Genomic DNA, 123,577 nt, shown 5'->3' with positions numbered 1-123,577 from the left:
ACTTACAAATAGTCCCTTTTCGCACCCTCTCTCCTGGCTGGCTGAGCTCCTGTCCTGGCAAAGCAGGAGCTCACAGAGAAGCTCAGACCCCGGCCTGATCCCCTGACGAGGACACAGCAGAGCTGCTTGTTCCCCAGGCTGCCTGGACCCCTGGCTGAGACCCCCGTAGGGAGAAACCTGTACAGAAGGGACTGCGTGCAGGTCAGGGCTCAGCCCCATGGCGAACTGGGGTCTCGGACACCGGTGGTCGCTGGGCCGAGGATTCCCGGGGAGGGGCGCCCTCAAGCAGGCGCTCATGTCGTGGACTCGGTGTGGTCCACCGTGCACATCGGCTCGGTCCAGGAGCTCGCACTGCCTGGGCCCACCCCGCCCCGCCTCAGGATCCCCACAGCTGTTGCCCGAGCCCAGGGCCCGCGGGAGTCCCGTCCAGCAAGGCCGAGGTCCCCACCGTGCGTCCCGACAAGACCCCAGCGGGTCTCTCTGCAACACTCCAGGGCCAGGGTCTGCAGGGAAAAGGCCAGGCCGTCAAGCGTGGGCTGGTGGGTGGCCAGGGGCTCCCTGGGGGCCCTGCACCCCGTGCCTGCGGGCACGGCCCGGCCAGGGCTCGTGCGGCCTCCAGCCTGCGCTGCCCGCGCTCCAATGGAGCCCGGGACTCAGGAGGGCATGGGGCTCGGGAGGAGGAGCCACTGGGGCTGTGGACGCGGTCGGCGGGGACAGAGGACGTGCGCCCTGCATCTCCCCTAGATGGCGGCCACAGACGTGTGACTCTGGATGTGATGTGCAACCTTAGAAGGTAACAGGTGGTGACCCTCCGACATGTGGCTCCGGGACATTGACATGTGGATACAATGGACCGTCGGACATGGGGACCCGGGACGTGAAGTGGGCTGCAGGGCTCTGAGAAAGCACATGGACAGGGTGACACGGAGCTGTGACGTGCAGCTCGGACAGATGGCATCAGACAGCTGATACGGGACGCGAGGGGAGACGTGCAGCTCTGAGTGAGAACGCTTTGAGGGCCTACTCCACGGCCCGTCCAGCCCCAGGCGGGAAGGCACCAGGGGAGGCGAGCCCGGGGTGACGGGGAGGGGCCGTGGGGGGGACAGCAGGTCCTAGGGCTGCGCTCCAAAAGGGGGCCTGGTCAGGCCGGTGGCCAGTTCGGGTGTTGGAAAGCCCTGGCGCCTTGCGCCCAAGGAGAGAGGGTGGCGGAGTGGGGGTCACCGGCCGAGCAGGCGCCGCAGGCGGGGGAAGAGGGGAGAGGGTAAAACCACCTGGCCGGTGATGTCACGTGAGCACAGGCCAGGGACACCAAGGGGCATCAGGACGTGGCTGGCTTGAGAACGAAGAGACACGGGAGAGAAGCAAACGGAGGTGCCGGGCATCCGCAGTTTGGTCCTGGACCGGAGGACAAGGAAGGAGGATCGAGATACGTGGTCAAGGGGGTTTGTCCGGAATGGAGGGGAGGGTGAGTCCCCGCCTGCGGTGGGACCCACACCTGTCAGCCCAGGGCGTGCCCTCCCGTCGTTGTACGAGGCTTCGCAGAGAAACACTGCCCCAGGTTTCAGGGACAGTGACAACAACCAACCGAGTGATTTTTAGGGCAATGTGCAGAATTGTTTAGACTTTCTCAAGCAAAGCGAAGCCTTTCAGTCGCAGCCATTGTGCCTGGAAGTGAGCGAAGGGGGGGCGGGGCGCAGAATGAGTTCAGAGGACGGCAGAGCTGTTGTGATCAAGCTGCAATGAGAGATTGAGATTTAGACAGTAGGTGCACTGGGAGCGATTCTGGAGGTGGTGCTGCAGTCCAGGCAGCAGGTGGCAGTGATGGGAATGGGGTAGCAAGGGAGACCGGGAGAAATGGATGCTGGAAGCATCTGGAAGTGTGTATTTTGGGAGTAGATTGAGCAGGACTGGGTGGGATGTGGGGGTGGCAGCAGGGAGAGCAAGGTAGGAGAAAGCCTGGGAGTGAGCAGAATTCTGAATTCAAGCAACTTGGGGGTGGCATCGTTTTGCTGAGATGCAGGCTGGAAGAGGACCTGTGTGGAGGGTAGAGTTTGGTGTTGGCCGTGTTAGGTTCGGGATGTCAGGAGCAATACTAAAATACTTAACAGGCGATATTTTCATGGGAACCTGCTAATAAGGGGCACCTTCCAATCGGGACAGGTGTGATTCAGTATGGAGTTTCCTGCTGGAAATCGTGGTGTGACATTGAGGAGGCCCTGTGTCGTCAGGAAACTCTGGACTGAGGTTAGGACTGAAACCAAACAAGTGCAGGGGCCACTGGGATATGGGTGATGTTCACTGCCTGAAACCGGGTATTTCCAGGTGTGTGGAAAGGAAAGTCAAGAGATTAGGACCGAGTTCTTGGAGCACGTTGACACTGAGAAATCAACAAAGGATTAGGAGCGAGTGAAGACTGAGCCTGAGGGGTAGGTAGAGCATGGGTGGTGAGTTAGCGGGGAAGCCAGGTGACAGACATGTTCAGGAGACTGGCCAGCTGAGTGGGACTCTATTAAACGCAGTAGGCTGGCGACTAGGAAACCGTTGGTTTGGTAACATAGGGGTCCCTGGTGGCCTTGACAAGCGCGGTTTCAGCAGTGGCATGGGGATTAGGCACTTGGCCGGAGAGGGAGGTGAGGATACAGAGACGGTCACCATCGACAGCTTTCCGGGAAGCCGTGGGAAGTAGGGTGGGAGCTGGAGAGAGAGAGGAGACATCCAGGAGAGTGTTAGCATTTTTAAGATGGCGGGTAAGGAGGTGTGTTCGTCCACTCGTAGGACAGATCCAGAAGAGAGGGAGAAGCTGACACCAGTGCAGTGGAGGGGAGGGTTACCAGAGGAGGGCTTGGGAGGAGCAGGACATGTGAGGCCCCACGTATGAGTGAGGGTATGGGTGCTGCGAGCGGAAGCACACAGCAAACATTGCAGGGAGAGCAGGTGGAGGGCATGGGTGCACAGGTGGGTCAAATTGGAGCTCGGTGGAGGGGAGAAGCTGCGGACAAACTGTTTCCTCCATGAAATACGAGGCCAGGTAATCAGCTGAGAATGGAAAGAGAAGGTGAGCTTGAGGACAGAAGGCAAAGTGAAAGCATGATTTTTGAGGATGGAAATGCACTTTGCCAGAGCAGTGCAGTGGCGCAATTTGAGACCCAAAGACTTGATTTTACGATGAGACCAGTGAGCACAGAGCACGCTTCTCCTGCAGCCACGCTTGGCTCTGGGGCAGGTGCACGTTCAGTGGGGCGTTGGTTTAAATCAAGTTCTGTTTTGCCTGGTGACCGCGTGGAGGCGGGCGGCGGGGGGTTGCAGGGGAGCTGATGCTGTTGGATGAGCGCTGGATCCAAGGTGACTGGGCAGTGCGGGCACAGGGGAATGTGGACAGGAGAACACGGTGGCCCTGATGTTCTCATGCGGACCACGTGGCCGGAGACTCTGGACTGAGGGCACTGCATCATGTGGAGTGAAGGGTCCCAAGTGGAGTAGTGGCCAACAAGACGCCGGAGGGGGAGAGATTATTCAGGATGGCAAGATCGTAGGAGGTGGGGTGAGGGTGAAGGTCATCGGGGGGCTAATGTCAAGGAGTGAAGGCCAGCAAATGTCAAGGACTGTCCACTTTTCACTTGGGGAAGAAGGATGGGCGGTGACGGCAGGCCGGGGGGCTGCTGAGCTGTGTCGTGATCCGGTGCTGGTTGTCTAGGTGTGTTCACTTCATGACCATTCACCAGGCGGTTAACTTAGGACTCGGGCACTTTGCTCTCCGTCATAATTCAGTACAGAATTAAAACCGTAAACAAGAAAAAGTGAAGGAATACCAAGACAAGTGATATAAATTATGGTGCACATTATTATAGTTGTTCCTTTCCCCCGCTTCATCTCTGCACTTAATTTCTTCCTGCACACACTGACACAGATACCTAACTGTGGGCCTCCTGAATTTTTTCTAAATATTTGTTGTTTCATTTCTTATAATTAAGTCTTTAATCAGTTTTTCATTAGTAGCATCAACAGGGGATTACGTTTAAAATGGAATAATTTTAACCTCCAAATACACACTGGTCTGTAATAGTTCTATTTGTAGGGTGACTTGAGAATTTATTTCACAAGTCAACGTCTACCCCAGCCAGGTGGCGCATTCAGTCCAGGGAGGCAGGTGTAAGGTTGTTTTCTTCCAGGCCTCTCTGAGACATGTCCCTGGAGATCCTGTGAGTGATGTAAAGTCTAGGCCCTTTGTGAAGGGAAGGTGGGCCCGCACTGGTCAGGCACGTGTTCCCCCTTTGTCCTTGTCCAGATGGCCCCAGCATGGGGCTCCCGAGCTCTCCCGCTGTGTCTGGGCTCAGGGAAGACAAAGGCCCCTTTGTTCCTCCTGGGGGCCCCAGAGGTTGGGTGGGAGTGGCTGCCACTGGGCGAGCTCCATGCCCAGCCCCAGTGCAGGCTGCTGGCTGATTTACATGCAACGTCACCCCTCTGGCTTCCTCAGTGGCGGAGATAGCCTGGCCTGCGGCCGTGACATGACAGCGTTCAGAGGGGCAGCTGAGCTCCCTTTTCTGGAACCCAGAGTCTCCCAAAGCTGGGTGGCCCCCGCTTTCCCTGAGAGCTGGAGGCAGTCGTGCTCCACAACAAACGTGTTTGAGATGCACGGCCCCCCTCACACGTGCAGAAGACAATTACTCTCCTCCCTCTGTAATCGATTGCATGGTCTCTAAAAGTCCCATTTTTCCCCTTAATTTGGTCATCATGATTTTTACCTTTATTGATTTTCTTCAAGGGAACCCAATCACTTGGGTTTAAAACAGTCCTTTTGAGAGAATTTCCAATCAGGATTAAGGTTTAGATTCAAGTTCCAACTCCAGATCAGGCTGCTCTGTCTCCCAGCTGTCATCTCCTCTGCTGCTCTTGGGAATAAAAGTGAACAGCGAACGGGGGTGCAGGGATGGGGAACTTTTTGGGGCTGCCAGATGGAGCACATGACTTCCATTTACATTCGAATTCCCGGAAGCTTATTTTTATTATAAATATGTTCTAAAAATGTCACAGAACATTTGTGTACTAACAAATGCGTTATTAGCTTACAGTGCAAATTTAATTGCACGTCCTTGATTTGCTTCAATCAGGCATCCATACCTCACCCTCACCTCTGCTGACATTGCTCCCAAACCTCCTGGCTGCACGGGGTCATCTCTGGCCCCCTGGAGCTTGGACATCAAGGCCAGGAGGGTCCGAGTCACCACCCTCCCCTAACACGGAGCCTGCACTGCTGACCTGCTGGGGTGGAAGAACATTCTGGGGGAGGCAGCAGGCAGCTGAGACGGGTTGATGTGGCACACGAGTGTCTCCCTTGCTTGAGATTCTGGTGAAGCCTCTTTGATGGGCACCCCTCTGATTGGGCCCCCTCCGGGGGGTGGGCATGTCCGTCTTGAGCTCAGTATCTGGCGGTCTCTGCCTCTCTGGGTGGTGGGTGTGGGGCTGGAGCGCCTCTCCCAGGAGCTGTGGGGCAGACTGACCTGGGGTGATCAGGCCACTTGGAGAGGAGAGGTGGGTCATGGATGTCACAGTGAGTGGCACACCCTCGTGTTGACCTCCCCTTCAAGACGCCATAGCTCTTCAGGAAGCCTACACAGCCACTGCCCTTGGGTTTCTCAGGAATGTGGCTGGGACGGGGTCAGAGCCCGGGAGGCGTGTGGGGCTCAGGGAGCAAGGTGCAGAACGGGGTCATCCACAGAGAGCTGAGTCAGGGCAAGACGGGGACATGGGATGGAGAAATGTCATGGCTGGGGCCGTGTTTGGCCAGAGGTCAAACCTGGCTGATTTCTCATGGCCATCGTCAAAGCCTTGCCCTGGATGCCTCTTGATCCCCCTTCCGATGTGGGTTTCAGTGGTCGACTTTGAAACCCCAAAGCTGGGGATGTTCCCTGGGGACGCTGCTGAGTGGGGATGTGTGCGGCTGAAGGAGGCCAACAGGCCACACAGCTGCCTCTCGTTCTCCACTCTGGCCGACTGTCTGGCGTGGGCTCACCCAGCGTGAGGGACTCTGGCAGACGTTTGCACAGCCATGCTCAGAACAACACTGTTCCCAGTAGTTAGGAGTGAAAGCAACCCCAGTGTGCACTGATAGGCAAACAGATGAGCGAAACCGGTCTGTTCGTGCAGTGGGACGTTATTCCGCCTTAAAAAGGAGGGAGAATCTAGCACCTGCTACAGCGCGGACGAGGGACAGCGACGCGATGCTGAGTGAAACAAACCAGTCATGGAAATGGAAGCACTATGTGATTCCACTTCTGCAAAGCACTCTAGCTGTCAGATTCACGGAGACAGAGCATAGGTGGTGGGCGCCGGGCTTGGGTCGTCCATGTTTAAAGGGGACAGAGTTCCAGAGTTCTTGCAAGATGACAAGAGTTCTGGTGGTGACAGTCCCCAACATGTGAATTCATGTAATACTGCTAGACCGCATGCTTGAAAACAGTGAAGATGGTAAGTTTATATTACATGTATTTTGCCCCAATTAAAAATAATTTTAAGGGACGCCTGGGTGGCTCAGTCGGTTAAGCATCTGACTCTTGGCCTCAGCTCAGCTCAGCTCATGACCTCAGAGTTGTGAGTTCAAGCCCCATGTTAGGTGTGGAGCCTACTTAAAAAAAATAATTTTTTAATGTTTATTTATTTTTGAGAGAGAGAGAGAGAAAGAGAGGCAGAGAGGGAGACACAGAATCTGAAGCAGCTCCAGGCTCCGAGCTGTGAACACAGATAGGTGTACAAGGCTTTTACACAAGATCTTTTGACACAAGATATGTCGGTACATTTATGTGTACAAGGCTTTTAATTTTATTTCCTCCCTACTTTTATCCATTTTCAAACATCTTACAACGAATCGCTGTAATAGGGAACTAAAATGTTGGCAACATTGCGTGAGGTCACGTGGGAATGTCCTCTGTGTCGAGAGTGTGTGAGGCCGTGCTGGCAGGGGGACCACAGCCGGAGTCCCTTCCTGACAGAGCAGCAGAGTGTGGAGATCCCACAGTTGCCACAGCTCAGGCGTCCCTGAAGACTGGTGCTGGCAGCCAGCAGAGACGGAGGCGGACAGCAGACAGGCGGCCTGGGGCCCCGGACCCCAGCTCTCCCCTGGGCCAGCCCCTGGGTTCCGGAAAATGCTGCAAGTCCATCCTCCCTCGTTCTCGGAAGCAGCGTCAAGCTGTGCTGTCACTTCTGTCCCCACCCTGAGACCCTGAAGGGGGTGAGCGGGCCCCAGCACAGGGTCCCAGGGAAGGGTTCCGGCTCCACCCTCCTGACCAGGGTGGCGCTGCCGGGGAGGGTGGGGTTGCCCAGCTGGGGCCGTCCTCACCACCCAAGACCTCACGTTGTCCAGGCCTGGGCGGCCGCGTTCCACCCACCGAGACCCCGGAATGTCCCGCTGCCTCAGGCTGCCCCAGACACAGAGACAGCGACCCTTCGTTACAGGGCACGGGGGTCACCGTGGCGCTTGTGGGAGCAGGCAGACCCACTGTGCCTCTCAAAACATAGTTCTCAAAGCTAAGCCTGTGGTTTGATCTCGCCTGATTTTTTTTTTTTTAAGTTTTATTTTATTGTTTATTTTGAGAGAGAGAGAGAGAGAGAGACAGAATCCCAAGCCAGCTCCGCACTCAGTGCAGAGCCTGACTCGGGCTTCGAACCCACAGAACTGTGAGATCATGACCTGAGCCGAAATCGAATCAGATGCTTAACTGACAGCCCCCCGGGCACCCCGGCCTCGCCTGATTTAAGTGAATCGTCAAAAACCTTAGTGTTTGAGCTTCTCTCCAGCAGCTAACTGAGGGGAAGGCAGTGACTGGGGTCTTCCTGAGGGACCCTTCCCAGTCCACAACCCACACACCCTTCTGCTTGGCTATTTTGAAAATGGCCACCCGTCACACGCCCTGCACACACATGTGCACACACAGCACACACACTCAATTCTCGGCCAAATAATTTAGTATCCAAGCTGTGACGATTTAGGGACTAAAAGGGGCCACTCTGGCCATTCATGCCATGTCCACAGGTGCCCACAGGACTGTCCCGGGAGTGCGTCATCCAAGAGGGTCCTTCATGCTCGGGTTCCTGCTTTTCTCTCAAGACATGTTTTCACCCCTCCCTCTCTCGTTCCAGCCACACCAACCTTTGCCTGCTGCCTCAGAGCCTTTGCGGGTGCTCTTCCTGTGACCCGAGCCACCCTCTCCTCCCCAGGCTCATTCGTACTCGTGCTTGAGGCCTCCACTGAAACGTCGCTGCCTGGGAAGCATGTTCACAGCCTCTCCGTGTCCACCCTTCCTTTTACGCTTCCTTGAGGGGCTTGCCGGATTCCCGCTCTAGCACGCGTCGCAATTCGTAATGACGTATTTGTTTACTGGGATGATTTGTTCAGTGTGGAACTCCTGTGGACCATGAGCTCTGTGCAGGCAGGGACACTGGTGTCCAGCACAGCATGACCACTGGACGTTCAGTATTTGAATGACTTCGTTACGACACCTTTACTTAATGGGGGGAGAAACCGAGGCCAGAGAGAAGGAGATCAAGCCCCTGCAGTCTGATCAGGTCACATCCTAAGGATCGACAAGACTCTCTCTCCTTTGACACAAAGATCCCTGTGGATCTTCCTGCCTATGCTTGGACCCCTCACGGACTGTGCAAGAGTCCAGGCTCCTTCCCTGGAGAGCAGTAAATCCGCCCTGACTTGGGCAGAGCAGCCCCACGCATCGCCCTCTGCCCTCTACTGGGCGTGTGTGCAGGGGGTAGGAAACGTGGTCTCTACCTCCACAGGACAGCTGGGAGACAGCAGACTCTCACCGAGGCCTGGCTCTGGTGATGAGATTTGGGGCTCAGTCCCAGCCCGCGTGCTGGGTGGGAGGCATGTTCTAGTCCCTGGAGGACTGGCATTAATGCCAGCACCGAGCTCCGATTCAGTGCCCTCAATCCCCCAGGGCTCCTAAACTGCAGGACATCCCATCCAATAAGCCCAGAATAGCAGGGGGGTTAATGAGCCTGCGAATGAGTTTATCTTGGCAGAAAACACAAGTGCAGAATAATGGCAGTGCTGAAAAGACCATTAGTGGGAACACGGAGAGAAGAAACTAAAATCAACACAGACTCCCCTGCGAAATCCCCCGGCACCCGCCTGAGCGCTGGTCCCGCAGGAGGCACGCAGGTGGCCCAGAGGGCACCGGGCCAGATTGTCAGTTGGCAACAGCAGCAGTGACCCACTTTGGGCAAGAAGCGATTTCTCTTTCCATCAACCACATCGAATCTGTCAGTTTGAAACAGTGAACGTTTTTTCCTGCCATTTGCTGTGTTTTTGCTAATTCTTTCCTTTTTCTGGTAAGTGTACTAGCTCAGGCCTTGTTCAGAAGCAGTGACAGAATCCTCACTCACACTGGGTTAAGTGAGAGATAAAGCCTGCAGATTTCCTTGCAGGGCCGGGAGCCAGGGAGGGAGATGTTTAGTTGAGGCCTTGCCTGTGACAACAGAGCCTGCCAGCCTCTCCTGCTGGCCCTGCCCGCAGAGGTGTTGGTGGCCTCCGGCCCCAAGGAGCCCCACACTATTTCACGTGGGAAAAACTGCCTCTTGATAAATTCTGCACAAAGTGTCCTGCTGGCCTGGGAGGGGAACATGGCTTTCGTGGTGCCGATGAGTCCTGTGTGGAGAGAAGTCTGTAGAAGCATGAACTCGGATCTAATTTCCCAACCATGCGCCCTGACCTGGGCTTTCGGTAACCTGCTAAAATGAACGCATTTTCCTTGATTTGCAAATTAGTGTGCTAGGATGAGTCAGGGAAGCAGCTGTTGGGAACAGTTGTTAGAAGTGGTTTTTCAAAACATGGTGACATCAGACAAGGCTCCCGCTCACTGCACAGTTTGTTTATAAATGCTGGAGAGCGGCGCCCCCCCCCCCCCAGGATGCCTCAGAGACCCCCTACTTCCCTCCATGGACCAGACTTGGCACCCCAGATTTTGTGGTCATGAAACGCCTCAAGTCGTTCCTTCCGGGGGCTCCAGCAATTTCTCATCCACATATGGAAACACCCAGATGGTGTCCCATGGCCTGCGGGGCCCTACGTGGCATAGCCCCTGCCTCTGCCGTCGGTGCCCGTCACCCCCCTGCTAATTCTGCCTCAGCCCTTCTGACCCTCCTGCTGTTCCTTGAGCATGCCAAGCTCGCTTCTGCCTCAGGGCCTTTGCTTTTGCTATTTCACTTGCCTAAACACTGTTCCCACAAACCCCACCCTTCCAGTTTCAACTCAGGTGTCACCTCCTCAGAGAGGCCTTCCCTGACCACCTGTCTGATGCATCCTCCTTCACTAAGTCACACTCACATCGCCCTTTATCGTTTTCTTCAGCATACCTGACACTCTCGGAAATTATGCGCCTGTTTGTTTAGAGTATAGTTTCTGAGTCCACTGATTCTGGGACTGTTTGCCTTCTCTGAACGTCAGTAGCACCACTTCCTATGTGGCCTTGGAAAAACAGCTTGGTTTCGCGGTGGCTTCCTCAGTTTTTCATTCATCAGTTGGGGATAATGAGAACATCTGCCTCGGGTGTTGATGGCACCAGTTGAGTGATTTAACCCAAGCGAGGGGTTTAGAACTGTGGGTGGTGCATATAAATGCTACGTGTTTACTGTGCGATTACTTCATCTGTGGCTTCCCCTGCCGCTGTTCCCGCTACCACCGCCGCCACCGTCCCCACCACCATCACCGACCGTCACCACCGTCGCCGCCACCGTCCCCACCACCACCATCGTCACCACCGTCGTCACTGTTTCCTCCCGAGAACGTAAACCCGGGGACAGCACACTGCCAGGGTCTGGGACGGCGGCTGGCACGTGGCAGGCAGGGAAGTATTTACGGACTGGACGTGCAGTTACCGAATGTACACTTGCAAGTAGCCCGTTGCAGTGGGGCTCGGCCGCAGCGCCAGCTTTACACGGAGCGCGCTGCCGACTGCCGGAGCCTGGATGTTACGGGGTCAAGAATACAAACCAGCCTTCTGCCCACGCTGGATGCGTTTCCAGCTTTGCCTGCGCTCCTGGCTCCTCTGAGTCATACGGGCTCCGTGTTGCCTCATTGACTAAGTGTCCAGGCAGATTAAACGATGGCTTACGCATCAATACCATCGTGCCCTGGGAGAGGCCTGGGCAGGAGAACTCTCTAAATAAAGACCTCTAATGATAAGTGTGTGACCCTGGGCAAAGGGAGGTGGGGGAGAGAGCTTCCTTTTCGTTAGCTGAGGCCAGGAGACGCCAGGCGGGAGGTGTGGGGCCGGAGCCTGCGCTGTGCTGTGAGTCACAGAAGCCTGGCTCGCCACGCTGCCCGCGGGCTCTGCTGGGAAGAGGCTTTTTGAGTGGATTTGGGAGAGTAGTCCTAAGGCCACTCAGAGCTGAAAAGGAGGCTGAGAGGCTCAGCCCCTGACTTTGAGCGCCTGCCCAGAGGCTGCGAGGGAGAAGGCGCTTGGGAGGGGCTCCGGGGGCCCCCTCCTGCCGTGCCTGCAAAGGGAGGAGATCCGATGGTCTGCTCATGACGTGCAGCACGCTGGGTCACAGTGGGAATTCGGGTTCTGTAATGGGAATCGTAGTCTACTAATCCAGAAAAAAGAAAAAAAGAGAAACAGCTCTCTTTCCTGTTGCCATCAAAATCCATCATTTATGAAATGGTCATTTTTGTCCAGATACTTAGCTTGTTAAGTTGCTGATGCTCATGCACCTCTTACGTACCAAAAACCGAGGTGGCTCTTTCCTCGGACAGATCTTCCGTAAATTGGAAATCACATGTGCTCTCCAGGATGTCATGCGTCCTCAGGGAGACGGTCTCCTCGGGCGCAAAGTTCTCTTCGGCACACACAGATCTCCCAGCCACTCTCTCTGTTTCGGTTTGCCCAGGAAGGTCCAGAGTTGGGGCTCAGTCTTAGCCCCATTTTCCATGAAAGAAAGGAGGGAGGGAGGGAGGGAGGGAGGGAGGGAGGGAGGGAGGGAGGGAGGGGCTCGCCCAAGATCCCCCAGCATGTTCCTGCCTGGTCGATCCTGCTAATCATCAGAAATGCCCCCGCTCACCCTCTGATGAATTAACCCACATGGCCTTTCTTCCTTCACCCCACCAGCACCGACTTTGCAACTTTTCAGGGAAGAGTTGGTTCTGGAGAATAATTGAGTCCCACATTTTGCGTTTGACTTTGAGAGACTCACAGTTCAGATTTGGAGGACTATTTGATTAGTCTCACGCAGTTTTTGCCATCTCTGAATTCGCTAAAATCAGCCAGTCTGGATGGTGGCAAGACCAGGTTTGGGCAGCACGGCAACCCTGGTAAACAAGGTGGGAGGGTCCGGGAGTGCAGGGGCCCTGGGACATGGGAGGTGGGAGGTCTCCCTGTGTCCCCCACGCGTGCAGAGTGGGGCTGTGCCATGAAGAAGCTGCACGGAGCCCTCCACCCGCGCTCCCTGAGGGCTGGCGACCCTAAGGGGTCCGAGGCTGGAGGAGACAGGGGAATGCCTGTGTGGGCATCGTACGCAAGGTGGTGAGTCTGCAGCGTTACGTGTATGGCCCGGTGGCCAAGGCGATCACAGAGCAGTGGGACCTTGATGTTCATAACACGTGGACGCAGCATCAGGCTCCACCCCACCCACCCTCACGTGTTTGCTCCACACAGACCCCCGGCTTGAGGACGATGCTTCAGAGGGAGACCATGTGACCAGGTGGACTGGCCACACAGCCTCACTGCCCTCCCACCTGGTGGCCCGACCCGGGATTGTATCTGCAATGACCCCTGATGGTCCACTGCCTGCCCTGGGCTCCCCACCTCCTCCCTGGCCCCTGGGTCTGCGGGCGGGGACGGCTTTCTGCCGTTGGCAAGTCCCTGGTGTGTCAGTGCCCCTGGCACTGTGCCAGTCCCTGTGCCCTGTCCACAGCCCCGAGGGACAGCCTCTCTCTTGAACGGTGCCCGCGAACTGCCTGCGCTGATTCTCTGCCCTCAGGACCCCGACTGGAGCCCCAGAGAAAGTCCGAACCATTGGAGTTGAGGCTTCTCGCCCTGGAGGAGCCGGGGCTCACGGCGGGGCTCACGGCGGACAGAGTTCCTCTGTGCACCTGACAGGTGGCCTGGGCTGACACCCAGCCAGCTCCCCTCCCCTCCTCCCCTAGAAGGGGGCTCGCTGTCACCTGAGAGGTAAGGCTGTAGCTGCCAGATGCTCGCAGTGTGAGAGGACGCACTTGGGGTGAGCCGACACGAAGAAGCATCTACAGGGACGGCGGGGACTCGAGTCTCCCCAGTGCCGAAGCTTGGAGGACGTCAGCTCCCGGTGACACCGTGGAAAGTATTAAACATGGAGCAGAGATTTAGGGGACAAAAGTCTGCATTGACCCCTGCCAAGCTGTGTCTGCAGGCCACACCAGGAGACACGGGTCCCTGGCTTATGTGGGGACGCAGCCTGTGACCGAGCAGGGAGGTCATCAGGGTGGTCAGGGCAGAGCCCTCGCCAGTGGCCGGTCATCAGCCGGGTTGGTAGGAGATGCGTGTCCTTGGGGGATGTGCGTGTCTGTTGGTAAACATCCTGCGAATTTACAAGTGGGGAGGACGGTCAGCATCACAGTAATTTTCCTCACCCCCTCGTGTTAGCTCGGAGCGTTAAATAGCCTCGTAAAGTCATAGCTATTTTTAGGAAGGACAGTGTCCTTGCACAAATACAAGGATGCTTAAGAGAGCAAAACATGATCTACAGGGGACAGCGGCCTGTGCTTCCTCTCTGCCATTAAATTACTTGGCCTGACAGAACGTCCAGATATTGAATACAGAGGCATTGGCACCGTGTGAGTGCAGTTCCTGTAAGCCCAGTGTTGGGAAGAAAGGTCACAGAGGAAACTCTCCGTAGAAAGATGAACGGAAACCCGGAAAGAGACCCAAATGTCCTGGCACAGCGGTGGGGGAGGGGGGGTGGGGGAGGGGCCGGGTGGAGAAGGCGGAGGAGGGAGAACATCCCCAGAGATGGTGAAAGACGCGGCAGGGCAGAGAAGGCCAGTCCCCAGGACTTGGTGGGGCTTTTGCCAGGTTGGACTTGGGTTCTCACCAGGAGGTTTGCGGACGAGGGGCCACTGCTCATGGCAGGAAGTGCACATACACCTGCCCCAGAGAGCGAGTTCTGATTGTCACGGCCACACGACCCCAGGGAGAGGCGTCATATTCAAACATCACTGCGTCCACACTGACCGGGACGTCTCCCTAGCCTGCGGCCCTGTCTACGCTGACTGGGGATGTTCTCATTCCCCAGCTGTGTCTACAGTTGCCTGGGATTATTTCCTCATCACCCCCTGTGTTTTACACTGATCTGGGATGTTTCCATGGTCCTGCTGGTGTGTCCACACGGGCCTGGATTATCTCCTGACTCCCCCATTCTGTCCTCACTGGCCTGGGATGTCTCCCTAATTCTCCGGCTGTATCTACACTGAACAGGGATGTTTCCTTACTCTCCCAGTGTGGGTACATTGACAAGGTTCTCGTCTCTAGTTACCTTGGTGGGACTACACTGACCTGGTGGTCTCCCCACCTCTCCTGCTGAGCCTACACTGAGCCTGCGGTGGCTCCCCAGCCCCCCGGGCCTGCACGGGCCACATGAGCTCCGTCAAGGTTTGCTGGCAAACCAGCCTGGAGCCGGTGCTCAGGGCCCCTCCCCGCCCAGCCCACAGTTCTCAGCCAGGGGCACTGGCTCCAGTCTGGAGGCGTCAGTTCGGGACTCTTTCCTGGCCTGGGAATCTGTTTCACACAAACTCTTATGTCAGCAAGTTAACAAGCCCCCACCCCCCGGGGCAGGTGCTGCCTCCTGCCCTCCCCCGAGCTGGACCGCCCAGCGCGGGGCCGCCTGGGCCGGAGCCGGAGCCACAGAGCAGAGGCCCAGTGGCTGGGAGAGAAGGGCTGGCTTCCTCCACCCCGAGGACCGGCCCCATGTCCCAGGAGGGAGCGGCGGTGCCCGCGGCCCGTGACCCAGGCACCGAGCCCGACGGAAGGGAGGTGAGGTGGGGTCAGCGGTCGAAGCGAGAGGCCTGCCCGAGTCTCAGACGCCTGTCCCTGCATCTCAGGCCGCAGCCCCGAGGGTTCGGGCCCCTTCCCCAGTCGGGGCCTCGGACAGCCCCCTTGAGGCCCCGCCAGGTGAGGCCCCCTAAGTGTGGACTGCCCCCCCCTAGTTATGGACCCCCGGGTGAGGATCCCTCCGTGTGGACCCCCCCAGATACGGACCCCAGGTAAGGTTCCCCCGGATGTGGGCTCCCAGGTGAGGCCCCTTGAGAAGCCCCTACAGGTGAGGGCCCGGAGAGCTGCCTTCGGGGGTCTGAGCTCATGGACTTGACGGGGACCAGGCCTGGTCACGCACGGGGTCTTCTGGGAGGGAGGCCCACACGTCCCCTGCGCTCACCCTCAGGCCGGTCTCTGGGAACGGGGCTGCGTGTCTCTAGACAGGGGGGTTGGCACCAGCAGTCGGGACGCCTGGGTCCCCACGGTTCCCTGGCCTCTGTGCCCCCTGGGGAACTCAGGGCGGGTCTTGTGCATCGCCCACACCTGCCTGAGTCCCCAGGTGAGTGGCTTTGCAGCAAATGCCCGAGCGTGGGTGGGAGGGAGCCCTGCCAGGGGCGGCCCAGCGCCCTGCTGGGTGTCACCTGCAGCTCAGCCCAGGGATGAAGGGCAGGTGTGTTTGCTGTGCTCCATGGCCTTAACTGCAGGTGTGAGCAGCAGGAGGAGGAGGAGGGTGTGTGTCAGGAAGGAGTAAGGAGCTCCTCTGTAGGGAGAGGCTCCGGGTTTCCAGAATGTGGAGCCGGCGTCCTGCCTCAGGGCCCAGCCCGCGACTGGATCACAAGGGGACCTGCGTCCTAGACCTCAGGCCGTGGGGCCGCGTTCCGGGGCAGCAGAGCCCGGCTCCAGGGCGAGGACCGTCGGCCTTGCGTGATGAACGTGGGTGCAGGTTAGAAGCCGCGCACGGGCAGAAAGCAAGCGGGACGTGCGGCAGGACCCCCCGAGCCCCAACGGTTCCCTCTGAGCCGTCAGATGGAGCCCCGGCTGGTGCCTGTGTGGGCGCTGGGGGGTTTGCTCTGCCCCCGAGGCTGCAGGAGGGAAGGGTCTGTGGGGAGCGGGGGTCCCGGGCACCTGCCTGCTCTGGGACCTGAGGGGCTGTGGGGACGGCTGGGAGCAGGGGTGACTGGGGGCAGGGGCCCCGCCGGAGAAGACCCGACTCAGGAGAGCAGGAAGTGGGGGTGCAGGATGGAGCCGTGCTGTCTGCAGGGCTGGGCCAGCAGGGAGGGGTTTCCCACCGTCCCGTGGGAGGCTGCCCGACGGGTGGTGAGCTCCCCGTCACCGGGAGGATTCGAGCACACATGGGTGATTGGGGCTCTCCTGGCCCCCGGCTCTGAGACAGGAGCCCTGGGGGGGGGGGGGTGGTGGGTGGCTGGAACGTCCCGTCTGTGGAGAGGAGCCCTGGTCGGGGATGACCCGGCCTGGAAGGCACTGGCAGGAGGCAGGACTGGGAGAAGTCTGGCCCCCAGCCCACGGCGGGGTCCCTCGGGAGGGGTCTTCCTGTGGGACAGCTCAGGATGTGCTGACTGAGTCACCCCCTCCCTGAGCAGTTGTGTTCGGTGAACTGATAGGGAGGCTCGTTTCTGATTCAGGACCTGGTCCCCCCCCAGCCCCCCTGTCCCTCTGTCCCAGGTAGGGGAAGGGGAAGGAGGAAGCCAGGGAGCTCTGTCCCCGTGGCAGCCCCCCTTGGCATCGCCCGTGTTAGGCCAGGGTCCTGGTGTCTGGGAGGGGCAGGTGGCCAGGGCAGGGTGTGGTCTCAGGCATGGCAGGGGATGCCACGCAGGGCGGCGGGGTCAGGTGGGGTGCTCAGGATGCTGACTGCTCCCCGTGCTAGGCAGATGGACAGATGCAGAGATGGCAGGACACAGTGCAGCCCCAGGAAGGGCCCCCAGTCCGGCCTGCAGGCCCTGCCTGGAGCGGAACCTGTTCCCTCTGGGACAGTCCCTGCACCTGGGGCCACGGCAAGGAGGGACCCCCAGATTCCCACGGGAAGTGATCCCAGCGCCAGGTGCTCGTGGTGTCGCCAGCGGGGCACGGTGGTCGGGACGGCCCGTGGGCTCTGTTGACCCCGCCAGGGTTTGTCCTGCTTGTTCGAGTCCCCGCAGGGGTGGGAGGGGGGGCCTGGGCAGGGTCATCGGGTGAGGTTCGAACACCCCTGGGTACGTGACTGAGCCCCGGGCAGGCGGTGCCTGCAGCCCTCAGGGTCACCTGGGCTTCGTGCCCCAGGAGCTGACTCTCCCAGGGGGTGGGAGCGTCTCTCCCCACCTGCCTCCTGCCCAGGGCTGCCCTGACAGCCTCCGCCCAGCTGAGGGGGCCGGCAGTGGGGGGGTGGGGGGGCTGCACCTGTGTTTGCACAGAACACCTCGGGTGTCTGCTCTGACCCCATTAGAAACCCAGGATTCGGCCACCAACAGCTCGTCCGATACTTTACTAGAGCTCCCGGGTGCTCCAAGCACACAACCCCCAGAAACCCCCCGACCTCCCGGGGCCGGGACACCTGCACTTCCTGGGACCCTTCAGTTGGGGAGGAAACATTTGTCGTTCTGCCCTCTGTCAGATTTGGTGATTTGTGTCAGAGCTTTGCTGAGTCATTCAGAAGCTGCTAAAAAATGTGATTTGCTTAGAGTTTACTAAACATTCAGCAGAATGTTAAATTCTTGTATTTTAAGTTTATTTAATTTTGAGAGAGTGCAAGTGTGGGAAGGGGCAGAGAGAGAGGGAGAGAGAGAGAATCTGTAGCTGGCTCCAGGCTCCGAAATGTCAGTGCAGAGCCCGACTCTGAGCTCGAACTCACAAACCATGAAATCATGACATGAGCCGAAGTCGGATGCTTAACCGAGTCACCCAGGTGTCCCCAGAACATGAAAATCTTGTATTTTGCGTGAAAATTTAATGTTAATAAAAAAAAGTTTGCTAGAGGGCCGCCTGGGTGGCTCAGTTGGTAAAGCATCCGACTTCGGCTCAGGTCATGATCTCACGGTTCGTGAGTCTGAGCCCCACGTTGGGCTCTATGCTGAGCTGACAGAGTGGGGCCTCCTTGAGATCCTCTGTCTCCCTCTCTCGCTGTTCCTTTCTGTTCGCTCGCTCTCTCGCGCTCTCTCAAAAATAAGCAAACATGTAAAAAAAAAAAAAGTTGCTAGGATTGTTAAAACTAAGAATATTTCCTAACAACCCAGTGAAATTAATTCAGGTAATTCAGTAGGAATCATGGAAATCAAACCAGACCTATTTCTGCTTAAGGACAACCCACTTAAAGACTTTGGGTTTTTATTCCCTTAATTTCTCCTTGAGTGCAACCATAAATCCATTTTATTCCATTTTTAATGAATATTAATTTCTTAAAGGAAATACACAGATGTTCTGATTTTTCCCCCAGGTTTGCCATATAATTGGCAGAACGTCATGTGAGTTCAAGGTGTACAAGGTGATTATTTGGAGCAAGCATACACTGCAGAACGATGACACTTGGGCTAGTTAGTGAACACCGTCATCACGTCCCATGATCACTGGCGGCTTTTCGTACCACTCAGGGCTTCCCCTCCGCAGCCTTCAAGCAGGCAGCGCAGTACCGTTTCCTGTGCCAACTGTGCCATATGGTAGATCCCCGGGACTTCTTCACCTCAGAACTGGAAGTTCGTGCCCTTGGACCAATGTCTCTTGTTCTCCCAGGCTCCCAGCCACCGCCATTCTACCCTCTGTTTCTGGGTTTGGCTTTTTCAGATTCCACATAAGAGAGATCGTGCAGTGTTTGTTTTTCTGTGTGCGATTTATTTCACTGAGCATATGTTGTCTCAAATGGCAGGATTTCCTCCTCTCTCGTGGCTGAATAACATTTGTATGTGTGTGCGCACATGCGCGTGTGTATCACGACTTCCTTGTCCCTTCTTCTGTGGACGGATGTTTGTGTCGTTCCCGTGTCCTACCTAGTGTGAGTAATGACGAATTGAACATGGAGATCCTAATTTCATTTCCATTAACTATATACCCAGAGGACTGCTGGATCGTATGCTATTTCCATTTTTAACTTTTTGGGGCACCTCCGTACTGTTTTCCACCGTGGCCACACCAGTTTGCATTCCCACTGACAGTGCACAAGGGTTCCTCCTCCTCCACATCCTCGCCAACACTTCTTCCCTGTCTTTTGGCTGACAGCCATTCTAACAGGTGTGAGGCGGTATCTCATTGTGGTTTCGGTGTGCATTTTCTTAATTAGCAAAGTGAAGCCTCTTTTCACCTGGGTACAAGTTGGCCATTTGTATGTCTTCTTTGGAAAAACATCTATTCAGGTCCTCTGACCACTATTGAAAAAGCGAATTATTTGGTTTTGGGGGATTTTTTTTTTTTTTTTGCTAGGGAGTTGCATGAGTTAACAAGATAGATGGTTTGCATATGTTGTCCTATTTTGTAGTTGCCTTTTCATTTCGTTGTGTTTTCTTACTGTGCAGAAGTTTTTAGTTTGGTGTAGTCCTTTATGCATGGGTTAATTTCTGGGCTTTTGATTCTCTTCTACTGGTATCTGTTTTGAGGCTAGTATAGTACCATTTTGGTTACTACGATTTTAATATAGCTTCAGATCAGGAAGTATGCCTCCAGCTTTCTTCTTTTTCATTATTGCTTTAGCTATCCAGGGTCTTTTGTGGTTCCATACAAATTTTAGGATTGTTTTTTCCTGTTTCTGTGAACAACGCCATTGGAGTTCTGATAGGAACCGCACTGAATCTGTAGATGGCTTTGGGTAGTATGGAGATTTTAAACATTAATTCTTATCCATGAGCATGGGATGTCTTTCCACTTGTGTCTTCAGTTTCTTTCATCAAGGTCTTATACTTTTTAGTATACAGACTTTTCACTTGTTTGGTTAGATTTATTCCCAAATATTTTATTGGTTTTGGTGCTATTGTGAGTGGATTCCCCCTCCACCCCCGCCCCCCGCCACAGTTTCCTTTTTTTGCATATAGAGAAAGCAACTGATTCTTGTGTGTTGATTTTGTATCCTGCAATGTAACAGAATTACTGCTTAGTTGTGACAGTTTTTCAGTGAAGTCTTTAGGATTTTTTCTATAGAAGATCATATCATCTGCAAATAAAAATAATTCAGTGCTTCCTTTCTGATTTGGAGGTCTTTTTGTCTTTGTCTTGTATGATTGCTCTGGCTGGGACTTCCAGTGCTGTGTTGAACAGGAATGGTGTGAGTGGACATTCTTGTCCTCCTCTGAGCATAGAGGAAAAGTCCTCAACCCTTCACAGTTAACTGTGGGCTTGTCATATATGGCCTTTATTGGGTTCATATACATTCCTTTCAGACCTAATTTGCTGAGAGTTTTTATCATAAAAGGATGTTGTGTTCTTTTCAAAACTTTTTCTGAATCTAGTGAAATGGTGTGATTGATCTGTCCTTCTATTAACATGGTGTGTCATGTTTTTGTGTGTGGGATCTTCCTTGCCTCCCATGGATAAATCCCACTTGATCATGGTGTACCACCATTTTAATGTAATGTGGAATTCAGTTGGAGAATATTTGGTCGAGAATCTTTGCATTTATATTCATCATGGATATTGGCCAGCAGATTTCTGGTGGCGTCTTAGCTGGGTCTGGGATCAGGGGAACGTTGGCTTCATAAAAAGAACTGGAGTGTTCCCTCCTCTTCAGGTTTTTGGAAGAGTTTGAGAAGTACTGCCATTAATTCTTTTTTAAATGATTGGTAGAATTAACTAGTTGGCCATCTGGTCCTGGACTTTTATTTGTTGGGATGCTTTTGACTACTGACTGTATCTTCTCACTCATTATTGGTTTGTTCACATTTTCTGTTTCTTCTGGGTTATCCAGTTTGTTGGTTGTATAATTGTTCATATTAGCTTGTTATGATCCTTTGTATTTTTTTAAAGTTTCTTTATTTTTGAGAGAGAGAGAGAGAGAGAGAGAGAGAGGGAGAGAGAGAGGAGAGGAGCAGAGAGGGAGACAGAATCTGAAGCAGTCTCTAGGCTCTGACCTGTCAGCACAGAGCCCAACGCGGGGCTTGAACTCATGAACTGTGATATCAGGACTTCAGCCAGAGTTGGATGCCCAACCAATGGAGTTACCCAGGCGCCCCTGATCCTTTGTATTTCTGTGCTGGGGGTTGTCATATCTCTTATTTCTGATTTTGAGTATTTTCTTCCTGAGTCTAGATCAAGTTTTGTCAACTTTATCTTGTCAAAACACCAGCTCTTAGTTTCATTGATCTTTTTTTATTTTTTCTGATACCTATTTATCTCCACTCCAGTCTTCTGCTATTTCCTTCCTTATGATAGACTTGGCCCAGCTTTTTCTTCTTTGCCTCATTCCTTCAGGTATAAAATTAGGCTAGTCATTTGACATCTATTTTTTTTTACGTATTTTTTAATGTTTTATTTTTGAGAGAGAGCACGAGTCAGGGAGAGGCAGAGAGAGAGGGAGACGCAGAACCTGAAGCAGGCTCCAGGCTCTGCGCTCTCAGCACAGAGCCCAACACAGGGCTCAAAGATCATGACCCAAGTCCAAGTTGGATGCTTAACTGATTGAGCCACCCAGACGCCCCAAGATCTATTTTTCAAATACATGCATTTATCACTAAAACTTCCCTGCAGGACTGCTTTTGCAGCTTCCCAACGGTTTTATTGTATTATGATCCATTTCCAGTTGTTTCAAGATTTTAAAATTTTTTTGGTTTCTTTCTCTTTTTTTTTAATGTTTATTTAAGAGGGAGAAAGCATGAGCAGGGAAGGGGCAGAGAGAGAGAGGATATCCCAGTCAGGCTGCATGCTATCAGCGCAGAGCCCAAAAGCGGGGCTCAAAGTAACAAACCATGAGATCATGACCTGAGCCGAAATCAAGAGTCGGACACTTAACCAACGGAGCTACCCAGGCACCCCTTTTGTTTAGATTTCTTATTTGACCCATTGGTTGTTCGGGAATATTTTGTTTGGTCTCCACATGTTTATAAATATTCCACCTTCCCTCCTGTTACTGATTTCTAGTTTTGTAACACTGTGGTTGGAAAATAGAGTTGGTGTGATTTCAGTCTTCGTAAATTTGCTAAGACTTGTTTTGCAGCCTGTCATATGACCTGCCCTGGAGAATGTTCTGTGTGTATTTGAGAAAAATGTGCATTCTGCTGCTGTAGCTAGAATGTTCTATAAATGTCCATTAGGTCCATTTGGTCTAATGTATGGTTCAAGTCCAATGTCTCCTTGTTGATTTTCTGTCTGGATGATCTATATCCATGGCCGAAAGTGGGCTATTAGAGTCTATTACTATTGTGTTGTCTTTTTTCCCCTTTCAGATCTGTTAGCATTTGTTTAATACATGTAGGTGCTCCAGTAATAAGTGCATATATATAATTGTTACATCTTCTTAATGAGTTGATCCCCTTATCCTTATGTAATGAGTTTTGTTGTGTTTTACTGTTGGGGGCTTAAAGTTTATTTCATCTGACGTGAGTAGAGCTGCCCTCTCGTCTTGTGGCTTCCACTTCATGGAAGAGCCCCCTCTTTCCTTCACTTCGAGCCTCTGTGTGTCCTTAAGGCAGGAGCGAGTCTCTTGTGGGTAGCATGTAGTTGGGTCTTGTTTGTTTTTAATTCAGCCACCCTGTGCCAATTCATTGAAGAATTCAACCCATTTACATTTTGAATAACCTTTGACAGGTAAGGATTTTCCTGTGCCATCTTACTGTTTTCCAGCTGTGTGTGGTTCCATAGTTCCTTTTCTTCCTGTCTTCTTCCCCACCTTTGTGGACTGGGGATACTCCATGGTGGGGTTCCCTTGTCTTTATCTTTGTGAAGCTCCACTAGGTTTTTGCTTTATGATTACATGAGGCTTACATAAAACACCTAGTAGATAAACTGGTCAACTTACACCGGTAGGGACACCTCTGCCCTTTTGCTCCCTCTTTTTATATTACTGTCACATTTTTTTACATTAATGTCATGGTTTACCTCTTTTTGTTTTGAGAAAAAGCATGTGAGCAGGGGGAGGGGCAGAGGGGGAGAGAGAGAATCCTAAGCAGGCTCGCACGGGGCTCAGTCCCACAACCATGGCATCATGACCTGAGCCGAAACCAGGAATCGGATGCTCAACTGAGTCACCCAGATGCCCCGTTTACTTCTTTGTGTATTGTGTATTAATTAACAAATTACAGTAGGTGTAATTATTTTTGATACTTTCGTCCTTTAGCCTTTATTAACACACTATCCAATTACAGAATTAGAGTTTTCTTCATCCGACTGTATATTTACCATTTCCAGTGTGTTCCATATGTTTGTATGTTTTTGTGTCACTGATGAGCATCCCTTCACCTCGGCTGCAAGAATTCCTTTCAGCATTTCTCGTAAGGAGGGTCCAGTGTGATGAACTCTTCCAGCTTTTGTTTGTCTGGGAACTTTTTATTTTTTTGCCTTCATTTCCGAAGGACAGCTTCACTGGATAGTGTATTCTTGGCTGGCCTTTTTTTTCTTTCAGCACTGTGAATGTGTCATCCACCCTCTCCTGGTCGGTAAGGTTTCTGCTGAGAAATCCACAGATCTCCAGTCTGGGTTCCTTTTTAGATTACTCTTTTTTCCTCTTGTGCTTTCAGGATTCTACCTTCGATTTCTGACAGCTTCATTATAATGTGTTTTGGGAGAGATTGCTTTGCCTTGAAATAATGAGATGATCTGTTAATTTCATGAACTTGAATGTCCAAGTCTCTTTGCAGGTCTGGGAAGTTCTCAGACATGAGATCTCCAAATAGACCTCCATCCCCCTTCTTCCTCTCTTGTCCTTCTGGAACCCCAGCGATACCGGTGGCTCTTTTGATGGTGTTCCACAGATGACATATGCGCTTAGCTTCTTTTCTTTGTTCTCTGGGCTGTTTCAAAGCTCCTGTCCTATATTCACTGATGGCTTTCTTCTTTCTGGTCTGTTCTGGTGATAATACCCTCTCTTTCACCCCTCATTTCATTCACTGACTTCTTCAGCTCCAGAATTTGTTTAGTTCTTTCTCATGATTCTCTTTGTTAAATTTCTCTTTCTGTGTATGTGTGCTTTTCCTGATTTCATTGAATTTCTTTGTGTTTACTTGTAGCTCATTAGCTTCCTCAAAAGAGCTATGTTGAATTCTTTGTCATGTAAGTCACAGATGTCCTCCCTGTCTTTGGGATCAGTTACTGGAAGATAAATGAGGGATCTTTTGGTGATGTCATGTTTCCTTGGTTCTTTATCTTCCTTTGAGTTTTGTGTTGCTGCTTTCACATTGATGTAGCAGTCACCCCTCCGATCTTTACCAGCTGCCTTCAGTTGGGAGGCACTTTTTGATGGCCCCGCTATACAGATTCTGTGGCTTTCTCCAACCTCCCATGGATACACCCGCTCCATGCTTCCTGATCCCTCTTGTGGCAGAATTCCTAAGCTTGTAGGTCTTCCTCTGATCTTACAACACACCAGACCAACTGTTAGAAACCTCTCTTTTGCTTTATTGAAGGTGGTGTTACGGCTCAGGACTGCACTTTCCCCCACGCGCTGGCCTGTTTTCCGTGGGTGCTCCCCGTCTACCCGAGCTTGTCTCCTGCTGCCCTGGGAGTGCACACAGGGTGGGGTGGGCGGTGTGAGTTTTGACACTCAGGTGTTGAGGGTGCCCACAGTGCAGTGGAGGGCTCCGAAGATGAGGTTTTCCCAGGGGCTGTGACAGGCTCTGTGTTGGAGTCCAGAATGCAGTCAACAGAAACGGCATCCCTTTAAGGCTCTCTGATACTATGACCTCATCCCTGATCTCCTTCCTCCAATCACAAAGCCCCTTTAACGCCCTGGGCATTGCAAGAGAAAAATGCGTTTCTTTAGCAGCCTCCTGCATAGCGGGGGAAGCGAGGCTGTCACCACTGGCCCTTTCCCCTGCAGGAGAGATGCCACCCGTGTCTCTGAGTTCTGCCACCTTGGGGGAGGGGTGCTGCTGTAATGTTTTCTTTCCAACAGAATGCTGAAACTTCTCTAGAAACCTGGGTTGCTACAAAGGCTATCTCGCCCATAGGTGGTCTGCCCACGTCAGCATTATCCAGCCGCCCCCAGACTGCAGCTGAGAGGGACCAGAGCCGGCTCACAGGGTCCCACCAGTGACAAAGCCTGTACCATGGTCTGCCTGCCCATCGCCGAAAGCATGGTGGTGAGACCCTCCCAGGCAACCTGCGTCAGGTGCTGGATCACACGGCTCCCACGGACGCACATAAGTTTGGAGATGGAAGCTGAATTTTAGTTATTGAAGGAAATACCTTTTTTTATGTGTATTTTTTAGAGACCTGGAGTGCAAGTGGGGGAGGGGCAGAGAGAGGGAGACACAGAACCCGAAGCAGGCTGCAGGCTCCGAGCCGTCAGCACAGAGCCTGACGTGGGGCTCGAGCTCACAAACCGTGAGATCATGACCTGAGTCGAAGTCGGACGCTTAACCGACCGAGCCATCTAGGCGCCCCAGTTGTTAAAGGAGCTTATTGGCAGCTGCCGCAATGCTGTCGTCACTCTGATGGACGCTAATTAAGCTCGCACTAATCATTCTGCAATATATGGGCTTCACATCGTCACCGTACGCCTTAAACTTAGATTTAATGTGTCAGTTACGTCTCAAAGTTGGAAAAAGCAATTTGAACCGGGCTCTTTAATTCCCAGGTACGTATATCTGAGCCGGGAGTCTCCCTTAGGCCCCAAGTGTGTCCATACTAATCTGCGGGCTCCCTCCCCAGGTGTGTCCACCCTCGCATGGCAGGCAGCCTCCCTAACTCAGTGCCTCTTCTGGGAAGTGGACCGCTCTCTCCAGGTGTGTCTCCGACCGGGAATATTTCCCCAGCACTCGAGGTGCTCTTGCCCCGAACAGCAGTGTCTAATTCCCCAGATGTGTCTCCTTGGACACAAAGAGTCTTGCTAAGTGTACAGGTAGGTCTCCGTGAACCTAGGGCGTCCCCTCTGAGTCGAAGTGATTCGTTGTCCTCCGGGCGTATCTACAGCGACCTGAGGTCCACACACTGACATGGCATGTTTCCCTAATTTCCCAGGTGTGTCTCCTCTGCCCTGGATACTTCTCTCTCTGAGCTTATTTACCCCAAGGGGAAACCGCCTAGCTCCCCGGGTTTATCTAATCTGTGACCTGCTGATAATGCAGACGTGCCTATCCTTACATAAGATGTCTCCCTAATACCCCAAGTAGGTCTACACACCGTTAGGATGTCTCCTTAAATCCCAGTGTGTTTTCTCTGGCAACCCTGGATGTCTCTGTAATTGTCCAGGTACATCTCCATTGAACTGGGATGTCTCCCTTCTAGCCAGATGCCTGCTCTACCTGGGACACCCTAACTCCCCAGGCATGTATTGAAGGACCCGGGGGGCCGCCCTATTTCCCCAGGTGTGTGCCACAGCCTGATTCCAATTTCCCAGGTATGTGTCCCCTGACCCGGGACATCTCTTTACTTCCGTCGATCTGTCCACCCAGACGTGGGATGTGTGCCTAACTCGAGTGTGTCTGCTCTGAACTGGGATGTCTACCTACTTCCATAGTGGAGTCTGTTTTGATCTTGATGTTTCCTTAATTCTGCATTATGTGTCTAACTTGACCTGGATGTCTCCGCAATTCCCCTTTTGTGTCTTCACCGAACTAGATTTCTAATGCCCCAGGTTTATCTACCCAGACATGAAATGCTGCCACCGATTCCCAGGTGTTTTTCCTCTGACCTAGGATATGTTCCTTACTCTCCAGGTTGGCTTTCCCTTACCGGGATGTCTCCCTAGTCCCCACGTGTACGTGCTCACACCTGGGCTCTCTCTTACTTCCCGAGTGCACACACTGATCTGTCTGCCGAATTCCATAGGTGTTGACCCTGACCTGAGACGTTTCTCTTATTCCATGGATGTGTTTTCTGTCTTGCGATTTCTTGCTAATTCCCTGATGTGTTTACCATGACTTAGGATGTTTCTCTAATTACCCAGATGCTTCTACTCTGACCTGAGTGTCTCCCTAATCCCCAGATATGAATACTCTGACTTCCAATGTCTCAAAATAACCCAGAGTTCTACCCTGACCTGGGATGTCCTGCTAGTTCCCCGGGTGAGTCTACCTGACCTGAGACGTTACCCAGTTCCCTGGGTATAGACACCCTGACATCACTGGTGTCCCTAATAACCCAGGTGTGTCTCCCTAATTCTCAAGGTGCGTGGACACCGAAAAGGGATGTCACTCTAATTCCCCAGTTGTATCTACAGTGACATAGTCTGTGCATTCTTCAGCTACGTCTGCCTTTATCTTCAGAGTCAGAAGATAATTCTCCAAATGTGCCAACGGTCAAGTGGAATGCTTCTTATTCCCCATGGGAATGGGATGCACTGACATGGGATGTCTCATTAGAACCCCAAGGAACTCAGACTATGAGATCATGACCTGTGCCGAATTCGGATGCCGAACGAGCTGACCCACTCAGGCGCCCCGGTTGTTAAAGGAGGTGCCTTATGCTGCCATGATGCCGGTGTCACTCTGGACACTGATTTTGTATCTTGTACCCTTATTGGATTCACTTATCAGTTCTAAGTTTTCCTGTGGAGTCTGTAGTGTTTTCTCTATATAGTATCGTGTCGTCTGTGTAGTGAAAGTTCCACTTCTTCCTTGCCAATTTGGACGCCTTTTATTCCTTTGTCTTGTCTGATTGCTGTGTCCTCCTTCATTGGGATTTTAATATCAGCTTCCAATTTGGCCAACTTCTGACCTTGGAGCTCATTATAAAAATCCTTCCAAATATCTTATTTGTAGGTTTTAGCGGAGATAAACAGTAAATATGCCTGGCAATAGTACACTTTTTTTTTTTTTTTGGCTTCTTTTAAACCAAAGGTAGATCAAGTTACTCAAGCAAAACTAATAAGCCTTTTATGACATATCCACGGACTCGAGATGTATGTCCTAGGAGGGTGCAAAAGCTTTAGTCTTCCCAAGACCCAGAACTACTCCCAAAGATAGGCAAGATCTAGAAAGTTCCCCTGAGAGCTGGCAACAGTCAGTAGGATGGCAGCCACAAAGGGGGTGCAACCCGTATCTCAGGCCAGCCATATTCTCGGGGCCCCTGACCTTGCACTTACAAGAATGCACAGCCTGCAAGCCCCAGACAGGCAGAAAGCCAAGCCAGAGGCCCGGGACACACAGCAAGACAAATAGGAAAGCAGGAGCTGTCCCTGGGAGGGAGAGGGTCAGTGACCAGAGGGGATCCCCAAACCAAATTCACAACAGTATGGATTTGAAAGGGAAGAGACAGGGGCGCCTGGGTGGCGCAGTCGGTTAAGCGTCCGACTTCAGCCAGGTCACGATCTCGCGGTCCGTGAGTTTGAGCCCCGCGTCAGGCTCTGGGCGGATGGCTCAGAGCCTGGAGCCTGCTTCGGATTCTGTGTCTCCCTCTCTCTCTGCCCCTCCCCCATTCATGCTCTGTCTCTCTCTGTCCCAAAAATAAATAAACGTTGAAAGGGAAGAGACAACATGAAACTTGACCCCACTCTCTCTGCTGGCCTCTCCGCTTCCTCAGGGTCCTGCGTGTAGGCTCCGGAGTGGGTGCGGTGTCCCAGTGGGTCTCGCCTGGGTCACCAGAGACTGTAGACGAGGAAAAATTAATTTTCCCTCTGCCCTTTCTAGTGCGTTCTTGGCTGAGAACTTGTAACTGGACAAGCTGGTCTAGGTCACAGGTTTCCGACCACAGCTGCTATGATTCAGGGCTGCCCTTAGATGCTGCCATTTCTGCCACTGTGTATGCGCTCCGGAACCCCACTTCCCATATAAAGAGCTGGGGCACAAGAATATGGAGCTCTCAGCTCTCTAGAACTTTAGGTCTCATGTCTCCTCGGTGTCTGTCTGGCAGATCTGTCGCTCTTACCTTAGGGTCACACCAAGACCGCCAGTAGTTCCCCAAGTGGAATGGTGGGCCCACCAGCAGAACCCAACACGTCAAGACTGTGGATAACGCAGGGCTTAGGGGCTTCGGGTCCACGTAGAACCACCTGCCAGCTCCAGCTGGCCCACTAAATCCTGGCCAGGAAAAGAAAAGCCCATCAGACCCGGGAGCTCAAACGCAAACAGAGTAGAGCTCAGATCCAAGAGGAACTTCCCCGCGGCTGTGGAAACATGAGAAAGACCAAGAAAAAAGGGCTCAGCAGGCACCCATGCCCACGTTTCTTGTCATCCCCAAAGCCATTAGCAGTCTTTGAATCCCATCCTTGTCATCAACACTGTTAAAAGAAAATTTGGGGGGCGCCTGGGTGGCTCAGTTAAGCATCTGACTTTAGGTCATGATCTCCCCATTCGTGGGTTCGAGCCCCGCATCGGGCTCTGTGCTGACAGCTCAGAGCCTGGAGCCTGCTTCGGAGTCTGTGTCTCTCTCTCAGAGAAAACATTTTCTAGTCAACTTATGGATCTAGCTGGCTTCTATTTAGTGATTCATGAGTCAGGCAGCATGCAACCTAGCGATAGAAAGGAGCACCAAAGAGCTGCATGACACACGAGATTCTTACAGACCACGTGAGCAGGAACGGGCAGATTCACTGGGCATCTGCTGATGGGTAAGCATGGTTACTCTTGTTATATGGGCCCCAGGGAAGTCTCGGAGCAGGTCGGGTACCTTGTGCGGAGCAGGTGAGAGCTGATTGGCTGACCTAGGCCTTCCTCTTCAGGGAGAGCAGAGCATAGAAACGTAAGTTTTGGTTTGCTGACACGGGGCTTAACATTAGTGACTCCATTTTGGACGTAATCTGGTTACTTTAACAACATTGACGTGAACTACATCCATAGTAGTTCCCTAAGCGTGGTGGCCCTGATCTGGATTGTATCTCAAGTTCCTCTGGGAAGTATACCTGAGCTGGGATGTCTCCAAAGTTCCCCAGTTAGGTCTAACCTGATCTAGTATATGTCCCTAGTCACCGAGGGCGTGTATACTGACAGTGGGTGTCTCCTAGTTCTCCAGGTTTGACTGCCCTGACGTTGGAAGTCTGCCAATTTTCCCGTGGGTCTACACTGATCAAGGATATTCCCCTAAATCTCTAGGTATGTCTACTCTGACCTGGGAGGTGACCCTTATTCTGTATGTACCCTGATCAATGAGGTCTTTGAAATACAGAGACCTGTGGGGTTTCTCTAATTCTCTGAGTGTGCCTACTCTGGTACGCATTCAGAGATGTATCCCTAATCCTGTGTGTGAACCCTGAAAGGTGGTGTCCCCCAATCACCCAGGGGTGCCCTCCCTGATTTTATCTCTCTCTTTAATAACCAGAAGTGTCTTCTCTGACCTGAGATATACCTTATCATCAATTGTGACTGACCTGGGATGTGTCCCTAATTCACCACGTGTGTCTTCAGTGACATTGGATAGCCCCCTAACTCCCCAGGTGTTTCTACCCTGACCTGAAATGTTTTCTTTGTTCTCCAAGTGTGTCTACCCTAAACTCGTATTATCTCTGAAAATTCCTGTATCTTCTCTGACCTGGTCCATCCCCTTAGAGCCCAGTTGTGTCCACATGGGCACGAGTGAATCTCTAATCCCAGATGTTTCTGTCGTGACCTGGTTTGTCTCGCTCTTTAGGTGTTGACCTGGGATGTGTAATTCCTCCTCCGTGTGTCCACTGACTTGAGAGGTCTCGTGTTTATTGGTACCACTCTGGAAGTCCCCTCTCTGCTCTGTTGTATTCTGACGCAGCACGTCTGCTTACTTCCCCAAGTCCACCCACCCTGACCTTCAGGGTCTCCACGACTCCTGAGATGTTATCTCAGCTCACCTGGACCGCTGACTAGTTCCCCAGATGTGTCTACAAAAAGCGGTATTTTATTGTAATATACCAGTTATGTCTACGCTGACCTGAGCGGTCTTAATTCCCCAAGTGTGTCAACACTAACCTAGTATGATTCCATAGATTCCCAGCTGTGTCTGCCTCGACATTGGATGTCTCCACTTGACCTGCTGTGACTACCTAGTATCTCAGGCATGTCCACTCTGACCCGGAACATCTAACACCTCAGGTGTGGCCACTTTGCCCTGGAGCCTCCCTGGTTCCCCAGTTGTGCCTGCCGTAATCTGAGACGTCAAACTCAGACGTGTCTACTCATACCTGGGATGTCTAATCCACAGATGTGTCCACGCTGAACAGGGATGGCTTCCTAAAACCCCAGCTGTGTCTATCCTGACCCGGGATGTGTCCCAAATTTTCAAGGTGTGTCCATACCGAGGTGTGGTGTCCCTCGGGTTTTGCAGGAGTGTCTATGCTGACCTTTTCGTTCACATAAAACCCCAGTGGTGTATGTCTGAGTGGGGATCTCTCCCTAATTCCTCAGGCAGGCCTACCCTGCATCGGAATGTCTCACATTCCCCGTGTCCAGCTGACTTACGAGATCTCCCTGGTCTCCCAGGCATGTCTACTCTGATCTGTGGTCTCCCTAACCCCCCAAGTGTGTCCCCCCCAAGTGTGTCTCCTCTGACCTGGGTTGTCTCCCTGCTTCATCGTAAGTGTCCACCTTGACACGGTGTATCTCCCCGGTTACCCTAACGTGACTGAGGTGTCTAATTCCATGGTGAATCTATGACCTGGGACAACCCGTTTCCCCACGTATTTCTACTCCGACCAAAGAGGTCTCCTTGGCTCCACAGGAGTGTCTGCTCTGAGCTGGGATGTCTCATTCTCCAGATTTCTCTCTCTGGACCTTGAACGTCTCCATTCTTCAGGACTGTCCAGCGTATCCTGGGACGTATGCCTTTGTCCTTCGCCGTGTCTACTGTGAATCTGGAGGTCTCGTTCCTCAGGTGTGTTGACACAGACTTCGGCTCTTTCTCGTATTCCCAGTTGCATCTAATCTCACCTGGGAGGTGTCCCTAGTTACCAAGGTGTGTCTGTATTGTTCACAAAGGGCTGTTTCCCCTAGGTCATCCACCTTGACCTGTGAAGTCTCCCGAACTCCACAAGTGTGTTCACAGTGACCTGAGGTATCTCCCTATCTCTCCAGGTGTTCTGATCTGTGATGTCTCTAAGTCCCCAGGCGTGTCTGCATTGATTACAGTGACCCTTTAATGCACCAGGTAGGTCAGCCTGACTTGGGATCCCTCCCTAACTTAGGGAAGGGTCTTCCCTGACTTAGGATGTCACACTGCTACCCTCCACCCCCCACTGTGTCTAGCCTGATCTGGAATCTCTCCCCCATCCAGGCTCTCCCCAGGTCCCCAGATGTGTCTACCCTGATACGTGATGTCCCCTGAGTTCCCCTCTGTTTCTATTTTGATGTGGAATGTCTACAGTAACCTGGAATGTCTCCTTAATTCCCCAGGTATGTCTACCCTTACCGGGATATCTGTTTAATAACTCAGATGTGTCTACACAGATGGGGCATGTCTACTTTCTTACAAAGTAAGTGCATCTCTTTTGACCAGGGATGTTTCCCTAGTATCCCAGGTTGTGTCTATCCTAAGATGGCCCCGTTTCCCCAGGGGAAGATACCATGACTTGGGATGTCACCTTGATTCCTCGGGAATTTCTATACTAATCTGAGAAACCGGTTTCCCCACGTATGTTCTATCACTTCAGAGGTCTTGAATTCTCTGGCTCTGTCTACTCTGACCCGGAATGTCTCCCTGTTTACCCTGCTGTATGTCAGCCAAACCTCGATGCCTCCTTAATAATCAGCTGTGTGAACATGTACCTGCATAGCTTTTCCCCTGCTCTTATCTGAACTCTACCCAGGAGGGTCTGCACTTGAGGATGTCTACCTAATTTCCCATGTGGCTCTTCTGACCTTTGTTGTAACCTTATTCTCTGCTATGTCCACACTCACATGGGGTGTCTTCATAATTCTCAAGATGAGTTAAGTATTTCTCAGGATGGTCCCTACATCCCCGGTCTGCCTCCCCTGACCTAGAATTTCTCTCGAAGCCCCAACATTACTCCTCCTACTCCCCTCATGTGTCTACTTGACCAGTAATGTCTCCCTGCAACACAGATGTGTCTACTCTGACCTCGTGGATCTGCCTAACTCCCCTGGTGTGTCTATACTGATGGGATGTCTAATTCTCAAAGTGCTTCTATACTAATCTGGGATTTTGACCTGGTTGCCTAGGAGTGCCTACCTTTATAAGGTATTTCTCCAAGATTCCCTTGGTGGGTCTATCTACTGAAGAATACCTACAGTTACATAAGAATCTGTTACCACTTTTACATTGTGGGTTTTTAATGTTTATTTTGTGTGCACACAGGCAGGGCAGCAGGGGTGGGGGGCGGGCAGAGAGACTCCCAAGCAGGCTCCATGCTGTCAGCACAGAGCCCAACGCCGGGCTCGATCCCATGACCCTGGGATCATGACCCAAGCTGAAATCCAGAGTCAGACGTTCAATAGGCTGAGCCACCCAGGCGCCCCGTCATGTTGTGCCTACATACGTAACTCAGAAAAAAAATTAAAACCCAATTGCACATTATAAAAAACAATGCAGATTGACTTGTAAAAGTAAAAACAATCTCATTATAACCAATTTGATCTTTCCAGGTGGTTAAACTTGGGCAAATGGGAATCTTGGATTTGGGGTATTTTCCAGACATTTGATATTATCCTCCTGTTTCTTGTGTTAATACCCGTTATTGTGTATCTTTTCCAGAGTCTTCAGTAAACACTAATCGTGATCTCCATGCGAGCTGAAGAACCTAATGAGATTCTGGTTCACGATCTTCAGTGTCCAAAGAAGGGTCACATGATGCTAAACAGTCAGCCACTCTCCGTTCAACAGGGAGAGTGATCGACGGGAAGGGACTGGACTGGTTTTTATGTTAATGTTTATTTTTAAGAGAGGTGCAGAGAGAGAGGAGGACAGAGGCTCTGAAGCGGGCTCCACACTGACAGCAGAGAGCCTGACACGGGGCTCAAACTCATGAACCATGAGATCATGACCTGGGCCAAAGTCAGACACAACCCACTGAGCCACCCAGGAGCCCTGGAAGGGATTTTTTTTTTTTTTAATGAAATGGAGGGGTGCCCAGTGGCTCAGTCGGTTAAGTGTCCAATTCTTGATTTTGGCTCAGGTCATGATCTCAGGGTTGTGGGATCGAGCCCCACATCAGGATCCACATTGAGCATGGAGCCTGCTTGGGATTCTCTCTCTCCCTTTCTCTCAAAAGTAAGATAAACCTTAAAAGACAAATGAAACCGAGGGGCACCTGGGTGGCTCAGTTGGTTGAGCTCAGGTGGCTCAGGTCTCAATCTTGCAGTCGACGAGTCTGAGCCCCGCTGGGGGCCTCTGTGCTGACAGCTCGGAGCCCGGAGCCTGCTTCGGATTCCGTGTCTCCCTCTCTCTCTGCCCCTCCCCTGCTCATGCTCCGTCTCTGTCTCAAAAATAAAATAAACATTAAAAGAAATAAAACAAATGGAGACCACAGGTTGGGTATGCCCCCATACCAGACTCATAGTCACCTAACCAGATTTTAAAACTGTCCTGATTCCAAAAATGCTAATAACTCCAATTTTAAACAACACTTGAGCTTTCTTCGAGTCAGCATGACTTTACAGATTCCCAGCTAATCAGCTATATTCAAGTAAGCTGATGCACTGAAAAGCCATGTCAGTCACCAACTCCAGTCACAATGGAAAGTGTTGGACTTGCACATTCCTGCTTTACAGACAGGCCTGTGACAGCTGAGAGCCGCTTCGTAGCCACTTGCCGTTTGAATGTGTCCCCATTTCCAAAATGCTGGTTTCTCAGTAAAATACTCAGCTCAAGTAAAGCGCTCTGGATTTTAGTTTTCTAGTAGACTCACCTAGAGAACTCAACATCCCAGGTGGGTGCAGATACACCAGATGAAGCAGGGGGGTGAGAAGGCATCCTACAGTAGGGGGACACCCTGGAGACCTAGGCAGACATCCCAGGCAAGAAGTGACAAACCTGGGGAATAAGGCATCAAAGGTCAAAGTAGGCAGAGCTAGGGAGACGACTCAGGTCAACGTAGACAAAACGGGGAATTAGGGAGACATCCCAAGTCAGGTTGACAAGACCTCGCCGGACAGAGTAGACCCAGCTGGGAAACGAGACCTCCCAGGTCAGCAGAGAAACTCACGGGGACTAAGGGAGACCTCCCGCGACAATGTAGACATTCGTTGGGAACCAGGGAGACAGGCCAATTCAGCGTAGACTCAGGAGACCTCTCTGGTCAGACTACACACACCCAAAAAAGCCCTCCCAGGTCAGTGTAGACACACCTGGGGTTTTAGAGAGACCTATGAGGTCAGTAGAGGCATATGGGGAAATAAAGATAGATGCCAGGTAAGAGTAGACACATTTTGTGAATTAGGGAGAAAATCCGGCTCAGGACGGTTACAGCTGGGAGTCAGGGTGACATCCCTGGTTGACATTTCAGGGGAACAGAGAAGACGTTCCTTGTCAGCAAAGACACACTTGGAAAGCAAGACCACACAGATCAGCACTGACACACCGGCATAATTGGGTGGACAGACACACCCGAGGAATTAGTGAAAAGTCCCAGTTCAGGGTAAACACACCTGGAGAATTAGACCTCTCAGGTCAGTGTAGACATACCTGGGATATCAGTGGGACATTCTAGGTCAGAACAGATACAAATAGGGAATTAAACATCCCAGATGAGTGTTGACACGCCAGAGTAGAGAGACAACCAGATCAGGGGATAAATAGGGAGTCGTTCCAGGTCACTGAAGATGTACCTGAAAACTAGAGTGACATCCCAAGCCAGGACAGACACACTTTGGGTATTAAGGAAACATCTCAAGTCCGTTTAGGCAAACCTGAGGAACTGGGGAGCTGTCCAAGGTTGCTACAGAAACACCCGGGAACAAGAGATAATCGAGTCTAGGACACACCTGGTGACAGAGACAATCCCAGGCCAAAGGAGAAGTACCTTGTGGATTAGGGAGACATTCCAAGTCAGTGTAGACCTGCCTGGGGAACTTGGGAGACATAAGTTCACGTAGACAAACCTGGGGGACTAGGGAGGAGCCCAGTTAAGTCTAGATCCACCTAGGAAATAGATATCCTGGGTCAGAGTAGACATTCCTGGGGAATTAGAGAAATGCCCCAGGTCAGGGTAGATATACCTGAGGAATTTGGGATACATCCCAGATCAGGGTGGATGCTTGAATTAGGGGACATCCCAGATTACGGTAGAGACACTTGGTGGTAAGACATCCAAGATAAGAGAAGGCAAACACACAGAAACAGAGATACCTCCGAGTCAGAGAAGAGCCCCCTGGGAAATGACACGTCAGTGTAGATGCACCTGAGAAATTATGGAAATATACCAGCTCAAAGTTAATGCCACTGGGAAATCAGGCAGTGTACCAGGTAATCGTAGACCTCCGAAGAAATCGGTATACTTCCAAAATCGGTGTAGACATGACTAGGGAACTGGAGGTCATCTAAGGCTAGTGGAGACCCAGCTGGAAAATTAGTATAGACACACCTGGGTTAGTAAGGAGGCCGCCAAGTTCAAAGACGACCTACCCGGGAAATAGACATCCCATACAAGAGAAAAGACCTCCCAAGTGAGGAATTAGGCATCACCGTTCAGAGAAGACGCTCCCGGAGAAGCAGTAAAGTCCTAGTAGAACAGTCACACCTGGTGAGGTGGGGACGCACCTCAGGTCAGCTTAGAGTCACTGGTGACATCGGTGTACATCCCAGGTCAGTGATTACACAACCGGGGCACTGCCGAGAGGAGAGCAACTCAGGCAAGTCGGTCTTGGAAAATAAGGGCGTCAGCGCAGGTGTGGGCAGACCCATCTGGACAATCGGGAGGCCTCCCTGCAAGAGAAGCAGCCGAGCACTGAGAGAGGCCCTGCTGGGCACGCTGGGGAACTGAGGAGAACCCCAGTCCGGGGCAGACACGGCTGGGCATTACGCGGACATCCTCTTCAGGAATCAGACACATCCCAGTGTAGACACACTCGGGGAACTGCCGTACCGAGGCAGGGACAGCCGTAGATATTTGAGGGAACTTTAGACATACACTTCCCTCAATTAGGGAGACATCACTGATTAGCGCAGACTCTCTTGGGGAACGAGGGGGATATTCTAGCCAGATTCAAAACGGAAAAATTCAGACTTCTAGGTCAGAGTAGACCCATGGAGAATTAGGGAGAAGGGAGACATGCCACGTAGAAGAACACAATTGGAAATTAACGAGACTTCGCAAGGCAGTAGAGACACATCTGGGAAACCGGCCGCAAACTGGGAGTTAGAGCCTCCGTCAGAGCGGACACACCTGTGCAAGTGAGGCGCCGTCCTAGGTGAAAGCGAGCGCACGCGAAGAATTAGAAGGTAATCCCGTTAAGGATACAGACACAAGTGATCACGGATACACCCAGGCGAGGGCAGAAACACCTGGGGGTTAGGGAGTCATCCTGGGCTAGGGGAGATACCCCTGGGGTATCAGAGATACATCCCAGGTTAGGACAAACATGGAGAAAAAGACCACCCAGGGCATATGCCATGTAAGAGCGCTGGTGAGATAACGGTCGGAGAAGACACACACAGGAAAGTATAAAGACAGCCCAGGTCAGTGGAGGCACACCTACGGACTTCTGGCTACGCACCGGGTCAGGATATACACTCCTTGGGAACAGCTCGATATGCCAAGTCACAAAAGACCCGCAGTAAGAATTAGAGACCTCCTAGGTCAGTGTAGACCAACGTGGGGAAATAGTATTTCAAGGTCAGCGGAGATCTACTTTGGAAATTAAGGAGACAACCCAGGTCACAACAGACACACCAGTGGATTTAAGGAGACCTATCTGGACAGAGAAGACACACCAGAGGAGACAGGAAGAAATCCAAGGTCAGTGCAGACTCTCGTGAGGGATGAGGGTCATACTCCAGGTCAGCGCGGACCTACCTGGAGATTTAAAAAGACATCCAAGGTCTGAGTAGAGACATACGGGAAAGTATGCAGACCTGCCAGGTAAGAAGAGACCTCATTTCTCAGTGTGACATACCATGGAGTCAGGGAACCATCAGTAGGTCAGAGTAGATGCACTAGTGTAATTAAGGAGACTGCCAATGTCAAGATCAACAGAACTGGGGAACAGGGAGACATCACAGGTTAGAGCAGAAACGCCAGTGACATCCTAGGTCACAGTAGTCACATCTGTGGTCTTAGACACGTTCCAGGTCAGTGCTGACAACGCTGGGAAAGTAGGGAGACCTCCCAGGACGGTGTGGCCTGACCTGGGGAAAGGAAGACACTAAGCTCTGCAGACACAACCGGGACCCGGGAAGACCACACAGGTCCGAGGCACAGAGCTGGGAAGCTGAGGACACCTCCAAGGTCACTGTAGACACTCCTGGGAATTTATAGAGACCTCCCAGGTCTGTGTGCACAGACCCGGAGGATTAAGCAGATAAGTAAGATCAGGGAAGACCCATTCTGGAATTAGCAATATGCCCTAGGACACGGAAGATGCATCTGGGAAGTTAATATGAATTCTAAGTGTAGTCTCACAAGCAGAATTTGTGAAATATTCCAGTTCAGAGTAGACATACCTGGGGAATTAGGAGAATCCCAAACCATGCTACACAGACAGGGCTATGGGACACCTAATGACAGTGCTGACACACCTGGGGAGATAGCCCAGGTAGTGTAGACACAAGTAAGGAATTAGGAGGATATGCCAGGTCAGAGTAAACACATCTGATGTGTGTGGAGTTATCCCGGGTTTGAGACGGACACCTGTGCAATTAGGAAGCTATCCCGGGTCAGTGCAGACACACTTGTGTCAGGGATACATGCCATGTCAGCGCATACAGAACTGTGGAAATAAGACGACAGCCCATGTCAGTGTCATAGCTTGAGAAGGAGGGGGAGATCTCAGTTTTGTGTAGACATCCTCGGTTAACCAGGGACACATCCCAGGTTAGAATGACCCTTGTGGGAGGTAAGGAAGTACCCATGTCAGGACAGACACCTGGGGTATTAGCGAAACATCCAAAGACCATGTAAGCACACTTGGGATATGCTGGAGACATCAAGGTCAGAGTAGACACCCATGGGGAATTAGAGGGTAGTCCTAGTGTAGACATGCCTGCTGTATTAGGGAGACATCCCAGGCAGCGTAGACACTCAGGGGGACTTAAGGAGATAACCCATTCCAGTTCAGATACTCTGGCACTATTAGACACTTATCCCAAGTCAGTGTAGACACACACGAGGATCTGGAGAGACCTCACTGGTCAGGACAGACACTACTGCAGACTCAGAAAGGCGAACTATCACAGAGTCAACACCTCTGAGAATTAGATCTATCCCCCACGAGTTTAGACACACCTGAAATTGGGGAGATATTTCAGAAAATCCAAGGGGATAGGGAGGCACGTGAGGTTTGAGTAGACACGCCGCTAGAATTAAGGAGCTAGCTCTCGAGAAAACATACCCAGACGATTAGGGAGACATCCCAAAGTGGTGTAGACAACCGAGTCAAGTATAGACACACCTGGGGAGCTAGCGGGATATCCAGGTCAGGGTAGACGCTCTTGAAAAGTAGACGTTCCAGGCCAGGATGGACATACTTGGGATATTAGAGATCAGGGTAGACACATCTTTACAGAGAGAGGGAAAAAAAAAAAAGGTTAAAGCAAAAACACCTGGGGTTCTCCGTAGATACACCAGGTCAGAGAAGGCACACAAGACCCTAGTCAGTGTTGACTCACCTGAGAAATCAGAGAATCATCTGAAGTCAGTGTAAACATGCCTAGGGAAATACGGAAACACCCAACTCAGGATAAAAGCACGTGTGGATCTATGAAGATACACCATGTCAGAGTAGACACACCTATGGGCAGTGTAGACACATCTGGGAATAAGACACCTTTAGTCATAACTGACACACCTGGGGATTGAGAGCAATATCCCAGGTCTGTATAGACACACGTGGGGAATTAGGGAGACATCCTGAGTCAAGGCAGACACTCTTAGGGAATTAGACTAGATCAAGGGAATGTGAGCCACACCCACACCGGAGACACATCTGGGGAATGAGGTAGATGCCCCACATTAGAGGAGACACAGCTGGGGAGATATGGACACAACCCAGATCAGTGTACACACTCCAGGGGGAATTAGGAGATATCGTACGTCACAGGAGACTCACTGGAGAACTAGGGAGACATCCAAGGTCAGAATTAGACGCACCTGGAGAGTCAGGGTTGCAACCTTGGGAGCTTCCCAGGTGAAATCTGAGACCAGCATTCCTACCTGGAGGGCAGAGAGAGACAAAGAAAGAGGCAGATCATTCCAGGTTGGTAGGTGGCAGGTTTAATAAGCAAGAGAACTTACATTCAAGGCTTGTCTTGGGTAGATGCTGACGGGTAGATCTCTTCACCCACGCACCAAACCCTGAAAGTTTAAATAGAAACCTTAACTGGGTTCAGTCACATATTACCATCTAGATGGTCTCAACACCACATCATGATCATCATCGAAGGCTATGTCCTTGGGGCAGCTTCTGAGAACAAAGCAGAGAAGGTGAGCAGAAGGTACATGCTAATGAGCGGGGGGTGGGGAGGGTGACGAGTCTCCAGTTGCCTGGTGTAGCTCATGCATCAGCTGGTGGTCACATCCTCTTGGTGACCAGCTCCAACATTTTGGGTCAGAGTAAACACATTTTAGGGAAAAGAGAGACATCTCGTGTCAGTGTAGAAAACTGGGAAATAGAAAGTCATGCCAGGTCAGGGAAGATGCACCTAGTAATTTGTGGAGACATACAATGTCAGAGTCAACATACCTGGGGAACGAGGAAGATTCCCAAGTCCGAGGAAACCAAACCGGGAACTAGATTCCAGGTCAGAACAGACACATGGGGCTCATCATGGAGACATAGCTGGTCAGGGTAGGCAACCTGAGATCTTAGGCAGATATCAAGGGACATCTTAGGTCAATATAGATATTCTTGGAGAATTTAGAAGTCATCCAAGTTCAGTGTAGTCACAACTTGGGAATTAAGGAAACATTTCTGGTCAGTATAGATATTCCAAAGGATTTAGAGAGACTTTTCAGGTAAAACAGACATACCTGAGGGAACTATTAGACTTACTAGTTCAGTGTAGACACACCTGGGGAATTAAGATGATATCAAAGGTCAATACAAACACCCCTTGGACAATGAGAAGCTATCTCAGACACACCTGGGAAATGAGGGAGATACCCAGGTAATTAGAAATACCCGGAAATTTAGAGTGACAGCTAACATTAAAGTAGACACAAATAGGGAATTAGGGAGACATCCCAGGTCAGGTAGGAAATACTAGGGAATTAGGGAGACGTCCAAGATCAAAGTGGAAATGAAGGAATTAGACATCCTTGATAAGAGCAGATTAACCTGGGGGATTAGGGAAACATTGCAGGTCAGTGTAGACACACCTGGGGGATTTGGGAAATCTCCCAAGTCAGTGTAAGCACAACTGAGGAATTAAGAGAAACATCCCAGGTAATAACAGACACACCTGGGGTTCTAGGGAGTCATTCTCATTTTGTATAGAAATTCCTGTGAAATTAGGCAAACATCCTATGATAAGGTAAACTCCTGAATAACTAGAGATGTATTGCAGGTCAGTGTAGACACATTTGTGGAATTAGGGAGACTTCCCAGGTCAGGTCAGTGAACACAAACCTGGGGAGTTAGGGAGACATTCCACATCACAGTAGACACGTGTGCAAATTTGGGAGACATCACTGGGCAGGGTAAACACACGGGAAAGAAGGGATACGAGCCAATTCAGAGTGATGAAACCTGAGGAATTAGAGAGACACCCTTCATCAGTGTGGACAGGCCCAGGGAATTGAGCAGACAACCAAACTGTGTTGGACACACGTGGGGAAAGAGAGAAACAGCCTAGGTCAGTGTAGATACAACTGGAGAATTATGCAATTATCCATGGTAAGAGTTGACACGTCTGGGTAATCAGGTAGACATCCGTGTTTGGGTAGGCACACCTGGGCAAAATTAGGGAGCTATCTGAGGTCAAAGACAAAGTTAAGGAACAGCTTGACATCTCCCATCATGGTAGACACATAAGGAGAATTATGGAGACATCCCGGGTCACGGATACACACATGAGAAATTAGGGAAACACCACTGGTTAGAATTCACACCCTGGGAACTAGGGAGACATCCCAGGTCACGGTAGACACAATTTGGGATTTACACCAACATCCCAGATCAGTGGAGACACACCTGGGTTATTAGACTGGCCTCTCGGGTCTGAGTAGACTTACCTGAGTAGTCACGGAGGCATCCAAAGCCAGGGTATACAATCCTGTGAAATTCGAGATGTGTCACAGGTCAGTGTAAACACACAGGCAGTTAGGAAGGCATCTAGTTCATTGCAGACAAAACCGAAGAATTAGGTAAATAACCCTTGTCAGAGTAGACACACAGGAGAATTAAGGAGATATCCCGAGTCCTTGTTGACACATCTATGGAATTGGGCATCCCAAGTCAGGACACACACCTTGGGATTTAACAGAACATCCCAAGACCTGTTTACACACAGGAGGAATTAGGGAGACATCTCAGGCTATTGTGGACCCACCTAAGAAATGAGGGAGACATCCTCAGAGTTGACACAGCTGGGCAATGAGGGAGACATCCCTGGTCAGTGTGGACACCGTGAATTGGGGAGACATCCAGCTTTAAGGCAGATACACGCTGGAGTAAGAGACATTCCAGATTGGAGTAGACACACCTACAGAATCAGGGAGGCAGAGAGGACACACCTGTAGTTCTAGGGACGTCACGTACAATGTGTGCACCAGTGCGGAACCACGGAAGCCTTCTAGGGAAGTGTAGAAACACCTGTGGAATTTGAGAGACATCTTGGTCACAGTAAACACACCTGGGAAATCAGGGAGACATTCCTGGCCAGTGTTGGCACAGTTATGGAACTGGATTTCCAAGGTCAGTGTCGACACAACTCAGGAATTACGGAGCTATCTCCGGTTAGGGTAGACAAATCTGAGGAAATGAGGATATGTCCCGGGTCAGGATAGCACAACTAGGTAATGAGAAAGAAATCAGAAAGCAGTGTGCACACAATAAAGGTAAGAGAGCCGTGAGGGGTCACGGCACACCTGGAGATGTCTGCTACACGCCAGGTCAGGTCAGACATCCACTGGAAGTAGGAGCAGAGTAGCCAGAACGGGGGTCCTAATGAGCTGTCCCAACTCAAGGGGGACAAAACTGAGTAATATGAGAAAGATCCCAGAACACAGTATACAAAGCTGGGGTATTAGGAACGCGTCCCTGGTCAGTGGAGACACATCTTGACAGCTAGAATCATGTCCCGGGTCAGTGTGTAAAAATGGGGAATTAGGGAGAAAACCCATGCCACAGTAGACACGTTTGCTAATTAAGGAAACAACTCAGGTCAGTGTAGACACTTGGAATATTATGGGGGCTTCCAAGGTCAGGGACACACACCTAGAGAACTAGGAAGACATCAGGTCAAAGTAACACACTGGGGAATTAGGCGGCCATAGCAGGTCAGGATAGGCAGACCAGAGAGCTAGGAAAACATTCGGGAAGAGTGTACACATACAGGGAGTTACTGAAACATCCCCAACATCCCCAGTGAGCACAGACACACCTGGGGATTAGACAACCCATATCGGAGCAATAGAGACACATCACAGCAGGGTGGACTAATCAGGGACTAATTAGGGAGCCATCCCGAGTACAGGTGGATCCACACGGGGGGATGGGGTGACAGCCTGGGCGAGGGGAGACATGCCTGCGTATTACAGAGCACAACCTGTTCAGAGCAGACACCTCTAGGGAATTAGGGGGTATCACTGGTTAGTTTAGACAAAGTGGGGAATTAGTAAGGCAGCCCAAATCAGGAAAGAAACCTTTGGGGCATTACCGCAACATACCAGTTCAGTATAGCAACTCCTGGGAACGAGGGAGATCTGCAAGGCCAGTGTAGACGGACCCATGGAATTAGAGAGACATCCCTGGTCATGAACAAGGGGAAAATCCAAAAGCAGAGTAAACACACCCAGAAGTTAGGAAGATATCCCAGGCCAGTGTAGACACACTTGTTTGGATTCTTCCTGCACTGCTGCCTGCACATACAGGGTTTAACCCCTCCCCCCCCCCCCCAAGGCTGCCCTTGCTCGGGGAAACATCCGGAACTTTATAATGGCTGGGAGATCTAATCTCGAAACACTGAAACGCATAAGCTTGGGGGAGACAAATCCCATAAGCTTCCTCTTCACCTCCTGGATTCGTGGCACTAACTCATCACAATATGTATGGTTGTCATGGTAACAGGTGGGGGGGGACAAACATCCTGAAAAGCTTGGAGAAGATCATTTTTTAAGTTTGGACTCTTAGCTGCAAGACTTCAACCTGATTCTTGCTGACTTAAGAAAACAGGGCTCTTTGTTACTCTTCTTTCACTGTGTGCTTGAAAAGGCCGAGTACTGACAGCAAACACAGCTGCGGTTGGGGCTCAGTAACATCACCACGACCCCAGGCCCTGCCTCCTCCTTAATGTTTATTCATTTTTGAGAGAGCGCCAGTGGGGGAGGGGCAGAGGACCCGAAGCGGATTCTTCACGGACAGCAGCGAGCCCAACGTGGGGCTTGAACTCACGAACCGCAAGATCACGACCTCCGCCCAAGTCGGACGCCCAGCCGACTGAGCCCCCCAGGTGCCCCGTCTACCTCCATCACTGCAGCCGGTGTCTGGCCTCACGAGCGTCACCGAGGCCCGGACTCAGATCATCCCCGGGAGTAGCAGGCCCAGACCTTAACAGGCCAGCCACCTCGTGCTAAATACCACAAAGAGCAAGTACTGAAGGAGAAGTCTGGCCACGTCTGGGGGGTGCCGTGAAGGCGTCAAGACCTAAAGATTAAACAGCCGAACCACAGGGTGATGCAGGTAGAGGGACCGCGCACGCGTGGGCTTTGGCTCTGAAGAACGGATCCCGGGTCGAGGCAGGGAGTGTGTGTGACCAGCCTGGGGCATCTTGAGGCTTCATAAGGCAAGGCCTCCACGAAGGGTCAGGGAACTGTGTCAGCAGGACGCAGGAGCCGCACGATGGATCCTGCTGGGCAGGGGTGAGTTCATTCAAACATCAAAAAGAACAACAGCTGTTGTAACGGATCAAAAGTCATTGGGCATATAAAGGTCCCGGCCTAAAAATCAGGAATGACTGCAAATTACTGTTTACCTATTACTATTTACAGAGACAAAAGGACCCTGTGAGAATACACACTAACACATAGATGCCCGACGTGAAGTGCACACGTTTCTAGAACACACAAACCACCACAACTGACTCAAGAGGAAACAAAATCTGATGAGACCTATGACAAAGAGAGTGAATCAGTAATGAAAAATCTCAGGGGGCACCTGGGTGGCTCGGCCGGTTGAGGCAACTTCGAGGTGTCCAACTTCAGCTCAAGTCACGATCTCGCGGTCAGTGGGTTCCAGGCCCACGTCGGGCCCTGTGCTGACAGCTCGGAGCCTGGAGCCTGCTTCGGATTCTGTGTCTCCCTCTCTCTCTGCCTCTCTCCCTCCCTCCCTCCCTTTCTGTCTCTCTCAAAAATAAACAAAATTAAAAAAAGAAAAAGAATAGAAAAAGCTCTGAAAAGAGAGAAGCCCAGGACCAGCTGGCTCCACCGGGGGGGGGGGGGGACATGCCACATCTTAAAAGCCAGCGCGGTGCCCACTGACCGGCTTCGCAGATGACCCAGCAGCTTCCCCCAGCTTTTGCCACACAAGTACTTGCACGTCTGACTCCAGCTGCCTGAGTCCCTCCCCCTGCCCCCCCCACCCCCGGCCCCCAGGGGCCCCGCCCAACCAAAGCCCCAGGACCAGCACCAGACGCCATCACAGGCTCCGTGACTGACTGAAGGGGCACGACCCCCTCCTAGAGCCCGTGGCTGGTGGCCGCCACCGTGTGCGCGCTCAGCACCAGCATCTGCACCTGCGCCCGCCAGCCTGACGCCCTTCACCGGCTCCACCGCGGTGCGCGTGCCCAGGGGCAGACCGTGCGGCCACGGAAGGGCACACTGACGGCCGGGGCCCCTGCAGCCACCAGCGTGCCCACGGTAATTCCTGGACCTGCTGTGCACTTTGGTCCCCCCCCCCCGGCCCCCGTGCCCAGCGACTCTGGGCATCTTTGTGACTGCTTCCCGCCACTGCGCACACCCTTCCAGCCGTGCCTGGAGCTGAGTGTGCACAGACCCCTGGCCCCAGCGGTCGCTGCTGCCGGCCCTGGAGGCTCCACTGGGGACTTAGGAGCCCTCGCGGCATCTGTGGCCCCGGGACAACACTCACCAAGGACCACGCAGTCGTGAGCGCTGTGGGCCCCAGCGACATCAACAAATGAGTCACCACCCCATCCTGGAGTCGGTGCCACCACACACTTCCGTACCAGGCACCCTGCCCCCCTAGGCCCAGGGTCACGGCACAACCTCCTGGCCATCAGCTCTGGACCTCACCGCCCCAGAACCATCTGCCAGGGAAGGTCTTTCCTCCCTGAAGTCCGTCCACGAAGTCTACCACGGTGACTGCTGCTTCAAATGCACACACACCACGTAAGGCTACACGGATCAGGAGGAATCGGGAAATGTGGCTTCGCCAAAGGAATGCGTTTAAGCCTTCAGTAACTTGCCCTTAAGAAACAGAGACCCAGAAGCTGCCTGACAATTCAGAGTAGCTGTTCTAAAGATGCTCAGAGAGCTACAAGTGAATACAAATAATTTAATGAAATCTGGAAAACGGTACAAGGTCACAAGAAGGTGGTCAAAAAAGAAACAGAAAACATAAAAAAAAGAACAATTTGCAACTATGTGGATGGAACGAGAGGGTATTATGCTAAGCGAAATTAGTCTGAGAAAGACAAATACCTTATGACTTCACTCTTAGGAGGACTTTAAGACACAAGACAAATGAACATAAGGGAAGGGAAGGAAAAATAATATAAAAACAGGGAGGGGGACAAAACAGAAGAGACTCTTAAATATGGAGAACAAACTGAGGGTTACTGGAGGGGTGGTGGGAGGGGGCATGGGCTACATGGGCAAAGGGCACTAAGGAATCTACTCCTGAAATCACTGTCGCACTATATGCTAACTTGGGTGTAAATTTAAAAGAGAAATTATATATATAAAAAAAGAACCAAACAAATCTTGGAGCTGAAGATTTCAATGACTGGTGTGAAGAATTTAAGAGAGAAGCTTCAGAATCATCTAGACCGAGCAGAAGAAAATTCAGTGAGCTCAGAAACAGGACACTTTTCTCAGCAACACTGTCCTTCAGAAATAAAGGCCAGACGGGCTTTGCCATGCAAACGACAGCTTCAGGACTGCATCAACACCAGGCCTGCCTACGAGACCTGCTGAAGGACGCCTGTCACACGGGACAAAAGGACGCTAACTGGCAACGTGAGAAATGTGAAAATAAACAGCACGCTGGTAAAGGCAAGTACACAGTCAAGTTCAGAAAACTCTAGAAATAAATACAGTGTGGCACTGTGTGCTAACCACTGGGGTATAAAGGCTGAAGGACAGAAGTGTTATAAACAGTTACAGCTACAATAATATCTTAACAGATCCACAATATAAAAAGATTAAAAAGTGTGACATCAGGGGCTCTTGGGGTGGGGGGCTCAGTCGGTTAGGCGTCCGGCTCTTGATTTCAGCTCAGATCATGATCTCACAGTTCATGAGTTCGATCCCTGCGTTGGGCTCTGTGCTGACAGTGTGGAGCCTGCTTGGGATTCTCTGTCTGCCTTTCTCTGCCTTTCCCCAGCTCACATTCTCTCTCTCTCTCAAAAATAAATATTTTTTTTAAAAAAAAAAGGTCTGAAGACACATGCTGGTAATAACAATATGAATGTACTTAATATCACTGAATTGTACACTTAAAATTATTAAGACAGTAAATTTTACAGTATGTGTATTTTACCACGATAAAAAAAATCAATGATTTTTTAAAAAGCTTTGCAGAGCATCATACTCGATATCATACTCAACGCTTAAAGATGAAACTCTTAGAGTTCAGGAACAGGACAAGGATGCCTGCTTAGGCCACTTCTATTCAACATTCTGGTATTGCTAATCAGAAAAAAAAATAGAAAAGAAAAAGAAATAAAACATACACATTGGAAACGAAGAAGAAAAGTCTCTCCTACTTGCAGAGGACTTGATCTTGTATCCGGAAAACCCTAAAGAATCCACACACACACACACACTGCCAGGGTCAGTGAAAGAATTTAGTACTCATAGGACACAAGACCAAACCACCACCATCAGCTGCACATTCACACACTAGTCAGAAGTTATTTAAAAATTAGGGTGCCTGGGGGCTCCTTCAGCTGGGCATCTGACTTTGGCTCAGCTCGTGATCTCACAATTTGTGGGTTCAAGCTCCCCATCGGGCTCTCTGCTGTCAGCGCAGAACCCACTTTGGATCCTCTGTTTCCCTCTCTCTGTGCCCCTCCCCCATTCTTATATGCTCTCTCTCTCTCAAAAATAAATATTTAGGGGCGCCTGGGTGGCACAGTCGGTTAAGCGTCCGACTTCAGCCAGGTCACGATCTCGCGGTCCGGGAGTTCGAGCCCCGCGTCGGGCGCTGGGCGGATGGCTCAGAGCCTGGAGCCTGTTTCCGATTCTGTGTCTCCCTCTCTCTCTGCCCCTCCCCCGTTCATGCCCTGTCTCTCTCTGTCCCAAAAATAAATAAACGTTGAAAAAAAAATTAAAAAAAAAAAAAAAAAAAAAGCCAGGCGAACACCACCACCGGCCAGAGGCCCGACCTCGCCTGAAGATCGGCAAGGGTCAAAGAGGGGTCAGGTCAAGCTAGCCCCCAGGGGCGGCTGCTACTTAATCAGGAGGCCGAAGGGTAATTGAAGAGGAAACTTTGTCAGAGTGGGTGTCCTTGTCCCGTGCCACCAGAAGTCACTTCGGGGAAGTCTGGGGAAAAGGCTAACCAGGATGCTCAACACCAGCCTCTCCCCGGCCTCCTGGCTACTGGCTGCGGAGAACTGCCACAGCCTGTCTGGTGACACAAGCTTGGAGCCACACTGGCCAAGTTCAGGGTGACCCTCCACGTGCTCAGCAGGGACTCTGCAGGGGCTTGGGGGGGGGGACCCTCGGAAGAACTCAGGTGGCAGGAGGGAGAGGCTCTGCAGAAATGTAAAATCTGAGGACCCCCCTCCTCCACCCCACCTGATTCAGAGCCTCTAGTTCAGCAAACTCCCCAGGTGACCCCCACATGGCAGTGGCTTTGAAAGAGGATGTCTGAGGAGCTCTGGGGAGCCCCGGTGGCTAGCAACTCCCGTCCTGGTGGGGTGCTGGGCTGCACTTAAAGGGGCCTAAAAAGCCTCCACCCCACAAGCATCTGGTCAGGGTGGGCGGTGCCCGACTTACCATGGTGGGGGGTGTTAATTACACTCAGAAACTCCGCTGCCTGCTGAGCACACAGGATGTGGGATCCCGGGCCTGAGCCTCCTTTGGGCTTTGACCCTGGGTTTGAATGAGCTCACCTTGCACCAGGTCACGCTCAGAGCACTTCCTTGTCTCATTTTGGGGAGGCGTTTATCATCACCCCCATTTGCGGGTGGGAACCCGCAGGTGCAGACAGGCTTGATCAAAGATGCCTCAACTCACCTCCAGGGGGTGGCGGCCCCGGGGTCAAGCCCAGGCAGCCTGGCCAGAGCCCAGGGCCCCGACCTGTGCCTCAGCGGCCTCGCTGGTGACCTGGGGCTGCCTGCCCGGCTAGGGGACCAGGCTCCCCCTGCATGGGGACCACCCGCCCAGCTCCCTGGGCAGCCCCAAGCCCCCACCGGAGCCACCCGGAGCCTCAGACCCATGTCCTGGAGGCCAAGGGAGGCTCAGTCAGCACCCCCAGGGTGGCCTCTCCCGGGGAACCAATCAGGCCTTGCTGAGGATGCTGCGGGACAGGAGACCCCCCTCAGCAGGGAGGCACGCGGCTACTGCCCGGTCCTCATCCCTGAGTGGCTGATAATTACAGGACGAGACTGCAGGACACGGCCCACGGCTCTCCAGGGTGAACAGCCCAGCCGGACTGTGGGACAGGCGCTGCCTGGAACTAAGTGTCGAGGGCCCGGGAGTACCGGCTGGGACTCACGAGGACCACTGCAGTTCTGAGCCAGCTGCTGGAGGACGGAGCTGGCTGCCCACCGAGCTCCCCCGGAGCCCCTGACCCCGCAACGCACCCGCTCAGCCCCCACCTGCCCTCCAGCGGGCCGGGCTCACACCTGATCTGGGGGACCTGCACCCGGCGAGCCGCACCCTGAGGCCCAGACGGGCCCCTAAGGCTCAGAGCCGAAACTTCTGCTTGAGCAGACCTGCTCCATGGAACCGTGATGGGTGGGGACATCTCTGCCACCGTGCCCTCGCCTCAGTCCTGCCTCCCTCTCCTCCTCAGGGGCAGGGGAGGCACTGCTCCTTCCTGTAAAGACCCCAGACCCACGCAGCTGGTGGGCCTGCCCCGGGGGCTCCGGGTACCAGGACCTGCCCTCGGATTCGGGGCCTCCGGAGCCTGACAGATGCACTCTGCCCCCTCCCTCGGCCTCTCCGAGAAGAGCAGAACCTTGACTTTCATTTGAGAAGTTAAAGTCGTTAAAAATCTAATAATAAGGATTTACGGTTGCATTTCAGGAGAAATTAAGGGAATAATCCATAAGTCTTTAAATACATTGTCCTTAAGCAGAAATATGTCCAGCTTGGTTTTCACGCTTTCTGAATTATTTAACTTTACTGAACTGTTAGGAAATATTCTTAACAATCCTAGCAACCTTTTTTATTAACTAGCAACCTTTTTTATTAATATTAAATTTTCATGCAAAATATAAGAATTTAACATTCTGCTGAATGTTTAGTAAACTCTAAGCAAATCGCATTTTTTAGCAGCTTCTGAATGACTCAGCAAAGCTCTGACACAAATCACCAAATCTGACAGAGGGCAGAACGACAAATGTTTCCTCCCCAACTGAAGGGTCCCAGGAAGTGCAGGTGTCCAGGCCCCGGGAGGTCGGGGGGTTTCTGGGGGTTGTGTGCTTGGAGCACCCGGGAGCTCTAGTAAAGTATCGGACGAGCTGTTGGTGGCCGAATCCTGGGTTTCTAATGGGGTCAGAGCAGACACCCGAGGTGTTCTGTGCAAACACAGGTGCAGCCCCCCCACCCCCCCACTGCCGGCCCCCTCAGCTGGGCGGAGGCTGTCAGGGCAGCCCTGGGCAGGAGGCAGGTGGGGAGAGACGCTCCCACCCCCTGGGAGAGTCAGCTCCTGGGGCACGAAGCCCAGGTGACCCTGAGGGCTGCAGGCACCGCCTGCCCGGGGCTCAGTCACGTACCCAGGGGTGTTCGAACCTCACCCGATGACCCTGCCCAGGCCCCCCCTCCCACCCCTGCGGGGACTCGAACAAGCAGGACAAACCCTGGCGGGGTCAACAGAGCCCACGGGCCGTCCCGACCACCGTGCCCCGCTGGCGACACCACGAGCACCTGGCGCTGGGATCACTTCCCGTGGGAATCTGGGCGTCCCTCCTTGCCGTGGCCCCAGGTGCAGGGACTGTCCCAGAGGGAACAGGTTCCGCTCCAGGCAGGGCCTGCAGGCCGGACTGGGGGCCCTTCCTGGGGCTGCACTGTGTCCTGCCATCTCTGCATCTGTCCACCTGCCTAGCACGGGGAGCAGTCAGCATCCTGAGCACCCCACCTGACCCCGCCGCCCTGCGTGGCATCCCCTGCCATGCCTGAGACCACACCCTGCCCTGGCCACCTGCCCCTCTCAGACACCAGGACCCTGGCCTAACACAGAGGCGATGCCAAGGGGGACTGCCACGGGGACAGAGCTCCCTGGCTTCCTCCTTCCCCTTCCCCTACCTGGGACAGAGGGACAGGGGGGCTGGGGGGGGACCAGGTCCTGAATCAGAAACAAGCCTCCCTATCAGTTCACCGAACACAACTGCTCAGGGAGGGGGTGACTCAGTCAGCACATCCTGAGCTGTCCCACAGGAAGACCCCTCCCGAGGGACCCCGCCGTGGACTGGGGGCCAGACTTCTCCCAGTCCTGCCTCCTGCCAGTGCCTTCCAGGCCGGGTCATCCCCGACCAGGGCTCCTCTCCACAGACGGGACGTTCCAGCCACCCACCCCCCCCCCCAGGGCTCCTGTCTCAGAGCCGGGGGCCAGGAGAGCCCCAATCACCCATGTGTGCTCGAATCCTCCCGGTGACGGGGAGCTCACCACCCGTCGGGCAGTCTCCCACGGGACGGTGGGAAACCCCTCCCTGCTGGCCCAGCCCTGCAGACAGCACGGCTCCATCCTGCACCCCCACTTCCTGCTCTCCTGAGTCGGGTCTTCTCCGGCGGGGCCCCTGCCCCCAGTCACCCCTGCTCCCAGCCGCCCCCACAGCCCCTCAGGTCCCAGAGCAGGCAGGTGCCCAAGACCCCCGCTCCCCACAGACCCTTCCCTCCTGCAGCCTCGGGGGCAGAGCAAACCCCCCAGCGCCCACACAGGCACCAGCCGGGGCTCCATCTGACGGCTCAGAGGGAACCGTTGGGGCTCGGGGGGTCCTGCCGCACGTCCCGCTTGCTTTCTGCCCGTGCGCGGCTTCTAACCTGCACCCACGTTCATCACGCAAGGCCGACGGTCCTCGCCCTGGAGCCGGGCTCTGCTGCCCCGGAACGCGGCCCCACGGCCTGAGGTCTAGGACGCAGGTCCCCTTGTGATCCAGTCGCGGGCTGGGCCCTGAGGCAGGACGCCGGCTCCACATTCTGGAAACCCGGAGCCTCTCCCTACAGAGGAGCTCCTTACTCCTTCCTGACACACACCCTCCTCCTCCTCCTGCTGCTCACACCTGCAGTTAAGGCCATGGAGCACAACAAACACACCTGCCCTTCATCCCTGGGCTGAGCTGCAGGTGACACCCAGCAGGGCGCTGGGCCGCCCCTGGCAGGGCTCCCTCCCACCCACGCTCGGGCATTTGCTGCAAAGCCACTCACCTGGGGACTCAGGCAGGTGTGGGCGATGCACGAGACCCGCCCTGAGTTCCCCAGGGGGCACAGAGGCCAGGGAACCGTGGGGACCCAGGCGTCCCGACTGCTGGTGCCAACCCCCCTGTCTAGAGACGCGCAGCCCTGTTCCCAGAGACCGGCCTGAGGGTGAGCGCAGGGGACGTGTGGGCCTCCCTCCCAGAAGACCCCGTGCATGACCAGGCCTGGTCCCCGTCAAGTCCATGAGCTCAGACCCCCGAAGGCAGCTCTCTGGGCCCTCACCTGTAGGGGCTTCTCAAGGGGCCTCACCTGGGAGCCCACATCCGGGGGAACCTTACCTGGAGTCTGTATCTAGGGGGGTCCACACCGAGGGACCCTCACCCCGGGGTCCATAACTAGGGGGGGCAGTCCACACTTAGGGGGCCTCACCTGGGGGGGCCTCAAGGGGGCTGTCCGAGGCCCCGACTGGGGAAGGGGCCCGAACCCTCGGGGCTGCGGCCTGAGATGCAGGGACAGGCGTCTGAGACTCGGGTAGGCCTCTCGCTTCGACCGCTGACCCCACCTCACCTCCCTTCCGTCGGGCTCGGTGCCTGGGTCACGGGCCGCGGGCACCGCCGCTCCCCCCTGGGACACGGGGCCGGTCCTCGGGGTGGAGGAAGCCAGCCCTTCTCTCCCAGCCACTGGGCCTCTGCTCTGTGGCTCCGGCTCCGGCCCAGGCGGCCCCGCGCTGGGCGGTCCAGCTCGGGGGAGGGCAGGAGGCAGCACCTGCCCCGGGGGGTGGGGGCTTGTTAACTTGCTGACATAAGAGTTTGTGTGAAACAGATTCCCAGGCCAGGAAAGAGTCCCGAACTGACGCCTCCAGACTGGAGCCAGTGCCCCTGGCTGAGAACTGTGGGCTGGGCAGGGAGGGGCCCTGAGCACCGGCTCCAGGCTGGTTTGCCAGCAAACCTTGACGGAGCTCATGTGGCCCGTGCAGGCCCGGGGGGCTGGGGAGCCACCGCAGGCTCAGTGTAGGCTCAGCAGGAGAGGTGGGGAGACCACCAGGTCAGTATAAATAAAGTAGGGGGAGGGAGATAACCAGGGTGGGTGTAGACACAGGAGCAGAAGCAATGAGACATCCAAGCCAGTGTAACCCCAGCAGGAGTACTAAGGAGATATGGAGAAATGGACAGACACAGAAAGAAACTTCGGGGAAATCTGAGGTCTGTGTTCACACAGTAGAGGAACAAGAACACCTCTGGTCTGTGTCAGCACACAAGGGAGACCAGACGGATATGCCAGGACAGTGTAGACAACACCTAAGAAAACAGGGAGCCATCCAGTGTGGACACATCAGGGTGACCATACAGACATCTCCGCTCAGTGCGGAACCACCAAGTAACCAGGGAGACACCTCAGGTTGGTGTTGACGTGTCGGGGAAACCGTGAAGAAATTCTATTCACTGAATCACAGGAGGGTGACAAGGAAGATGCTCCAGGCCAGTAGAGACCCACTTGGGGGACCAGGGAGACAGCTGGGCCACACCAGTGTAGACACACCTTGGGATGCAGGGCAGAAGCCCAGGTCATTGTCGACTTACCATGAAACTCGGGAGGCCTTGGTCATTGCAGACAGAGCAAGAATAGGGACATGCTCCTGCTCCCTTCATTCTAACCTGGGGAAAGACACCCTAGGTCAGTATAACACATCAGGGGAATTAGAGAGATATCCCAGCAGAGACACGGCAGGGGAACAGGGAGACACCCAAGGTCAGTGCAGACACAGTACAGGAAATTGTGAGACATCCCTCATCAGTGTAGACACTGCAGGGAGCTAAGAGACATCTTGTCAGTGTAAACACAGCAGGGGAATTAGGGAGACACTAGGTGGCCCGCACTGTTGCACGTGTGACACAGAATGCAACTCCCCACACTGGGAGATCCTGTGTTAAATCACAGATGAATCAAGACATCACCATGCCCGCAGGCGTGCTGGGGATAAGGAGGAATCAAAGATCAAACCTTCCGCGTCAGGTGGAGAAAGCAATTTTGACAGGTCACCACACACTGTTAGAAGGACTCATTAAAGCTGAAGCAGAATCCAAAGGTCACTGCCAGGAGGGCCACAGAGCACCTCCTGGAGAAGGGGGTGTGCACAGGGTGACCCCGCCCCCAGAGCTGTAGCTGACCAGCTGAGTGGGAGGGGATCCGGGTCCAGGGAGGAGATGACAGCCTTACCTGGGAGCTCCTCCCCGCTGGTGACACTCCAGGCCAGTCCACCTGTGCCCCCTCTGAGTCGGTTATCTCTTCTTGCGGGACAGACCTTCCAAAAGGGTTGTGGCTTCAAACGTCAGTGGTTCCTGTCTCCCCACAGTCCTGGGGTCAGATTTCAGGCGGGGCCCCGCTGGTGGCTCTCTGCTCCACCTGGCCTGGCTGGGTCACTCCCTCAGCTGCTCCAGCTGCTGGCCAGGCTGAGCTGGAAGGTTCTGGAAGGCAATTCTGCACCTGCCACATTCTTCTCAGTGCCATTTAAAAGAGCCCAGGTAATCCACCCTCGAGGTGTTTCCATGGAGACGCGTTTCATCACCCAGAGGGAATTCTGGAGAAGAATCTAAAAAGGGAGTGGAGGCTGTCAGGTGCGGATTCCTTCACATCTGAGGGGGTTTCTGATTCACAGGGCTTGGGGCTGTTTCTCCTTGAAGTTCAGACAGCCAGGACTTCAAGTGATGGATCATTCTGACCTTGAACTGGACACTAACCAACCTTGTCAAATCTCTAGCCCTGGTTCCCTCCTTCCTTCACTGGTCTTGATCTCAGCTGGGAAAAAGGGGACTCCAGACATTCTGAAGGATAGCGTCTTGGATTCAGGAATTCCCTAGAAGAGCCAGAACCACTCCCCTTTGGGGAACGTAGGAAGCCGAAGCTTACTGTGCATCTGAGGAAGTGACAGGTCTCCCCCTGGGAGCGTCCAGACTGGCTGCCCAGGGCCCGCCCCTCCCCTGCGGCCCCGCCTGCTCTCCTGGATCCCCGTCAGCAGTGAAACACGCAAACACACGCCAGGCCTTTGCACGCTGAACACCCGCTTCTCCGCCACACTCACCCCCGAACCGCGGGCTACGGCCTGTTCCCACACACTCAGAATCTTCCAGGGACACAGGAGCTGCAGGACCATGTTCTCATGGATCATCTGAGTGCTTTTCCCTCCCCCTGGCCCCTGTCACTCTGGGGTCACCCCCACCCCACCCAGGTGGGCTGCGTTCGGGGACTCAGGGGGCATCACCAGCGGTGGAGCCCGTCCACGTGCCCATCCCCTCCCAACAGACCCCACGTGTTTAGGAGCACACCACATGGGACCCAGATAGAGGGAACTTTCTCCGTCCTTCATCCGAAATCAAACTATAACTGGCATCGCGTATCTCTCTCTACGAAACTACCTGGGATGATGTGGGTGTGTCCCTATCCTGACCCTCTGCAGTATCGGCTGCATGTTCAGATGTGCACCTGACCTGCGCATGGGGGGTGGCCCCCGTGGAGAAGAGGTCTCTGTGATGAGAACTGTCATGCCCCGCCCGGGGTCTCCTCGTGGCCCGCGGTGTCTGGCTGGCAGGTGTGTGGGACCCTCGGGTCTGTGGGAGAGGAGGTGGGGCCAGGGGCTCACGGTCCTGTCCTTCCAGCACGCGCCTAGGGAGATGTGGACCCGGCCCCAAACGGACGTGCAGCAGGGGCTTCCCTGAGCGTGTTGTGGGGGCCGCCACCTCCTGGTCTCCCGGGACAGTGGAGAGGGAGCCTGGGGAGGGCGAGCCTCAGAGGACGACATGGGTTTGAACCACGGAGCTCCTGTACGCTTGGCCATAGGAGCACATGTCAGACTAGGAGTCTGGATTTCTCTCTTGTCCAGCAAGAGAGAAGACACAAAACTGAATATGAGAGAGGCTAATGTCTGGGAGGAGACAAGAGCCCTGAACAGGGTTTTTGTCTCCATATTTACTGAACTCTCAAGAACTTACATACGTGGTGAACGTGAAGACAACCATCAGAGAGTAAATGTTAACTTGTGTGTAAGAAGCAAATGGTCTGGGGGGCAAGAGGAGTGTTTGATCAAGGTACACTGGTGCCAGATGGAAAGTAATTTCCTGCAGGTAATGCAACAGGTTTCTCGTGATCCCAGTACAATATCTCGCTAGCTCACCTTGGGCGTTTTCGCCCTGTTGTGGCAGCTTTCTGCTCTAAGCTTTAACCCGTTTACGTAAGCATAGGAATTCCTGAACGTATTTCCCGACAAGCACGTGTGCCAATGAAGCATTTGTAAAAATAAGTGTCCTAAACAGAATGAAAGCTAGAACACAGGGCCATCGACGTGTGTTTAAAGAATATGCCCACAAAACAGCAATGGGCGTTTTGCAAGAGCACTTTCAAATAAAAAGATAGGCATAAGCCAGTTCAAGCATTTCCTAAGGATGAAATCTTAGGAGTCTCAAACACCCTCAAAACCATAACATAAAAATTCAATGAAAGTAAAAAGGATACTATTAAACACAGCTTTACGATTTCCCAAGGGCAAGAGCCAATGCGTAATTAGGAGTGGAATAGAGGCTGGCGGGGGGGGGGGGGGGGGGGGGGGGGGGTTGGGGGGAGGGGGGGTTGCGCCTGCAGGCAGCTGCTGCGCATGTGCAGAGGCGGCAGCGTGATTTCCCCCGCCCCTTTCCCTTGAGGTCCAGCAAAGGAGATGCCAGGATAGAAGCTGGCAGACGCTGGGAGGCGGTCATCACTTTGCCTGTGCCATCCCCAGGGAAGGACTGTGGGCCCCACCCTCCGGCCTGGCCCCTGACCAGCCTGCCCCTGTCTCCTCTAGCTCTGCCACGTGCAGCCCCGCCCTTCTGCCCTAGCTCCACCCACCGCCTCTAACTCCCACCCTCATGTGGCCCCACCCCTCTGCTCCAGCCAACCCTCTGACCTGACCCCACCTTTTCCCTCTAGCCCCACCCTTGTCTGGCACTGTCCCTCCTCTCTAGCCCCGCCCGCTGGCCTGGCCCCGCCCCAGGCTTCCACCTGGGCTCATGACTCAGCCACATAGCACACCTGCCCAGAGTACACATCTGCCCGGACAGATGGTCTGGCGATGGCTTGATGGCCTTTTGTCTGTTGGGTGGAGCCCAGAAGCCCCCAGTGATGCAAACCCCAACCCCCCCGGACATCTGGGCATTGTTGTTTCCTCTCCCTGTGGCCCGGTCTCCTGTCCACCTGTACGGAACCCCAGGAAGGGCAGCGTCCTCCTGTCCCCCCCTTCCTGGGGAGGAGCCTGCAGGGAGGGAGTCCCTGGAGTTCCCTCCCTGATGCGCCCTCACCCCTGCCCGGTCCTGGTGTGGGAAGCTTTCCTCAACATCAGGACATTGACATTCTGTGCACACAGACAAGTCTGTGGAAACAGTAACGATGACCGATGGGGGTTGAAGCTCTTTTGCCATCGGCAATTTTTTTCTGCATTTCTCATTTTGGCTTCATTTGGCCTCAAACAGGAAGAGTCAAGACAATGAGGCACCATCCGCAGAGGTGGCCTTGGAAGAAGGTCTGGGGCCAGCAGGTGCGACACCGGACCGCAGGCGGTTCCCTGTCCCGGCTACCAGGACAGGGAGTGATCAGGCCTCTCTGAACCTCAGTTTCCCCTTCCGTGTAACGGGCTCTGGGTCTCCCATCCTAACCTGTATTGAAGGTGTCCACCTTGATCCATCGGCATGGCTGCGCCTTCCCAGCCACCCTCACCTTTGCCAGGTTAACTGCATTCTATCTCCTGTGCCTCCGCCCCGCCCCACCCTCTAAATCACCAACACAGTCACTGCCTCGCCGCTGTGGTTTCCCCTGGCACCCAAGCCTCAAGCGCAGGGATGCCAGCATCTAGACAGAAAAGTGGAGGGACGCCAGCATCTAGACAGAAAAGCGGGACTTGGTCACGCTGATGGTGGCAGAGCTGGAGGGCAGAGGATGACCGAGGCCCATGCGGACATGAGCAGCTGCAGCTGAGCCCCAGCAGAGGGAGTGAGGGGTGTGAGCAGAGCCGGGGCACCCCGGGCGCTGGGCAGGGCAGGACCACCGCCAGCTGTCCTCAGCAGAAGGACCCTGTGTGGTGCAGGACCGTGGGGGCAGGGCATCCGGCCAGGGCTGGGAGCCCCGGAGGGGGCTCTGCAGGGAAGCTGTGAAGCTGGAGGGACACCCTCTCTTTCAGAGGCCCCGGCCCCCTGCGGTCCCCACCAGCACCCCTGTTGTCAGGACCTGGCAGGGTCCCGCTCTGGGAGCCCAGGAGCTTGTTTTACAGAGCAGAGGAGGGCAGGGGCTCTGAATCAACAGGAAGCCCCTGCCCTCTGCACCCATACACTCCTGCCCCTCTGCCTGCAAGCCCTCCCTGCCCTGGTCAGTGCCTCGTCACCCCTCGGTCTCTGTTCTAGCCCCTCCCCCAGAATCACTCTTATGTCCCCTGGCCACCTACCCCAGGGCAGGCCCCTGCTTCGTCCCCTCAGCACAGCTGACAAGGGAACGTCAGGTCCAGACTCAAGTCCTTGTGCTCAAGGACCACCCATGCCCACTGCCTGGCACACACTAGGTGCTCATTAAGTGCTGGGTGAATGGGTGGCAGTTAATGGCATCTCAGAGCTGTCAGTGACTCCTGGGAGGGGGCAGCAGGCCCACTCACCCAGGGAGGCTTCCCGTAGTGAGAAGGGGATGCACAGAGGGCTGGGGCCCTGCCTTGGGATCCCAGAAGCAACCGGGAGCCCCGCCTAGAGCACCGCAGAGGCGTCCAAACTCTCACAAGTCCCCCACAGCACCTGTGCCCAGCAGCTCACATGGACTCTGCCCTGGCAAGTGTGGAAGTGACGTTTCCCTAGCTGGTGAGTCTGGGGCTGTCAGGGAAGGGGGGGGGGGTGTCGGGAGCTGGTGGCAGGAAGTGACTGGTCCCCTGAGGACAGAGTGGGGTCACCCACAAGGTGCGCTCCTTCACTCCGGCCGAGAGGAGACAGTGACGGGCCCAGAGGCCCTCTCCAGCCCTGTCCCATCTAGTCAGTGACGTCTGGTCCACTGTTCCGGGTGCCCTGCTGCTATGCTGGTCCCTCCCACCTGGGCAACCTCAGTGGCCTTGCTACTCCTGTGTGAGATGTCACTCATCCACGCTGAAGTTTTGGATTCAGATGTGCACAAGAGGGAGGTACCAGGACACATGTCAGGGGACACACGTGCTGGTGGCGATCCTGCCACCACAGTTCAGGGACAGCTGCTGGGACTCAGTGTGGGTCTCTGTTCCCCCCACGCTATAAAGTCTTCCTTCCCATGTGGATTCAGACCTCACAGTGGGCTGTGTCCGGAGCTGGGCACAGGGGGACCTGCTCACAGCTCACAATGTGCCAGGCCCCCACAACACACAACACCCGTGGCTTTGCAAAATGTACGTGGAATAGAAGCAAACATATTGAGAATACAACACGCACACCAGGTCGAACTGTGTATAATAAATGGCATGTGCATTAAAGTGAGTTTCCTGTTCAGGGGGCGCCTGGGTGGCTCAGTCAATTAAGCGACTGGCTTCGGCTCAGGTCATGATCTTGTAGTTTGTGGGTTGGAGCCCCACACTGGGCTCTGTGCTGACAGCTCGGAGCCCAGAGCCTGCTTCTGAGTCTGTGTCTCCCTCTCTCTCTCTGCCCCTCCCCTGCTCATGCTCTCTCTCAAAAGTAAGTAAGTAAACGTTAAAAAAAAAAAGTGAGTTTCCTGTTCAGATTGAGTTACTTGTTTCCTGGCCACATGTGTGTGTTTGAATTTTTAAGAATTAAATGTGGGCAGCTGCTCAATCTCAGAAGAGCCTGCGGAGGACAGGCTCCACTCACCCCTGCAGGGCAGCCTGAGCCTTGGCAGGTGCATGGCCCCCCTCAGCCATGGGAGACAAGGAAGCGGTTCCCCGAGCTGGGGCTTAGGTGGAGAAAGCCCCAGGGCACTAGGGTGGCTGTGCCAGGCAGGACTGTAAATCCTCACCACCCCTGAGGCAGGTTTATCACTCCCCAAGGAGGAGGACGAGAGGCTGAGTAGCCTGCCCCAGGTAACACAGTGAGTGAGAGGGGTAGGACTCAGGTCCCCAATGTCCCCACCTCCATGCAGTCCCCGACCAGACCCCCTTGCACGGTCTCTATCAGTAGTGCAACTCTAAATAAATACAGGCCTGAGCAGGGATGGATGGATGGATGGATGGATGGATGGATGGATGGATGGAAGGAAGGAAGGACGGACAGACGGATGGATGGACCAACAAACACAAGCGAATCGTGGTGCCCTGAGGGGGTGCTTGTGAGCCAAGCTCCCCCTGCCTGGCCCTGGGTCCTCGAGAACATTCTCTGCTCAGAAAAAACTGTCCCCCGGGGTGTGTGGAAGCCTCTCAGCCAGAACCTCCTCTCTCGTTCATGGATCTTGAGTCTCAGAAGCGGAAGGCACTGCAGGGACATCCCTGTGCTACAGTCACAGAATGGGTGGAGCCACCCAGTCAGCCCCACCGGAGTTGACCTAGGCATCTCCTCTCCAGACTCGCTCCGCAAAGTCCCCAGCAGGCCATGCTGCGCAGGATGGCCGAGGCCCCGACCTTCTTCGAGACCTGGGCCGTCCCTGACCTGAGACCCCAGCGTCCTGCCCACAGCTGCCCAATCCGCCGGGGCCTCTCCCCACTCTCCGGATACCTTCCAAACGGTGCCTGCTCCTCGGTGTCCCCACCCCCCACCTGTGGTGTCCTTCCAACACTCATCCCCCTCCGGGAATACCGTCTAGGATTCCTGGGTGCCGGCCTGTGGCTGAGGGGCCAGAGGTGCTGGCCTCTGAGAGGTTCCGGTCCATCCCGCTGACCTGGGTCCCAGGGGAATTCCTGTCATTTCAGGCTGACACGCTGACCTGAGGGCCCTGGGGGCAGCCAGGCCCCAGACAAGCAGAGATACTGGTCAAGACTCAGCACATCCCAGTGTGTCTTCTTACACCCATCTCTGCTCCCCTGACTGTCCGGGGGGCTCACCCTGCCGAGTCCCCTGTGGTCGGCTGGCCAAGGGAGACAGGGGTGGGAGACAGGTGGACAGAGGGAGGGACATCTCCCTTCCGCCTCCTGTGGCCCAGCCATCTCCAGGGCTCCAGCACCCCAGGCTGTCAGCACCACCTCCCTCCCAGCCTCACCCCTGGGTCATTGTGGCCTCTCACTGTTGCTACTCTCTGGGTGACACTCTGACCCTGTTGGCCACACAGTGCCTCCATGTCCTGTTCCTGAATCCCTGCGGTGAGGTCCCTGGCTGCTGAGAGCTGGGAGTGCCTGCTATGTGCTGACTCACAGGCCAGAGGTCAGAGCCCGGCTCTGCACAGGCCTGGCCGGGGTGGGGAGGGGTTCACCGCAGCACCTGCTGGTTCATACCACAGGTCAGTGCAGGCCACGTGACAACTGTGACACTGAGCCCAGAGTGAGGCTGGTCCAAGGTCACCTGGGGTGGGGTGGGGTCCCCTGGATGTGCAGGCCTGGGCTTTCCTTACTCATGGTTGTCTGCTTCGGCTGGGTCCGGCCAGGATTCAATACAGGTGCTGCCTCGCCAAGGTGTCTGCCTTGGGCCAGCGGAGGCCACAGGGCCAGGCCCCAACCCGGGGGCTGTGCCTACTTTCTCCCCACGTCTGGGCGGCACCTGGCCTTCCCGCAGAGCTCGGTGACATGTCCAAATTCCAGTTGGTAAGGCCAATCTATCCTCAGGGCAGCGCACCCCTCCCGGTACCCAGTCAGATAGCCTCGAGCACAGGCGCGGGCGGGCGAGGCTGGGAGCTTTCCGGGCAAAGGTGATTCAGCAGAGGTGGGCATCACCTGGTCCCCATGGGGAGAAGAGGTCCCTGGGGTCCTGGGCCGGGAAGAGCCCATAGAGGGTTTGGTGCCTCTCCACAGGCTGGTCCTAATCTCATCTCAGAGCAGAAACCTCAGAACTCGCACAAAGAGAACAACGTTCATTTCACAGGAAATCAGGGCAATGTCTCTAGGACAGCTCAGAGCCCACGCTAAGGGAGAGTGAATATTAGTGCTTTTTCTTGCTAAATTTTAAAATTCAGATATCGTTCACAAATAATGTCATAAAATGTGCATGTCTTAGGTCAACAACCTCTTCAAAGCTGTTCTTAACTCTGGGACGATGACACAGCACACGAGGGTAAGGGAATGTTCCGTGCACCGGGTTAGAGCTCCCCTTTCCTGACGGTCTGGGAGCTGCAGGGGCCAATTACAGCAGTCAATTAGCTAAGGCTTCAGAGTCCCTCAGGAAAATAAATAAGGTACTTCATGCAAGCTGTAAAAATAAATCCAAGTGAAACACTGCAGTGGAAACTAATGACTGGCTGCCAGCAGTTAGGCACTAAACCGTTAATAATGGCAACTCCATCCTAGTCCCCAGAAAACAGATCAACAAACTTAAACGAACAGACAGGGTCTTGGTGCAGCCGTCTTTCTCATGGGTGGCTTTTTTCGGGTGTAGACCCGTGTGTGGCTGGCTGTTGTGGCGAAAGACACTGACAGAACATTCCAGAAGGTTCCGGGGTCTGCACAGGGTTGGCTGTGTCTGCCTTCCATTTTCTGTGCAGGGGTGGGTCCCAGCGAGGGGCACATGGCGGAGCTCCCCAGAGGGCATCCTGCTGTGTCTCAGGACAGGGTGAGGAGGGGACAGGAGGGTCTGAGTGGGTCACCCCGCCCGCCCCCGGATCCCCTCCAGAGGCCTCGTCCCCTCCCACCCACCTGCCATCAGAGCCACAGGCTGGAATGCTCTGAGATCCAGACCTGGAGGGGCAGACTTCCAGGAGTGACATGGAGAGAACGGCCCCTTCTGCAGGCTGTCTCCTCTGGGGCTTCTGTGGTCAGGACCACAGACTCCCAGCCTGGGGAATCCTGCCTCCAGGGCACAGGGCAGAAACTGAACATGAAAACTTGTCATTTCCTCCTGCACAGAATTACTTCACTTTTAGTTTTTGAAGTGTGGGCTCTGCTTGAAATAGACACCTAATTAGATTACCGGAAGAGGCATCCCAAGCCACAGGATGGTAACAGTGGTTCCCATCTGTCCTTTCCTCCCATACCCTTTGTAATTCGGCAGCACGCTGTATTTACGGTGGCAGGCGAATCGTGCTGCTGAACATTCCTGAGGGACCCAGGGCTCTGCCAGGAGCCTAGGAACCATGGACAAGAAAGGGGGCTCCTGCCTCCCAGGGGCCCAAGTGCAGCCGGAGGAGGGAGTCCACATCAGAGAGAGAAGGTGGGGAGCGGGCCCAGATGGGTGGGGGTCAGGTCAGGAAAGGCTCAGGGCTCAGCAGAGAAGCTCTGGGGAGTGGTCTCCAGCTCGCAGGGGCAGCGGGCAACAGGACGCTATGGAGGCTTTGCTGGAAATGGGGTCCGGAAACACCAGTCCAACGGCATGCTAGCAAGGGGCTGCGACGGCCGCGTGCTCAGAACCCGACTCTCTTCAGTCCCCTAATTTCTCTGTTCCAAATATTCTCAGGCTCAGGAGACTGAAGCTGGGGTGGGAGGGACAGAGATGGGTCCTCAATTAGGACTCTGTCAGTGACAGAAACAATTTCTGGGTTTTTTTTTTTTTAAACAATTTAAAAATTTGTTTATTTATTTTTGACAGAGAGAGACAGAGCATGAGCAGGGGAGGAGCAGAGAGAGAGGGAGACACAGAATCTGAAGCAGGCTGTCAGCACAGAGCTCAACATGGGGCTCAAACCCACAGGCCATGAGATCACGACCTGAGCTGAAGTCAGACACTCAACAGACTGAGACACCCAGGTGCCCTCTAACTGGCTTTTGAAAGGGGGAGTGTTACTGGTCCTCTTAAGTGAAAAATACACAGCAATACCTTCAGGCATGGCTGGATCCAGGTGCTCAGGTGATCTCCTGTCTCCTTCACAATTACTGTCTATGTGTAAATAGGACTCCCCCTGGAGAGCCACCTCTGGGGGATGAGGACAGGCATCTCCATCATGGAAGACAAGAGATCCCTCCCTGTCCTGCAAACAGACCTGCTCATAAATAGGGGAATATGAACAGCAATGAGAATGTGATGACCCCAGAGCAGCTCAAGTCCCCAGCGGCCCCAAGCGGCAGAGCCCCTGACCATCTCCAGTCAGGTCCTCTGTCGACAGCTTCAGTGCTTGGGGTTGCGGGAGATGCAGACCAACTGGGTGTCAGGCAGCAGGAAGCAAGACTGAGCAAGCATTCATTTCCCACCACGGCAGAGCCCAGGAGAGCTCCTTCCTGGAAATGCAGGATCAGGACAGGTGTGGTCTGTGTGACCCTGGCCCAGAGGTCCCAGATCCCAGAGGCTGAGCCAAGGGCATGGACATGGTCCCATCCCTCCCCTCACCTCCTGCAGCCTCTTTCTTTCACCAGACTTCCTTTTCTTCTCTTAGTCACTGACTGCCCAGCCTCTTCACCATGGAGCTGAACTAAAAGGGTTTCAAACCCACTTCTGGTGTAGATGTCTCCCAGCACACACCCAGCTGCGAAGGACGACCCTTCAGTGAGGCACACACGTGGCCCTAACACATGTGCACGTGGCCCTAACACAGAGTGCTTTGACCTAAAGGGGTCCCCCCCACACGTACATGCACTCACATACACACAATGCATAAACAAACACACGGGTGCACCCACTTTGTATAAACACATGCACACTCTGTTTCTACACACTCTATAAACAAATGGGCGGTGCGCACACTTCGTATAAACAAATAAACGGGCACACACACACTTCCTGTAACAAATGCACGGTGCACACACTTGGTATAAACGAATACACAAGCACACACTTCCCATAAACAAATACACACACAAGCCCAGATGAACGCACACACATATACACTCACAACTGTTTCTAAGACGCTTAGAAAAAAATCCCAACCCTTGTCTTTGAAAAACAGCAGAGTGTCTTATAATCTCCTAAAGAACTGGTGATTCTGAAACCCTCAATAACAAAACAGCAGTTTGTAGGGTGCATCTGAAAGCTAATATTTAAGTAATGCGTTGGCTTTTATAACTTGTGGATCCTCCCAGCACGCCAAATCTCCTCTTCCTACTGAAGAGGCTGTCGTGCCCGTCTGCTGAGGCCCGTCTTCACCCAGCTGATGTCACCTGGCTGCACGCTGCAGGGCACAGCGTAAGGCTCACGACCTCGATGATGGGTCCAGTTACAGTTACAAACAGGGCCTCTCTAATAAATTACTTCAGGTTCTAAGTGTATAATTACAGTGTTTTTACTAATTACATAATCAAGATGGGTAATTATGTCATTACGACATGACATTTCATCTGCCCTTGCAGCAGCTGTTTGTGGTCGGTCACGAACTTGAGGGCCTGGGGTGAGTAGGGTCTTGCCTGGGGCGACCTGAGACCCTAGCACTCCAGTCTTTATTTGGAACTGCCGGATGCTGTTGCCGTCGTGGGGAGGAGACATTCAAGGAGTTAATGACACAAACGCCCCTCCTCTTGGGACTATGAGGACAAACAACTCTTTTTACTCTAATAGCTTCAATTATCCAGTCAAAGCCTGGGTCATCTTGTCTGAGCGCTGCAAACAGTGCCACCACACTGGCGGCCCTCGCACTGGGCCCCGGGCCCACCATGGTGGGATCCTCTGGGGGGTTCTTCTCGGGAGGTGCCCATCCAGCCCTGTTTGCTAACCCAGCGCTAGTACTGAAGACCCGAAGGGGACGTGGGCTGGGGCCAGCTTCTCTGCAAGGGAGCCCCAGACCACACGCAGAGGGGCGCCCCCTTCGTGGTTCCTGATTTTTGCCACATCCCAACTCTGGCAGGAGACAGACGTGCCATTATGGTCCCTTCCTTGTCCTGGACACCAGCCAGCCTCTCCAAACTGGAGGTCCTCCCTGTGAGAGTTCAGCTTTTTCCGTTTAGCACAGCTTGGAGGTGGGTGTCCCATTAGATCAACAGTCCTGGGCTGGCACCCGCCCAGCAGTGACACTGGGGCTTGGGGGCCTGCTCCTCTCCTGTGCACCCTGGGACCCATGTTCTGCCCACTCGCCGTCATGGGCCAAAAGCAGCCCTGCCTTGTCCCCTTGATGGTTCGGGAAGGACAGGAAGCTTTAGGAGATTAATGTAATGCTGTGGGCTTGCACGGCCTTTCGTCCTGCATTTAACACAGTGACAATGTAATTACATCCTTCATGGGAAATCCCGCCCGTTTTAACAGCTGTCACCAGCCACAACATCACAGTTCCATGTGCTTGGCTGCGCGTGTCTTTTCTGAATGCGTTTGCAGAAGAGCCCAGCATGGGTGTTAAGGCCCATTTCGCCTCAGCAACAGAACATGAAGAGGGAGGGACAAAAGCACACCCTGACTCTCGTGAGATGGCAGCTCACAGAACCTGCGCCCACCTGCCCCGCAGCAGCAGCCAGGCCTGGGCGGGGACCTGGGGCTGCATGGGTGACGATGGGACGAGGGGAAGTTACAGGCAGTTGACCTGCCCTATGAACAGGAGCACAGACGCAGGGAGGAAAGTTCCCATGGAGTCATGTTAACCATGAAGAAATGCAAGTAACTTACGTTTCAAAAAAAGGAGTTTCCTCTAAGACTCGTCTATACCTGGGATTTCCCTTTTAATGATGACAGCAGATCATTACGTTGGTTCATTTCTGTCCAGGTTTCCCTTTAAGTCCACAGGGGTGTTAGTTTCGGGGGCCTTGCCCGGCGGCCAGGGTTCAGGGACGGCCTATGGGGTGAGCTACGTGGGCTGCCACACTGGCGATGCTGGTGCTGGAGGGGGTTTCGTGGGCGCAAAGGGGACAGATGGCCTTTGAGTCCAAGCTCCCGGACAAGCTGCCTTCGCTCTTCCCTGCTCCTCTGTCACTCAGTGAGAATCGGGAACCTGACCGTGAATATTTGCCCAGGTCAAGCCATTGTAAAAACATAATTTTTGTGGGATGAAATGATTGATACAAAGGGAATTAACCTATTCATGGGTAAGCACAAACATCTGGGGATAATTCACTCGGAGACTTTCTGTCCATGCACGAAAACATAAAGCAAACTAAAGTGTGTACACAGACGAGACCACGGAAATTTCAGACACTCTGAAATTCACCACGCGTGCAGATGACTTGTTCAGGATGAGCGCCGCCTGGGTTGTCTTCGCGGGTCTGCGGGGCCGGTGAGACACGTCAACGTGCATTTCACCACGACGGGGACATTCAGGGGCCATTCTCACCAAGACACGTGCCCAGGGACGAAGGGGCCAGCAGGCACAGCCAACTTCTCAGAGCTGCACAAGGAACGCGTATCGACGGCACCGCAGAGGAGAGCAGGCGAGGCAGGGGGTCCGAGAAGCAGCCCACCCACAGTTCCACCATCGGAGACCCCCCACCCATAGCAATCAACGCCGCATCTCTTAATTTCACTTTGTCTTAGAAAAAGGCACACATCCGGAAACTGCAACGGGACAGAGGGCCAGCACGGCCCTCATTCAAGGAGGACGTGCAAATTCGTGACGCGTTCCAGATGCTTACGTCACGGAGACAAAAAGCCCAGCGGAGGGCATACGCTCAAGAAGCCCGGAAAAACGCCGTCTGGTGACAGCCGTGCCGACGCTTCCCATGGTGAGGGCCGGGTAGCGCGCAGAACTGCTGAATCACTACGTCGTCGCACACTTCGCTAACACAGCACTGTGTCGATTCTGCTGCGGTCAAAAAAGAGCACACGCGTACCGCGTGGAATATATACACCCCTCCTCACACCTAAATGCAACCGTGTTATAAAGCACATTTCACCACCTGCCCGTCGCTCCACACACAGCAGAGACCCGGAGTGTAAATAACACATCTGCACGACCAGCTAGTCTCTGCAGGGCCTGCCATCGAGCACTGTCCCAGAGTGCGCTGCACGCTCCCCCTTTTGGTCCTGGAGGACCCCAATGTTTTGATATCACACGCTGAGATGTGTGAGTGACCCCAGGGCACACGCTCACCCTTCAGCGTGGCCCCGGCAGTGGATGTGCACTGTGCACAGGGACACCTATGGCCCTGTCTCCTGGCTGCACCATTTCCATCATGGGGCCCAGAGAGGCTCTGCAAAGTTCCCTCTACACCTTCCCCGTCATGAACATCCTGACACAGAGGCTGGGCTTAGGAGGGAGTCAGGACCGGGGACCCGAGAAGGGTTCTCAGGCTGCAGGGTCGAGACCCCACGGTCCCGTCCCCACCCCCTGCAGTTGTCCACTCTGCTCTCAGCAGGGGCAGAGCCGGGGCAGGGCAGGGGCAGGGAGGGTCCCCACCTTGGGCTCCAGCAGTGGACACGGCACCTCCTGCTGCCTGAGCGCCCACACTCCTGTTCAGGGTCACGGCTGTGGGTAGCTCCTGGGATTTTTTCGCAAAGCTCCTGGAACGTTACTTGGATCTTGTCTGAGTTCCCTTAGAAATTGCTAAATTACATTGTTCGCATCAGTCATAACATTAGCTCAAACATACAACGAGTCCGGTTATGGGAAATAGAGAAATGTGCACCTGGGAGCAATCGGGTCTGTGGACTGAATGTCCCGGCAGCCTGTGGTTCTTCTATCAACTGGGCCACTGTCTCCTTCCCTTGATCCTCCCCAGATTCGCTTCCCTGCTGGAGACCCCTGTGGGCCTGCACCCAGACACAGCCTGAAGCACCTGCCCCAGACGTCGGGTCAATGAAGGCAATTCTGCCCAAGGACAAGTGACATGAGGCCTTGTGTGCTGGCCGCTCAGGCCTGCTAATTTGGGGAGCAGACCCACTCGGTCCTCCTGCCGGATCCCCAGGGCCACCCCCGTCTGCCGACTGAGCACCCACGCTCACGTATTTGAGGACGCGGGAGTAGGGACGTCTTCTTCCCCAAACAACCTATGTGTATCACGCAGAACAATAAATTCTCACAGGAGTCATGTGTAGGGAGTGACAAGCTGATCCTAAAATTCATATGAAAAGGCACAGGAAGAGAACAATCAGAACAATTTTGAAGAAGAAAGAGTTGGAAGAATGCTCTAGCCAATCTTAGTAATTCATATAAAGTTACAGGAATCAAGAGAGTGAGGTATCCACAGAGAGTAGAAATGTAATTGAGGGAACAAAACATACAATCCAGAAACAGACCCACAATACCATGGAAACTCACTCTTTACAAAGTTGAATAGTAATCCAATGGAGTAAGTATAGTCTGTGCGACTAATGGTGTTGGAAAGATTGGACACTCATATACAAATTGAGTATCAACCAGAAGCCGTGTACCTTTTACGAAAATACGGCAAAAGCAGACCACAGATCAAATGTTCCAAAACTGGATTGTGGCGGCACTCTGCAACTCTTTAAACTCACTAAAAATCCTTGAACGTGTGGTATGTGCATTATACCCCGAAAAGGTGTTTTAACATACCCTTGCGCACTTATTAGAATGGCCAACATCTCAGACCTGTGACAGAGTGCTGCTGAGGGTGTGAACCAAGCAGAGGTCTCATGCCCTGCGAGTGATCCTGTGACATGGTACGATTCCAGAAAACAATATGGCGGCTGCTCAGACGGTCTCCCTCTCCCTCTCTCTCTCTCTCTCTCTCTCTCTCTCTCTCTCACACACACACATGCACGCAACCCAGCCAGTTCATTCCCACATTCTCACCCGGGAAACTGAGAGCAAATGCCTATAATAAAAACACCTCTACAGGGGCGCCTGGGTCGGTTAAGGGTCCAACTTTGCGCTCAGGTCATGATCTCACAGTTTGTGAGTTCAAGCCCCACGTCTGGCTCTGTGCTGACGGCTCAGAGCCTGGAGCCTGCTTCAGATTCTGTCTCCCTCTCTCTCTGCCCTTCTCCCACTCATGCTCTATCTCTCTCTCTCTCTTAAAAATAAATAAACATTTAAAAATATATATTAAAAAAATAAAAAATAAAAAGCAAACACCTCTACAAACGAGCAGCTTTGTTTGTCATGAGCGAGACCGGAAATAACCGAACATCCATCCCCAGCTCACTGGATCAACAAGCTATGGTCCGTCCACACACGCACCTGCTCAGCACCAGAGGGGTGAGCCACAGATACGCAACTCTATGGATGAGGTGAAAACCATTATTTTGAGGAAGAGAAGCCAAAGTGAGTACCAATGGCAGGACTCTGTTCACATGACGTTCTAGGAAGTCGAAGTACATCATGGCGACCGCACGCAGAGCACCTGCTGCTGGGCGGCCGGCAGGTGACAAAAGGGAACGAGGGAAGTTGAGGGGTCCTGAATGTGCTCATCACTTTGTGTGATGGTTTCACATGGATACACACTTGCCCCAATTTATCAGCATACGCCTTCTCTTTTAGATGCGTGGTAACTCAGCAGAGTGGGTAGAAACAGAGAACAGAAGCAAAGTGGGAATTTCACGGCATTTCTCAAAAAAGCCAGGTGCCCACAGGTCCAGCCCGTGTGAACTGAACAAGTCCACGCCAGGCATGGTCATTCTGACCCGTGATTTCAAGGAAAGTGTTGGGGACAAAAGGGCCGAATTAGGGAGCACGGGGGCCTGCCCAAGCCCCTCGTTTCCCCGTGAGTGGTGTCAGAGGGCGCGGTGCTGCCCTCGGGAACAGGCTGTTGGGGGCACATACCCTGCTGTGCAGGTGGCCCGGAGAACCTGCTGTGCCCGAGCTTCTGGAAGCAGGACGAGCAAACCCATTGTTCACAAACCTGATCTTAAAAGTGTAGATTGTGGGGGCACCTGGGTGGCTCAGTCGGTTAAGCGTCCGACTTTGGCTCAGGTCATGATCTCACAGTCCGTGAGTTTGAGCCCCGCGTCGGGCTCTGCTGACAGCTCAAGCCTGGAGACTGCTTCGGATTCTGTGTCTCCCTCTCTCTCTGACCCTCCCCCGTTCATGCTCTGTCTCTCTCTGTCTCAAAAATAAATAAACATTAAAAAAAATTACACTTTAAAAAAAGAAAAGTGTAGATTGTGCTAAGTGCCCGCCTTCAGGAGGAAAGCCTGTGTGGAAGGTGTTAGGATGTCCCTGGAAGGGGACAGCCATCTCGCCAGCGCGCCGGAACGAACTGAAGGTCAACCAATCACTGAGCAACAGCACAACCTGGCACGAAAGAAAGACCCACCCGAACCTAAACCCAGAACTGCTGCAGCTTAAAAACCCTACCCCACCATACCCGGGCGCGACTTCCCTGACTCCTCTCACTCCCTGAGTCACAGAACCTCACCAGGAACCTTAGTTCTCAATAAAGCCTTAAACTGCAAAATTCTCTTTGACTCTAACTCCTATCTTTACCCCGCCCAACGCCTGACACTAACATTTGGTGCCGAAACCCAGGAGAGGTAGTAGCTCGCCTCCCTTGGCTGAACTCCCCCCTCCTCACCAAGCCAGATGCCAACCACCCTACTCTCAAGAGCCTACAGGAGCCACTAGGTAGGACAGACCCCTCCTTCCCCCCTCCAACTACAGCTGACGCCCATGAGAGACGTCTCACAAGTCAGTCTCCTTTCCTCCGCACACCGAAAGGCCCGCACGCCAATAGGCCCCTATTGCAACGCGAGGCCTTGCCACACCAATGGGGAGTAATGAGTCTAAACCACCTCGATCTCTTACCCCCCTCCAATGTCTGTTAAAACTTCCGGTTCCTGGGCTTACAAGGCGAACTTCTTTGTAACCGATTCATCCGCCTTTGCACTGTAGTCTGGCCTCAATACAAATTAGATAATGATCCTCAATGGCCACCCAAGGGGTCTTTACAATAACAAATCTTAACCGATCTGGACAATTTCTGCCATCGGCTGGGAAAATGGGGAGAAATACCCTACATTATGGCCTTTTGGGACCTCAGGTCTCGCCCCCACCTATGTTCCTCCTGCCCCTCTGCATGCGTGCTCCTTGCCTGTCCACAACCCCCCAACGACCCCACCTCACCAACTTCCCCGATCTCAGACCCGTTAGAGGATCTAGCCACACCGCCCACCGGCCCTCGCCCCACTCTGTACCCCCAACCCCCAGCTGTCCCGCCCTCACCTCCCATATCATCCCGAACTCATGCTCAGGCCCCTCCCAGCGAACAGACCCCAGCGGCCATCTTACCTCTCCGTGAGGTGGCCGGACCTGAAGGCCTGGTTCACGTTCACGTCCCCTTCTCCCTCCAAGACTCGTCCGCCATTGAGAAGCGACTAGGGTCATTCTCAGCAGACCCCACCCAATGCATTAAGGAATTCCAATACCTCGCCCAAGCCTACAGTCTCACATGGCATGACATTCATGTGATCCTCACCTCTACCCTCACCCCTGAGGAGAGGGAGCGCATCCAGGCCGCAGCCAGAGAGCATGCAGACCAAACCCACGTGACTGACCCCACGATGCCCGTAGGGGCCAATGCTGTCCCGGTGGCCAATCCCAATTGGAACTACCAACATGCAGGCAACGGTCACCGGCACCGGGACCAGATGATCCAATGCCTACTAGCAGGCATGAGGGCAACCTCAAACACATCAGTAAATTTTAACAAACTTCAAGAAATAATACAAGACCCCCATGAAAACCCCGCAGCCTTCCTTAGCCGGCTCACAGAGGCACTTACCCAATATACCAGACTAGACCCTACCACCCCCGCCGGGGCCACAGTATCGGCCACCTATTTTATTTCCCAATCAGCCCCCGATATTCGAAAAAAAACTAAAAAGGGCCGAAGACGGCCCTCAAACCCCTATGGCCGACCTGGTAAAGATGGCTTTTAAAGTTTTTAATGGCCGAGAGGAAGTTCAAGAACAACAGTGACAGGCCCGTCTCCAACAAAAGGTACAATTACAACCCCAAGCCTTGGTAGCTGCCCTGAGGCCAGCCGCAATAAAGCCCTCTGGACCACGGCCCCCTCCGGGGCCTTGTTTTAAATGTGGCCAAGAAGGCCATTGGTCTCGTCAGTGTCCCCATCCCAAAAAGCCTACCAGTCCATGCCCATTGTGCCAGCAAATGGGCCATTGCAAATCCGATTGTCCTAACCCAGGGGACGACAGACTCGCAACGCCTCCACGTGGCGAGGCTTCACCCGGATTGGACTCTGCCTTCCAACTGCTGGAGATGGAGGATGACGACTGACGAGGCCCAGACTCAGTAACTCCGGTGACCCACACTGAGCCCAGGGTAAAACTCCAGGTAAAACTCCAGGTAGCGGGTAAGTCCATCTCCTTTCTGTTGGGCACAGGGGCTACCTATTCTGTCCTGCCGAGCTATTCCGGCCCCACTACGCCATCCTCCATTTCGGTCATGGGCATAAATGGCACCCCCTCCATTCCCCCATGCACACCGGTACTCACCCGCTGCCTGGATGGCCCCCACTTCTCCCACTCCTTCCTAGTCATCCCCTCCTGCCCCGTCCCCCTGTTGGGCCGAGACATCCTCAGTAAATTAGGAGCCTCTATACATTTACCAGCTATCTGCTCCTCTCCCTCCCCCACTCATCTTCTACTGGCTGTTATCACGGACGACACAGACCACAGCCTCAACCCACACCCAGACCTCCCAGTAGACCCAATCATATGGGATACATCCACCCCAACAATCGCCACCCATCACCAACCGTCCTCATTAAACTCAAAAATCCATCACAATTCCCGTCTAGACCCCAATACTCAATCTCTCACACCCACCGACTAGGACTGAAGCCCATCATCGATCGCCTACTCAAGGAGGGCCTCCTAATTCCATGTCATTCCCCTGCAACACCCCGATCTTGCCTGTAAAAAAGCCAAATGGCTCATATAGACTAGTTCAAGACCTCCAAATAATCAATGAAGCTGTAATTCCCATCCACCCAGTAGTGCCCAACCCATATACCCTCCTCTCCCAAATCCCCCCATCCACAGCCCATTTTACAGCGCTTGATCTCAAAGATGGCTTTTTCACCATTCCCTTACATCCTGAGTCCCAATTCCTCTTCGCCTTCACATGGCAAGATCCAGTCACCTCTCTGGCCTGCCAACTCACATGGATGGTACTTCCCCAGGGATTTCGTGATAGTCCCCATCTCTTTGGGCAGGCCTTGGCCAGGGATCTCCTCAAAGCCCCACTCTCCAGTCACTGTACTCTACTACAGTACGTAGATGACCTTTTATTATGTGGAACCTCTTTCGACCACACCAAACAAGATACAGTCCAGATCCTAAATTTCCTGGCTAACCTAGGGTATCGAGTCTCCCCACACAAAGCCCAAATCTGTACTAATACAGTCACATTTCTGGGAGTCTCACTCAGACCTACTACCAAGGCCCTAACCCAAGATCGTCTCCAAGCCCTCCAGACCCTGTCCCCACCTACCAATGCAGACGAAATCCTCTCCTTCCTGGGTCTAGTGGGCTTCTTCCGACACTGGATCCCTAACTTTGCTATACACACAGCAAAGTTGTGTGTATAGCACAACTATATAAAGCAGCCAAAGAAACCCCCCAAGGCCCACTCTCCAGCCTGGGATCGGTCGCAAGGGCCTTCCAATGGCTGGTCACATCTCTAGTCACTCAACCAGTCCTTTCCCTCCCTAATGTTTCAAAGCCTTTCCTCTTATACACAGATGAGAGGGCTGGAATTGCCACAGGGCTCCTAACCCAACCATGTGGCCCTAAGTTACAAGCTGTCGCCTACCTTTCTAAACAACTGGACCCTACCATCAGGGGGTGGCAACCCTGCCTCAGAGCACTTGCAGCAGCAGCCACCCTAACCCAAGAGGCACTCAAACACCCTACACTGCCCCCTAACGGTACTTTCACCACACCTTCTATCTGATCTCCTTACACATAAGGCCCTGGCACACCTCTCCCCATCACGCATACAATTGTTCCATCTGCTCTTTACTGAAAATCCTGAAATATCTCTCCAACTCTCCCCCAGACTCAATCCTGCCACGCTACTTCCACAAATCAACCCCAAAGACACTTTGCAGCCACCCTTCCACTCCTGCACTGAACTTACAGATATTCTCTCCAAACCTCCATCTAACTTACAGGACCTTCCCCTCACTTCCCCTGATCTCACCCTGTTTGTAGACGGTAGCTCACTAGTTGACTGCAAGGGCCACCGACAAGCAGCGTACACTGTAGTCACATTAAACCAAACTCTAGAGACCCAGACACTACCCACAGGAACCACATCCGAGAAGGCTGAACTCACAGCCCTCATTAGGGCTCTCCAATTGTCCAAAAACAAAAGGGTCACAATATACACAGACTCAAAATATGCTTTCCTTATTGCACATACACATTCCCACTTATGAGAAGAAAGAGGATTCCTCACAATGAAGGGTACCCCCATCATCAACGGGCCACTCATAGCGAAACTCCTTGAGGCCCTCAAACTCCCACAGGAAGTGGCCATTGTCCACTGCAAGGGCCACCAACCCCTAACCACAGAGATAGCTATAGGAAATCACAAGGCTGACAACACTGCCGGACAAACAGCTCTCTCTCTCGACCCAGTTCCTATGGGCATCCTCACCGAAGATACAACTCCCGACTGTACCCCAGATGAACAAAAACAATACATGGCCCATCCCGATGCCCACACCGATGCAGGCTAGATCATGCTGGGCCCCCGACTGACCCTCCCAAATAGCCTAGTCCCTTCCTTACTAACAAAAATCCACAAAACCCTACACATTGGGCCGGAGGCCACCTTCCGCTTCCTTGAGCCCATTATGTACCACCCCCCACCTACAACAACTGATCGCCAAAACACACCAACGATGCACCCCATGCGCCGCAGTCAGTTCCCAAGGGAGAATGAGGCACCCAGGCCCCACTCCTCAGATGCGGGGCCATCTCCCAGGCGAAGACTGGCAAATAGATTTCACTCACATGCCAAAACACAAAAAATTACGGTATCTCCTTACTATAATCGACACCTTTACAGGGTGGATAGAAGCCTTCCCCACCTCATCTGAAGGGGCCTCCACAGTGGCTGAGATCCTACTCAAGGGCATCATCCCCCGCTTTGGTCTACCAAGAAGGATACGGTCTGACAACAGGCCCGCTTTCATCTCAGCAGTCACCCAACAGGTCTCCAAAGCTTTGGGTATTACTTGGAAACTCCACATACCATACCACCCCCAGTCCTCGGGTAAGGTTGAAAGGGCCAATGGCCTCATAAAAGACCATCTCATAAAACTCTCCATAGAGACTCGGCTCTCTTGGCCTCAACTCCTACCGATAGCACTCACCCAACTCCGAGCCACTCCCCGAGGACCCACAAGCCTCAGCCCATTTGAACTCTTATACGGGCGACCCTTCCTGTTACCCCAACCCCTACCAAAAGATCCTCCTCCTTTGGCTGCCTATCTCCCTTACCTCAGCCTGCTCCGACACCTGATTCGACAGTACGCTGACCTCACTCTACCAGCTCCCATCGATCTCTCCTCTCCCTATCTGTAAACCCAGGAGACTCAGTGCTCCTTTAAGTAAGACAAAAACCAACCCTTGCCCCCCAGTGGGAGGGTCCCTACACAGTCATACTCACAACCCCCATGGCTGCTAAATTATTGGGCCACACCTCGTGGGTTCACACCTCCGACCTCAAGCGGGCCCCCCCTTTACCCCCCATACCAGAAGAGTCATGGACCTCCCAACCAACCGGCCCCCTCACCCTCAAACTAACCCAACAGGCCCCTTCGTGACGGACCCTTCCCCTCGGTTTTCCACCTTCACACTCACAATATTACACGAGCTACAACTCTCCCACTCATCCGACCCCATCACCCTCCCCTTATTTCTCTCCTGGGTCTCCGACTATTGGCTTCAGGGAACTCTCTCTGATTTCTCCCGTCGAAATCTCCTCCTTTACCTTTTTGCTAACCATACTTATATATCATGATGATACTTCCCTTGTTACTCCTTGTTAACATCATCCCCCTTATGCCCTCACAACCCTCCTATAGGTGGGTTTTTTACCTATCTGAAACTTTTAATGGACACACTTCTGTCATACCCTCTACCCCTTGCCCCCTTGTTGGGTGCCAACATCAAGTCACCTTTAAATTTCCCTCCTTCAACACCCTCCAAGCCTCTACGTGGATTACTCCCGCCATTTGCTTTTTATATGACCAGACCAACAAAATATGCTCCCAAACCTCCCCCGACCAATATGGAAGATGCCCCTATCACTATTGTAACATACACTGGCTCAACCTATACTGTTTCACAGGACCAAGAATGGGCCACTTCTGCTTAAAAAATGGCAACTTTACCCTTACTGTCCCTGATCCATGGGATACCTGCTGGCAAACTGGAATAAAGGGCAAACTGTATCAGAACGGCCATTTCTCTAACCCCATCTCCTCTTTAACCATCTATCGAACCTATGAGCCCTCAATGTCTCCTTCCCTCTCCAACCTTAAAGATGTTACCCAAGTAATCACAGACCAAGAAGACCAGCTCAACACACAACTACAGACACCCCCGGCACAAGATCCCTTCTCATGGCTTACATTAATCAGACAAGGAGCGTTCCTGCTTAACCACTCAGGCTTAACCAACCTGTCACACTGCTTTCTTTGTGCATCCCTTCAGTGGGATCCAGTAATAGCCTTCCCTTACCCACCCCCTTTCCCAACACCACTAACTCCATCAACCACTCCAGAAGTCAAATCTCCCTACAGGTTCCCGTCCTCACTGAGACCCCTCAAGGCGACACGTCTCACCCAATATGCTACTCCTCTCAGGCCTCCCCAACTTGCCCCTCCCCCCTGCCTATGCCTAGCCACGACCCTCCCCCAGGGGGATTCTATTGGTGTAATGGCACAGCTTATAAACAAATGCCCAAAAATGCTTTTATCTGTCTCCCAGTCACCATTACCCCCCAACTCACCCTATATGGACAGGAAGAACTCCATCAACTCCTCGAATTCTGTCTCCAAAAATGAGCCCTTTTCCTGCCACTAATGGTCGAACTATCCCTGGCCACCTCCCTGCTGGCCACCGGGGTTGGGACCGGCTCGGCTCCCTCGCACACTCCATTACCTCCTCCAGGGACCTGTCAGACAGGCTCCAAATCGCAAAAGAAGCCTCAGCAACCTCCCTATCCGCCTTACAAAGGCAGATCAACTCCCTAGCATAGGTCACTCTACAAAACCGACGAGCCCTAGATCTCCTGACAGCAGAAAAAGGGGGAACATGCCTGTTCCTGAGGGAAGAATGTTGCCACTACCTCAATAAATCAGGCTTAGTTGAAACCAATATAGAACCCCTAAAGGAAATCCAAAAAACTCTATCCGCCCGCCCAGGATCCTCACACCCACTAACCTCCTGGTGGCAATCACCCCTCCTAACTTGGCTCCTCACCATAGTCACCCCACTAGTTGCTATCTGTATAATACTTATGCTCTTACCTTGTTTTCTCCGTTTCGTACAGAAACGAATTCATGAAGTTTTCCAGGTCGCATTTCATCAGATGGTGGTCCTGCCCTATTCCCACATTCCCACCTCAAACCCCACATACTATGGCGTTGCCCTTACACCCGCAAGAAGCAGCCAGATCAGATCCGTCGCCCATTATCACCAATAAGAGGTTGGAATGTTAGGATGTCCCTGGAAGGGGACGGCCATCTCGCCAGCGCGCCGCAACGAACTGAAGGTCAACCAATCACTGAGCAACAGCACAACCTGGCACGAAAGAAAGACCCACCCGAACCTAAACCCAGAACTGCTGCAGCTTAAAAACCCTACCCCACCATACCCGGGTGCGACTTCCCTGATTCCTCTCACTCCCTGAGTCACGGAACCTCACCCGGAACCTTCGCTCCCAATAAAGCCTTAAACTGCAAATGTTCTTTTTGACTCTAACTCCTATCTTTACCCCACCCAACGCCTGACACTAACAGAAGGGAGACTGGTTTTATTGTATGTGGGAGGCTTAGTTTATCCGTGTCGTCATGCTGGAGAGCCGTCACTCAGGGCATTCTTCCTGGCAGGGCAGCAGCTAGGCCTGCTCTCAAAGGCCATTTCTGGCTCAGCCCAGACAGCTTATCAGCCTGAAGCCAGGCGCTCTGCACCAGGAGCAGGGGGCCGTCTGGGCAGTGGTGGTGGGGAAGATGTAGCTGGAGGGGCACAGGCTGGCGGTGCTCAGGGAGCGCAGTGGGGCTCACCCAGGGGAGGGGGGTGGAAGTGGCTAAGCTAGGTGAGGCTCCCGCTGAGCCGCAGGCCTGGGGTCAGATCCTGTGACTCCTGTCCTCCTGGGTTAGGGGGCTGGCCGGCAGGCTGTTCTCAGGGCTCACCACGGAGCGCTTTTCTAACTGTGGTGGCATCCCTCTGCAACGGGCCCAAACACATCACGTGGCTGCACCTGATGTCAGGCCCATGCCCATGGGAGCACAGACAGGGTACTTCTGAACGCTTCCCGAAAGTCCTGTAACGTCCTCCAGAACACAGCGCGTGCGGGTCCGGGGCCTCCAGGCAGCTCTCCCAGCCCAGACCCGCCTGTGTCCTCGGCGGGCTGGGGGGTCCCGGCCCTCACTGCCCCATCACGGGGACTTGATGACGTGGTAGGCTGTGTTGCCGCCCTCCTAGGACGACTGGATAAGCACGAAGATTCTCACCAGGTCCGTTCAACCTGCCGCAGGCTCTGCGGCCTCGGGGTCCCCACATCAGTCCAGCGCTGGCGAGAAGGGTTAGAAGTCTCTTCCCCAGGAACGGGGACGACTTCTCACCGTCTGACGTGTTACCCGCTTGATCGTCCACCCACTGGGGAGGGTTTTCGCGGGGGAGGGGGGGGGAGTCCTGCCTCTGAACATAAAAGCCCGTTGTGATCCGATCCCCTGCTGTGGATAAACACGCTGCACGTCACCGTCCAGGAGGAGGCTTGGTTGGGGACAGTATTTTTTCCCACTAACTCCTGAGCAAAGATAGATCATTCCCATAATGCAGTCCTAAAACCTTCATAAGCAATAATTATGTGTTTATTACAGGAGGTGTAAATTGCCCGTTAAGCGTCTGGAAAGCAGTGGAGCCCGACAGCGCCTGGTATCCTCACTGATGCGGTAGGGAGGAGGCTCCCCCAACTTTTCCAGAGCTGCTGTCTCGGTGGGGTGAGGGGCCCAGGCACTTGTAGGACCGGGACGCCCACGTACTCCTGGCTGCCCGGACTGGAAGGGGACCCTGTCGGTCAGCTATTGCCACGGAGGACGGCATGACTCTCCCCGAAAACAGGCCCTGCAACAGCAGCCGTCTGCCTTCACGGGCCTGCAGACCTGCTGAGGTCGGCTAACCCGGGCCTTCCTCGCAGGGGTTTCCAGTGGTCTGGTGGGACCCACTCACGGGTCAGCAGTGGGGCACCTCTGGCCTGGTCTGAACCCACACCACGTGCCTCGTCTCCCCAGGACCGGTGGGCTAGCCTAGGCCTGTCCTTCTCAGGACAAGAGCAGAGCTGTAAGAGGACCCAGGACACATCCAAGGCATCTTCAGTCTCAGCGTGGAATCGGCCCCGTCCCATCTGACTCCGTCCATCGGCCAAAGCGAGTCGCGTGTCCAAACCCAAAGTCCGGGACGAGTGAGGACGCGGGAGGGACGAAGACCCGAGAACAGCACACAACTGCCCACGTTCGACCCTAAACCGTCCACCTTCTCCTCAAATGAGCTTGAGTCTCAGTCACAGGGGACGCGGGCAGGACTGAAGGAGAGGAGGTTCCAAGTCCAGACGTGTAAAATCCCACGCCAGTCTGAGCGGTGCCGGCTACCCCACGCTGCTAGTGAGCGTGTGTGCACATGTGCGTGCAAGACGCCCGCAGTCTTCCTGATTTCATCGTACTCTTGAGGAGTGAGTGACTCTCGGGGGTCACTTAGGGAAGGAAAGAGTTTTTGGTTTTTCTGGCCTGCATGTAAGTCATGAGAGCAACATTTTCCCTATACACAACATCCCCAGTCTGACACCCAGATTATATTCTAATTTTCCCAAACATCCTCAATAACGGTTTTCTGTGTCTGTGTGTTATAGGCAAGTCCTAGCCAGGACCACCGTTACTTTGTACACTGATGATTCCAGAGACGGGACTCAGCCACTCCTGCCTCCCAATGGCTCTGCTTCGCAGGAGAATGGCAGCCACCAGAGGTGGCAAACAGGTATGACCAGATACCACTGTTTCACAGCCCTCAGGGGAGCGGAGTCACTGACCCCAGACGGTGTTTCAACTGGGGAGGAACCACCAGGTGAGATGTGGACGGACAGGACACTCACGTGTGCCCATTTTCCCTGACCCTGCGTTTCCTTCTGGCAGGGGATCCCCCTCCCCTTCTGCCCAGTCTGTGTCCCAATGGCAGCGGATCCCACGGCAACCGCCAGCCGCCCAGCCTGTCTGGGAAGGTCATTCTGATTCCCTCCTGTGACCGGTGGCCCCAGGCTGCATCTCCAGCCCAGTAGGCTTCCCAGACTCCGTTCAGGTCCCACCTCTTCCCAGCCCTGCCTTCTACTGCACCTGTTTCTCCTCAAAATTGGGTTGGGGATATCGGTATCGTGACCAGGAAGCTCCCACACCTGCTGGATGTGCTGGCCAGAGGCAGGAAGACACTGGGTGCTCAGGTGGGGTTCGGTCAGAGGCCACGCCCAGGCACGACCAAGGCTACTGCGCACGCTGGGTCCAAGTGTCCATTCCACTCTAGGCAATAAACACTGACTTTCGTCCTGGACACAAAACGACAGGATATAGGATCAATACCCAAGAGGGGGTGTAGACACTCAAGATGAGATTTAGAAGGACCCCGCCCAGGTGTTGGCAGGAAATGAGGCGGCCAGAGCTCTGTCACCACCGAGTCAGAGCGGGAAGGAGCAGGTCCATCCTGGGGCTGGCGGAGCATGGGACAACGTGACCTCACGGTCACACCTGTGACCTCGGCAGGAACAACGGTCATCGTGGGGCCACGTCTGTGCCAGAATCCCACCTGAGCCGGCTCCTTCCATCCCAGGAGCCACCGCCGTCTTCTAGCCGAGGAGCCCCGAAAGGGCAAACTCGCCTTCGTAAAATTACACACCCCCACGCTGGCAGCAGACCGGACTGCAGTCGCTTGTGTGAAGTTGTCTCCCTCGTGAAATTCTGCTTATCAGGCGTCTCCCGAGGCCCAGCAATTTCTAGCACCGAGATCAGCAGCAAATCCACCGAAACCGGCGTGTATGGGATGTGGCAGGTGTGGTTTCCGGTCGCTAATCCCAAGTAAACCGACTCGAGCCCACAGAGCGGTCCAGCCTCCTCCACCTGCCGCAGGAAGGCCCCTCTGGCAGAAGCCTCCTTCTCAGCAGGCGCCTCCCCAAGACGCCCCCACTTTCCACCCCACCCCTGCCTGACTTGGAGACACGCAGGGCCCCCAGAACAGGAGCCAAGGACAGATACCACCCAGGTGTGAATACACTGAGTGCACTGACCTCCAGGAACGAGGGCCCCGCAGGGGAGGGTGGACGGAAACGGGACGGTGCTGGGGCGGAGGGAGCTCCCGCTGGTGACAGAGGCCTCCTTCAGGACCGTGTCCCACGGGAGGAGGAGACGGTTCCTGAGGGACGTGCCTCCTGCCTGACGGGACACCAGGTGTGTCTGCAGCCGAGCAAATGCTACACTGGAGCCCTGGCCCTTTCTGACCTCAGGGAACATTCCAGCAGCCAGTGCCCGGTCGCTCCCAGAACTGTGGAGACAGACGAAACCAGAACACTGATGACGGGCATTTGTTTCCTTCCTGTGTCCACGTGAGGCCAGCTCCCCAGCGACGTCCTCCAGGCGGCTCTCCCCACACGCCCGGCTCAGAGGCCCCGAGGGGAGCTGGTCGGAGCCAGACTCATTCCCACCGTTAAGCAGGATGAGCCGGAGCTCGCCGAGCACCCGCTGGGACACGTGGGGACCTTGCAGGTACTTCGGGCTGCAGCCAGGAGGTAAGAGCTGGAGGGACGGTACCGAGAAAGAAACCAGCTCAGAGACCAGGCAAACAGGAGTGACGGGCACAGCCGATGGGCGGCCAGCAGTCAACACGTATCTACCGGGGCCCCGTGCGGATGCAGCTCCGCGTGAGAAACAGGACACAAAAATGCCGGATCCACACCCTCATTGGCCCTGCATTATGTCTACAGGGCTAGTTTATGCAACAATAACAACAACTACCCATATCTCTAGTCTAAAATAACAGAGACTCAGGGCACCTGAGTGGCTCAGTCGGTTAAATGTCCAACTTCGGCTCAGGCTAGGATCTCACGGTCCGTGAGTTCGAGCCCCACGTCATTCTCTGTGCTGACAGCTCAGAGCCTAGAGCCTGCTTTGGATTCTGTGTCTCTCCCTCTCTCTCTGCCCCTCCCCCACTCTGTCTCTGTCTCTCAAAAATGAATAAACGTTAAAAAATATATACTAGGGGTGCCTGGGTGGCTCAGTCGGTGAAGCGTCCGACTTCGGCTCAGGTCACGATCTCACAGTTCGTGGGTTCGAGCCCCGCGTCGGGCTCTGTGCTGACAGATCCAAAGCCTGGAGCCTGCTTCGGATTCTGTGTCTCCCTCTCTCTCTCTGCCCTTCCCCTGTTCACTCTCTGTCTCAAAAATAAATAAAACATTTAAAAAAACTAAAAAATATATATATATAATAATAGGGGCACCCGGGTGGCTCAGTTGGTTGAGCGTCCGACTTCAGCTCAGGTCATGATCTCACGGTCTGTGAGTTTGAGCCCCGCGTTGGGCTCTGTGCTGACACCTCAGAGACTGAAGCCTGCTTCTGATTCTGTGTCTCCCCCTCTCTCTGTCCCTCCCCTGCTTATGCTGTCTCTCAAAAAATGAATGTTAAAAAAAAAAAAAAAATATATATATATATATATATATATGTATATATATAATACTAGAGGCTTATTCCTCATGCTTCCTGTTCATTTTTTCTGGGATGTGGATTTGGTCCACATCACCACCACTCCATAACCCAGGCTCATGAGGCAGCTTCTACTTGGAACACTGCTGCTCACTGCACCGTCATAGACACTGTGGTGAATAGCACACTGGCTCCTACACCCTCTGTTCCAAGGGACACCCACCACTGACATTCCACCACTGGGAATCCAGAACAAGGGGGGGGGGGCCGGGGGGGACCTCCTATGGACATGAAGCCAACGGTGTGAGGTCTGGAAACACTGCTGCAGCCCTGAGGGGGGCCTGAGAAGTGGAGATGAGCCCAAAGAAGAAATCAGACAGGGACCCGGAGAGAGAGGTCAGGCCCAACAGCGCTCCTGGGTCTGAATCCAGCCTTGGAGAGGCCATTCCAGCCCTGGACTGTGGAGTAGCTTGAATCTGAAATCCCCTATTTTGTGTAAAGCCGACTAGAGCTGGGTTTTCTGTCACTTGCAAACAAGTTTTAGCTGCACACAACACTTAGGGCTCTGCTTGGCCTGTCCAGACACAGGACAGGCAGATGAAGGGTCCTGTGATACAAGGCGACCTCCTCACAGGCAAGAGGGTTAGGGGACAGCCCTGGATTCAGCTGGCCATGGGCGAAACCTGGCTTCTCCACTTGCCCACCTGCCAACCTCCCTTCACCTTCTCTGTCTAGATCAGAGACATAATAGAACGGACCTCACAGGGCTGCTATGGAGCTAAGGAGATCACGCAGGTAAATGGTGCCTGTAAGTGCTCAGGAAAGGTCGGCCAGGCTTGTCCCTGGGTGCCTAACACCCAGCCCAGGGCCCGGAGTGAGTGGTTTCTCAGGAAATGTGACAAGGGAGTGAGTGGAATCACTTATGAGCTATGACCCACGTGAGGAGGGGGACTCAGAGAACATATGGGCGGGTCTCCTGGAAGAGGCAGATCAGGAGCTGATGACCAAGAAATAGTGGGATTCGGATGGAAAGAGGAGATGGGGCAGAGGCTTGTCCTGAGCAGGGATGAGGACAGGTGGGAAGGGGGGGGTCATGGGTGAGAGCCCGCATCACGAAGCACAGGTGGCAGGGTGACAGCCTGCAGTGTCATGACGTCATTCAGCGGAAGAAGCTGCCTATGAAATACCATGTGCTTACATAATGTGTTTTATGTATCTTTGCAGAAAAACAAAGGAGATCCATCTAAATACTACTGCTGAACATGAATTACTTGTCTTATTCCACACAACAGTTTTAATTTCCCAGTATCTGAATACTTACTTTGTAAGTATCTGAATAATGTATATACACTTGCAAAAAGTTGCTTTGTAGGGAAACAAGCCAAATCACAAGGAAAAATAGTTCTTCTTTCTCAAAGACATCAGTGATACAAAGACGACCCTCGTTAATGGAAAAGGAAAACCGCGACAATGGCTACGTTGCGTGTGCTAATGGTGACGGCAGTTCGAGTCCCATCACTCACCAGTGTGTCCCTTGGAGAAATGAGCGAGCACTCTGTGCCTCAGTTTCCTCTTCTGCAGACGGAGAATAAACAATCCCCACCTCTCAGAAGGAGGATCTAGGGGGCTGGTCTTGTACTTAAAGTGCCCACAAGCACGGCCAGCAGTGAGCGTTCTTGACGCTGGTTCCTCCCATCTCCACATTGGCCAGGGGAGACTGAGGGTCCTTCTCCCAGGGCTGGGGTCTCAGAGGGGACCACAGCAGGGGTCACCACTTCCCGGGCTGCCCAGGGCAGAGACCCGCTCCCGAGGAGGCTGGCTTTGCTCCTATGGCTGTCAGTGGGAAGCCCAGCTGGGTTTACACGGGCTGTTCTGATTCCATGTCCTAATCTTGCTACAGCAGGAAAACCATGTAAGTTTAGAGAGAGATTAGATTCTCTATAAGATAAAGGTATCTTTAGCAAGGAGATCAGACAGAGAGCTCCCTCTGTTCCCTCAGTTAAGAGGTGTCAGCACAGCCACCTTGTGGGGTAGGACAGGCTCTCTCTGCTTCGATCCCATTCGTTCAAACTCATAATCTCTCAGCTGTGCACACATCACATAACTCACATCAGAGCCGTGGGCTCCACAGACTAGCTGGGGCAGTGGATGCATGTCATACCGGAATGACGCCACAGCCACGCACTTTCTGTGGGCTGTGATGTGAGGACGCTGAGAGACCAGGAATCTCAAGTGATAAACGCCTCCTCCTTCTCCCCGACCCTGTGCCTTCAGGCCACCATCGGGGCCACTGCTGGACTAACAGGCTGTAGCAGACCTCCTAGAAAGATGCTCAGGGTGCTAGGATGGGTAAGTCTACCCAACTGGAGGACCACTGCCTGGATCCTCAGGACTGTGTTGCAGGTGGCTGTTGGCAGGAGGGGACAGAGCAGTGCTGTGAGCTTCTGGGGAGAGACGCTAGGAGGAGCTTCATGGGGAGGTGAACCAGAGGGAGGCGGGAGGACCGGTGCGTTGAGAAAGGCCTGGGGGTACGGGGCGGCATTCTGCAGACAGCCATGGAGGACAACACCCTAGTGATTGGGTGATTGGGACCGGGGCTGTTTGTGGAGATGGGGGGGTGGGGGGGGAGTGGTGGTGCAGTACAGAGCCGGCAGAGAGCAAGGACTTGGGGCCAGGATGCTGGGTGTGGGTCCAGGTTCTGCAGCTCACCACTTGCGCAACATGAGGGGAGCCTCTTCACCTCTCTGCTCCCCAGTTTCTCCCTTCAAATGGATGATGACAAAGAAATACTACACTGAAAGCCCTTAGAGCCGTGCCTAGGCCGGGGTGAGCACCAGTTCAGTGATGGCTGTGATGGTGCCGGTGACAACACTGATGATGGGGACTGTGATGTTGACAAGGTGGCAATAATAATGACAGTAACAACGACGAAAGCACACTATCCAGGACGAATATCACGTCCTTCCAGAATCACCTTCCAGGACAAACTCTGAGACTCCCAGAGACTCCTAGAAATCCCTGATGGTGCTGCTCACTTCCAGATGCAACATGAGAAAAAAACAAACAAAAACAACACTCTCAATAAATAAGAAAAAAGGCCTTTATAAAAACAGCCATCCTCCTAAGAACAGCAGGAAATGTAGTTAAATAATCAAAATTCAATGTCTTTTGGTCTAGACATAAATAATGAAGTTTTACAGAATTATAATTTGAAGTACAATATACTATACAATGACTCTCTCTCAAATCTGATTTTCTTCCTTGTAATTGATTTGTGGGATACACTTAACTGAGAATAATTATTTACCCTTATAAAACAAACAGTATTTCTGATGATGGACAGAAGCTAATGTTCCCACTAGCTCTGCGTCAGAACTCCCTGCAGAGGCACAAACAGCACAGCTTTACCACAAACGTCAGGACACACGGCAGCCCACCCCGCCCTGAGGACAAATGTGCCCACTGCGAGCACACAGTGCCCGGGGTTCAGTGCTGGTCGCCACCAGCCCCAGCCAAAAAGCCATTAGCGTTTGATCCTTAGCGACGTGCAGCCAGTGGAGCTGACCCCAGTGACCCCCCCCCTCCCCCCGAGGCAGGAACTAGGACATTCCACCCGGCCTGGGGCTGGGGCCGCTCCTTACAGCACCCTCCCCCCACACCCCGCCCCCGTGGACTCGTGGGTGTCCAACGTCAGCGCAAAGGTGGGACGAGGGGCGGAAGTCCGGCAGGCTCGGTTCACTCCTGCAGTTCCAGGGAGGCGGGGGGGCCACGTCACCCCAGCCCGTGTCTCTGTAGCTCTGCCCGTGTGTGTAAGTGAATGAATGTTCCTGGATTGGCGCGCCTGAGTCGTGTACGTGCTCGGGTCTAAGTGTGCAGGGGTGTGGCCCCCGGCGTCCAGCGGCAGGAGGGACACACGCAGGGAACACCGGGTCCCTCTCCCCGGCGGGGTCCCGCCCGCGGCTCCTCCGTCATCAGGGTCTTACCTGTAGCGACAGGAGCGCCGACAGCGGGACCGGGCACGGCGCAGGACAGGTGCTCCCCGAGGTCAAGGAGCACACGCGGCCCCTGCGCCTGGGGGACACGTGGCCTGGGACGCAGGCGGTGCGGGCGGGTCTGAGCCTGCGCATTTCAACTCGCCCGGGGGAGGTGGCCCTGGGCGGCCCCTGGGGACGTCGGGACGCTCCCGGGCCCGTCGTGGGCAGAGACTCAGGGGCCGCATGCACGGGCTCCTCGACAGACCCCAGGCTGCCCTTCGGTCCCAGCCCGCCGGGGACACCGTCCCCTCAGGCGACGCGGCCTCACAAACCCCGACGCCATCTTCCTTCCCGGCTCTCTTCCCGCGCCAAGGCTCACGGGAGGCTTCTGGTTGGCGGGCGCGGGTCACGTGGGGCAGGGCGGCTGCAAGGGACTTCGGGAAAGCGGCGTGGCTTCCACCCTGGACGTGTCCACGTGGGAAGGGAATGCTGGGAGGCGCACGGGCTCGTCCCGGTCTGCGCGGGCTTTTCCTCGAGCCCGAGCTCTGGGACGGGACGTGTGGGCCCCCCTCTGCGCCCACCACGCATGGTCTCCACCCCGTCCTAGTGCACCAGGCCCGGCCCCACCTGCGTTTCTGGAACTCTCTCCCTACAGCCCCATCCGGGACTAGCTCCCGTGCCGCACCCCCAGAGAGGCTCCCGCACGTCCCCTGCTGGCACCCGAACCCCCGCCATTGCCGGACACCACACCAGGCCCCGAGCGCTGACCACGCTGCACACGGGGTTCACCACGCCCTCCCTCTTCCAACGCAAGATCAAAACGGGGCACGTCCTCGCTCTCGCAGACGTCAGGACCCCAGCAGACGCCCGCCACGGATGCTCCGGGGCAGCTTCCAAACAGACCAGGGCTCCTCCCAGCAGGGCTCCTCCCCAGGCTGGGCCTGGGGATACACCGACCCAGTTTGCTCACAGATCTGCGGTGTGGGGGCCCTGAGTGTGCGGCTCCCTCGGCGGGCATGGCTGAAGTGCCTTTCTCTCAGGGCTGGCCACACTTCTTCTTGACCCCAGCACGTAAGGGAGCCATGCTGAACCTCACGTGAGCGTCGTCGTTAAAGGGCCCGACCTCCGGCCGACACCGACGACGATGATGATGGATGATGATGGACGCTGAGGAGGTCCAGGGTCAGGCCCTGTCTGTCTGTCGGTCTGTCTCGGGTTACACACCGAGAATGTGGGCTGGGTTCCGGATGAATACAGGGAGAGGTCTGCAGGAGGGTGAGGGAAAAGCCATGCTGCATGTCACCAGCAGGTTGTGTCCCCAGGCTCCTGCCTGGAGCCCAGCTCTGCAGGGAGGCGGGCAGAGCCTGGCCCCTCAGCTGTAGCCTCCCCGTCTACAGAAGGGTACCACGGGCTGAGTCAGCCCAGACCGGTGTGAACCCGTCTTCACCATTGACGCACACTTTCTGAGGCCCATGCTGCCCTCCGCTTAAGCAAACAGGGCAGAGGAGGAAGAAGAGCCATGGGTGGTGATGGCAGCTGGGCCACTGGAGGCCAGCGCCCTGGCCTCTCAGGACAGTGGAGCGTTCTGGAGTCAGCCAGCAGAGCTAGTGATGCATCTGCTGGTTTGTCTCCAGGAAGGCTGGGGCGGGGCTCTGGCAGCCTGGAGCCCACTCCCTCCCTCCTGTGGGATGAGGGGACAGCAAGAAGAGAAGACGGAAACATGCCTGCACCCTGGGGCACTGGGAACACCTGGGCAGATTGAAACTTTTCACTGAGTTCAGCTACTCGCCCTGGAGAGCTCCAGAATGTTCTAATGGTCCCCGTTTCCCTCCTGAGCTCAGGTGCCAACACAGCATCATCCAATTTTTCATCCACTGGAGCCACCTGAGCTGAGCTGCAGTCACCCAAGGAGCTGTAATAAATGTGCTCCTTGTAATAAATGCACCTCTTGGAGGGAGCCGTAGGAAGCCCAAGCACAGTGAGCACTTTGCTATAAATACTAATGTTTCCACAGACCTTGTTTAGAGGAACAGATTTACAGCGCGGGGGGGGGGGGGGGGGTCTGGGGTCTCCACCAAGAAAATGATAATCTGAATTTACAAAATAAACCTAAGGTGATTATCTACATTGCCATCTGTGAGTGGTTGTGTTTACAGAATGTCTCCTCCACACAGGTGTATTTAAGTTGTTGGGTTTGGAAACTATGGTGTCACTGTACACACAACAGGGGTCAGTCAGCAAACTTGGGGGTGCTTGGCCCGGCCCTCAAAACTGCTTCACTTGGACTCAACAGGGCCTGAACTTTCTGTAATTTACATGGCTTTCAGGTGGTCAAGTACTGCCCCCCCCCACCACCTACTCTCGTACACCTAGCCCTTTCATAGGTGTTATGTGTCCTGTCTGGTCTCAGGGGACGTGCGGGCTCACAACCACTAGTCAAGAGTCCTCGGCCATTCAAACAGGGGAAGCAAAGAGCCCTTGTCTTCGGAACTAAGCCCCATCGTGGTTATCACGCAACTGTTAAGACAACTGTTGTAGGGATGCCTGGGTGGCTCAGTTAGTTGAGCATCCGACTCTTGACTCTGGCTCAGGTCATGATCTCATGGTTCATGGGATCAAACCCCACATCAGGCTCTGCACCGACAGCAAGGAGCCTACTTGGGATTCTCTCTCTCAAAAAAATAAATAAATAAATAAACTTTAAAAAATGTTGTAGTCCCTTCCTTGTCAGGAGCACATTTATGGCAAAGGGAAAATTCATATTTTTTTTGACTTTGCAATAATTGGGCAGCTTTTTCCTTTGCTCTTTTTTTTTATTCAAGTATAATTAACATACAGTGTTACAAGTTTCAGGTGTACATTGATTCAACAATTCTATACATTACTCAGTGTGTACCACAATAAGTGTACTCTTAATCCCCTTCCCCTATTTTCACATTTTAATAAAAGATATTAAAAAGTTCAGTAAGTAATACAGGATGAGACAGAGATGGTTTATCTACCAGCATCCATCTACCCCTTCCTTCTTGCCATGAGTCGCCCCTCCCAGTAGTGGCACCTCCTTCAGGATTCCCCCCACCCCCCAGCTGCTCCTCGAAGTCCAATATCCCCCTCTTCCACCCTCCAAGGGACTTATGAAGCCATTCATGCCAAGAAAAGCAGAAATGAGGGGTGTATATTTCCACCTACACTTCATCATCAAAGAAATTCTATTTGCCAACTCAAAGCACAAAACACATGCTATCTTCAGGTACAGTGAGGACTGTGAAAATTAAACCTATCTAGAGAAAGCCAGAAGCAAGTAGCAAGTCTCTAGTGTCTGGTAGATGCCTTATGGCGAACGCAAGGTCTCCAGGTGGCATTACACAGCCCAACCTTCCAGCAGTACACAGAGCCTCACTGGGACTCCTCGGTGTGGACAACAACAAAGTTAAAGAAACAAATCAAGAGGGGTGCCTGGGTGGCTCAGTCCGTTGAGCATCCGACTTTGGCTCTGGTCATGAGCTCAGGGTCTGGTCTTGGGAGTTCAAGCCCCGCAGTGGGCTCTGTGCTGACAGCTCATTGCCTGAAGCCTGCTTCAGATTCTGTGTTTCCCTCTCTCTGCCCCTCCCATGCTCACACACACACACACTCTCTCTCTCTCATAAACATAAAAAAAAAAAACAAAACAAAAAACAAGAGGTCTTTGCCATTGTTGTCCAAGGGGACTCTCCTTCCACTCCTGCCCTCCCAGGGTGCCAAGAAGGATGAGGATAAAGACGGCCACCTACCCCCTTCTACCCCACCTATCTCTGCCTCCCCCACCTCCCCACTCCTATCCCACCTGCTCCTCCTATCCCCGCCTCCCCCACCTGCCCCATATCCCCACCTGCCCCTCCTATCCCCGCCTCCCCATCCCGTCCCCCTGTACTCCACACACCTGCCCCCTATCCCCACCTGCCCCATTCCATCCCCACCTACCCCATCCTATCCCATAGTAGTAGAGATGCTTGCTGTCCTCTGAGCCAAAGACCTTGATCACCATGCTGTAGAGATGCAACCCTTCCACCAGCATCCAGGCAAAGGCACTCAGGAAGAAGTAGTGCAGGAGCACGGCCAGCACCTGGCAGGGGACCTGGGAGCGAAGACACACAAGCGGACATCGCTCTGGCGGTTCCTGCGTCCAATTCCGGAACATCTGCTGCTCACGTGCCCTCATTTCCCGGCGAAGCAGAGCGGGGCGGGGTCCTGGCTCCCTTTCTAGCCCCCCCTCCCCCCCGCTTTAGGGTTGGGGCGGGTGACTCCCACACAGCGATTGGTTCAGGAGCGGGCGGGCGATCAGGCGCGGCCAATCAGCATAAACACGAGCGTGCAGCACGATCGGCTGGAGGTGGACACGTGAGCAGACCGGCCAATGGGGTGGGCTCTGGGGAATGGGCGGAGCCATCCGGGAGCCGACGACGCGCGAGCCTGGGGCTTGTCAGCCACGTGGGCCGCTGGCTGTGAGCAGGTACCCGAGCTGGACCAGCAACCCCGACCGGCTTAGGCCGCAACTGGGGCGCCCCGATCGCACGCCCGTGTCCACAGAGGCCGGGAAGGGGGCGGAATGGTGGGAGGGGGGATATAAATTTACATACTACCTTCAAATAATAAAAATGAGAAAAAAGTAAGAGAATTGAAAACAGAAACGGCATGATTACGTCGGGAGGATTTCAGACACCAGGGGCCCTGGGGTCCCCTCCCGGGGTTATGGGAACCTGGAGCCCCTGCACATCTGCTTCCCCTCCCAGGGGAGGGACGGTTGCACAGGCAGTGCCCGCATCACCCAATGCCTGATCCAAATTTGGAATTCCAGGCCCCTCCCAGAGCTGCTGAACCAAAATCTGTCCTAAGAAAATCCTGTTTGCTGATGCATCCAGAGAATGAGGCTGGCACATACCTGGTCCCTCCACGGTACATGTGGTGCTTTTTAGATGCCCCCCCCCACACACACACACCCCTAAACCTGCGAGGAAGGACTCTGCAGCACAGGAGGGTAGATCTCTCCCTAGGCAGCAGCCCCAGGACAGGCAGGTGGTGGCCGAGGATCCTGCCGGATCAATGTCACAGGTGTGTGCCCTCACAGATGGAGCCACAGGCAGGCAGAGGAGACACAGCCAGCTGTCCGGAGCTGGGCCAGCTCCCCTGGAGGCCTGTCTCTGTGGGAGATGCTCCCAGACCTCTACCTCCCGGAAATCATGAAGCCTCAGCCCCACCCCCATTAGCCAGGAGCCCAAGCCCTTCCGACCCCCTCTTGCTGGACACAGCTGGTCTTCCTCTGTTAATTGTGCTCTGAGCAATCCTCCAGAAGGAATGAGGCCATCCCACTGCGTTCCCTACATCTGCAATCCCATTAGTGAGAACATGAGGGCAGATGTGTGGCTGCAGAAATGATCCTTCATTTGTCTTTCAAGTTAACTCCTGAGCCCCTCGCTGAAGGTGATTTCAGGCAGCAGGACATTGCTCTTTTCCGGCTCAATGAATCTACATCAACCAGCAATTCAGCCTTTCTAGAGGCTTCCCTGACTTTCCCATTTAAAGACTTTCAAAACTGGCTCCTATCCTGGACCTCTGTTCTCTTTGTTTTCCTCCCCCCTCCTTCTGGATTTCCTTTAGGAGAAATGACCATTCTCCCAGGACACCACCCAGAGGTGCTATCCCTCGTGTCCCTGCCCCAAGCCAAGAGGTGGGCAGTTGACTCAGGCAGCTGCCTGAGTGACTCAGGCGGTCACTCACTCACATTACTATTCATGAAATGTTCATTTTTAGCATGAATAACTTCAAACCATTTTCAAATCAACCTTTCCTAGCAATGAGTAGTTGTGATTTGCTCCCACAAAGACACCCACAGACTGTCTAAATCTGGTGTCTTCTACATTGAGTGGTGATAGATTTGGGGGAAAAGATATATTTAATCATAAATCCCTCTGTGACTTCGTTTTTTTTTTTTTTAACTGATGTCCTGAGCTGCCTCCCTCCTCCCCTCTCCCACTCACAGACTCAACTACCTGCTGAACATTCACCTGCCTACTCAGGCCCACCACCCAGCCGACCTCCCACGTCAGACAGAGACAGCTTGCACTTAATTATCCACACGAAAGGGACCCCGAGGAGGGAGCCCGGCTCGCAGGCCAGCCGGAGTCCTGGGTACTGTCACACAAGGACATAATGCTACCTGAGTGTTCAGGTGGTAAATGACAGCAGACATGAGGGACCCAGAACATTCTGCAATCACCAGCACTCCAGATGGGTAGCAGGAATGTTCCAGAATAACAGCTGCAGAACCTGAGCTGAAACTCAGTCTTTAGACACTGTGTTGGTCGTCCCCCATACTCCCATCCCCCATACTCAGACCCAGGGCCAGAACTTCTTGGATGCTTGCACCTCACGAGGGACATGACAGAGAAGCCTCATACCTTTCCTAGAATGAGGCCCCGGAGGCTGGGCTCAGCTCACTATCAGAGTGGCCCCCTGTGCAGACTTGCCTGAGCCTTTCCCAGGCCTGGTTCCACCCATCCCCCAACAGCCTGGGAGAACATACCAGTCACAGCAACTCAAGAGCATCTCTCTGATAGGTTCTGGTTGGGGCCTGCGCAGAAGCTCCCCTCAAGTCTGGGAAGGACGTCACTCAGAGGGACGCTCCGCCGCGACTCCTCGTGGGGACACGGACGCAGAGCATGTGTAGGGGAGGAGAGCTGAGCCCCAGAAAAGCAGAGGACAAGACCCGCTCCCACCATGTCCAGGGGCCCACTCTATCCTGTGTCCTGACCTGCCCTGCCAGTGAGCGAGGAGCCAAGACAGCCCCTCCCTGTGGCCACGGACCACTGCGGGAGCCACGGCCACCCCAGGAACGCTCAGCACAAGTGGGAGATGAGCACCGTTCCGTGTGAGCCTGTGCACGCCTTTCTTCACACAGCCCACGAGGGCCCCGGGACCCCACATTCACCGGGTTACCCTCCTCCAAGGAAAGCCATGGGCAGAGCTCCCCTGCAGGGCCAGACAGGGTGGCACCCTGAGTCTTACTTGGGGTGCACTCATGCCTGTCTTTGCTCACGAATTCCTCCGGCTGCACTCTGGGGTGTTTCCCCCCATGGCTACCGCCGTGCTCAGACAGGGAGACAACTGAAAACAGCAGCGACTGACCTCGGAACCCATGGGCCGTGTGTGTGCGTGGGTGCGAGTCGGAGGTGCACTTCAGAGACAGCTGCCCTGCCCCCAGACCATCAGGAGGTCCGCAGTCTCCCCCAGCACAGCCTGGAGGAGTGAAGAGGCAGTGCCATCCTTCCCTGATGGAGTGCCAGGGGACGGCGGCCCCCGGGGACAAAAGGGCCCTTGCAGGAGGCACAGTCCGGAGGCTCCCCTCAGCCCTCCAGGGCTGTACGACCCTGGAACACAAGTTTCTCGGTCTTTCCACTGCCCCCTGGGACTCTGGGACCCTCCAGGAGGGTCTGAATTCTCAAGCGCGAGCCTCCGTGGCTTCCCACACCCTGTCCCGTTAACCCCCCGACTCCAGAGGAACAGCCTGAGGACCCGGGACCGTCGGGTTCCAGCTCACAGTCCGCCCGTCAGCCGGCTCGGCAGCGGAGGGAAACAGGCACAGGAATTGCTGGGATGTTCGGGGCCAAAACAGAGGAAAAATCTGGGAAGTCACACGGGGTCTGCAATCAGAACAGTCCCCTCAAAACAGCCCAACGTGTTTTCAAGTCACCCCCGCGCCCAGGTGACACCTAGTCCTGAGGTTCTCAGCAGAAAAGGCGCCAACACGGCCAGCCGGTGGAGCAAACCAGAGGAGCCGAGAGGAGGCAGGAGCGAGGAGGGAGGGCGGCTGTGAGTCCATTTTTGTCTTGGGGCATGAGCTCCCCGGGGACAGCCGCATCTCTGGATGTGCCCGAAAACCTTTCATGGCAACCTCGGCCTGCTCCTCCCTCTACCCAAAATAACCCCCTGGACCATCCTGAAGATACAGGACCTGTCCTTTCACGTGCAGTTGGCCACTCTGCCTGCTGCTCCTGGTGGTGCTGGGGTTGCTGGAAGCCAGGGAGAGGGGTGACTGTGAGGTGGCTAGGGGACACGGCGAGGGGACCTGCCAGAAGGAGAGAAACCTTGGGAGTTCTCAGTCATTATGAGGAATCCTCCCCAAGGATGGACAGGGAGCACTGACCAGGGAGGCCTTACCCACCCTCACCTGGCCCCACCCCATCAAGTGCCCCACCCCCTCTTGTTTGGCCCCACCTCCTTTCATGGTGGTCTCTCCCTGTCAGTGAACCCTGACCCCCCTCAAGTCACATGACCTGACCACTCTAGTCTCTGCTCCTCCTGAAAGTGGTGCCTGTCCCTGCCCTGTCCACAGTCCCCTGCTCATGCTCAGGCCCACTCTGACCTCAGAGCTCCTCTGATGCTCCCACCCCCTCTGGCACCAAAGCCTGACTCCCCAGGAAGTCCCCATCCCAACTCACCATCACCCATGCGGATTTCCATAGGAATTCTAGAATCAGCTCATCTATTTCTGCAAAAAGGCAGTTGGAAGTCTGATTGCCGTTGCATTGAATTTGTAGATTGCTTTGGAGACTGTCGCCGTCTTAACAACAGTAGATTCTGGAATGACACAGCCTTCTCTCTCTGGATGCTAAGAGCAAAAGGAATATTCCAACAGCAGTGAGATGGCCTTCACTTATAATAAAGGATGGGCCTTTGGGGAGGCCCAGGGATTCATTTCCAGGAGAGAGTGCTTCATGCAGATGGCTAGGCATCTGACTCTGAAGAATCTGTGAATTAAGGAAAACTTTGGGATTTAAAATAGACACGGACTCGATCCACCCCACTCCCCATATTCCCCAATCTTTCCTGCACTATTCTCTGCAGAGACAATTGGTCAGGTCTACAGGGTGCTTAAGGGTGCAGAATCCTTGACTAGAAACTAGAAATCACAGGGGATTGGAGTGCAGAGAGGTGATGGGGATGGGGAGGATTTCCCAGTTCTCTCTGCGCTAATGAGGTGGCTCCTATGGAGACAGTATCCAGGGGACACTGGACCATGAGCACAGGCCAATCAGGTCACCTCTCAAGAACCCAGCACAGACTGAACAGCGCGTCCAGCTGCATGTCTGTCCCTGCGCTACAACCTGAGGCCACCCTGTTCATCCCTCCACCCCAGGAAGGTGGGTTAGGAGACAGAGGTATCCGGGGGAGTCCAGACCGAGCTCCCTGCCGCCTGCAGGACTGGATGCCCGCTTTGAGTGAGGCGGGACAGGAGCCTGGGACGTGCTGTGTCTATGCGGGGGGCTCAGAGGCTGCAGGCCGCCTCAAGGCTTCGAAGCCAGCACGTGTCCTGCTCTGACTGCGGTTTACTCCAGGACTGACTGACAGCACAGCCACAGGAAGCCACGTAGATGTGTCCCAAAGGGCTGATGGTGTAAGTTGAGGGAGTTCCTTTTTAATAGCCAATTGCTGCTTGTTGTAAAAGATTAGTTCTCACTGTTCATTATGTGTCTCCTTGAGGTTTGGGGAAGAACATCATTTTAGTTGCGTATAGTATGGGTTTGCTGGAGACCTGAAGACTGTTTTTAAGGTTAGCCTCTGGGGATAAATGTACAGCCTTGCCTACTAGCCCCTGGGTATACGGGGCTCCTTGTCCGGCTCTGGGTAAAGAAGAGAATGGGGAGAGCCCATGGGGAGCATCCTCCGCGCCCTAAGCTGCACCCAGGCTGCTGAGGGGCTCAGGCCCTGACGCCCGGACAATGCCGCAAGTGGTCAGAGCCCAACCCGACAGGTGGGGTCCCAAGCCTGGCGCTGACACAAGAGCTGTGTGGTCCTGGAGGGGTCCTCTGCCAAGGCCGTGGCCTCCTTTTTTGAAAAGCAGGAGAATGGCCCATTCTGGAGGGGTCATATTCAGCCATTCATCCAGCTCCTATAATAGACCCAGGAGGATCCTCCCTCCAGCAGTCTCAGACCACGTGGCCGCGGACTCTCCCCATGGGGGGGGGGGGGGAAGGCGGGTCACTTGACAAGGTCCCAGCCAATCAGCGCCCTGCCCTCCCCAGGCACGTGATTGGCTCAGACACAGGGGTGTGGCTCCATCAGGGCCAATCAGGTGCCAAGACACTTGGCAGCAGGGTCCTGATCCGTCTGCCTCAGCCTGCTCCCCATCCTTCCCTCCCGCTCCCTTGTCCCTCATCTCAGCGAGGCCACCTCCACAGCATCGGAGCCAAACTGTCCCTGCCCTCCCCTCCTGGCCACCAGCCCTCCCCACAGCCACTCCAGCAATCCCACATCCACTTTGGCACAGTGACCCTCCAATTCGGGGAAGGTCCTGGATCCTTCTCTGCTCCCCTCCAACCCTTCCTGCCCCACTGCCTCCCCCCTTCCGCTGCCGCAGCCTGGTTCCTGGTCTTGCACACCCCCCCACCCCGCCCATCATGGCCCTTAGGGTTCCCTTTGAATTTCCATCCCAGCGCAGTAAGAACCCGGGGCCCTGACGTTCTGTTCTCTCCTAAGTGGCAGTTGGACTCTCCCCATGACCCCGCAAGTGTACGTGCTGACCTGTCTCCACGCACAGGGAGTGTTCCAGACTGTGCTCATCTGGGTCTCCATCAGCTCTTCCCCTCTGCAGCCAGGCTCTGAACACCTGGGAGATCACCTGAGGACTGGGAGGGGTAGGCTCTGCTGGGGCCCAGGGGCAGGAGAGGAAAAGGAGCAGACAGAGCTCTGGGAGACCTCACAGATGCCCTGGGATGGATGGGGGAGCCCCTGGGGAGGCCGCCTAGGGAAGGGAGTGCCCCCCACTCTAGTCAGGAGATGTGAGTTCCTGCCCCAGGGTCCATAGCACTCTCATTCTGCAGGCAAGGAGACTGAGGCACAGAGAGGTTAAATATCTCTCCTGAGGGCACCCAGCAAATGGGCAGAGTCAGGATTTGAACCCAGGGTGGTCGCTTCAGGGGTCTCACTCACCGTGTGCGGAGCTCACAGGCGAAGTGGGGGGCTACTCAGAATGGAAGGGGGGCGCCTGGGTGGCTCAGTGGGTTGGGCTTCCACTTTGGCTCAGGTCATGCCCTCAGGGTTTGTGGTTCGAGCCCCGCATCGGGCTCTGTGCTGACAGCTCAGAGCCTGGCACCTGCTTCGGATTCTGTGTCTCCCTCTCTCTGCCCCTACCCTGCTTCTGCTCTGTCTCTCTCTCAAAAAATAAATAAACATTAAAAAAAACAATTAAAAAAAAAAAAAAAAGGATGGGAGAGGGTAGGGTGCAGTCCAGAGGAGCAGGGATGGGGATTCTCTGCAGGAAGGGAGGTGGGAAAGAGGCTGTTACTGGGTAGCTGCACAAGTTCACTTCTGTGTGTAAGGAAGTGTCACTCTTCAGACATTTGCCGCGAGGAGGGGAGCAGTCACATGGAGACACTGAGGCCCAAGAGGTGCAGTGACGTGTTTCATGGACAGGTGGGCAAGTGGCCAAAGGGAGGTGGGGATGGGCAGAAAGATGCCCGGGGCCCCCATCTGTGCTCGGCAACACTGACCCCTGGTCACTAGGGACGATTAAATTGCTTACATCAGGGGCGCCTGGGTGGCTCTGTTGGTTAAGTGTCCGTCTTTGGCTTAAGTCATGATCTCATGGTTCATGAGTTCAAGCCCTGCGTAGGGCTCTCTGCTGTCAGCACGGAGCCTGCTTCAGATCCTTTGTCTCCCTCTCTCTCTACCTGCATTCTCTCTCTCTCACAAAAAGAAATAAAAAATAAATATTAAAAAAAAAATAATTACAGCGGCACCTGATTGGCTGGCCCAGTCAGTTAAGTGTTGGACTTCGGCTGAGGTCATGATCTCACGGTTTGTGAGTTCAGGCCCCACATCAGGCTCTGTGCTGACAGCTCAGAGCCTGGAGCCTGCCTCAGATTCTGTGTCTCCCTCTCTCTGCCCTCCCTCTCTCTGCCCCTCCCCCCTCTCTCTCAAAATTAAACATTAAAAAAAATTTTTTTTTAATTACATTGAATGTTCCTCAGTTGCACTGCCACATTTTAATTTCTCCGTAGCACCGTGCCTGTGACTACATTTGCGGCAGCGTGTGGGACAGCACAGTTACGGAGAGTAGGTGGAGGCCCCAGAGAGTCTGAGCAGGAGGACACGGCATGACATATGCTGGGAAGGGCGCCCTACGTGGCCACGCGGGGAGCTGCAGGGGTGTGCACAGAAGCGGGAGCTCACAGACCTTGTGCAGGAAGGATTCAAAACAAGGCATTAAGGCATGAGAGAACTCCAAGGTAAGATTATTATCATTTTAATTGGGTGTGATCAAATTTAATTTTTTTAATGTTTATTTACTTTTGAGAGAGGGAGAGAGCACGAGCAGGGGAGGGGCAGAGAGAGAGGGAGACAGAGCATCTGAAGCGGGCTCCACTCTGACAGCACAGGGCCCGTTGTGGGGCTCCAACCCAGACACTGTGAGATCATGACCTGGCCAAAGTCAGAGGCTTAACCGACTGAGCCACCCAGGCGCCCCTAGGGTTTTATTTTAATGATTTGCATTTGAGAATGAAATACCGATCTGTTGAGTCACCCATGACAGTAAACAGACCTCCCTGATGGAGACCTCCCTGCTGACCTGTGACCACCGGTGACTGATGAGCAGGGCTGGGAGGGATGTCACGACGACAGGCACCCTCTAATGGCAACTCCTTGTAGCTAGCTCAGGGCTGAGGCACAGGTAGCTTTGCCCCCTGTGGTGCACACTCGCTGTCCTGTAGGAGGCAGACATGAAGCAGAAAAGCAGGAGCCCGCCTCCAAGGGCCAAGCCACACCCCTCTGACCAACCTGGGAGGACTGGGTGATCTTTTTCAATAGTCGCGTCCTCATAGAGCAGGGATTGTGTCCCCTCAACCTCCCTCTTGTTGAGCTGGGTGGATGCATTCAAGGCTTTTCACTCTTGTTGGAATTATATAAATCCTGGCAGGCTAATGAGCTGGGGCGGGGGTGGGTGGGTTCTAGGTGGTTTAGTTTTCAAAAGCAGTCAAACAAAATAGGTATATGTTATGCTTGGCCCAAGGCTAACTTTCTAATTAAAACAGACTGCAGGTGGAAAAAAAAAAAAAGCAAATAAATACAGCAACAATTATGCATGTGCACATGTGTTCGGAGAGGAGATGCAGGAGGTAGGATGAGGCCCAGCAGAGTGATTGCCTGCCAGGAATGAGCACTGGGCTGAGGGTGCAGGTCCCAGAAGCAATGAGGCTACAGGAAGTGGAGCTGCGTTAATGTTCCTGCCATGGCCCTCAGAAGGGCAGTGAAGAGGGGAGAGACGCCTGGAGTCTTGCAGGAGACAGGTGTTTGTCTATCTCCAGAATTCTCTGCCCTATGTTGGGAGGTAATGTTTCTTCTCCTCTGTCCTTGTCAGGTAAAGATCACTCAGTGCATATTTAGGTCCTGAAGGGCCTACCTATGAGATGGCCACCAGGGGAGAGGGGCAGTGACCGTGAAGAAATCCGCACACACACGTGGAAGATCCCTGACCTCAGCCAAGTTGTGCCCTGGGTAATCAGGGATGAGCCCCCCAAAGTGTATGTTACATGAGGTTCCCAAGGTGGTGGCCTTCAGCCACTCCCCCCCCCCAGAGCCCTCTCTGTCCTCCCAGAAGCCCCTCAAAAGTTCCCTCACTCACCTGCCAACTTCACCCCTGTTCCCCTCCCCCCTCCCCCAGGTGGAATCGCCCTCAGCAGTTCTGTCCAGGACCAAGTAGCTTTCAGGGCCAGGCTGGCTGTTGGTGCTGTCCAGGGTGCTGAACGCCACCGGGACACCAGGGTGGGGACAGTACCCTCAGCCCACAGGTGGACACGTGTGGGGATCCAATAGCAGAACTGACTACTGTTTTAGTGTTTCCTTCATGCCCTAAATCCAACCGGTAAGAGCTTGAAAATACAGGATGGAGAGATTTTCTGACTAAAATGATGCTTCTGAGCTGAAGCCTGGGGAGATAGTGCTTTATGCTGAATGTCCTCAGAGACAGTGCAGATTCTGAGACACAGCACATCACCAGATTCACTCAGAAGTCTGCAGGCTGAAGATCCGTGGCGGTGGGAACAATGCTGATGTGGTTATCAACCCGCTCAGCAAACGTTTATCTACTCCTCCCGATCATAACACTGTGCTGGGCGGACATTCAGGGGCTCGCAAAGAGACGTAAGGTGGGGTCTGAATCTGGAGGGTTAGAGACAATCGTGAGTCAACATTAAGTATAGAATACTAAAGATGAGGTGACACATATTACAATGCTGTCACCATCTAGCTGGTAAATTTAGGAAGTAACCGGTTTTGTCAGGAACTGGCGTCCTGGGAGCTCGCTGCGGAGTCTGGGGTTGAGAAGTGTTAACAGGACACCTTCATGTTACGCCTAGTTTCCTATCACGATCCCATGTCTCCATGAAGGTTAACCTAAGACTTACTGTTGTTACTGGAGCTTTGGAAGAGGGTCATCCATGAGCAGTATTAGCCTCAAGGAAAGGAGAAAAATGTGTTAGTACTTAGTCATAGTGTCAGATAGCAACCATGTTTCTCTGCATGTGTGTGTCTCTCTCTCTCTCTCGGCCACATGCATGCAATCTTCTGCTTCTTTCTATGTGCAAATGTCGATATTCTGTACCTCACACTGGCTCTCCCCCATGGACCCCAGGCACTGACTTCTGTAGAGATTCACACTTCCAACATAATGCACGAGCACATAATAGGTAATGTCCTTCCCTCTTGGTTCGAGTCTAGAGTTCTCCATTTGGTGCAGTGATGTCAGCAGTCTGGCTCAGGCCAATTACCACAGTGAGGAGAAGGCTCTGTTGAGAGGGTTGCAATTACGTGGTTGGGAGACGCCTCTTCCGTGGTGTCTGTTCTGGGGCCACTGGATGATAAACAGTGGCTGCACGAGTGAGACATTACCGAGCACCTGCACGTGCCCCTGACCCAGCGTTTTTACGAGTGAGATCCCGTTTCGTTCTTAAAACATCATTGCGAAGTGCCTCAATTTTACAAGTGATTGATATTCAGAGAGAAAAAGTTAATTTTCCATGCTGATTCGCCCGCTAGGTGGTGGGACTGAGATTCTCATCCAGCTCTTTCTTTTAGTGCCATCTGCCTCCTATGCGGCCAGTGACAACAAGCACAGTTATTAAGCCTCTGCTTTTAATGGTCTTCCTAAGACACTTGCAAGTTGTTCTTTTCCATAATGGCATTTCCAAATTGCACTCACAGGTCTCCTTTGTGATTTTTCATCTGCTTTCTTGTGTACATGGATGGCTTGCTTGAAACCCTTTTACATATTTTCATGGGCTACAGAGGGGTAAACAGTGTCAACCACCTCTATGAACAGCATGTTTCTGTCACAAGGCGAGCCAAAGTGTGTGACCCCTGACCTTTGGGAGGAAAGATGAGCAAACACACACACACACACTCACACACAAACACACATACAAATACACATACAAACACACACCTGTGCACACTCACATATACACATTCATACACATATGCACACACATACACACAAACACCCATGCACAGGTACACACACTCACACAAACACACATGTGCATGCTCACACATGTACAAACACACATGCACACACAGCACAATACACATACACCCATGCACACTCACACATACACATTCATACACATATGCACGCACATACACAAACCACCTGTGCACACACACTCACACAAATATACACATGCACACACACAAACACACATGCACGCACAAGCGCATATACACATACAAACACATATCCCTGGGCACACTCACACACACATACACATACAAACACAAATGCACACAAGAACACAAACACATCCACTCACATGTACACTCACGCAAATGCACATGCACATTCACGTAAACACCCATGCATGCACACTCACACATACACATTCATACACATATGTACATACACACAAACACCCATGCACATGTACACACACATTCACACATACACATACAAACACACACCCCTGGGCACACATGCACACTCATGCACACATACACATAACTGCACAAATATAAGTGCACACAAGCACACTCACACAAAAACATGCACATTCATAAATACACACCCACACAAACACCCATGCACACACACACACACACACACTACATGCACACTCATGCAAATACCCATGCACACACACTCACACACATCCCCACTCACACAAACACCCATGCATGCACACTTACACACATGCACACTCACACAAGCACACTGTCAACTTCGAGGAGTCACCTCAATGTCTTTGGTTCCCCTTCCTTTTGAACATGCGCCTTCCTCTTCCCGTGTCTCAGGCAGCCTGGGCTCGGGCACTGTGTCACGTTTTTCCTGGAGGAAAGGAGCCAACACGCTCCTGCACCCTGAGCTGGGCGTGGCTGCATGGTTTATCATAAAACCCAAACAAGTCAATGCTTAGCTCATAAGAATGTCTCTCTAAGGGCTGAAGGCTACTAGATAGAGGAAAACAAGACACTACTGGTCAGGAGCTGGGTCTTCTTCTGCCCAGCACCACCCAAACTGGCGATAACTATGTGCCCTGTCCAGGGCTGGTCCTGCGTACCTGATGACACCTTAAAAGCAGCATGGCATCCATGTACATAATATGAGTGGAGGAAGTTCCAAGTTCTGTCAGGGCCCAGATTTTCAGGACCAGGGGGTGGCCACTGCTGAGTTAGTGCTATGGCACCGTCACACCATCACACCATCACACCATCCATCCATCCACCCATCCATCCATCCATCCATCCATCTTAATCAAGCTCCCACTGTGTGCAAGGAAATGCTCCGTCCTGCTGTGCAAACAAGAGGAAAAGAACTAAAGCTGTGATGGTCAGAAGAGGCCAGATGGCTACAGGAACGACAGGTCTGTGGCTTATTCATCGCTCGTGAGACGTGCCATCAGGGTCACGTGCAGGGAGCAGCGCCATGTTGAATGCTGCCAGCTGCTGCGCCAGCAGGAAAGACAGTCCTTGGGGGGGTCTCTTGGGGGGGTCTTGCATCGGCAATTAAATGCTCTGATTAGACATGGCACGTGTCATTTCCACTCGCAACTCCTCGACCAGAACCGGTCACTGTCCCCGCCCAACCAAGGGACCTGGAGCGCAGTCCTTCCATGCAGAAGGTGAGAACCAGGCACACCTGGCCGACGTCACCACGACGCCCCCTGGGGGAAGTGGGCTCTTCCATCACGGCTTCTCCCCTGTGCTTTCCAAGGCTTGCACCTCACTCAGACCCGGAGTCTGGGGGCTGGGGCACCTTTTTCTGCCAATAGTTTGGTCCTGGGAGCCCTCTCTGTGGAGGATGGGGCCTGACATTGGTCCTTCTCTGTATCCACACTCCTGTAAGGACCAGACATGAGTCCATACGGGGCGCTCACTGCGACAAAGGCTTTGGCAACTCCCCACCCGCAGTCCTGTGCTGTACAAACCCCCGAGCTGCCCATGAGCGACTCTCTTCCTGGGGCACACGAGTGGTGTCAGGCGACTACGGTGGACGTATGGGAACATCTTGCAGGGACCCTGGATTCTCCTGAGGCAGGCAGCCCATCTGCAGTGAGGCTTACACGTGTAAGCCTGAAGACTCTGCAGGCTTCACCTTTAATCCGCGTCCTAACACTTGGTGTCATGTTTCTCTGGAATGCTAGATTGAAATGTGTCACTCACTCTTTCACCAAAGAGGAGGCCGGCTTGTGATTGAATATCATGGGACCACCTTTCTGTCCTAATTCTCTCCAATATTTTGGTGGAGGTTCAGTGTGGGGTCTCCTCCTGGGGATGGGGGGTGGTGGCAAAGGAGCTGCTAAGCCCATTACCTCTAGAAGATGTATGTTTTCTCTCGGCTGCACAGTGCCCTTGGCCGATCTTGTACAGGATTAGGTATGCGAAAAGCGCCAGCCACCTAAGAGAACTCTGTTTAGGGCTAATTATTTTATTTTATTCACAACACCCATTTATTTTCCACGAGTGCCGTCAGTAACTCACACTATTCACTTCCTCGTACACTGTGTGTGGGGGAGGGGGGGTGTAGAACCGTGGCCCGGATGGCCGACACCCCATCTCACTCGCCTCGAGCCTTGGCCAAATGTCTCACACCTCTTGAGACTCAGGGACCTCCTCTGCTCAGTGACCTCAAAACACATGGCTCTCGGGGCTGCGATGAGGGTTAGAGACGGTGTGAGCTGATCCATGTTGGGTAGATTTCCATCTGTCTTCCCCGTGGCTCTGGCCAGAGAGTTATGGTGGCTGGGGCAGCTCACGGGTAATCCAGGACATCTCTTCAGTTAACTTTCCCAAGAGATAAGGTCTTCTTCACCTTCTTTACGTGACCAGAGTTATGAACATAGGGAGGATGCTTGGGCAACAGCTCTGGTTGACTTCATCCCAATGTCCATGTAATCTGTTCAGGAATTGGATATATCATTTTCAAAACCTTTCAAGGCACTGACCAGGAACACTAACCAGGGTCTTATAAGCTTGCAACATTCAGACAACTTGTAGAAACTCATTTTCTGTCATATTCATGAGAAGGATCGGAAGCTGTCCCACTGAAGTCAAGAACCTAGTGAAGACGGCTGATGTCACTGGCATGAACGATATTGCATGGAGATTCTGGATAACACAAGGACAAGAAAAAATGTGTAAATATTGAGAAAAGAGAGACATGATTATCCCTATTGACAGAGTGTACGATTGTCTACATAGGAAACACAATTAGTCAATACCACAAATCTTTACGACTTAAAGGAAAATTCAAAATACAAAAATGAAAGCTGTCTTCATGATCAGCCATAACCCATGAGAAGATCCTACAGAAAAAGTAAGTTTCCCTTTCTACTAGCAGCGAGACCTTTAAGGTATGTGAGTCAGCCTGGTGAACAGGTGAGGGTTTACAACGGTGCCTGTAAAATATCCCTGACAAAAGGAAGCGGACATTTGCTGTTTCGAAGCGGAGAGCCTCAAAATTATATCGTTCAACGTCAACACCGTTTCATGGACATGACAGATGGATTCCAAGTTCATATTGAAGAGAAAATCCGAGAACAGTAAAGACAAGAAAGGAAGAAGAGAAAAGGAAGGCGGTGACTCCCTCCCAGTGTCAAATATATAACCAATATGTCATATGTACAATAAGTGTAGTTGAAATAAATAGAGCAGATGTATCAATAGAACATAATGAAAAGTCCAGAAACAGACAGAAGCATGTAAGAAATTAACAGCCAAGAAAGGAGGTATTTCCAATCCATAAGGGATTGATGGCAATAAATGGTGTGGAGACACTTGTCTAGCATTGTGGGAAAATAGAATAAAATTAATCTTCAACCTCACATCATTTCCAAAAATAATTTTTAACATGGATTTAAGACCTACCTATAAAACAAAATTATAAAAAAAATGGGACAAAAATATAAGAAGATGTAACCTGCAGAGACAAAAGATCTTGGACAAGAAAAAAAATGCAAAAAGGTAAAATAAAAAACACAGAAGCCTGACTACTGCAAAATTTAACATTTCTATAGGACTAGAGATACAGGCAGGAGATTACTCACAGGCTAGGAGAAAACATTCATACAGCACGGAGCGAGGGGTCCACATGGACCGCGTGAAATCACCCTCGTAGAGTGATCTGAGAAGGATAAGCAACCCAACAGAAATTCAGACAAAGAATTCAAACTCACACTTCATGGGAAAGAGATTACAGACAGCCAACAAACATTTTAAATGGTCAGCTCAGCAGGAATGAGGGAAAACAAGTTAAAACAAGGGTTTTTCCCACCTGTTTGATTGGCAAAAATGAGAAGTATTACATGGAGTATTAGCAAAGATGTGTGAAAACAGGATTCTTACATTCTGTTGGTGAGCATGTTTAACTTTGAATAGCTTTTGTGGAGAGCAATCTGGGTGTCTCCATTAGAGCAGAAACCACACATGCCCTGTGGTTCACCAATCCTGCTTCTCAGAATCGACCCTGGAGGAGGGTTCACACGCGGGCGGGGGAGGTGAGAATTAGGATATTCCCAATAATGTTGACGGAAATAGGAACAGCCTGGAGGGCAAAAATGGAATTGAATGTCATGACAGGGTTAAATTACAGCGTTTGGTTAAAGGATGATGAGTCTGCTTAGTTCTGGCTCACCTGCTGGGACCGGACAGCCTTGGACCCTCTGTGGGTGGAATAGTGTGATCTTGGGGCAGGGGCATGGAGGAAGCTGCCCCACCTCACAGTGACGCCCCGAGGCTGGATCCGGGTGGGTGAGTCCTTCGAGATGGTTTCTGCCGTGTGGACGGTTGAATCCCGGGAAAGGACTGTGTGTCCTCCCCGGCTCAGCCAGAGCAGCGCAGCGGGCAGAATTGGCGCTCAGGGTTCTCCCCTCAGGGGAGATTAGCTGACGTTTGTGGGGGTGAGTGGAGAAATGCCAGGGGTCCAGCCCATGGGACATGGCAGCCTTGGTCAATGTGGCCCTGACCCGCCCATGCCATCGGCACACTGAAGACATACGGTCCTCTGCCCGGAGTGCCACAGGGGTCCTCAGCCCTCACATCGGGGCTCAGTGCCTTCACATGCCCACGCTGGGACTCAGATCCGTTCCCCCCAAAGTCTGAGGCAGAGAGACTGGCGAGCATTATGGGTTCCTGTGTCGGAGCACATTTGAAATTGTAATGAGCAGGCTTGGTGATGCGTTGAATGTGTTTGATATCGACAGGAGAAATTACCCCTTTTCGAAGCCAGCTCTGTGCTTTCATAACACGCGTCAGATCAATGTCTAGAAAACAAACACAGTCACCAGGCGACTTGGCAATGCATCCTCAGGGGGAGCACAGGAAATGCTGCACAAATTAGCTGGGGGAACCACGCAGGTCTGTCCTCAGGGGTCAGCCAGAAGGCTTTGCAGAACGGACCCCGAGTGCTGATGAGCTACAGGACCAAATAGGAACCTCCCACGGGCCCCAGCAGGTGGCCCCCACGGGGAAAGAACACAGGGATGTTTGAGCCCCTAAAGCTTTGCTACTCAGACCGGGGTCTGTGGACCAGGAGAACCAGCTCACCAGGAACTTAGAAATGAAGACTCAGGCCTCTTCCCTCCACATCTGCCCCTTCGGGGAATTAGAGCCCCTCCTGGGATCAGGGCACGTGGTCGACCAGAACAGAGGCTCCATTTCCCAGCCTCCACTGCAGCCTCAGGTGGCCATGTGACCAGGTCCTGGCCAACGCACTGTGAGCAGAGGTCATGGGAGGAACTTCCAGGTCATGCCCTGAAAGGATGGAGGTGAGCCCTTCCTCCCATTCTTCCACTCCCCTAGCCACATGAGGCCAGTCAGCCTGGGGTCACCACTACTCTTCTTGATCCAGGAGAACCAAACAGATGGGGGATTTTGTAGGGTTTGGAGCAATGTAATTGTTTATCATGTGGTGACCACTTAACTCCCTGTGCCTGGGCTTCTTCAGTCGTGAAACACAGATGATAGTGATGGTGATGGTGATGTTGATGGTGATGTGACAATGATGGTGATGATGGTGATGATGGTGATGATGGTGATGATGATGATGGTGATGATGATGATGGTGGTGATGATGATGATGGTGATGATGATGGTGGTGATGATGATGATGGTGATGATGGTGATGATGATGATGGTGATGATGATGGTGATGATGATGGTGATGGTGACGATGATGATGATGATGATGGTGATGATGATGATGGTGGTGATGATGATGGTGATGATGGTGATGGTGATGATGGCGATGATGATGGTGATGATGATGATGGTGATGATGATGGTGATGATGATGCTGATGATGATGATGGTGGTGATTGATGGTGATGATGGTGATGATGGTGATGATGGCGATGCTGGTGATGATGATGGTGGTGATGATGGAGATGATCATGAGGCGGATGATGAGGCCTCCTGCTAGAGAGAGGAGGAGAAGTGATGGAGTTGTGGGAGGATATGGAACATAAGGTGTACCTATTACTACTACCATCATTATTATTAATATCTCACACTCCTAGTGACATGGAGCTTTCCCTCACCCAGCAGCCATCCCTCTTGTCCTGGACACATCTTTATAAGACAGGAGCTGAGCTCTCTTCCCACGTTCTCCTCAGCAGGAGTCCACCACAGGGGGTATGAACGTCCACTAGGCAAGGAGGGGACACTGTGGGTCCCCTGACCCTGTACTGCAGGCCCGACTGGTCCAGCATCCTGAGAAGACTCATTAACCACGGACCCAGTTTCCTGCAGTAGCCCCAGGACCGGTTGTATTCACACTGCACTTGACTAAGGGCAGTCAGGAATAGACATCAGAGGGCAGGTGCTGAATCGCTTCGTTACTGAGCCACCGACGTGCCCACCTCCTGGGAAGTTTGTGGCTGCCACTGCAAGGGCGGTGGGGCTGGAGTCCCAAGCTGCTGTCTACACTGCAGGCACCTAAGTGTGGATGGGGAGGGCAGAGAGGGCAGAGCCCGCTGATTATTAAGAAGGCGGGGCCCCTTTTCTTGCGTTCGGTTGCATTCTGTCATCTTCCACGAGGGCCTGCTACCTACGCCTGCAGACTTTTCCAGCAGGTTCTCCCTGTGCGTGGGGTTGGGTGTGGGGGCTCCGCAGACAGCGCACGTCCCTCACCTTGTCTGGTAAAATGCCAAGCAAGTGTCACTGCTGATCTGCCCGTTGCCTTTTCACTTTTCTGTGCCGTTTCCACTGCTTGGTGTGCAGTCCATCCGGAAGCTCTGAAACTCGCTTTTCTCCCGCGTGTCTGCTCTGCTCCCTCCAGCAACCAGTGGAGATTTCTCTACTAAACTGAGCTCGGGACAAAGCCTTGTAAAACCAGAGACTCGGCAGGAGAAAGAAAGTCTAAATAAAATAATGTTCCTGGAAGAATCTCCATTTTAACACATTGCCCAGGATGGAGTCAAGCTGGAGAGATCTGTAACCAGCCTATTGATTTTTGCCCGGAGGTGGGGGGGGGGGGCATCGCTGCTGGGGGGACAGGGGCATTGGAGCTCTTTCCAGTGTGCACGAGGGGTGGGGGTGGGGGTCCGAAGAACCCACAGGGCACAGTGGGCACTCTGCAGGTCCGAGATGTGACACTTAGTGGGGGCAGCACAGAGGAAGGTGGGCGGAGCCTCTGCTCACCTGCCCCCCTCCTGCAGGGGCTCAGCAGGGGGTCCGCATCCAGGTCTGGGCAGGGCAGCCCTGCACTGGGGGATCTTCCCTCCCCAGCAGCCCGGACCCCTGTCCTGGTTCCAGGACGGCACATTCCTCCAAAGCCGGTGTGACTGAAGGCAGAGCATGTGTCCTGGGCAGTGAGGGGCATTTGCGCCCCACTCGTCCATCAGCCCTGACAGAGCCCCAGGGAGCTGGGCTCCTATCCCTGGTCAGCCCACTCCCTGAGGACCTGCTCGGCGGGCTCTGCGGGGGCCCCTGTAGGTCGTTGGGGGAAAGCTCTGAGGTTTGGGGCTGATTGGAGCCCCGGGGAGGCGAAGGGGCCTGAGGATGGGGGTGACTGGGGGCTCTTAGGACATGGGGCGGGACATCCCGGGACACTTCCAGCACCTACTCCTTTGCTGAGGCCTCCAAAGGGCCCCAGGCCTGCCGGCTGTGGACGTGGTTCCCGCAGGACGTCGGGGAGGGGGCGGGGGGAGGCCCTAGGAGTCCCCTGACCAGGCTGCCCCTCCCGTGGCCGAGGGCATCCCCCTTCCCGGCAGCCCTTCGAGTCAAGGCAGCGCTGAGCCCAGGTCTGTGGTGACAGGTGAGCAGAGAAGCTGGGAGCCTCTCTGCCCAGGACGGCACCCCCCTGCCCCCCCTCTGTCTTGGGGGCCGTTCAGGCACAAGTGGGAATAGTCCCCACGGTTTTCTCGGGAGGGCACCCTCCCCCACTCTCCTACCAATCACACGCTATTTGAAAACAAATTCATGAATTAAAACCTTCAGACAGGCTGGAGTCACGCACGTGGCGCCCAACGAATTAAAACAGAAACGTGAAAAATGTCCCTTATTTCATCCTGTGTCACAGAAATGAATGTGTTGCTCTCAGGCTCATAAATTTTGGAGAGGAGTTTTTGTAAAAATACCGCAAGCCTCAGAGACGCTCTGTGCCCGCACAGCCGGACACGGAGTCACAGCCGTCCTCAGACCCAGAGACACAGGGACCTTCACCCTGTGTGTCTGAGTGGGGCCCCTGGGGCCGGCACCGGGACGCGTGGCATCCGGGAGCCTCCCCGGGACCCCGCATTCACAGAGGAGCTCGTCCCTGCGGGGAGAGGCCTGAGGAGAAACGGAGGAGAACTTGGGGTTTTGGTGGGTGACAGAGGGGTGCCACACCCTGGAGAAGCCGACCAGAGAGGGTCGTGGTGGGGGGCTTTCCCCACCTCTCTGCATCCTGCCCACCCCTGAGACACTCAGGCCATCCCCTGATTGGACGAGGCCCACCCACATCATGGGGGGCAACCCGCTTTACTGATACTTCACAGCCAGCCTCATCCAGAAACCCCCTCACGGAAACATCGACCCTGGATCTGGGCACCACAGCCCAGCTGGCTCGACACACGAATTCCCCACCACAGACCCTGGCTCAGGTCCTCACTGGCCACCGTGTCCCGTCACTCTGCTGGGGCATCCGTTTCCAATGTAAAGCACGGGACAGGGCCCAAGGGATGCAGGAGGCAGGACTGTCCCTGGCAGAGTCATGTCCTGGGGGTCCCTGGGAGGGGCAGAGGAGAAACCAGGCCCCGGGAGGACGACCTGGCACCGATGTGGGCTGGGCTCGTGGTGGGGGGCCACGTGGACGTCTGCCCCTCCGCTGGCCCAGCGCAGGGACCCCGTCCAGGGGTCGTTCTCTGGCCCTGCTCTCAGCTCAGGGCGGGCTTGGCCCCCCGTGTCCACTCAGGCCCGTGTGAGTCAGGTGTGAGCACCGCAGGGGCTCATCCACCACCGAGGACGGCTCCTGGCATGGGCAGGGCACCCATCGGAGCCCATCAGATTCAGGCACTGCCACCCAGGACCTGGGGACCCTGGTGGGCTCCAGTCCCCGCTGGAGACCCTGGGACGATGTGGGCATCGCCTCCCCACCTCCAGGATTTTCCAGACCCACGAGTTTAGGACAAGTAAGTTCCGTTTTCTTTTCTGAGATGGTAAGTATGAGCTCTTCAGAGCCTGTTCTCAGGCTGGACCAGAGACGATGTCCATGGGGGGTGACAGTTCAGAAGCTCCTGAAACAAGCAGATGGACAAGCAAGTGTCGTCATCACGAGGTCCTGACATCATTGCCTGTTTCCTGCTGCTGTCGTTCACGTTTCAGGGAAGACGTCCCCAAAACTGGCTGCAGAGGGGACCCCTGCAGCCTCCGCCTGAGAATTTACTGTGCCATTTTCACAACTGCTCACACACAATGAGCTGCACACGGTGTGAGCACGAGAGCCTTTGTGTGCCCTCATTACAGCGCGGTGTGTCGGCTAAATGTAACCAGCCAGCTCCGCATCACTCGCTTGGGGGAAATTTTAATAACGTTTATGTCGGCAAAACGAGGGAGGAAATGAGACATCCCGCTTCCCGCCCCCTCCCCCGGTGCTGCCCCAGGCAGCCCCATTCTTCACAATGACGTCAGTAGATCCGGATACACTGAGAATGAAATCCTAACTCCTCCTCGGGACCTGTGACTCAGGACACGCCTCCTGTCCCACCTCCTGCTGTCCTCGTCCCCCACTGGGTCTTGCCATGCTGGCCACTTGTGTCCCTGAGACACCTGTCTCTCTGCCTCAGAGCCTTTGCACCTGCCATTCGCTCTGCCTGGAGCACAATTCCTGCCTGTGGGCAGGTGGCTTCTCTTCACCAGGCAGGTCTCAGTCCCAGGAGCCTCCCAGATGACGCTGGATGGAGACCTCACCTGGTGCCCCCCAGTTACTCCCTACACAGCGACGCCTTTTCATCTCTTCATAGCCCTGAACACTTTGGACTTGCCTCATGTCTCTGTGTGATCACTTCTCTGCTGTCTCCTGGCTGTCCCAGGACAGGAGCTCCAGCCTGGAACAGCCCCTGCCCAGAGTAGGAGCCACGGCCAGTGATTATTGAATGAATGAATGAATGAGTGAGTGAATGAACGAATGAACCAATGAGGGAGCTGCGACAAGTGATTGTTGAATGAGTGAGTAAATGAATGAATGAATGAATGAGGGAGCTGCAGTGAGTGATTGTTGAATGAATGAATGAGTGAATGAAGGAACCAACAAAGGAGGGAGCTGCGGCCACTGATTGCTGAATGAATGAATGAATGAGTGAATGAAGGAGGGAGCCACAGCCAGTGATTTTGAATGAATGAATGAATGAATGGAGTGAATGAACGAGGGAGCTGCCACAAGTGATTGTTGAATGAATGAATGAATGAGGGAGTTGCAGCAAGTGATCATTGAATGACTGAATGAATGAGCAACTAAAGAGGGAGCTTCTGCCAGTGATTGTTGAATGAATGAATGAACGAACGAACGAATGAATGAATGAAGGAAGGAGGGAGCTGCGCCAGTGATTGTTGAATGAATGAAGGAAGCAGTGAATGGATGAACGAATGAATGAACAAGGGAGCTGTGACGAGTGATTGTTGAATGGATGAATGAGTGAGTGAATGAACAAGGGAGCTGCAGCGAGTTATTGTTGGATGAATGAATGAATGAACGAACGAACGAAGGAGGCAGCCAGCGCGTGTGGCCGCCCTTTCAGGCAGCTGTGGGCTGTGGGAGGCCGTGGGGTACACAGCCGGTCACCCTGTGCGGACAGCGGGGCGGCAGAGCCGGGAGCGGATCCCGGACCCGCCGGTTCCCACCGCGCTCAGGAGGACGGCGTCGCCCAGGGGCCCGGCGCCCCCCACGCTCGGCAGGACGGGCAGGTCCGTCCGAAGTGGGTCCGACTGAACCGGCTTCTGGGCAAAGCCAGAGAAGCAGCCGCCGTGGCCACACGTCCTCCTGAACTGCGTTTGCAGGCGGGATCCGGGAGCCAGGGACGGATGAGCTCACCCCACGTCGCGGTGACCCCGCCCTGCTCCCCCCGCCTCCGCGCCCCTTCCGGCAGGGGCTCCGAGTGCGCCGGTACCTGCGCCGCACACAGGCCGCCGCGGCGCCACGGCCTTCCCGGGACCCACTGTTCCACGCACCCGCGTGGGCTCGGGAACCGGATCCGTGTCCTCCTGGAGGCGGCTGTGAAAACCCTGCCTGGAGGGCATGGCCCCGCGCGCCCACCTGCCTCTGCTCCCCTGCGGCCCCTCCCCTCCCCAAGCCCTCCTGCGTCTGATTGGCCCCCGGCTGGTCGGGGGGGGGGGTCCCCCCCACTGGGGGCTGTGGCTCCAGCCTCAGGCTCCACTCCCCGGGCGGGGAGGGGACATCTTGTCCTCCAGGCCCCCTCCAGGAGAGCTGCCGTCCTTCAGATAAACACCCTGGGCCTGAAACCACCCGTGTCCTCGATTTCCTCAGCAGACGCTTGGAAACCAAGACCCCCTCCGTCCAGAGCAAACGTCCAGGTCAGCTGGCGCCTGAGCCCCGGAGATGCGACCATCACCAGGGGCAGCACTCGGGGTACAGGGCTGCAGGAGCCCCTGACAGGTGTGCCTGGCTGGCACAGGTGTGTTGGTATAACCTGAAGGTCACTGCCCTGAGGGGACAGGCCCTGTCCAGGTCTCCACTGTCCCCGACCTTCCCCGTGACTCACCTCCAGCACCTGCTGTCCCCACGTTCCTGTCTGCGCTAAGAACAGCCGAGTTCATGGCCCATCCTGAGTCTGCGTGGGGGCCCAGACATGCGGTGCCCTGGTTACGAGCTGTCTGAGGGGGGCAGAGCTGCCGGGAAGTGACAGTCGCAACTCTGGGTCATCCTGGCGGGACCCCCCTCTTCCCACTGCTGTGAGCCCAGGAGGTGGCCTTGGGCAAATTACAGGTAGGCCCTTCCTCAGACATGTTACTGCCATCTGCTGGGAAACCATCCCTGTGAGGGTGGGACTCTAGGATGATTGATGGGGACTGTACTGCCAGACTTGGGCAGTGCACAACCTGGCCAACCGCACCCGGCAGCCCTGCCTCCCCCTCCTCCTCCAACCCGGAGCTCCAGTCACCAGCTGACACTGTGTTTTCTTAAATAAAGTTCCCATCCCTTGAACATAACCTCCAGGAGAGATGGGAGTTTGGTGTGTTTTACTCAAGGTTGTGCTTCAGTGTGTGAAATGCGGTGTGGCTCAAGCTAGGGATTCACCAAATATGAGTTGAACAAAGGAATGAATGATTGAAGGGATGATTTCTGCTTCCACCTTCCCCTCTGCCCGGTCCCGGTCGCCAGCAGAGCCCGGGGCGGTGTCCCTGGTTTGTGGGCTGCCCCGACCAGACCCAGGGCGCTCACGCTTGGTCCGGGGGAGACGCTTGGCGGCTTCGGTTTGGTGGCTCCGTGCGTGGGAAGCCACGTGTGGGCTGAGCTGCCGGGGGCTCGGTCCCACTCGAGCGCAGCCCCGGGAACACGAGCCCGATGGTCTCATCACCCAGTGTTCGAACAACCGCACGGGCTCCGAGGAGTGAAGATTGGAGCTCAGGAAACAGGCCTCTGCAAAATTCAGTGTTTGCCCCGAGCAGTGACTTTCCGAGCAGGCGTGGCCGGTCTGAGGCCAGAGACCGTTTCTCATCAGCCACAGGGGCGCGGGTCCCAGCGGTGGGAGCAGGTCCCGACCCCCGGATTTCCACGGGGCCCTGGGGACTCAGCCTGGGCTGGTGCGGGGAGGGCCGGCCCCACCCTGTCCTCTGGGAGCAAGGCTCTGAGGGGGTGACTGAGGGGCACGGCTCATTCTCCCCAACCAGATGCGGAGCCGGGGCGGGAGCCGAGCTTCCGGCACCTTCCAGACCCAGCCTCTCCTGCCCTTCCCCATCGTCCGCCTGGGGAGAGTCACACGGGGCCTCCTGTCCAGGAAGGACCTTGAGCAGTGTCGGGGCCGGTCCTGGGGGAGGGAGCGAGTGGGCCCTGCCCTGGGGGCCGGGCGGGGGGAGGTAGGAGCCTGGCTGTCCCCGGACAGGGATCGGGGACACAGCAGCTTCCGCATCCCGCGTGGCTGGTGGCTGACGTGGGGCCGGTGACTCCCCTCCAGAGTCACCTCGGGCTCGGCCGCTGGGCGCTGGAGCCATGGTGACGGTGCCATAGCAACCCCCACACGTGTCCCCATGGAGCAGGTGGCATTAGTGAGTTCAGGCCGATTGAGTAGCAGAACCGCCTGGAGAGTCAGGGTCTAAGGCCACCTCCAACGCTGGGACCTGAGGCTCCCGGACGGGTCACGGTGGGACCGGGAAGGAGCCCGGGCCCCGAGCTCCGGCCCCCCTTCCCCGTGCGGTCACTGCGGCCTCCGTGGCCGTGGGCAGGTGCACGGGACACTCACACGGCCCGGATCTCAGCCTGGCGGGTCAACAGGGGCCCCTCCCCCACGGAACAGGCTCCCCAGTCTGTGCCCCTGTGCCCCACCCCCGCTTATTCGTGCCCGAGCACCCGGCCTGCGTCCTGGACACACGGTCTGTCGTGGTCGGTGTTTGCGGCTGCGTGAGGTCCCCACCGCCCGGCCCTCCTGGGACGTGCTCTCCATGTCCTGGGCGTCACCTGCGCCCGAGCGCACGGATCACGCGCGCCACACTCACTTCTCCACTGCACACGCTTGTCCGTCTGTCCATCCACGTGTCCATCTTCTCTCCCTCTGCTGGCACAGCGCCCGGTGAGCAAGAGCCACGTGAGTGTGCGGCTTCGTTACGCTCCCTGCAGGGTCGACAGAAGCGCCTGACCCGGCACGTACGCTCACGCTCACGCTCACGCTCACGCTCACGCTCACGCTCACTCCCACGTGTGCCCCGCACACAGCCGGGCCCCACCCACACAGGGACGGAGGGCACGAGAGTGAGGCCCCGCCTGTGCCGGTGGCTCTGACCTGTGACGGGCCCCGCGGGGCCACGGATCCCAGGCCCGGGTGGCCAGGCCCTCTGTGCAGACGCGGGCGCAGGGCTGTGGGGCCTGCTGGGGGGCGGGGAGGGGAGCTGGGCAGAGCCTGCCCAGGATGACAGGGAGTTGATCATCTGCTGGCCCGGGTCCCCGGACGTGACAGAGTCACAGGCCCCAAGCTGTGCCCTTCTGGGGCACCCGAGGGCTCATGGGGACACATGGGCACCCCTCAGTCCACAGGGGCCTCGGGGTGGGTCAAGGACACATGCCCGCCAGGCTGGAGACCGAAGCTGGGTGGTCCTTCAGCCTCTGAAAACCCACGGATGCACACACGCCACTCCGGGGTGAGGCCAGCCCCCCACTGTGTCTTCAGACCCTCCGTGGACTCCGGCTCTGGGAGCCGTGGTCCCTGCCCGTCCCCGGTGGGTGCACAGGTGCTGCTGGCAATAAGCTGCAGGGGTGGTCTGCGTGTGAGCCCACATCCCGATGGACAGGTGCCACCGCTCGAGCCGAGCTGGCCACGTGGCACACGGTAGACACGTGTCACGGATGAGCCGCTCGTGTCTCCCAGCCCAGGGTGTGAATGTCCCCAGGCGTGGGACCCTCGGGCCTGATCCGAGCTGACCAGATGACTGGGCCTTCAGGTGTTCTGGATCCAGACTGGCGAAGCCAGTGCAGAGCCCTGAAGCAGGAAGGAGGGGCCCCCGGGAGGAGCAAGACTCTCGAGGTGGGGGTGGGGGGTGAACACCCACCCTAGGGAGCACTCCCAACGTCCGCACTGCTTCCGGAGTTACCCACGGAATCGGCCACGTAAATAGGAGACTGTCAACAACTCAGCGCTGCCACCTGAGGACTGTCCCCGGGGGCGCAGGCGGGTAAACCCAGAGCCCCAACTGGTGGCCTCATTGCCCCACATCACGGGGCCGCCAGCCTCGAGCCTCACCCTTCTCCTCCTCCTGCCCCAGAGACGTCCCCCCCCCGCGTCTCCAGGAGGCCTGGCTTTGGGGGCCTCGGGGGGCTCTCTCCCTCTGCCCCCAGCGCACGGACCCCGTGCAGACTCCTGACATGGGCACGGGGTGGCTCTGGGCCACGAGGGAGGCAGCTCAGCCTGACCCCGGGCGGGACGCTGCAGCGGCCACAGCGCAGGAGACAGGGCCTGTCGCGGCCACCGCGCGGGGACCTGGGTCCTGAGTGAGGGACACATGGAGGCTTCCGCAGGAACCTGGCTTCCGGAGCCGACTCTCCAGCCCCCAAGTCCTCCCACCCCGAAACCCCCGACGTGTCCCGGGTACGAAGGGGACCAGGGCTCCCACCTCCTCCCACAGGGGCTAACGCTCCTTGGCCGAGGTTCACAGGCTCCGGGCCGGGGGGGGGGGGGGGGGGGGGGGGCGTGTCTGATGGGCCCAGAGAGGGCGTGGAGGGGGGAAGGCCGCCCAGCGGGTCCCTGAACGCCCTGAGGCCTTCAGGAAAGCTCATTCTCCACACCTGGCATCTGAGGTTTTCCTTTCCTGCACTCCTGTCCCTTCTAGTGACACCCCTGTCCCTTCAGTGACACCCCTGTCCCTTCAGTGATGGCCTTCCATTTGGGGTTGACCCCTCCCTGTCAGTCACCCTAGTCTGTGTAGGGCCCAGGCCTTTTTCCACATGCGAACTGTGTGCCCTGGGTCACGTAATAATGCGCAGCGTCCCTGGCCACAGCGTTGGTTGGGTTTGGGCCTGTGACCTAGTGTGGCCCAGGGTCCTATCAGGGCGACTGCAGGAGCTGTTGGAGAAGTCAGCGTCTTTCCTGAGAGCATGTGAGGTCACGGGTTCCGCGGTACTGCTGAGGTCACAGCCGGAGGGGACCGTGGGCTGTCAGGGACCCTGTGCCTGCAGGGCCCGAGGTCGAGGCCCACACGGAGGAGGGCGGAGCTAAGGGCGAGAGAGGGAAAGTGTCCCAATGCCACCTCCAGAGACCCGAATGCCGCCCACCTGGGCCCCTCCCTGGAAGATTCCTTCACCATGTGCGGCCCCGGGGGGCCAGCAGCCTCTTGCCACACTGTCACCACACTAGGAGCCCACCGCTGGCCTCAGGGTGGGGGCGCTCCTGCAGCTGGCTCTGCCTCCCGCCCCAACGAGGCGCCAAGAACACCTACTCCAGCAAATCCCCTCAGAAGTTCCCAAAGTTTACACCTTGTGATTTACAAATCATGGCTTGTGAGTCCCCACACTGGGTACGAACAGCGGGAGCCGGGCCTGCTGCGGCCTGACCCCTGCGAGCGGGTCTGCAGACGCCTGGCTCCCTCCCTGCAGACGCCCTGCCCCCTCCCTGCCCACCTGTCGGGGTCAGCAGTGCCAGTGGGCGGAGGGCGGCTCAGCCACACTGTAAGTTCTGGGCGGAGCTGTCAGTGAGAAGTTTCTTCCGTGAAGGGGCGGGTCTTCCCTGGGAGGATCCCGTGCTCTGTCCCGCTGGCACTGGCGAGGTGGCCAGGACAAGAATGTGACCACTGGGGCCGCAGGAGCTGGGGGGGGATGGAGTGACGATGACAGCACAGCCAGCAGGGGGCTGTGGTCCCAAGCCCTCCCTGCACGTAGAGGCACACCTGCTCTGGTCGGCCCATGCCTGTTTCTGGCGCTTTCCACTGACGAAGGAAGCCAGCACACCTGGGCTTAATCACCGGGAGAGGAGACTCGTGGCCCCTGCAGGGCTCCCATGCAGGACCGGTGAGTGGGCCCCAGGGTCGCTGGGGGAAAACACCAAGCAGGCACAGTGAGGTCCTCTGATTTTAATCAAACACAGCGAGCCACATCCCTTGACCAGGGTCACTCAGAAGGGAGTCTCCTCTCTCCCTAGGAAGGAGCACAGAGTACCACCCCCCCCCCCCCCGCACGCAGGTCCTTTCCGAACAGTGAGCACAGAAGCCACGTTCACCGACAGTGCACGTCACATAGAGCCTGAAATGTGCCCACCAGGAGAAATATTTATACATGATCAAGGAAATGTCACAGAAAAATCTGTTCAATTGCAGAAAACGGCTCCGTTCTTGGCACTGACCCCAGACGGCAGGAGGTGGACGGGCCCAGACTAACGAAGCCGTTAGGGTCTCCATCCTGCTCACTGGACATGCCATGCCTCCTTCCCTGCTCTGAAGGCCTGTCCTCAGGGGACACGCTTCCTCCCATCTGGATGGCGTCCCTGCCAAGCAATGGAAGAGAGACCCGGTTTGGGAGATGTGACCCCAATCCTGGAAGACGGGCACGTGGGCCCTGGCCTGCCTCAGCAGCCCTGCTGAGGACCGAGCACAGACCGGGCGGGCGTCCTCTGGAGGGACCTGCCAGGTAAGGGCTGGGGGCCATCTGGGGATGGGTGTTTGGGGAGAGGGAAAAGACACACCTCTGGGTTTGTTGAGTGATGGAGCCACTCAGGAAGAGGCCGGATGTCCTTCCCAAGAAAGCTCCTCCCCGGGGCGTGCTTGTGACACCCAGAGCCGAGATTATGCTGGAATTCTCCACGGCTCATGGTGAGCTGGCCAACTCGATCTCCCCGTGTCCAGAAGCCGTGAGGCAGATGTCACTGGGAGCCCACAGTTAGGGGACACATAGGGGCACCTTGCAGGAGGGGGGGTGCTGCAGGTCTCCCAGGACCACAGCGTGGCCCCTGGGGGCTGACATGGCCAGAGGGGACAGGAGGAGAGTGGGGAGGCAGAGCCTAGACCCCAGGAGGTGACAGGGAATGAGGAAAGCCCGGGAGGGAACTTGTGGGAGGGAGAAGTCCCGCCCCAAATTCAGACTGTGAGGTCTAATGCACATCTGATCGTCTATATCTGATTTGTCTTCCATTTTAGCCCCCACAGCAGGTGGCTCTCAGGGTCCCGGGTCCTCCCTGCATTGCCCTGTGGCCTCACACCCACAAGCCCGCTCACAGGGGATGGAGGGGGCTTGGCCTCAGTCTCTCTGACCCTAAAGTCGGCAGAGGCCACTTCCCTCCCAGGGCAGGAAGGAGGGACTAGGCTTGTGCGTCTATCGGTCTACGAGGGCCAGCGGCCGGTGCTCCTAGAGAGATGGCTAATTCTGGGGCTGGGGCGGGAAACACAGAAGGTGAGTGCGGAGTGTCCGCTGGGGCCAGAGAGTAAGGAAGTGTGAACACACACACGCACGTGCGCACACTGAGGTACACACGTGCCTGTACATACAGGTGCACGTGTGCACACACAGGCACACACATGTGGGCACACACACACACACAGATGCGTACACACAGGCACACATGCGCGTGCACACCGATGCACATGCACACACTGATGTGTGCAGGCACACGTACACACAGGTACACACACACACACTGACGCACACACACGGCTATACATACAGGTGCACACACAGGCACACACATATGCACACACACACATCTGCACACACAAGGACAAACAGGCCACCTAAAAGAGCCCCCATGGCCAGAGGGGAACAATTTGAACAGCAAAATGAATGAAATCACGTTGCCTTGTAACTCTAAGTGTGACATAAACCGCCGTGAATTTGTATGGCATTGAATACCCAGATAAGTGAGGGTGGAATCGGTGAGGGGGATCAGAGGGACAAACTTCCACTTGCTGAATAAGTCAGTCACAGGGACGGGAGGTAAGCACGGGGGATACAGTTAATACAGTACCCGTGTTGCATGTGATGCGGTAGGAAGGCACATCACCTCTGTAAGCCCGTCGCCTGGTCCCATCGTGAGACAACCATCACACAAATCCCAGCTGGGGGCCGTTCTCCAAAACACACCGGCACGCCTCACACCGT

General features: G+C 54.5%; 1 protein-coding gene and 4 long non-coding RNA genes across 26 annotated transcripts; 3 read left to right on the top strand and 2 right to left on the bottom strand.

Moving 5' to 3' along the window:
• The first annotated feature begins 15,611 nt into the window (after window positions 1–15,611).
• On the top strand, window positions 15,612–19,358 carry LOC128312417 (uncharacterized). The gene is made up of 2 exons (XR_008291736.1): window positions 15,612–15,954; window positions 18,439–19,358. It is a non-coding gene; the product is annotated as an uncharacterized LOC128312417 (long non-coding RNA).
• Window positions 19,359–21,017: 1,659 nt separating this feature from the next.
• LOC106989431 (uncharacterized) lies at window positions 21,018–33,901 on the top strand. Of its 12 annotated transcripts, none has more exons than XR_008291572.1 (10): window positions 21,018–25,858; window positions 26,325–27,139; window positions 27,341–27,530; window positions 29,657–29,753; window positions 30,016–31,263; window positions 31,698–31,850; window positions 32,051–32,123; window positions 32,369–32,448; window positions 32,626–33,145; window positions 33,187–33,901. It is a non-coding gene; the product is annotated as an uncharacterized LOC106989431 (long non-coding RNA). The 12 variants fall into 12 exon arrangements; XR_008291567.1 differs by having other exon boundaries at window positions 21,018–27,139; window positions 30,016–30,103; window positions 31,182–31,263; window positions 31,773–31,850; XR_008291570.1 differs by having other exon boundaries at window positions 21,018–27,139; window positions 30,016–30,103; window positions 31,182–31,263; window positions 31,735–31,850.
• Window positions 33,902–34,754: 853 nt separating this feature from the next.
• On the bottom strand, window positions 34,755–45,797 carry LOC113596956 (uncharacterized). Of its 10 annotated transcripts, none has more exons than XR_008291580.1 (5): window positions 40,829–45,797; window positions 40,381–40,440; window positions 40,237–40,299; window positions 39,756–39,877; window positions 37,587–39,644 (listed from the first exon to the last, which is right to left on the bottom strand). It is a non-coding gene; the product is annotated as an uncharacterized LOC113596956 (long non-coding RNA). The 10 variants fall into 10 exon arrangements; XR_008291582.1 differs by having other exon boundaries at window positions 39,756–39,796; XR_008291584.1 differs by having other exon boundaries at window positions 40,237–41,156; window positions 42,319–42,359; window positions 42,636–45,797.
• Window positions 45,798–52,977: 7,180 nt separating this feature from the next.
• LOC128312389 (uncharacterized) lies at window positions 52,978–89,190 on the bottom strand. The gene is made up of 3 exons (XR_008291649.1): window positions 88,840–89,190; window positions 55,285–55,657; window positions 52,978–54,722 (listed from the first exon to the last, which is right to left on the bottom strand). It is a non-coding gene; the product is annotated as an uncharacterized LOC128312389 (long non-coding RNA).
• A 9,781-nt stretch (window positions 89,191–98,971) lies between these two features.
• LOC113596969 (histidine-rich glycoprotein-like) lies at window positions 98,972–107,925 on the top strand. 2 transcript variants are annotated; one of them, XM_053206009.1, is made up of 3 exons: window positions 98,972–99,500; window positions 100,866–101,093; window positions 102,527–107,925. In XM_053206009.1, exon 3 carries the CDS (start codon window positions 104,340–104,342, stop codon window positions 105,270–105,272), a length of 933 nt encoding a protein of 310 aa, XP_053061984.1. In that variant the 5' UTR covers window positions 98,972–99,500; window positions 100,866–101,093; window positions 102,527–104,339; the 3' UTR covers window positions 105,273–107,925. The 2 variants fall into 2 exon arrangements, with proteins under 2 accessions (XP_053061984.1, XP_053061985.1); XM_053206010.1 differs by lacking the exons at window positions 98,972–99,500; window positions 100,866–101,093 and adding an exon at window positions 101,898–102,360.
• The last annotated feature ends 15,652 nt before the right edge of the window (window positions 107,926–123,577 follow it).

Source organism: Acinonyx jubatus, chromosome D3 (assembly GCF_027475565.1).
Source record: "Acinonyx jubatus isolate Ajub_Pintada_27869175 chromosome D3, VMU_Ajub_asm_v1.0, whole genome shotgun sequence".
NCBI classification, from domain to species: Eukaryota; Metazoa; Chordata; class Mammalia; order Carnivora; family Felidae; genus Acinonyx; species Acinonyx jubatus.
The sequence above is the reverse complement of the archived record's forward strand: the minus strand, read 5'-3'. Positions and strand labels throughout refer to the sequence as shown.

Bases quoted from the DNA above. Each gene is read 5' to 3' on its own strand.
- LOC113596969 (XM_053206009.1), top strand. From the start codon at position 104,340: ATGCACACACATACACACAAACACCCATGCACAGGTACACACACTCAC.